The 144179-nt window shown below is 38.0% G+C and overlaps 5 protein-coding genes across 5 annotated transcripts; 4 read left to right on the top strand and 1 right to left on the bottom strand.

The window, feature by feature from the left end:
* Positions 1-18663: 18663 nt before the first annotated feature.
* Positions 18664-21558, top strand: LOC111602137. The gene is made up of 3 exons (XM_023319085.2): positions 18664-18733; positions 19122-19713; positions 21453-21558. Exons 1-3 carry the CDS (start codon positions 18664-18666, stop codon positions 21556-21558), a joined length of 768 nt encoding a protein of 255 aa, XP_023174853.2.
* A 51194-nt stretch (positions 21559-72752) lies between these two features.
* Positions 72753-110095, top strand: LOC111602135 (zwei Ig domain protein zig-8; the record flags this gene model as incomplete). The annotated part of the gene is made up of 8 exons (XM_030225207.1): positions 72753-72786; positions 76934-77100; positions 92211-92288; positions 92344-92476; positions 105138-105257; positions 105408-105504; positions 107805-107902; positions 109893-110095. Coding segments are annotated over exons 1-8 (930 nt in total), but the record flags the coding sequence as incomplete, so codon positions are not given.
* Positions 79668-83482, bottom strand: LOC111602115 (E3 ubiquitin-protein ligase MARCH4). Its single transcript, XM_023319063.2, has 6 exons — positions 83257-83482; positions 82686-83193; positions 81596-81730; positions 80497-80716; positions 80381-80442; positions 79668-80319 (listed from the first exon to the last, which is right to left on the bottom strand). The coding sequence occupies exons 1-6, from the start codon at positions 83321-83323 to the stop codon at positions 79812-79814; spliced, it is 1500 nt and encodes a 499-aa protein (XP_023174831.2). The 5' UTR covers positions 83324-83482; the 3' UTR covers positions 79668-79811.
* Positions 110096-115254: 5159 nt separating the features above from the next.
* LOC111602134 (leucine-rich repeat extensin-like protein 1) lies at positions 115255-117064 on the top strand. Its single transcript, XM_023319083.2, has 3 exons — positions 115255-115318; positions 115381-116206; positions 117025-117064. Exons 1-3 carry the CDS (start codon positions 115255-115257, stop codon positions 117062-117064), a joined length of 930 nt encoding a protein of 309 aa, XP_023174851.2.
* Positions 117065-117576: 512 nt separating this feature from the next.
* On the top strand, positions 117577-118551 carry LOC111602133 (cold and drought-regulated protein CORA). Its single transcript, XM_030225206.1, is given in 1 exon segment — positions 117577-118551. A coding segment is annotated over 1 exon segment (975 nt).
* Positions 118552-144179: the final 25628 nt, after the last annotated feature.

Genomic DNA, 144179 nt, shown 5'->3' with positions numbered 1-144179 from the left:
TCTCAACGCGATTCGGGTTGGAAGTGCATTCGATATTTGTAAGCTTATATACGATCTTTGGGTCCGCAGCCTGGAAAGGGAAAATCCTTCAATATATTATAGCTCTCTATACTCAGATTTATTTTTACTCCGCTCCACTCTGGCCAGAAGATTATGAAGACCATCCAAGGCAGATACATTTCGTCGACTGTTCACTTTTCGAATGACAATCCCTGCCCTATATATAAAGAAAGTGAAAGTGATTTTTAATTGTTGTGAAATCGTAATAAATGAGGCGAAAAGTTATAAAATCATCATAATAAGAACGTGTACATCAATAAATATCTAAATTGCTTCAATGCTTTAAATCTATAATTGGGTAAAACTTAAATAATGATTCTGTAAATTTGAGAGAAAATGATTTCAATTGGAGCACATCAACCAGTATCAAGCGATATTTTCCGCAAGTGGTTCACGTTGTCAACATCATTATTAAATATTGTTTATAATTGTTGCGGAAGGTGAGAAATTGTTGTTCAGATATATTTAAATGTGTTTGCAAATGAATTTCTAATACTTTTTATATCATATTCAATGAAAGCATAAAAGGCCAATTATGACAGTTAATTGTCTCTATCAAACGTGGTCGAAAATTAGTTTAAAAATTTTTTTTTTTATTTGTTTTAATAGGTAGTAGATTTTATTTTTATCTTACTTTTTTAATTTTATTTTTGATATTTGCTATTTTGTTGTATTTTTTATTATTATTTATAATATAATATATAATTTATAATATAATATTTAATTTTATTAAATAATATTTTCTATATAAAAATTTATTTTATTCTATTTAATAATTTTTAATATTTTTAATTCGATTGTTTACTTATTTTGAATTTATTTTTGCTAAAGTCTCTTTTTATTTATTTAATAATATAAAATTTAATATTATTTTTACTAAATTTTTACTTTTTTATGTAAATTATTTATTTGTAATAATATATTATTTAATATTATTTTATTAGAATTTCTTTTTATATTTATTTATATTAGTTGATCCTATGGTTTCGTATTCGATAAAATTCCCTTTTGCTTAATTTTTACCATTTCCTTAATGTTAACATAATATTTTACGGTGCCCACGAATTGGGTGGGTCGATCTGCGTAGTTCTCGAAGAATTTAAGAGAAATAAGGTAAAAGCCAAGTGGGAAACTTGGCATCAGGTTCTCGTCAATGTACAAATTTCTAGCCAGCAAATGACCCTGAGAGACATTAACTCAATAAAAAGTTTCTCAATTAAATAAGCCTTCGACTATTACCGTTAGAGGACAACTGTGATTTACATTTGTATATTTCCTGATGACTTTCCAAAACATCATTCCGTACGGCATAAAACTTCTTTTCGCAATAAGGTCGCAAACATTGACAAGGGAATTGACCAGAAACGGATGATAGCGATTGTTGTAGTTGCGCTTAAACAGCTCAATCTGTACCTGTATAAATGAAATAAAAGATATACTTATATAAATCTGTAGTTTAAATATATTAATATCCTAATTACCGATGTATTTGTCAGAGGTAAAATCAGATCACAGTCCATGTAGACCAGAGCCTTATTCCAGTTAACAGCCTTCAGGTAACTCGTCGAGTTTTCCGCGAATGCTGGATCAGGAAAGCACTCAATATTTGTCGATTTATACACAACCTGGGCATCAGCGTGCTATATATAATAATTATATAATATAGTTACACTACTGTAATATATTAAATTTGATATTACCATATTGTTAAGGAGCGACAAGTACAAAATAATTCCGATTCGACAATACATTTCGTTCACTGGTAACGGGTGAAATTTCTGTAACTCTTATATATATTCTCGACTTTGGGAAATACTTTAAATTCCATTAAAAAAGTTTCAACTAACAGCTTTTTAATAGCTGGCGATTATCGTTATAAATACTTTTAATCGAAGCATATGATTTACATATATATATATAGATATATATATATATATATATATTTATATATTTATATATATATATATGTATGTGCTTATGCATATTTGAGTCCAAAACTGTGGCGTGCGGTTATTAAAGTAATTAACGTGTGCATTGTTACAATCAAGTAGTCGATCTGATATCAGAGTTAAGCAACACGCACAATTTGTAGCTAAAGCTTATGTTGTGTGTTTAATTAAAATCTTCCTTCAACTTCGCGTTAAGGTTGAAAAATATTCAGTTTAATGAGAATCACAGAGTGAGGTCACAATACATTTATTCAGTTTTGCAGCGAAAAGTAAGTAAAATGTGTGGAAAGGTTTTTCGGACAATAGCTATAGATCCAAAGTATTTTTGATCTAAAGTGAGCTTTAATTAAATTTATCTTTGTATAGCTCAAGTATTACCCTCTGCTGGGCATTATTGTGGTTCCATTATTGAATTTCTTTTTTTCCCTAATTTTGATCATTTCCATTGCTATAAAAAAGAACTTGATAACACCAATTTCAATGCTAGGTCTGTTTGGAAGCCCTTCGAAAATTTTTAGGGAAAACATGTAAGAGCCTAGAGGCAAAATGGGAATAAGATTCTCATCAATAAGCAAATCCCTTGCAAATAGATGATTCTGAAAATGTAAAAACTAAATTTCTTTAATCTTTAAATCAAGAATTATCAAGTGGATATTACCTTGTATGGGCAGGTGTGATTCATATTGGAATATTTGCCTAATATCTTAAAGAAAATTGTTCCGTAGGATACAAAGTTTCTCTTAGCAAAAATGTCACACAAATTAAAGGTGACATTGACCAGAAATGGATGATATTGATTAGTGTAGCTCTTCTTAAATGCCTCAAGCTGTATCTACAAAAACCATTAATAATTAATACAAATTTATTGGTAATGACATTATTATTCACAGAAATATTACTCAATGGCAGTATGAGATATGAGTCCATTTCGGCAACTGCTTTATTCCAATTCAGAGCTCGAATGAAGCAAGAGATGTTCTCAACGCGTTTCGGATTGCCTGAGCACTCGATGTTCGTCGACTTATAGACAATGTTTGAAGCCTCACACTAAAAATAGGAATGCAATTAATATCTTTTCAGTTCACTCTAATCACATGCTGTTTTACCACACTCCCGTAGTTGAACTATTAAATTTGTTTCTGTTCCTTAGCTTTACCATTTCCATGACTTGAACATAAAGTTTGATGACTCCAGCTAGTTCGATTGGTCTATCTGTAAAACCCTCGGTAACTTTAATGGAAAGCAGATAGAAGCCCAAAGGACTACTGGGCATTAAGCTTTCTTTAATTGTGAGATTCCGAACAAAAAGATGATTCTGTATGTGTTAAAGAATCTCAGTTCAACTAGTTCATAAAGCAACTTCGATCAATATATACCTCGAATGGGCAGCTGTGGTTGGCATTTGTATACTCTTTGACGGCTTTGTACATTAGAGTTCCGTAGGGTAAAAAGTTTCTTTTAGCAATGATGTCGCATACATTGAAAGTGACATTGACCAGGAAGGGATGATATTGATTGCTGTATCCCTTCTTAAATACCTCAAACTGGATCTGCAGTATAAATTGGTATTAGAAACAAGATTTATAAATCGATGTTATTAATTACTGAACAATTGCGTAGTGGCAAAACGAGATCACAGTCCATTTTAGCAATTGCCTTGTTCCAATTGATCGCCTTAATGGAACAAGAAATGTTCTCTACGCGTTTCGGGTTGGAAGTGCATTCGATATTTGTAAACTTATATACGATCTTTGGATCTGCAGCCTGAAAAGGGAAAATCTTTTAATATATTACACATCTTTTACACTCTAATTGATTTTTACTCCACTCCACTTTGGCCACAAGATTATGAAGACCATCCAAGGCAGATACATTTTGTCGACTGTTCATTTTTCGAACGGCAACAGCTGCGTTGTATATAGAGGAACAAAAAGTGATTTTTAATTGTGTTGAAATTGCAATAAATGAAGCGAAAAGTATATTATATGCGTTATATATTAGTAAATATCTTAATATAGAAAGTAAATAATAGAACAGCTAAATGAAAAATGAAAGAGATACCAAACAATTATATGCTTTTATATATTTAAAAAGAAATTAGTTCAATTAGTGTTGTTAAAAGTATTCAGTGAGAGGGCAGCTGTGGTTCATTATTATAATATATAAAATGATTAACATTAATTAAAATGAATATTAGATAAATTGATGACAATATTTAGTTATAATATTTTTATATTTAGTTCTAATATTATTGTTTTTTATTTAAATGAAAGAATGCAAGTCATGTTATCATATTATATCTGTAGATATATTAGACAAAATGTTAACGTATAATATGAAATAATGAATCTTTAATAATTACTTAGATTTAGAGGTCAAGTATTAGCCTATGGTGGTTATTAATGTAGTTGTATTATTGAACTTCTTTTTTTCCTTAATTTTTATCATTTCCATTACTTGCAAATACAATTTGATAACACCAACTGGATCGCTGGGTCTATCAGGGAAGCCCTCGGTAAACGTCATGGAACCCATATAGAAGCCCAAAGGAAAAATTGGCAGTAGATTCTCTTCAAAAACCAAGTCCCTTGCTCTAAGATGATTCTGTAAATGTAGAAGAAAATTAATTGTGTCTATACATCAAGAGTCGTCTATTAATATTTACATTCAATGGGCAGGTGGAGTTCACATTAGAATATTTTTTGACTATTTTATAAATAATTGTGCCGTAGGAGAAAAAGTTTCTTTTGGCCATTATATCACAAGCATTAAAAGTGACATCGACCAGGAAAGGGTGATATTGATTGTTGTAGGCCTTCTTAAAGATCTCGAAATGTATCTGAAAGAAATCAATTATTAGCAAGTAGGAAGCATTTAAATGTATATATATATAACCTCTGACAATTATATTTATCATTATATTATTTGCCTACCGAAAAATTGCGCAAAGGCTGCACGATATCGCCGTCCATTTGAGCAACTGCCTTATTCCAATTGATGGCCTTGAGAGAACAGCGCCTAATTATTTACTAATGTATTTATAATCATAATTACAGTATGTAAACATTTTAGTCAGTTTCAATCATTTATTTTTACTTGAAATTATTGATTTACAAGACTCAAATAATTGATAAATTGGTAGACTCAAATGGGATCATCTATATTCCAGACAAAGTACTATATCTCTTGTCGACAACAAATGCTGTCTAAAATATATTAAAGTATAATATTTCTTTTTATTATTATTTTGGTTTCTTTTAGAGGTTTTTTGGTTATGGCTATTTCTAGAACTTTGACAGGGAAATTACACGAATAAATATACTCTTTCCGAATTGTCAATAGAGCATTAAAAATTTATACATTTTAAAGTATCTGAGAATCAGTGCACTATAAAATTTTTTAAAATTATTGTTTGTTATGTTTGGACAGCTCCCGAACTATTGTTACCATATATAGATAATAACTGTGATAAGTACATATATTTCATCAATTGGAAACTACTTTTTAAGGGCCCTGTATATATTATCGATTGTTCAGTTTGAAAATCACTAAACACGATTTAAGCTAACTGCTTTTTAATAGGAGGAAGTTTTCGAAACTAGGCCTTACATTATATAATTAAATTTTTGTTTTGCATGAGTACATAAATATATATTGTCAGACATAAAGGGCTTTTCACTCTAATTTGGCAAGTCTAATTTAATAGCCCAGGAGGTATAGGAAGTCTGTTTGAATCCATGAGAATTGCACAAAAGGACAATGAAGAATATGTCTTCTAAACATTAAAGGGATAGACATACAGACATACCAATACATACCAAACGTGCATACATTCACACATATATATATATATATATATATATATATATAGGCATACAACCAAGAAAGTCTGGTAAATTCAAGGCAACTTTATTCCTTTCTTATGATCATTTTATTTGGAATGATTTTGTACAATAACGATTTCTAGTTATCTTTAGGTTTCCTTCTATTCAAGGGAACCTCCTCTATAGCAGTAACATAAGCCTTGATTTCCCCAACGTATTCGTATGTGTTAATATGATTTTCCATTAGGTAAATTGAAATTTTGTAGACGCCCAATGGAAATACCGGCAATAGGCTTTCGTCTATATACAAATCGCGGGCTACCAAATGACCTTCGTAGGGACAAGAATGATTGAAATTTGAGAATCTCTCAGATAGTTTCTGAACTATCTTGCCGTAAGCAGAAAAATTTTTTTTCGATAACACTTTACACATATTAACTGTGGAATTGATTAGAAAGGGTTGATATTGATTGCTATAGTCCTGTTTGAAGACCTGGATGCGAATCTGTAAGGTGATGACAGCTGAGCTCATTCCTAAATGAAATAGATTGTTCCTTACTTACTGATAAATTGCGCAGAGGTCTTATGAGATCACAGTCCATTTGAGCGACTGCCTTGTTCCAGTTGACCGCTTTCACAACGCATACAGAGTTCATAACAAACTGTGGATCTGGCAGACATTCGATCTTCTTCATTTTGAAGACCATCTTTGAATCGCAGCTCTGTTTGAAATGAATTTAGTTTAGCATATTTACACTTTGATATAAAGTAACTTTAGTTTACCCCTAGCCATATTAGAAAGAGGCCGAGTAGCGCAGTCAGTTTGCAGTCCATGATTTCAACTGCTCAGCTACAATAATATCGCAAAATATAAATATGTAATATATATAGATTTAGCTTTAGTTAATAATTGAAAAATAATTGATTTTTAATGAATTGTTTTCATGAACCGATTTTGCTTTGGACAAAGTATATCTAAATGTAAATAAATATATCTAAATGTAAATGAAATTGATTCCTAAGCCCGAGTTCAGTTTAATTTATCATTAATGCTAGTCTTTGCTTAGCTCATTTCAGCGACTAGTTGATGAGCCGAACTAGTTCATGAATCAGTTGTTCTTAAATGAACCACTGAACTATCAAAATAGTTACGCACTAGGAATCACTCATTAGCCGAACCACAGATTCAAATGAACCCTCTATGAATTTAAGCTGATTCATCGACTGGAGCTCGAACACCCATGCGTAATTACTTTTATGCCCAATCGATCGGAGTTGCCACGACTTTTCCTTGGCATTCAATAGAAATTTGATATAAATCAAGGTGATTATGAACTAAAGGTTGTTGCTATTGGCTAGCGCCCATGGCTGGCGGCTTAAATTTAACAACATAATCTATGGAATTATGGCAACTGTCATTGGAGCCGACGCTGTTTCAAAAGTCGCTGACGCGGCGTACGACAAAAGCTGATGATTGCCAATTGGCGACACGTGCACCAGTGCCACGCCCCCTCTCGCGCGACCAACTCCCGCTGGCGAAAAAGTATTGCATAATTTACGGCAGCAGGAAATATTGACACGGATATGGCAGCTGGCAAATGGCTGCTGGCAGTTGGCAGTTGCCAGTTGCCAGTTGCCAGTGGGCAGCGTTTGCCATTATTCTGCGCAGACTTGGTCCAGACTCCTGGCCGCAAGGCGCCACCATTTTGTCTCCCTTAATTAATTAAACCTGATTAACGAAAATTTTATGATTGTCCACTGGCAGGCAGCAGGCAATCAATCATTCCATCATTCCAGCTTTCGCCTCCGTGCGCGATTCTGTTAATTATTTTGCATTAAATATTTATGAGCTGACGGTCGCCAGAAAAAAGGCTTGGCTAATACAGCTAACGATGGCAAAAAAAATGTAGTGTAAAATTCATTAAGCGTGCGAAAAATTAACGACTGACAACAATAGCAACAACAACAACAACAACAACAACGACAGCGGTAACAGCAACAGCAACAGCCTTTGCCATAGCTAATAAATTGTTGTTCAACAGTTGAATGCACACAACATTTTGACGTTCGTTTACAACGTGAGCAAGAGAGTATATTAGTTTTGTGTAATGCTTGTGCGCCTGTATGTATGAACGATAAGCGAAGGACTAAATATTTGGCATATTAGTTAAGGCTGCTCGTCTCATAAGCGCTCAAATTGCTCAGGCAAAACAATTATTACTAGAATTACTTTTGGATCGTGAATCATAGAGCATAATTTTATTTTTCACAGGCTTACAGCTTGTACTTTAAAAAGAATTACAATTTTATGAATTCCTATTGATCTTCTCTATAAACTTGCCAATTTTTTTTTATAAAGATACGCCTCTAGATTGCGTACGACTTCAGGCAAAAACTATGTTGGAATCAATTAGTTTTGCAGCTATATCATGTTAAACCTGTTCTGTAGAGTAGGAAATTGAGGCTGGCAAGTTCAAAAATTATAATCTTTTATACTCCCTGCTAAATTTTGAAGTGTGAACAGCTAACATGCAGTCGGTGCGGCAGTCTTGCTTGTTCTCCTATTTTTTTTTGGTATTTTCAACTGCTGACTTCATGGCTCGCTAACTGAACAGATAAATGATTAAAATATCATTATGTTTTCTATGCTTACTTAAAAAATATCTTAGATCAGAAAAATACACTAGAGCAACTCTAATAGATTATTGAAATTTGTTTTCACAGGAAAACCTTCTGAATTTCGTAATCCAATTAAGGTTTCCAGAAATAACTCAAAACTGAAGGCAAGTTAGAAAAATTATTATGAGATTATCTACACTTTCAATATACTTTATTTACTTATATTTACAGAGAAATATAGATTATCTATATCTACATAATGTAGAGTTATAGATGATCTATATCCACATATGATTTATGGCAAGTGCATTAAGTCCTCGACTTTCCGCACACATCAACAACTGTGCAATTTTTTCTAGTATTTACTTTTATTTTTTTTATTATTTTTATTTTATGTTAACTAAATGTTTCTGTGTTAATTGAAATATGAAACAGTTATATCTTTACACTTAAATAAATTTACAGGTGACATATGCACAGCAAATGCATTTTAAATGAGGCTAATTAAATAAAATTATCAGGAAATTTGTGTGAACAGCTGAGAGTAGTTTAAACAAACATTGAAGTAAATTAAAGCTAACAAATGAGTTTCAGAGCAGGAGTAGGGCAGGGCCATTCGAAGCTAGCTAAAGCCGTCAACTGGATCAGATAGACACCTTAAGATATTTGTCTAAGACAGTTGAAGGCTTTTACCCTTATTGGAAACGGAAAGTTAAATGACATTTAAGGAGCCAACAGCAAAGTAAATAATTGTTTATTATATGCGTTGGGCTGGCCATCAAGAAATATCATTAACACGAATCAATTAATCAAAAAGCAATTATGCATATGCCCTGGAACCCGTTGAAAAGCAAGGTAAACCGGGCTTATTCCGTGAGAGTAGTGGGGAATTCTATTAAGTATTTAGACTCTTGTTCTCGCTCAATAATTGAGTCAATCTAACTCTGCCTGACTGACTAGCTGACTATCCGACTATTCTAATGTCTCTCTGCTTGTATGATTCTTCAATCAGACAATCTTTGAGAGCTTCAAATCATCGATTGCTCTTTCGCTTTCTATGAAACCTCTTTCTATATACTATTTGGTATATAGATAAGCTAAAATTTTATGCAGATAACAAGTAATACCTTTACAGAACATTTATACTAGCCATAGAATGAGAAACACGCCAGCTCAAGGAAGTCAAGGTATCTGCTAGTCGAGTCGAACTCGAGCCCATATACATATTTAGAATGTTCGATTTCAGACTGAAAATGCTCATTAGTAGAGCACAGAGGACACTCAGCAGTAAGCAAATTAAGGACTTCAGAAATGAAAGAACATTCGAGTTGAACCGGAAGGCAATAAGCTGGAGTCTGACTTACATGCGAATGCCAATTGCCAATGCATGGGATTTCGGAGCTGTCAAAAAACTTATTCAACAAATTTGCACATGTGACAGCTGACTTAACTGACTTAACTGACAGGCTGACAAACGGACAAAGGGACGAAATGGACAAGCGAGAACGAAAACATTTCTTGGCTTGATTCAATTAGCGCTAATTTAAAATGCCAGCGTGAGAGCCGGAAAAAACACACATATATATGGAGGGAAATGCAACCCCAATTTTCCACATGACCCGCATCAAAAAGTTGTTGTTCTTGTAATTTCCCTGATTTGTAGCAAGTGTAGATTGGCTGCTATTTTGTTTGATTCCACTTGTTGTTGTTGTTGGTTGTTGCTGTCCTTTTGGCAAGCGTTAACTGATACATGCGAGTCGCAAAATATAAAAACAAGCCTTATCCCATGTCTATGGAAAGCCATTGAAAACAACTCTGAAATTTGTCTGCGTAAATCAGACGGCGGAAAAACGTGTTGGGCATGAGTGACTAGTGAATGCTTTAAGTGTTTAATTATTTTCTATCTTAGCAGCAGTTAGCCTAGAGGTGAAATAATGTTTAACTAATAGCTCTTAAGGGGATGATATGTTCCAAGTTTGATGTATATACCTCTTTGAGCTGTTGAGTTTTGTTATATCTGCATTTTGTCTATGAAAACCTGGCAGAGTTAGAACAAGTATTGATTAAGCAAGAACGTAATTATCTAAAAACTTATTAAGACTCCAGCTGTAAATGTTCTACAAGAAGTTACATACTGGGATATTTGTTCAATGGCGATAGCTTCTATATTTCTTGACTTATGCTAAGAAAACCAAGTTTCACAATCGATTAGTTATCAATAAATACAAATTTTTTAAAATTTTAAATAAAAATAATAAATAAATATAAAGGTTTGTCTATAAAATTTTCATCTTTATATAGCCTAGAAAATTGTGTAGATCGATCTCATATTTATATCGATTTTTGTTAACTTAAAGAAGATGTTCAAGCTATTTTTCTATTTCATACTTTAAGTGCCTCCACTTAACAAATTTGTCTGAGTTCTCTTTCTGATGGAATTTCTATATACTTGCTTCATGGCTACGAACTTTTCTTTCTTCTCCTTTGTCCCAACCCATATACCCACTTTGACTTTTTACCATGAAATTTGGGGTTTTCGAGGAAGCCTGTTCCATAAATATATCTACAAATTGCTGTTCAGCCAGGGTTGAATTATTATAGATTTCACTTTAAATGACAGCAACAACAACAACATGTAGCTCATGTATTTTTGATGGGAGCCAAAATGCTCGCACTTAGCGCTACAAATGAGCATATAATGCGTATACGCACCATGGCTCACAGCAGGTTGGCAGCATAATTTTAATATCATTATCATGATCAACATAATCAGCGAGCATATGTGGCCTAAATGCACACAATGACAAATGCTTCAGTTGCTCTCCTAAAAACATGAAAACACATTTGTCTACCCGCAGGGGTTGTTCTTTGAGCTTGTGTGTGTGTGTGTGTGCTGCAAGTGCATATGCGTCTGCGCGTGTGTGTGTGTTTTAAAGGCAGCGTCTGCTAATAGGCCAACCATTTGTACGCACTTGCCAACTGACTGCGTCTAAATGCCACACACGCAATTAAATTAAATAACACCATAATTAATTACAGTGTAGCTACACGAGAAAAAAGTAAGCGAAGTGAAAAGAGAAAAAGAAAAACAATTCCTTTTGGCCACAGTCTTGATTTGTTAGCAGCATTTGGTGGCACGCACTCTCTACACCAAAAAGGTAGGTGTTAATGCTCGCCGGGGCCAACGCCATTCATTATTAAACTTTACGCATGTCTGTGTGCGTGTGTGCGTGTGTTCGTCTGACCGGCTTGAAATAAAGAATGATTTATGTTGCAAACGCCGACCACGCATGTTCGTTCTCACAATTAAACTTTGACCCCAGTGGCGAGGTTTTCCTTTCTATTTTCTTTTTGGTTGGGCTTTTCACTGCAATTTATACCCTACATGAATGGAATTTTATATAAATAAAAGAAAACAATTTTAATTTAATTGTATTTAGCGTGAACTTGGGCTTATAGAGCTCAACAGCCAATGAGAAATGCAGGAATTTATGCTTTTCAGAGAATGTGTTGGGTGAGCTGGAACAGTGTATCTTAAATTGTTAAAGAAAACTAGAAATTGTGCAGTTCCTATAAATATTTAACTGCTTAGTTAAGCCATCTCAATGAATACTACTTATTCGCTAATTTTAGGTTCCATATTCCATATTCCATGTTGCATGCTGCATGTTGCATGTTGCATATTCTAGATTGCATATTGCATGTTTCATTTTCCATGTTTCAGATTCTATGGCATGTTCCATGTTCCATGTTCCATGTTCCATGTTCCATGTTCCATGTTCCATGTCCCATGTTCCGTGTTCCATGTTCCCTGTATGTTTCATGTTCCATGTTCCATGTTCCATGTTCCATGTTCCATGTTCCATGTTCCATGTTCCATGTTCCATGTTCCATGTTCCATGTTCCATGTTTCATGTTCCATGTTCCATGTTCCATGTTCCATGTTCCATGTTCCATGTTCCATGTCCCATGTTCCGTGTTCCATGTTCCCTGTATGTTTCATGTTCCATGTTCCATGTTCCATGTTCCATGTTCCATGTTCCATGTTCCATGTTCCATGTTCCATGTTCCATGTTCCATGTTCCATGTTCCATGTTCCATGTTCCATGTTCCATGTTTCATGTTCCATGTTCCATGTTCCATGTTCCATGTTCCATGTTCCATGTTCCATGTTCCACGTTCCATGTTCCATGTTCCATGTTCCATGTTCCATGTTCCATGTTCCATGTTCCATGTTCCATGTTCCATGTTCCATGTTCCATGTTCCATGCATATATGTCTCCATGTTCCATGTTCCATGTTCCATCTTCCATGTTCCATGTATATATGTCTCCATGTTCCAAGTTCCAAATTTCATGTTCGAAGTTGCCTGTTTCATGTTCCATGTTCCATGTCCCATGTACCAAATTCCAAGTCCTAAGTAAGTAGGGTATTCCATAACCAAATATGCGCAGCTTTCATATTGTTAAAAATCAAGATGGTCGCTAAACTAAAGCCGCTTCTCTTCTGGTGGCAAGGCGGGCCACTAAAAGAGGAGTTCTCTCATAAAGTGCATCATAAATTAAAAGATTATGATTACGAGCAGTGCACAAAAGCGCACAAATCAATGGGCCATAACTCGTAATGCAATTTGGCAATAACTGAGCAAATGGCTGCATTGATTGCCAATATACACAGACGCACATATTTATATATGTAGTATAGATTTATATAAATATGTACTGTATAGCTGGGTCATCAAAAGCAGGCCATCAAAGCCCTGTTGCAAGCTTATCAGCGATATCTTTATCTGAGCACTCGTTATGCCCGCAGTACTTCTCGTGTTATATCAAAAAATTGCATGCATAAATGCGCTTAATGTTAACGAGCAGAAGTTACTGCCGATTGCTGCTGCTGTTGCTGCTGCTGTTGCCCCTGCTGATGTTGCTGCTGCTGCTGCTGAGGTTGTTGTTGCTGCTGTTGCCCCTGTTGATGTTGTTGCTGCTGCTGCTGTTACCGCTGCTGCTGCTGCCACTGCTGTTGCTGATGTTGCTGTTGTTACTGGGGATGTTGGTACTGCTGTTTCTTGTTGCTGTTGCTGCTGCTGTTGCTGTTGCGGTTGCTTTTTTGCTGGTAATGTAGCAGTTGCTGCTGTTGTAGCCGTTGCTGCTAGGAGTGTTGTTGCTGCAGCAACTGCTGCTGCTGTTGTTGTATTTGTTGCTGCTAAGGTGGTTTGTTGCTGCTGTTGCTGTTGTTGCAGTCGCTGCCTTCGCTGTTGCTGCTGTTGCCCTTGTAGCCCCGCCCATTCGCAAGTGTTATCATCATCATCATTACCGTCTGTTTTATCTCCTGCTGAAATATGCCCACATCCGTTGTTGGACGCCGCTTTTTCCGGCCGCGACTCCGTGTTGCAAGCTCCCTTGGCCTGCTGCAGCATAAAAGCCGCTGAGGCATGCAACATAAAACCGGCAACAAGCAGCGTTACGTGGCTTGAGGGAGGAAGTTCGAATCGGCAGATATCCTGTACTCCACTGAAGAAACGCCAGCTCCAACCATTAAGAATCATTCATACGGAAATGAAGAGCAAAAGTATTTTTGGATGTATAGGTTGCTAGGATGGAACTACTTTGCTTAGACTTTCAGTATGTAGAGCTCACATTACTGCAGAGGCCCTCTCATGTATCTATACAACCATCTGCAGAGCTGTGCTTCAATCTATCTATCGCTCTTGCTTCTCTCTAAAAATAGTCCTTTGCTGCCTTCAGCCTCCACTCCAATATACCCCATTTGCCACTTTACGCCTACAGGTCATGTTTAAGGTAAATGAATATTCTTCTTCTTCTTCTTCATCTGCTTCCAGTTGCATATTGCTGCGTCCTTTTTACAAGTGCTTTTGGCGCAGAGCAGCACGCAAAACCAGATGGTTTATTAAATCAGCGAACAGATATAAAAGACAATGGCCAGATATGGCGCCTAAGCTAAGGCGAATATAAAACGAAAACTAGAGAGAGACCTGAGTATGCAAAGGTGTCATAACTTTTGGCTTGACGTGAGCAAAAGAGTTGCTTGCACAAATGAAAGAGACCACAGAGGTTGGAGCTGTGTTGCCCTTAGATATCTTCCTCATGTTGAATGCGAATTTTCTGTTCCAAATGAAATGTATTAATTAATTTTATTTGAGACTTAAGACAAATATACGTAAGAGCAAATATATGTTGTGCTCTTTAAGCAGACGTCATCAAGCCTCTCTGCCTCTAAGCAACTGATTGTCTTACTTTAAAGTGTGGGAAATGTGTTTTCTGAAATAACACAAATTTTTTTCTAAATGGAATTCAGACTTTTTAAAGAGTCTACTCTGCATGAGATATTTTAAGAGATATTATTTTTCTATACATATATTTTTATGATAAAAAAGTGAGGTCATCCCTTGCCCCTCTATATGATATTCGGATTCATCTTCTTTATCTTAATCTATATTGTATTAAGACATGTTTCAGAAATGGTTTCTGCATGTCTTGAATATAACTTTTATTTATTCTCTATTTTTCTTATGCCCAAAGGCTTCAATATGTTTGACACGTGTTTGAAATCTTATTCAAATCATTTTGTGAGCACTCTGTTTGGTAAATTGTTTCCTTTTACAAATGTAGCGCATATTCAATTACTTCATGCGTACACTAATCTTCCATAGGTTTTAGCATCAGCTTTTTTTATTCTAGGAAAATAAGTCAAGTTTTATTATTCATATGATTGACGCAGACTGCGACAGTGATTTGGCTTGGGTCATAATACCACATGTTAATAGGAGTATTTACAGAAAGTACATCTTTTATTATGCATGTATGTTGTGCGTATGTAAGTTGTTGGGGTATTATATCGGGCAAATGCCTCATTGACTCTACCCCTTTCCCATGCTCAGGCAGTCATCGGCTGCATATCAGAGCAGGCTCTGCAGAAGGCGTCTCAATCACTTTTTGTTACGCTACGCAAATATTTGCAGAATTTCTGTATAAATATATAAATATATGTGATGTATATATGTGTTTATTTTCTCGTTAAATATGAAGAAAAGCCGATTATGCCGCACGATGTGGCAGCCAGAAAGAAGCCTGCCACAATTTCAGGTCGACTGCTTCGTAGGCCCCGCAGCGAACAGCAGCAGCAGCAACAGCAGCAGCAACAGCAGCCACACAGGCCTGATTAATGAGCTGCAAATGATGTTGTGCGCTCGACTTTGCTGTCAGTGTGCGTAAATCACAAACAATCGGGCTGAGAGGGGGCGTGGCCGTGTGCGTGTGTCGCCTGCAACATGCGAGAGGCAACAAAACTGCAAACATGTTGCTAATGTAGCTGCTGCTGTTGCTGCCTCTGCTCTTGTTGTTGCTATTTATGTAGCATTGGCATTGCTGAAGTGCGCAGACAACTTGGCATTCGATGCGTTTCACTTGTTGCATGGCAGCTGTTGCACTTAACTTCTAACACTCTATAAATGGAAAGTGTGAGAGGGGTATATAGGATACTGGCGAGTAGACAACTTGACTTATGATTAACTGATGATCGGATGGACCAAGCCAGAGTTTAGTTGAAGTCCACTACACACTTCTCTATATCTTAAATAAATTTAATTAAATTAAATTAAATTAAGATTTTGATGTCTGAGATATGTGAGAAAGGTTATTACCTTCCTTCTATTCCAAGCCACAGCTTGAGAGCCACTGCTCACATATCTGAGACATCTTTATCTTGAAGAAAGAGCCAGTGGATGAGAGATTAAGAAAAACTTTCGCACGTCTCACGCAGCTCACATTCCTGAAGTGAATTCTTGAGACGTAAGCTGAGGTATGTATATTATATTCTCACAGTTTGACAGTCACTGCTTAGCAATAGTAGTCAAGAGCAACGCGGACAGTTGAGCACCTTAAACCGCAAGCTAAAGTGAATTATTCCCAACTCACTGCAATCCAGATTACGCACAGTTTGACAATCACTGCCTTGTTATAGCATGTAGGCTGAGAGTCACCAGACAGAGTATCTTTCGAGTCGCTTGCACTTCAGCTGCAGCGCTTTTATTAGCTGTTATTTTAACAACCGAAAGCGACACAACAGACGCATCTCGCGCTGACACTTTGCGTACGCCCAGCACTTGCCACGCCCACGCCCACGCTCACGCTTGCGGGAGGAGGTTTGTTTTCGAAAGTTTGAAATGCCTTGCACAATTGGCAGAGACGCAAAACATTGGCTTAAAGCAGTTTTGCGTAACAAAAGCCGAACGCCTCGCAAGGCTGCCGGGCAAAAGTTTTTACAGCAGCAGTTAACAGCTATTCGGAAACTTGTAAAAAAGGGGGCCACTTGTGGGCGTGGCTGCCGCCCAACAATGGCATCTATATAGAATACGCTGCCTGGCTCTAGACCCAGTTAAAAAAACACTGAGAACTGCAGTTAGTGCTGGCTGCCTGTCTGTCTGTCTCTGGAAAGCGGCTTATGGCTTAATAAGTACTTGCAGCTGCAACAAAGCCAAATGTTAGCTTTTAAGTAGCCAAAAATAAGAATAAAAACTGCTAACAAGCAAAAAAACTCGCTCGTATGACTAACGGAAAATAAGGGTTGAGCAGAAGGCAGGCATTCGCCTTACCTTTGTTACCTTTTGACATGGTTTCGGGTTTCGCTCTGCAATCAGGAATATTAATATTTTTGTTTGCCAAGCAAATAAACGAAAGTAGACTGCGGTCTCTTTGCCATTTCACATTTGAGAGCTCTTCAATGATAGCCAAATATTTCCCGTATGTAGCAAGTGGAAGACACTGATTGCAACATCGATCCAATTTCATGTTGCAATCCTCTTCTGCTTATGATTATTCAAGTGTGAGCTGAAAGAGGGTCAAGAAAGCACGGCTGTCGAGTAAGCTGTTCCAAGAAGAATAATTGTATAAAATTTCTTAAAAATAAATTAACAAATTTAGACTTAAAGCATTTGAATGTCAAGTTGAACCAAGCAAACCTTAAGAGTTTCAATGTCAATTGAAAGTCCAGATTCAGACAAGTCAAAAATAATATATCATTTGTTGATTGATCTCAGATCATCCAAGTTATAGCCATGCAAAGTGCCAGAAATCTGTATTCGAACTCGAATCATTTCAATATAAAAGTTGTTCGCTGGGAACTTCTGAGCTTTGAAGTTGACCCAAACGTGAAAGTTATAAGAAATGCCGTCGAGAGGGGGAATTTCGTTAATTGTAAACATAAGAGCAGAGCTCCTCATTATGATTAATAGACTTGCAAATGACTTCTGCGAATCAAATTGACTTGACTATAAAATATTGTTTTCAGTGCTAAGAAGCAGCGACTAATGAACAGCTTCAATAGATAAATGTGAAATGTTGCTGAAAACTCGGGAGCCAATATTTTGTAATCAATTTATGGGCAAAAGCTGCTGCGCAGATTCACGAGTTGCTAAGGCAGCGCTAAATTATTGTAAATTATATTTTTGTTGCATTCTTAGGAGAGTTGTTGGGCAAGATGTTATAACAGTAGCTGGGAGCGAAAGTGAAACGAGTTATGATTCTGACTTGATACAGATACAGATACAGATACAGATACAGATACAGATACAGATACAGATACAGATACAGATACAGATACAGATACAGATACAGATACAGATACAGATACAGATACAGATACAGATACAGATACAGATACAGATACAGATACAGATACAGATACAGATACAGATACAGATACAGATACAGATACAGATACAGATACAGATACAGATACAGATACAGATACAGATACAGATACAGATACAGATACAGATACAGATACAGATACAGATACAGATACAGATACAGATACAGATACAGATACAGATACAGATACAGATACAGATACAGATACAGATACAGATACAAATCAGATTCGTATATTTCCATCTATTTATCAATATTGATAATCTAAACAAATTGTTGTGTCTAGCAGGCACGCAGCCAAAATTTATTGATTGGCTAAAACCGGTTTCTATTGGTCGTTGGCCTATTTCCATTCATGCCTCAGTCAAGGGTCAAGCGAGTATTAGACTTTGTTTTTTGTGTTTTGCATATGCAAAACGCGCTGGCGTTGGCTGATGTCAACTTTCTTTTGAGTTCTTCGACATAAAAGTTGAGCGCCAGCTGGCGATTGGTTTCAGTTAAGACGCGCCCGGTTTGTGGTCAAGAAGGCATTAGTCGATAGCCATGAAAACGCCAAATGCTCTGTGGGCCATTGCCCTGATTGGACTAAGCTGTCTGCTGACAACAGTGGCAGGTGAGTGGACTCTAGATTGCTTTTTACCTGCCCTTTGAACTGGCTTAAAAGGTGAATTTTATTGTGGACTTTAATTGACTTTTCACCTGACCTCTAAGCTGAAAATTATTTAAGTGCAATCTAAAATTTGCTCAGATTCAAAGAGATTATAAAAGATTGTGCTTAACACAGATCTTCACTTAGTCTTGGACTTAATTCTTAAGCTGACTTAAAATTTGAGCGAATTAAGCTTGTGCCTTGGTGCGACTATGAGTAATTCTAAAATGCCTTAACTTGGCTTTCAACATGATTTGCAACTGGATTAGCCAAAAATTCATTCAGCCCCAGCCTGACTTTGCTTCCGTCTAGCTTCCATTCCATTCCATTCTGCATTGCAATCTCTTTTTAGGTGGTCGCCTTGCGCTTCGTTCTTTGTCGCCGCAGGAGCTGCGCTCCGCGCTCGTCGAGGCGGGCGTCGATGAAGCTCAGCTGGCGCCCATGGGCCGTGTCACTCCCTCAGCCGTAGCAGGACTGGGCGGCTATGCGCTGGGCCTGTCAAATGGTTTGGGCGGCGCCCTGATCTTTGACCTGATCACCTCCAATGAGACTGCGGCCTATGTCAACAACCTGATCAACTCGCTGAACACGACAACAACCGACACCAGCAGCGGAGGAGGCGGCTCCACGCAGGAAGTTTGCTTCCAAAGTCGCAGCTTGAATGGCGATCAGCTGAAGGCACGCGCCAACGAAGAGTACGCGGATGCGACTGATGATCACGATCTGTACGACTATGAAGACGATGACGACGATTCGAGCTTGGGTCGCCAGGCCACAGACTACTACTACTCGGACTACGAGGACCCGATTGGCGGCGCTGGCGGAGTCACATGCATTGTGGTCAATAGAGGACGTGCCATACTGCGACATCGACGAAACGCCGAACTAACAGTGGAGCAACTGAGCAAAAGCCAACCAGAAAAGGAGACGCCACCAGCATCAAAGTCAGAGTCAGAGTCTGAGTCAGAGTCAGAGTCAGACTCAGAGTCAAAGTCAGCGTCTGCTTCGAGCCAGACAGCATAAATTTTAATCTGTATATGTTTATTAATTAATTTAGTGCTTAAGTCTATTAAAGTTTAATTGATACCACAAGAGAAGTGGGCGTGGCAGAGGCCATGACATGGCAATTGAAGGTGTGTGCGTGTGTGTGTGTGGGGTCCTTAAGCATGTATAGTAAAAGGATATTAAGAGTTGGGGTAGTTGGACCTAAAAGCTATTGTAAAGCAAGCAGCTACACTGAGCGAAATTTAAGTGGAATGAGAAGGTTTGCTAATAATTAAATAATACTAAGATAGTTAGTTCTTATATATATAAAAGCAAGCTCATACACTCAGCGAAATATGCATATAAATCAAGCTGTTGCACTGAGAGAAAATAATATTGATTAAGCCAAAGGATGAGCAATATTAATTACATATCATCAAGGCAGTCTGTTTGAGGTATTGAGAGTTAATAATTGTTTAAAACGATGGACTACACTGAGCGAAATTAAGCTTGAAGACAGTCTATAAACGGTTCATCTTAATAAATAAATAATAAGAAAAAAGAAATAAGTAAGTTATATAAAGCCCGGAGAGTCCGACATAAAAGTGAGTTAAGGCTAAAAGATACACAGAGAAAAATGATACAGGCAACTTGTAGAAAAGTAAGTAAGTAGCGATGCGTGTTGCTTTTAACTTTAATTAAATACACTGAGAGAAATTAAGCCAAAGAAGAAATGTGAATATTCAAAACCAAAAGCTGAATTATTTTGTAAGTTTCATTACAAATAAATTTTATCAGCTATCAAAGCAGCACTAGCTTGAGAATACACTGCTAAAAATACAAGTCTGTCCGATACACTGAAAGATTTTACCAGAAAATAGTTTCTGAGTCACAAAATATTTAATAAATAAGTAAATATAAAACATAAGTAAATATTCATTGAAATTGCCATAGCCAAATATATGCACTGAGAGAAAAATAAGTAAGTGTTGTGCAGAAAAGTTATAAGAGCAAAGTTGTTATAGAAAAGTTGCTGAAATGTGAGCGGCCCAAACAAAAAAGTATCTGCCACAAAATCAGAAAATCAAATCGAAGTGAAACTTTGCGAAGACAAAGTCGAACTTTGCGCGTTGTCTTTTCGCTCAGTATGCTTAGTCGAAGCTTGATTGAATTTTTCGCTTGGCTGATTTCATCAAAACGAGCCCAAAGTGGGGCAGGAGCAATAGGTGTGGGTGGCAAATGGAAAAGGTTTTTAGCCAATGCATATGTCACCATTTGCAATGTCATGCCTAGACACACGCACACGCTCACGCACATAAATAGAAATTAATGCAAACTGCCACGCAGCTACCCCTTGCCTATTCCGTGGAGAGACAGGCGAGCCGGTGGGGGTTGAGTGGGAGGGAGGAAAGGGAAATAAACACACGGCTTATGTAAACATTGAAATGTCATTGCCGGCACAGTTCAACGGCCGCGCCCATAAATCCTGGCCACAATTTATTAACTTTAACACTGGCCAATGTCAACGCAGTTCCTGGACAGCCACACACACGCACATCCTGGCCGCATCCTGTGGCATGCCAGCCGACCCCACTCCCAGCAGATTTCCTATTGATTTTGATGAGAAATTTATGTGGCCGCAAGACCTTTAAGACTTGCCTTATCCCCAGCATTATAATAACTATTAGGCATATTTCAGCCTGAGTTTTCGTTTCCTATCCGGATACATGCAGGTGGTTCTTGGCGGTGCCCAGTGGTTCATATCGGCGGTTGGGCCTTGGCCAAATGGCCATTGCATTAGCTGATATCAATTATTTATGCTAATGCGTTAAAAGCGAATTGGCATTGGGCATGGGCTGAAATGATTTAATTGTTGAGCTGAGTTAAAAGAGATGGAGTTAAAGAGAAAGAGAGAGAGACAGAGAGTGAGAGATACTGAGAGGGAGAGAGAGAAAGTGAAAGAAGGTGGGTGCAAGGCAAAGTTAAGACGAATCGATATAGACAATAAAAAGTGCTTGCTCATAGCAGATCAAGAATCATGGAGAGAAGGAAGAAGGTGAATGCAGAGAGAGAAAAAGAGAGAGAGATAGTGACAGAAAATGGAGCAGAAAGTGTTAAAAATAGGGAAAGAGATTGGGACGTAGAGCTAGAGAAAGAGATGGAGACATAGAGAAACATCGACAGCAAATTAGAGACAGAAAGAGAGAGGAGAGCGACAGTCAGTGAGTGAGAGAGAGTAAAATATGATATAGGACAGATTACAAAGAGGAATTGACAGAGCTGAACAGACCATGAAGATGCAAAGGGAGAGACGGAGAGAATTTATTAACTCTATCCTTCCCTCTAGAACGAGTTAGAGGGCACCACACTTAATAGAATACTATATAATAACATATAACATAGAACATATACATAACATATGATGGACATGGAGTGAAAGCGAGAAAGAGGTAAAGAGATAAAGTCGACAGTAATAATAATAAAAGTGAGCGCAAAGTCATTTATTCATCAGTAATATATATAATAGAAAGTATATATATAAGATATTATGAGATGGTAAGAAAATCTATGCTATATGCTCAATCTGCCAGATATCATGAAAACGTTAACCAAATACTGCAAAGAGTTAACACAGCAAAGCAAACTGGCAATGCTTTAAGCCCAAGAACCAAATCAAAAAGCAATTAAAGCTTAGCAAAACTTTCAGCACACGCTCAAATACAATCACCCTTTCTCCCTCTCCCTCTCCCTTTCTCTCCCTCTCCCTCTCCCTCTCTCTCGTGCACACCCTCACATGCATACAAATTAGCTGCTAAGCACTTCACATAGCATATTCATGTGCTCGAAGCAGAGGAAAAGAACATTTGTAGAATCGGAGCCAAAGCTGCAATTGCGACATTTGGAGTCGAAGGAGCAACACTTAGAATTCTGTTAACAACACACATTCTCCGCCTGCCCCCTGCTCCGCTCACTATCTCTGTCTCGCTCTCTTTTACTCCCTGAAAATGTGGCACTAAATGCGCTAAATTACAAACTAAATGCCGCAAGTGCCGCCCTTTGGGCATGGCCCGGATTACACAAATGAGCGTCTATGGGGCGGGCTTGAGCGAGCGGCGGGGCGGAGCGGGGCAGGCAGGGGTCGCCGAAAATTTGTGGCAAGTGGCAAAGTGGCAAAGCCCAAAAATTGTCGACAGCCGATGACATTTGAGCGATAAGAAAAACTGTTTTCTGTGGCTTTAGTTCAAAGCTAGTCGAGGCGAGGCGAGGCGAGGCACAATGGGCGAGGGTAGGGGCAGCTAGGGGGCGTGGCTGTTGAGCAAATGTTGCTGTTTGTATTAAGTATGCAGGCGTGTTGAAGTGTCACACACACACACAGAAGGAGAGAGAGAGAGAGAGAGAGAGGGGAAATGCTGTTGTTTGCGCCTTTTGTCGCTTTGTTTGTGGCACTGAAAATTTTTACAGTTATTTTTACAGCATTGAAAATTGTTTTAAATGTTAATGCCAGTTGTTGTTGCTGTCGTTTTGTTGCTGCTGCCACTTGGCACAATAAAAAGAGGCGTGTGCCGCCGCCCACTTCTGCCACACGCACTTGCAACGGCAGCTGAAGTCCTCCGTGTGCTGCAAATCCCAGGACAAACAAATAATTGAGACGCGTGTGCACACCCACACACACACACACACACACACACAGACACACGCACACCTCTACACACTTGTAGCACTTGTGTTAAATTATGCGGGTTTTGGTTTTTATTGCATTTGCCGCTCATTTCTTTTGCTTTGCTTTTCCTTTTGTTTGTGGCTTTTGCTGCAAGGGTCGCTCCGCTGTGCCAGGTGGCAGCAGGTGGGCTTAGGCGCTGGCAGGAGGCATGTAGCAGTTGGTGCTACGCGAATCATCTGCCAACTCGCCAAGTCCAAAATGTTTTCTTCGTTTTTATTTTCACATATCTCATGCATCGTTGCCCCCTTGACGAGCCACTGTCGGGGGCGGGCGCACCATAAGGGGGTTAACAGCCCCTGTTTGGCATTTCAATTAATGCCACTTGCGAATGTCAAAAACAAAGAAAAAGTCATAGCCTGTGCCCAACTGGGAGCTATCCTCGAAACGTGCAAAATTCAACAAAATTACTTTAAGTATTTGCCCAGCTGTTGTGTCTCTTTCCCTCAAATCAACCTCGCATATTTCTGTGGATATTAATCGAGGAGACCTGGAAATCTGTTCAGATGGAAAAAATCAAGCGTAGCTTAGTAAAATATCAAAGCTGATATTAGAGTATCATAGACATGATATACTTGTGTTCTTTGTATCACAATAGACCTTATATACTTGAAATACGTAATTATCGATATTTATCGATTTATTAAAAAATTAAAATTTTGAAAAATTGACGAACTTAGGTGTACAAGTTCATTTATATGGAAGGTAAGAGCGGGCACATCTGCATTGCAAACACATCTTTTATATATTCTATATTCGATATTTATCGATCGTAACAAATTGATTATTCCAAGCTTTGCTTTATTGGATATGCATTAGGTAGCATTAAGTAGCTTATATATTAAATTAAGAAGCTTTAATCTGAAAATCTTTTTTGGTATGCTTAAAACAAGCAGAACCGATATTTATCGATTGCGCAGAGCTTACTAATAGCTCACAATTCGTAATAAAAATGCTAGAAATACTAGAAGCTCTCAGTCAGTTCTCTAAAATGCCAGGCCAACATATCGATACAAATCGATTTCGATGTCTTTAAGAAAATTGTGAATGGTTTAAAGTTAAACTGGAGAGTGAAGACTAAAGCAATAACTAAATACTAATGCTATAATAGAGTTATAATAATGTAACGGCAACAAATATATCAATATACTTCACATGTGGTGCTTACAGGGTATTCTAAAAGTGCTCAAACAACCCTCTAAAGCCCTACATAGGCATAAGGGTCATCACTTTCGCTTTCGACTGACGATTTGCAGAATTGGGGGTTGGGGTTGGCCTCGCTGCACTCTAATGAAGGCATCGCTGGGGCAAACCCCAAAGCAACCCTTAGCCACAGCCGCCCCACCACCTCTCGCTCTCTCCCTCTCACTCCCCCCTACTCTATGCTGTGGACAGTGTCAACAAGGAAGCGCGATATCAGTGCAATTCGTGTGACACGTGACCACAAGAAATCCGCCGGAGTGTTTGAGGAGGGGTGCGCCATAAAGAGGACGGGAAAGCTGAGCTGAGCAAACTGAGCAGGGGCATGTTGAGGGGTGTTAAGGGGCACTTAATAGATTTTTGATTTGTTTTGCGCCCGACGCCGAGCCAAATCCAATTGTGCGACGCGGCGCGTGCGACGCTGATTCGAATAATGATTTGCCAAATACCGCAAATTTATGCGACTTCCTTGTCTCTATATACTATATATATATAAATTAAAATATGTGTGTGTGTGCTGTATCAATACGTTAACGGTACACGCCATCGATATCGTGTTAAAGCAGCCGAATAATTCAATAAAGGAATCACGCAAACCGACCAAAAAAACAAACAGACTAAAGACGGGCACCAAGTGCACTGAAAGAAACTGTCTGACAGTGCTTGTAAGTAGCAGATTAGAGTTTGAATTCACGTAAAATATTTTAATAAGTTATATTTGATTTTATTATATTTTATTTATTTTTAATTCACAAATATTTCATTTTCTACTGAATTCAATTCTGAAATCAAAATTTTCCTTCATAAGTTTCAATTTGTTTTCCTTCAGGCATATTCGAATTATCTACTATACCAGTAAAAGAAATTTTAAAATATTTATTGGCTTATAAAAATATAAATAAAAATAAATAAAATAATTTTGTATTTAATTTAAAACATTTTTATCTTAGAAAACATTTCTCAAAGAAAATCAATTTAAAATAGAAATTTTCATTTTCAGCTAGACAAATTTTTAGTTTATTTATATTTCTAAAGATATGCTTCTCTCTCTATTTTTTGCTTTTGTTGCCTTCTATCGCTGTAGGGCTAATGCCATGTTTTCGCTCAGTGTAGACAGACATAGCTTATTCTTAGGCAGTTTTCTAGCCGCTGGCCATGATTAAAAGCAGCTCAAACTTTGTTACGCTGTCTGCTGCTCTTATTGTTGTTGCCTCTCCCATTGTTGTTGTAGTCTTTTGGTTGCTTTTTACAAATTGTTTCAATTAAAAAGTTTACTTGCCTCCGCTTTGGTTTACTTGGCGAATGTAATATCAGCAGCGGCAGAGGCAGAGCTGCATTTAAGCGGCTTTGGGCAAAAAGCTTTGGCATACGATTGACACGTGCCCCGACGACGAGAATTGGGCGCTAATTGTAGCCATAATAAGTGTACACTAGTCAGCAGGAGTTCGCTTTCTGCCAGCAAGTCACAACTTGTTACTTCTCTCCTGTGGCCTTGATGGCGTCTTAGCTGTTGGCCTTGGCCAGCTCAGATAAAACTTGAAAATGGATCAAAGTTCGGCAGGGAGAGAGAGCGAGAGCATGACTGACTGACAGATGCTCTGTGTGACGACTTTGGCTGCCCATGAGATGGGCATAAGCTGTGTAGTAACTACTTTCAGTAGCTTTATTTATAACTTCATTTCTTCATTGATAATTGGAAAAATATCTAAGTAGTCTTCAGTTCCCAAGTTTGCTTATGCCTAAAATTAAGTCTATATTTATGATTATTATTTTTTAAATATTTGTTAAGCCTTTCTTTAAGTTAAGTGGGTAGACACTCTTTTACTTATTTTATTATTATTATTTAAATTTATTTTAATTTCTTAATATATACTTTATAAATTTGTCTTTATTTATTTATTTATTTTTTTACGTCATTAATTTTTTAAAATATTTTTTAATCATTTCTAGGTTTTTTTTAAATGTTCAGATAATTATTTATTATTTATTCTTGTTAACTTCAGATTAATTTTTTTAAATTTTTTATAAATTTTGATATATTTTTAAATTAATGTGTATTAATTTTTTTTTTTCATTTTATTATTTTGTTTGTTAACTGTCTTTAAACACTTTCTTGGTTTATTTGAATTTTTTATTTATTAAGCTCATAAAATGCTCACACTATTTACTTAAATCATAAAATATAACAAAATGTAATAAATATATATTTTCCTGTAGACTTCTTTCCCGAGCCCAAGCGTCGCTTCTTCTCACACCAAGCACAGGGTATAGCGATTGCATAAGGCACAACTCAGGCAGACGCATACATGCTCACATGGACCCAATTATCGCTAGCTAATTGAGAATTGAAATTGTTTGGGCAAATTAATTAAATATTGTTAAAAATAAAAAGAGAACAAAAACAAAATAAATAAAATAGAGAATGAGCTAAATAAAGTTGCAGCCTTATCGTCGCATCGTTCAAATATTTCATGGTGCTAATTAATTTAATTGATTCAAGCACATACGTATGTGTGTACGTGCGTGTGTGTGTGTGTGGTCCACTATATCAGCTGTGCATTTGGTTTATCTGTTTGTTTGTTTTCTTTTTCCGTTTTTTTGCTGCCTAAATGTAATTGACTTGTAATTAAAAAGTTCTCCGTAAATTGATTAAAAACTCTGCTAACGCAAAATAATTAAAATTAAAATAAAAAAGGGCAAATAAAATAATAAATAATTGCATCTGTTTGATTTAATTATACTCATTAATTTCAAATTGCATTTGTTTTTCTTGCATTTGATTGATGAAAGAGTTTCTCTTGTTGCTCTGGGCTATTTTCTCTTAGCTTTGCCTTCTGCTTGAGCTGTATAAGAGTAGTAGCAACAGCTTCGTCTTATACAGCTAAGCGCTGTTGTTCTCGCTCTTAGACTCTGCTAACTGACCTAGGACAGCGCTTAGCAGATTAGTTAACATTTCCAGCGCCTGTAAATTGAAGTGGTCAGTTTTTGAAGCAACTTGAGCTGATGTTAGTTAAAAATTTAAAAAAATAAATTCAAATAATATTTATTTATAAATACAAACATATAACTAGTAAAAAATGAAAAAGTCATTGTATGATTTACTTTTAATATTATACAATTAATATAAATTAAAATTTATTACTTGTCGAACTATAATTGAAATTTAACAAATCAATTTTTTTTAAATTTATGAATCTTAAAAAAAAGTTTAAAATGTATATTAAAATTGTATTTAATAAAATTTACAAAGGTATGAAAAAAAGTTTGTAAGATTAATATTTCTTGAAATTTTAAATAAAAAGTATTGCATTTATTTAATTATTACTATATTTATATGTATGCATATCTTCCACTTAGCTCATTCACATGCTTTAACATGCTGTTAACAGCTCGATCAGTTGTGTTAATAGACCTTTATAATGCATTTATAACAGCGCTAGTCTCAGGATTTGTACAGTTTCTTATTTTTTATTTACTTGCATTAATAGCTCTTAAGTGATTGGCTTTTGCACTTCTTGGAAATGTGCTTTAAATAAATATTTATAAATTATTTAAAGACGCAATTGCAGGCCAAATAACAGCAAAGTCAGCAGCAGCAACAACAACAACATACAAGAGCTGCAGCAGCTGCAGCAAAGTCAAACAAAGCCATAACAACAACAAGCTAAAAATAACTACCGCAAACAAAATGTAAGAGCACAAGTACAAGGCACTCAGGCCAAGAGAGGGCTACTCGAAACTTCGCATCGGCTACAAATTTCGTGCACCAATAATTTTTGCCAGCAACAACATGTCATTAAAGAGAAAGTTTGTGCGCGCTCTCTTGCGTTCGGGTCAGTCCGTTTTAGCTAGCATAGCCGAAGCGCTGTCGCAGCTTTGTCGTTTCGTTGGGCGCTTCGTGTGCAGTGCCACGATTGGCGAGCTAGCTGACGCCAGCAGCGCAGTCAGCAGTCAGTTAAATCCTGTTAGTCGAAAGCGAAGCACGCGTTGCTTTTTTGTTCGTCCCTCTCACTGTGCTAGTGTACGTGTGCGTGTGTGCGTGCGTGTGAGACGTGTGCGTGTGCGACTTGAGCAAGCCAAGGCAAATCCACGCCAGGCAAATCCACGCAAGTGTTGGCAAGTGCGCGATGCAATACTAACTGTGAACAGTGTTGTCAAATGACATGTGATTAAAAGGCAATAAAGACAAGTGCCAGTGAAACTAGTTAAGAACCAACAACACGCACAGCAAAGCAGAGCGCGTTGGCCTGCAGAGGGAGCCGAGCGCAGTGAAAGTGCTAAGCCGCCAGCAACAAGATAAATTACTTGGCGCCTACTCTTGTTATCTAAAACCAAAAGCAAGTTACAACAAATAAAAAGTAGAAACACAAACAATTGTCAGAGTGTGTCTAGGTGTGTAGGTGTTTCTGTGTGTGTGTGTGTGTGTGAGTGTAAGTGTTGGTAAGCGCCGCACATGGCGTATGATTTATGCGGCTGTTGTTGCGACGCCAAAGCCAACGACAAACAGCAACGAAAACAAAAATTACATTAAAAGCAAAACAAGCAAATTCAATTTACAACAATTTGGCTAAAACCAAAAAGTTTTACTGTGCAGTGCGCGTCAAGGAAGAGGAAGAACAGCGAAAGCTTCCATCGAGATACAATTGTCACAGAGATAGCGCTTGATTTTCTAATAGCTCCCAGGCGAGCGCTTAGCCAAGACCCCTAAAAGATTGCAACAGAAGCTAACAGCAAGATATATATATACAGTATATATATATATATATATATTTATATACAGTAATTAAAGCGATGCGGTTAACAAGGCCAAGCACAATGTTGGCCAATTTTGGATTATTCAACTGTTGGCTGTTGCTGCTGCCGCTGCTGGCGCTGCTGCAAGGTAAGTGCTCGACCCCCTTCTTTGGGTCTACGTTTAATTAAATAATCCAATTTATTCTCATTTAATTTCGTATTAAATTTAATTTGTCGCACCCCCACCCCCCAGGCCACCCTCCCTGTCACCCTCTCGCTCCCTCTAATTGCTTTTGTCGCTTTGAATTTGTGCGCTAATTTCCGTTGGGCGTTTCGTCGTTCGTTTGTTTCTCAATTGGAATTCTTTAAATTCGCGCGCGCGGAATTTTCAATTTTCCTAACAGAAAAGTTCTTATTGTCCCCGACACGCCCTCCTTCCTGTGGTCGCCCCCCTTTCTAATGCCCGCTCAGCTAGTGGCAAGAGCGAGTATATTGTTGAGCGTAAGTACGAACTGAAGACTTGAGTTCTTTTCGATCCCCTTTCAGTCAGCGACGAAGCGGGTATATGGGCTGTATGCTATGCTCGCCTATTTATCTGAAAGCAAAGCATTATAGGTAGACTCTGGAAATTTGCAATAAATATAGAGACTCTGTGCATATCCTTCTCTCACATGGCAGCGCGAGTCAGCACAACTTTTGCAGTTGCTTCGCTGCTCGATGCATTAAAATTTAATTTTTATAAATTTCAACTTGGTTCGTAGCATGAGCGGGCATTAGACAGTCGCCCACAGCCTGCTCAGTTGATGTTTTTTTTCTCTGATTTAATGACTGTGTCAATCTATGCGCGAGCTAATTGCGCTTGAATTGCAGCATTTGTTTTTTTTTTCTGGCCTAACGACGCCCAAAAAATGTTGTTGTTGCTGAAGCCTTTAGGGTTCAGCGCGCTGTTTGCTCATTTCTTGTGCAAGACAAGGTCGCAGCCACCCAGCACTCACCCTTTCAAGTGTTTTTTTTCCTTTTTTTATTTGTGTTTTTGGTCCAGCCAAATGGCAGCTAAACACTTGTAGCCCCAAGCTCTAAGCCCAAAACATCTGCATATGCTCGTGTGTGTGAGTGTGTGTGTGCTCGTTGTTTGTTGTCTGGCTCGCCAACTTTCCACACACACACGGATACACACACTGGCTGGGTACTAACTGTAAACTCGTACTTTCCGCAACACTGACACAAAATTTCATTTTCAATTCATGCTGCATGCAGGCGTCTAGCACATATATGTGTTGGCATATATAGATATATACATCTATGAAAAGTGAGTGTTAGAAAAAAATAACAAACACACACACACACGCACACACACATAGAGATACTGACGCGTTTATATGCGCTGACAAACTAACGAGCTGCTGCTGGCAGGCACTTGTAAAAGCAGCCGCTGCCTTGAAAACCGCAGCAGTTGTTGTTGTTGCTGTTTGAATACCACTGATTTAAATTGTTAAAAGAAAATGGGCATACTACGACAGCAAATGCTCTAAAAACTAACAAATTCTAGATTGATCCAGGCCTTACAGTAATGCCCTAAAAAGTATGCTATGATAAATAATAAAGAAGTTTATTATGTATTTACAGAAATTTTTAATTTATGAATATTATCTATTTTAATGAATTATTTCTATATATATATTAAGTATATATTAAGTATAAATATATTAAATATTTTTTAAAATAAATTCATAGAACTAAGATTGATTTTACTTATAATTTTCTGTGCATATTTATATAAATAATGTTTAAAAATATATTTAAGCTTCTATATTATAACTAAAACTAATGAAATAAATTAGTTGACTGGGAAGAGAAAATTTTAGAGATTTTATTTAAGAAAAAGTAATGGATTAATAAGTTAAAATAAGTTAGTAGATATATAAATAAGTTATATATAATGATTTACTATTATATTGGAAATTTTATTATCTTGTAAAGCTATTTGTTTGTGATGAAATTCAAAACACTAAATTTTAATTTTATAATTTATTTTTTTAAATATATTTTTTTGATAGATTTTATCTTGATAAAAAATGTATGTGAATTAATAAAAAATGTTTAGGTAAAAGATATTGTATTTTTTATTTTATATTTATTTGTTAAGATTTTTACTCAGCATATGGAATCCGCGCTTCCTTGCTGATCCAAGAATTGGCTCAATTTGTGGACAGACTTCAGAAGAACTGAAATATTATGAAGCATTAACACAAAGAAATAAATTGTTTTTAAAATATAACTAAATTTGTAGTAAATATTTTTAAATATATTTCGATTTTTCCTCTACACCATAATTTCTTCAGATTTCTCTTTCTATGCGCCTCTCTTATCCATTTATTCCCATCTATATCGCTTTATTTATGAATATAAAATTAAATTTATAATTCGTACAGCTCTTAAACAAGCTTATTTTATATATATTTTAATATGAACTGAACATACTTAAACTTCAGGCAAATCGAGTCAATAAACAAAGCTGAGCAAAAATGTTTATTTTCCATTTCTATTTCTTTAGCTAAAAACACTAAAAACCTATTTTTTATATTAATACTATCCGAATAACCTACAATGTTTATGCAACTATCTGTATCTGGGTCTCTAATCGCATTGGCATACATACAAAAAATATTGTTGAACTATTATTATTGAGGCTAGAGAAAAGGGAAGAGCTGCAGTTGCAGCTGCAGTTGCATTTTCTATAGCATACTTTTAAGCTGGTTCTGTTTACTTGATTTTTTTTGAACACTACGCTTTGAGGGAATTATGTTAGGGCATAGAAAAAACACGCATACATACATGTGTGTGTGTGTGTGTGTATTTATATATACAGTTATATATATTTCAAGATATATATTTGTACTAGAAACATGTTTTTTATGGCATTGTTTGTTGCTGTTCAGGGTCGAGTTGCGGTTGCAGTTGACACATGAATTTGCTGCTGTCAGTTATGTGTGTGTGGGTGTGTGTGTATGTGTGTAGCCACAGATGGACTCATTCATTTGGCTGGCAGTGCAAACCACTTCAGTAAAAGATACAGAGAGATAGTAGAGGGAGAGCGCTTGGGTTCTGCTGTCAATGCCTAAACGCATTTCATCAGTTTTTCTTCTTTTTGTTATAATTTTCCATTTTCTCGCATTTTCATTTCGATTGCACGTTCTGCCTCCTCAGTTGTGTCTTCGACGGCGCAATTGTTTCTGTGTTTCGCTTTGCTTTGTAATTTCCAAATGAAATGCTTTCCAAATGCAATTTACCGTTGCAAATTGTTGCAGCATCTGCCACGCCCGCCGCCGCTGCCTTTATTGCCAACTACACTCACATCTGGCCATCTATCATAGCCTCCACCGTGTGTCTGCATTTCATTTTGCTAAAAGCTACTTGTCGTTGCGAAATAAAACGCAAATAGAAATTACTTTGCAGCTTAAGTCGTTCGTAATTGAAAAATTACTTGAAAAAACCCAAAGCGAATCAGAAGGTGAACGGAAATTTGTGGCAGCAGCAGCAGCACACCTGACGGGCATAATAATATACGCACAAAGGGAAACGTTTCTTTTAGAGAAGCGCAAAAATTTGCCAATTCATTTAATTCGTAAATCATTTTGAAAAATTTAAAAATCATTTTAAATTTATTAAATTATTTTTATTTTTAATTTATTTCTTTTACATTATAACTAAATTTTATTTTAATAATTTTTTTAGAAATTTTGTTTTGCAGAGCAAATTTTTAAAAAGATTTTTTGTTTGGCGCACTTTGCTAATTTGTAGTATTAAGTAGAATATAAAATAATTAAATATAATCGAACCCAGTTGAGGAAATTCCAGCTACAGAAATGATTGCTGAAGGCATGATTTGAGCTCAATCTAAATCGGACTAAATTGCAAATTGCCACATCGATTAGATGTTTCCAGCACTCTTGCTAAGTAGATATTTGAGATCTGATATGGCTAGCATTTCGCAGTGGCCTCTGCTAAATAACGAACTTATTTTCTATGACTGACTTGTGTGACATGGCCTAGCTGTCAGTGAAGACTACATGTACGCTATATATATGCCATATACACCATATATAGACTATTTATATATGGGCAGGCAGAGAGCTCTCTGCGTCTGTTAATTTGCAGCAGCTGCAGGTAAACAGGAAATGCTTCTGGTTGCCATCAAAGTTTCTATTGCAGTTGCACATTTTCATTTGCTGTTGACATTGATGCAAGCTGAATAAGTCAAAATGGCGAAATTGCGAGTGTGTGTGTGTGTGTGTGTGTGTGAGTGTGTGTCCAGTGACTTGTGTTGGAATTGAAAATGGTAAAGGCAAAGGCGGCCGCAGCATGACAGCTGTCTGGCTGGCTATACAAATAGAAATAGCGTGGCCACACACACACACTCTCACACACACACACACACACACACACACACCCACCCATACACAGCTACAAATTTGGTAGCACGAAATTGGAAAAAAGTGTGTGACCATGAAAAGTGAGCAAACAGCTTTGCCAGCGAATCAAAGAGCGGTTGACATTTAACATTTACAGCTCTTACACTGAGCGAAAAAATGAGTGTGTGTGCGTGTGTGTGTGTGGTTGTGTGTATCTTTTAATCAATGTTTTTTAATAATGAATTCATAAAATTTGCGCAATGCTTTTATTGTTTAAGCTCACACAAATGAGTGTGTGTAGGTGTAGGCGTAGGTGTGCGTGTGCGTGTGCGTGTGTGTTTGCACTTGCGGTTATTCCTTTGCATTTTTATGTGTTTATTTAGTGCGCAAAATATGCGACGGATGCGGTAAATGTAAATTGCAGTTATTTGCGCAGCTGTTCGCCATTTAACGCAAACACAAATTGTTTACACTCTTCTTCTTCTGCTGCTGCTGCTGCTGTCCCTATGTTGTTGTTGTTGTTGCAGTCAGCATAGTTATTGTTGCTGTTGCTGTTATTGTTATTGGCATTGCATATTTTATGGCACACAACGTGTTCGCCTTTAAATATTTTTGCACAAAAAAAAGAAAAATAAGACACAATTGCTGAATGTTGCAGGCAGGCATAGCCGACTAGCTGATGCCCTGATTTCCACTCTCATATATAACATATATGCGCTAGGCTTTGCTGTGACTTCATGCCCAATATAAAGTTCTTAAGTTCTTGCCATATGGAAAGCAGTTCAGGAAACTTCTTCTCTGCAGTTATAAGAGCTGAAGGCTGATATGATATAATATATATTGCATATATATACATATCAGATAAAAGCTATACATATATGTAATTTCACGTCTCTAGTCACACAGCTTCACAGCTTTACTCTGCTTGCCCTCTCTCCCTCTGCGCCACTATTTGCTACACATCTTACCCCAAAGCCCATATACCCTGCTCAATCACATCACTGCACGCTTGTCATATATATATATACATATATATATATATATTTATAAAAAGAGTTCACTTATCGTGATTTACAGTCAAAGTCCATTTTAATGCACACGAAATTCACTTTTGATTTCTGAATTAATAAAAATATCAAAAATGCAAAATTAAAAATTGCAAAAAAAATCACAGGTGAAAGCAGGTGTCGGGCGCAACTGACTGCATAATGCGCGCGCATAGCTTAAGACTTAATAAGTGGAATACATATGTATTGAAGCTAATTGCCAACTGACCATCGCTCTTTATCATGAAGGCAAGTAATCAAGTGGGCATGGCCAAAGCTTAAGTGAGCCAAGTCAGCTGAACTAAGTCAGATGACTTTATACTTGAGTATATATACCCAAAGTCGATTATCTAGCTGGGCTAATATACTCTGCTAATCACTTCCTGAGCGAGTGCAAAAGAAGTACAGACAGACAGAGGGAGGGGGTGGGAGAGTGAAGAGGCAAATGTGAGCTGAATGCAAAAAATTGTGAATAAAATGTATTAATTTTGTTGAAATATCATATTATAAATAAGAGATATATATTAATATTTATATATATATTTCTCATATGCATTGGTCAAGCTAATTAGTTGCATTTCCCTAATTAAATAAATTATGATTGACATTTAAATTGTTAATTGAGCTGGCGATGCGGAATATAAATTTTATTAATTTATTTTAAAAAAATTTAAAAAAAAAAATTAATAAAATATATTCTATAGTGCAGCTCCAAAAGCATTAAAGAGCAAAGAAAATATTTTTAAAAAATTGCATTTTCTCTCCCTCTAATATATGCATGCATATTTAAAGCTTTTGGCATGCGTTAATATCTTTCTGCATATTCATCAGATATCGATTTGAGACAAATAGAAAAAGAATTATTTTTGTATTATTCAGAGAAGTTTACATGACAAAGTGAAAATAAAAATACGCCAAATTAAATTTGAAATATGAATTATTTAAGCATAAGAATTATGCTAAAATAAATGCTGAAATGAGAAAATTCTATCTATGTCTAGACAGTGCTGCAGCATTCAGTGTTCGAGCTCAAGACCTTTTCGGATTTTGAACAACTTTTTTAAGATATATGAAATATTATTAAGATATAAATAAATAATATATAAATGACATAAATGTTTATATTTACATATACAAAAATCTGTGATGTGAGCCTGAAATTTTCTTGCAGTGGCCAAGCAAGAAGTAAAGCTCGCGATTATATGTTAGTAGAGCAACTTCTGATATAATTTTACCTGGATGATCTATATCTATATATATATCTGTATCTATAAGGTACAGATATTAATATTCCATAAAGTGCATAAATTAATTTACGGCTCATTTTCTCAACAAAAACTCTTGATTCGCTTTCCCTTCAAATATATTCAATATTTGTATGCAAACATTTTCTGTTGTCCACTAAAAAGTCACCTTAACCTAACACTATAAACAGCCTATAAATTTGTATTTAAATTTAATACTGATAGCAGCTAGAGTGAGAACCAATCAAGTTCTATGCAGCAGCTGCCTGTAGCATGACACAGCACAAAGCTTCGACACTCAGCCAGCAGAAGAACAAGAAGAAGCAGAGGCAGCAGATGAGAGCAACAATAAAGCACTAGTCGAAGCAGATGTCTGACAAGTCGCTGGCGGCCTTCAACGTTTTTGTATGGGATGCAAGGCGCGGATTTGATGAAACGGCAAAGCAAACTTATGCCCCTAGGCAGGGGCAATCAGAGAAAGGGAGAAAGAGGGCGAAGCGATAGGGGGTGGTCCAGAGGCGTGTCAGACTGATGAATGGAGCGCGACGGACGCTTAGACATGGACGTGAACGGGAACGTGGACATGGACATGAACATGAACATGGACACGGACACGCATGCCAAGGCACGCACCGCAAAAAAGAAGAAGAAGAAGAAGCAGGAGAAGGAGAAGAAAAATATCAGCGCACAAATCGATGAATTTTCCGTTTGGCCGCAAAGTATGCAAAGGCAAACCAAGCTGCGTGTGTGCGTGGGCGATGCAAAATTATGGCCAAGAGGCGCAGGTTCATTCACATCCATCGACTGCCTTGAGACCTGCCACGAGAGGTCGAGCATCTTTAACAACGTCTTCTCCGGCCGTTTTCCACGACATATGCTAAAAAATGTTTGCGACGTGCTCATGCAGACAGAGCAACAGAAAATCTCTTGATGTACAGCAGACATCATGATGTATTATAAAAATATGCAAACTAAATAAATCCCATGTTCTTCTTCTTCATCTTTTGGCTTGGCAAGCGCTGACAACTCGGCGACAGTTCATGAATGGCTTTTCTATTTGAGTAGGTCGTGAGAGGGGTTTGCTTTATATCTGTATCATGTTTTGTGGCTGAGATTTCTATAGCCAATCAGTGGAAGAACTTCATATGGTCAACTACTAGAGAGTGCTTTTGTTAGCTGTGTAACGTGATTGAATGTTTAGCTCAAGCGGGCAGGGCTAAGCAACTGTTTTAGAAATCATTATTATATTAATAAATGCTTTTTAGCTAAGGGAAAATATGAGTCCTTGAGCAGATATTTATTATGTAGGTTTTATATATGTCTATTTCAAATAAGGTCTTTTGCATATATATGATCTAAGGCATCTCTAGGTCTATCAACTCTCTGATTTTAGTCAAACTAGAAGCTTTAGCATATTCAAGTTTCTCGTAGTTAATGAGCTTCTACCAAATCATATAATTACCATAGATATGTGATTGGAATTGCAGCCAAGATACGCCTGAATAAACTGCCTGTTCTTCAGGCAAAAACCCCCAATGAAGATCACTGAGGCCTCTTGGTATAGGAGAACCAGGGACAGCTAGAAAAAAGAAACTCCTAGCACCCAAAATCTAGCTAGAGATAGCTACTCAAACAGCCTTTCTAGGCATCCAGGTACAACACTGGAAAATCAATAAATAAAGAAAGTTTGTGTTAGAAATCTTTAATATTTTTAATATATATATATATATATATATATATATATTTTTTTTATTTATTGATTTTCCAGTGTTGTACCTGGATATATATATATATATATATATATATATATATATATATATATATATATATATATATATATATATATATATATATATATATATATATATATATATATATATATATATATATATTGACTATAGTCAAAAATTGAATTCTTCTATGAAAGCTTCTCAGCTTCTTTTAAAGACATAAGTTATAGCATGAACATCGCCTACGTCATTCGGGTGGGTCTCTTAGGCTAGTTGACGCTGTTAGCATCAAGTGGACTGTGGGTCATTTATGACCATCCTAAATATACACAACGAGCGATTGTGCCCTGTGCTCCAATTGCACGTCATGGCCATAGACCGCAGCAATGTAGATAATTTATTTTTAGAGCCAAAGCGAGGTTTGTTTGCAAGAAGAATATTCTCAGCTGATGAGATATTTAAATGAAAGACGTTGCGACGATCAGTTCAGCTAAAAATGTAATTCATGCAATATTTTTAGAGGAAAGTTGGATTAAAAAATATATTATCTACATTCGAGTACTAAAAAATATAGCTGAATAAACAGTTGGTTAATTTTTTAGAGTTACCTAAGTTTAAATGATAATGCAGCAAAAACTATATTTTTTAAATGAATGAAATTGATTTTATTGCATAGACTTTTGTACGACATAATGACTAGCAATGACTTTGTTCATGTCTCCGCCAATCTGGACAACAATTTTTGCAATCATTCTGCAGACATATGGAGCCATGACTTCAGCTGCCCGTAAGGCGTACCAAACTATGATTTTCTGTGAATGGAATTGTGTTTCGACAAAAGCTTATGGCTTGCACTCACTTCGAATGTTTTGATACTTATCGCCATAAATTGGACGAATTAATATTTTATTTAAATTTTAGCAATTGCAAGCATTGCTCTAGTGTGAGTCTATGCCTCATAAAATGTCAAACTAAATTAATTTAAATGCAACAAACAGTCGTTAAATGAGCTATCAAATGAATCAGTGTTGCCAACTCAAAGTTGTGAAACTTTAAGAGAAACAGCTTTTAGAGGGAGAGTTTAGCTGTTTTAAATAAGTTTTAATATCAATAAATATTATTATAACTGTAAATATCTGCAAATCCATCTCAAATCGAATCAGCTTATAGTTTATCTATATTATTTATTGCATAACTTTTGTATAAGCAGAGTGTCATCTATAAAGTGCCAAGAGCAGACGTCTTGTGTTTAAAGCCAAGTGCCTCATAGATATCTGCAGTTTACCTACAGCGCTTTCTATATTTACAAATATACTTGTTTCCCATAAAATACTTCTGAGCTAAGCTTATCTCAAATAAAATCAATTTCCTCTAACTGAGTGGAGGAAATCTTTTTGCCGCACTTTGCTTGAATTCTATTTGCTGCTCGAGTATATTTATTCGCTGCTTAATGACTCAACCGGCGCTCGTTCATAACTTTGCCTGATAATAAATATATATGGAAACTTTTGTATTGAGCTGTCATTGTTTGGCTGAGAAAAAGAGCCTCAAGTGTTTAAAGTTCTTTTTCCTTCTGCAGTTTTTTCCCCTTCTTCGCTTTCTTTTTATTCTCGCCGCAACATTTTGTGTGCTTTTTGCGTAACACTTATGGATTTGACATTTATATGACAGTTGGATTTTTGTACAAGACGCAATATGCTGCGAGACACACACACACACACACACACAGGGAGGGTTGTGCGTGTGGGGTTTACCATTTCTTTGCTATTTCTACTGGGAAAAAACGTGCGGGTTTCCGAAAGGCTGAAGAAACTGAAATTGTTTTTTCTTCAGCTTTATTTATTTCCCCACACACACACACAGCATATAAACAGCTATGTGTGTGTGTGTGTGTGTGCTGGTTTTTAAGGCATTTGGCACAATTTTTCGTTGTGCTCATCGCATTTCAGTCACGTAACGGCTTTCTTCTCGTTTTTGTTGTTGTTTTTTGTGGCGCGACAAGAGAATTTATGCATTTGATTTCAACTAATTTTCAACGGCATAAATATAATTAAATTCACGCACGTCGCAGCAAATTAGATGCCATCATAAATTGGGCTCATTGCTTTGCTCTCTCAAGAGAAACGAGCCAAGAGAAAGAGAAAGGGAGAGAGAGGGAGAGGGAGGAGAGTTGGAGAGAGAAGAGGAAAACATGAGATAAGGTAACAGAGAGGGAGTGGAGGGAAAAGCAAGAAGCGTTGTATTTTTACCCAAACCATAAAAAGAGAGAGAGAGAGAGTTTGTCAGAGAAAACTGAGGAAAAAATAGAGGAAGAGAAGAAAGCAGAAAGGAAGAGATACCAAATGAAGTCTCGAGGCAGGGAAAAGCAAGAGGAATATTGTGGATGAGAGGGAGATGGAGAGAGAAAGATAGAGACACACAGAGAGAGAAACAGATAAAGAGAGAGAGCGATGGAGAGAGATAAAACTATGAAGAGAGATAGACAAAGACAAAGACCCAGACAGATTCAGACAATATAGTTCGAGAGAGACAGAGAAAGAAAACTTCAGAGAGAGTGACGCAGACAGTAGAGAACTCTTCTTCCACAAATCTGGCCTTCAAATTGATAAAATTACAGCGATAAAAATATGAGGAAAGAAGCAGACAAAAGCTGATGAGGGTGAGGATGGCAGAGGCATAGGAGAAAGAGCGCAAGATTAAATAAGGGAAGACACCTTCGCATAATACAATCTAGGCCCCAGGCGAACCACATAACATAAAGCTAAGCAACATATGGGAGAAAGGAAGACAAGGCAGAAGGAGAGGCAGAGGGCAGAGGGAGAGCATAAGAGGCAAAGCAAAGAGAAGCCGCATCCCTTCTCGAATCTAGTCCCCAGGCAAAGTTGAAAAACATGAAGCAGACTATTAAAAGCCACTAAAAATATTAAAAGAAAAGAAAACCTATTCGACTGCCTAATGCTCGTTCAGTCAGAAAGTCTATGCGAATATGTGATTTGCCATGACTTACAGACTGATATCAGTCAAGGTCACGCACCAGCGAATATTTATTTCGAATTAAAGTCTAAGGCATATACCCTTTTGGCCTCTCAGTAGAGGGGCATATAAATCAGGCAGCTGTCGTCGCTCTCAGTGCTGAATGTTTAAGCCTTTCCCCTCAAGTGTCAAACACACAAGTCGTAAAAAGATGCTTGCTGTCTTTTAAAGTCTGATAGGTTAAGTTTGGGGGCGGCGGGGGAGTGGCCTAAGTAGTTTTAAATTGAGGCGGGAGGCGATGGGAGTGCTCGATAAACCAGTTGCGCGGCTGCAAATCGCGTGGGCTTCGAATGATTTGACAGCGATACAAGCTCATTTTGGATTTTATTAACACACGCACACATACACAACAATAACAAAACGTGTCAACAGCTTCCGCTGCATACCTTGAGGCGTGCCAGTAACCTACTTATACACACACACACACGCACACACACGCACACATTCGCCTTTAGATGTGAAGCTTTTGAGCCAGTTGCTTGTCTTTTGCCTGAGCCGTTTTATTAAAAATTCCACACACACACACACGCACACACAGGGCATGTTTTAAGGCAGGCAACTACCAGACAACAACAGCAACAACAAACAAACAACAGCAGCAGCAGCAGCTTGGCAATTGTTGCTGCTGCTTTTGCCGTTTTATTGCTTTGTCATTCCTACATATTTCACAGCAACACACACCACACACACACACACACACACGCACACACTCTGATACGTGCGCAACAGCAAAGGATTTGGCTAAGGCCTTCTCATTTCAAGCCTCAGCTACAACCAAAAAAGACCAAAAAATTACTGCCGCATTGTCGTTTTGTATCCTGTAATCAAGTGCCTAAGAGGGGTATGTTGCGGTCGGTCTGCACACAAATTGAATTAGCATTCAGGTGTAATAAAGCGAATCAATAAGCAGCTGCTTAGAATATATAAATGCATATATATATTAAGAGAGAGCGAGAGCAAACATTAGATATAAATAGCTTGTATATTGCTCGGAGTAGAAGACATCATGCAGGGCTCAATGTGAGACGTGAGTGTGAAGATTGAGCGCCTAATGCCTAAATATGGCATTAAGAAGAGGAAGAACTTTAATAATTTCGTTGAGTAAGCAAATAAAGTTAAGAAAATAATAATAATAATAAAAATAATAATAATAATAATAATAATATTATTAATAATAATAATAATAATAATAATAACAATAATAATAATAATAATAATAATAATAATAATATTAATATAAATAATAATAATAATAATAATAATATTAATAATAATAATAATAATAATAACAATAATAATAATAATACAAAAATCCTAAATATGGCATAAAAATAAACAAAAAAAAGTTTAGTAAATTTCTTAGAATTAAATCTGTCCTAGAAATAGTTATATTTAGATTAAAAAATAGTTTTTTTTTTCTAATAATTTTTTTTAACATTTTATTTGTAATAAGAGTTTAGCAAAATACTAAAAAAAGCTTCTCAGATAAAACTAAAACTTATATATGTTTTCATTATTTCTAACATACACCGCATATATCATATATCATATAACACATATCATATATTATATATATATGACTTGTTAGAACTTATCTTTTAAATGGGTTCAGTTACATTTCTACTTTACTAATAATATTTTGAACATATATATATAAACATATTCTTTTTATAAATTAGAAAAATCACTCTTAAATCCAATAATCATAAAAATAAATAATAATAATATTCTTAAATAATATAATATATTATATCAATATTTTCATAAAATTGCAAACAAAACTTAATGCTGATTTGCCGGAATTGCCAACATTTTATATATTTAAAGGTAGACATCATGAGTACTCCATCGACTGCTGTTAAAAGCACTTTAAATTCTTTCACATCATATATTTCAATTAAATCTTTAATTAAAGTTTATTTAACATAGCCAGAAATATTTTTAATTAAATGCCATTTGCCTCTCAAGTCTCATTCGTTTGCTGATACTTTGTATGGCACTTCAAGTTTCAAGTTTTCACTTTGTTAAAGCCTTAATCAATTCATTTTGCTGTTATTTGTCTGCTGCACAGTCACACCTTCAAACAACACTGGCCTACAGGGTATTATTTCTGCAGTTTGTTGTTGTTGCTGCTGCTGCTCGAGGAATTGTCAACACATTTGAGCGGCCCAAAGGGCTGGCGCATTTCTCATGCGCTCGCGCGTGTCATATTTATTTATTTCGTCTTGGGAGTGTTGAAGTCCCCCTGGCACAAACACCTATACACACACACGCGCATACACACACCTCCGCACACTCACATAGCTTTCTTTGATATGCAAAAATCTGCTGCTGTTTGCATAACTAAACGCTTTGATCAAAGCCAACGCCGACGCCGATGCCGACGCCGATGCCAGCTGCTTTGCATTTAAGTCCTTCGATTTGGCCTGCAATTAACAATTTTATTTAGACTCATTTATCAGGTGCACGTGAAATTAACATTTATGGCCACGCCAGCGACACTTTTATGGCCACGTTTAACAATTATGGACAGAACAGCGTTGAGAATGGCAACCAATAAACGTGCGCTGTGGCACACATTTGGTTCAATGAACTTGCAGTGCCTTAATTTTGTCTGCCGTGTTAAAAAAAACGAAGCAGGAGACACACACAGAGACACCTACCATTGGCGGCGGCGGCGGCGGCGGCAATCGCTGTGCCTGGCATGTGGCCAAAAGCTACAACAACGGCAGTCGCTGCACAAAAACAGCAGAAAGCAATTAAACTTTGGCATTTTGTTTGCACAAAAGCGATTAAAGTTGTTGCAGCAGACAAAAGATGCTGCGAGCGCCGCCCCCTCTGCCACTCGCTCTGCGTGTCATGCGCTGCGCTTAAATGTCGCCAGGACAATTTTTTTGTTTGTTTGCCGTCGGCACTCCGCATTGCCCTTGCTGTCCACGAGTTGCAGCCTTTGATGCATAGATGTTTGATTTAAGTGTATCTGGCACAAGCTTAAATAAATTATCAAGTTTATCAAGAATATTTAAAATGAATAAATATTAAAATTAAATATAAATATATATATATATAATATAATAATAAAAATATTAATATGAAATAAATAATAATAATAATAATAAACGAGAAAGAGAATGCTAATGTAATAATACGCGTATATATATATTTAATGCTGCACAAAATATCTACACATACAACTACATCAAATAGGGAATACATTTTTGTATATAATTTAATATATTTCAAACATCAAACTCAGCTCTCTTGCCCACAGGCCAGTGTCATTTGAGTATAGGCAAATACACACACACACGCATTTCTCTACAGTTGACGTGTACTTAATGTGAATGGCGCTCGAAAGTAGGCAACAAAAACGAGGCTTGGCCAATTTTTGGTTGCGCTTGAAAGTAGGCAACACTTTTTTCTGCTGGCACAAAGTGCTGGCAACTCAATACAGGGCAAAAATTTGATATCTCTGCTATGCGTATGAGTGTATGCGCGTCTGTGTGTGTGTTTGTGTCTGTGTTACGTGCTCCAATTGAATGGCCTGTAGCTGGTTGGGCAGGTCATCGTCAGCGCCCATTGACATTCATATTCATGGCTAAAGCCGCTGGCAGCGACGTTTATTGAACTTTTTATGCGCTCACAAATTTACTTTTATGTTTTGTCGCCTGTGCACTGTGTTGCTATTGTTGTTGTATTTTGTTGTAGCCTGTGGTGGAAGCTGCTTTTTTTTTAGGGCTATATCCTTGCCTCGTCGGAGTAATTAAGCCGCCTCAATGGCTGATCAAAATGGACAGAAATTTTGCGCACTTTAGCGCCGGCTTGGCTCCTGCTCGCTCTCTGTGTGTGTGTGTTTGTGGCAAATGTTTGTTTTGGACACAAACTTGTCGAGTTTTTCCCATGAATATTAAGCGGCCAGGCCCAATTCTTTCTCTCTTCGTTGTTTTTTTTTCATTTTGCGGGCAGTTTTTGTTATCCGGTTTTGACAGCGTTTTGAATTATCAAAAAACCAGTCGAGAGCAGTGTCTGCTGTTTAATTAAGCCAAAATGTTTGTATTTTATTACTGTATATTGCGCGTAATTAAAATCAACGCTCGCTAACAGCAACAGTATCAAGAGGCCCGAGATGAGGGAGGCGTGGTCTGGGCTGCCGCAGCACAGACACAAATATCGGTCAACTTATTGAAAGTGTCTGCGGTTTCGCCTCGAGTCCTGCTGCTTGGCTCGTTTTCAGTTACAGTTTACTTTTTATGGCCCCCGCAGCAACAGCTGTGCGTTGTTATGCTTACTTATACGTATATATGTATTTATATCTTCTTTGTGCAGATATTGAGCAGTTGGGCGCAGCTGCTGGGCGCGCGTTAATTGCTTGAAAGCTAATGCCTAAACAACTCGGCTACGATCTTAAAGACTTCGCCTCGCAATTTGCCAACGGCGTTTCAATTTGATTGGCGCACAAATTGTTTTTATTTTTTATTTGCTTCCTTTTTCTGCGTTTAGCTTCAAACAGCGCACAAAACAGGCCCAGCAGCAATTCCCAGACTCGAGTCGATCATTTATATTGGCTTGCAGCGGTAGGCAGGGGTCCTCGACACAGAATAGAGCATATTGAAGGGCATAAAAAGGCTATACGTTCTGTTAAGAGTGTTTGAGTTCCATTTTAAAAAATATACAATGTATATGTTCTATATAAAATCAGTTAAAAATAAAACTGATAAAATTCATTATTCAAAATTCATATATTTCTGAGGTATAAGACTCTTGCAAGAACATCTCTAATACATTTAGTTTAACATTGTACCATATTACGTATACGCCAGGATGGGCCAGGTGATAGAGATTGAAATCACTTGCAGTGCGCAGTATTTGATAGTCTATCATATTGAAGCTTTCTGTCTCTTTCTGTGGCTCGTCGACAAACAGAGAATTCAATTTAAATTGCGGACGATTCGAGAGCGCGTCAAATAGAATTATGCGTAGGTCCATGGTCGGCAAACGTCTTGGGCCAAATAAATTACAGCATTAAATAAAGTTTGTCATTTAAATTGAAAAATAGTAGTCGGACCTCGACAGCAACCGACACAGCCTCCCTCCAATCGCAAAATGACCCTGCACAAACCTCCATGGACCGTCTAGTTAGCCCTTCGGGGCTTCGGGACGTGTCGCTGAAAAATTACGCAATTTTCAAAATACAACACACACTTACAAATTGTGCACATATGTTAAGTTTCACAGGCCGAGAAATGAACTGTGCGTGTGTGTGTTCTATTTTTTATCAGCGTCAGCGGGAGGGTCTCTGAGTCGAGGGCAACGCCTACGTGTGGACATTATGCCCAACGAATGGTCACCCGAGTCCTGCCAGTGCGGGCAACAGCAGCGCAATAAGCAGAGCTTAGCCAAAGCCCAACCCCGGACAGAACTTTGAGCGACAATCTAAAATAATTTTAGCAATGTTCTGTGTCCTCTGGTCTCTGTGCGTGTGTGTGTGTGGGCGTTTGTGTCTTACATCTGGCTTACACGTAATACTTAAGCAGAGTTCAGTGACGGGCCGGACCAGCATGTGTCTCTAGTCGAAAAGAAGTCCCACTGGGCAACAGTTGTATGAATCGCCAGACGTAATTAAAAATTCCTCGTTTCTGCAGAGAAACTAAGCCAAACATCATCCAGCAAAATTCATGACTCTAATTGGCTAATTTGCCAAAGAGTTGAAGCCGTTGCTAAAAAATCTCGGCTTAGCTCCTCGACAACTGCCGTTAAAAGGACTTAACTACAAAGTTAACAGCAAAAATGTACAACTTCAGAATTGAGGATTTCGTTGCTGTTAAATAAGCGCTTAAAAAGTCTTTGCTATCAAATTTGGATTGCTGTGGCCCATATTTTTCTGGTAATAGAGAATGAGTATAAGTATAAGTATAAGTATAAAAGTATATAAGCGCAATGCTGACCAATATTTTAGATACTTTCGCTAGAGTATAAGTAAAAGTATAAGTATAAGTATAAGTATAAGTATAAGTATAAGTATAAGTATAAGTATAAGTATAAGTATAAGTATAAGTATAAGTATAAGTATAAGTATAAGTATAAGTATAAGTATAAGTATAAGTATAAGTATAAGTATAAGTATAAGTATAAGTATAAGTATAAGTATAAGTATAAGTATAAGTATAAGTATAAGTATAAGTATAAGTATAAGTATAAGTATAAGTATAAGTATAAGTATAAGTATAAGTATAAGTATAAGTATAAGTATAAGTATAAGTATAAGTATAAGTATAAGTATAAGTATAAGTATAAGTATAAGTATAAGTATAAGTATAAGTATAAGTATAAGTATAAGTATAAGTATAAGTATAAGTATAAGTATAAGTATAAGTATAAGTATAAGTATAAGTATAAGTATAAGTATAAGTATAAGTATAACTATAAGTATAAGTATAAGTATAAGTATAAGTATAAGTATAAGTATAAGTATAAGTATAAGTATAAGTATAAGTATAAGTATAAGTATAAGTATAAGTATAAGTATAAGTATAAGTATAAGTATAAGTATAAGTATAAGTATAAGTATAAGTATAAGTATAAGTATAAGTATAAGTATAAGTATAAGTATAAGTATAAGTATAAGTATAAAAGTATATAAGCGCAATGCTGACCAATATTTTAGATACTTTCGCTAGAGTATAAGTATAAGTATAAGTATAAGTATAAGTATAAGTATAAGTATAAGTATAAGTATAAGTATAAGTATAAGTATAAGTATAAGTATAAGTATAAGTATAAGTATAAGTATAAGTATAAGTATAAGTATAAGTATAAGTATAAGTATCCGTCTCCGTCTCCGTCTCCGTCTCCGTCTCAGTCTCCGTCTCCGTCTCCGTCTCCGTCTCCGGTCTCCGTCTCCGTATCCGTCTCCGTCTCCCGTCTCCGTTCTCCGTCATCCGTCTCCGTCTCCGTCTCCGTCTCCGTCTCCGTCTCACGTCTCCGTCTCCGTCTCCGTCTCCTCTCACGTCTCCGTCTCCGTCCGTCTCCGTCTACGTCTCCCCGTCATCCCGTCTCACGTCTCCGTCTCCGTCTCCGTCTCCGTCTCCGTCTCCGTATAAGTATAAGTGTAAACCTTGAAGGGTATTAAGGCTGCAGCGTCTACACGAACTTAGATTTTTTTCTGTGTTTCTTTGCCAATGTGTTTTGTTGCATGCTGCGTATACGTAATATGCGTTGAGCTTCGACAAAAGTTGGCTCTAAAATGTTACAATTGCTGTAATTACACGCTTGCTTGGCTGCACTTTACACACGCAACTGAACAAGTGACTATGTGTGGGTGGGAGTTTAAACTAGCTGCAATGTGTGAGCATTTGTTTAAACACATACACACACACACACACACACACTCGCAGACCCCTTTAGCTAGGCCAAGTAATGAGTCGCAGTGCATGCATTTATTTTTGGCTAGAAAGGATATGAATGCTGCTCAAGGATGTGGCTGCCACGCCCACAGCTGCAGCCAGCCCTTTTGCTGCTCCTTTATCTGGCTATTAATTTCATGTGTAGCAGCGCATGTCAGAGTTGTGGCAAAAATGTTGCAGTCACTGCAGCAGCAGTTGCAGCTGCAGTTGCAGTTGCAGCAGCAACTTCATGTCGTGTGTTGTGGTTGTAATTATTTTTAATTATTTTTGCTGGTTGCCGCAGGTTTGTTGCAGTTGCACTTTTCAGTTGCTGCAGTTAATAAGCTGCCTCTTGACTGCACGTGGCAGGTGGCACATTGCCTGTGGCCTGCCTCAATGGCTGATACCAGCCGCAAGCTGTTTGGCTTTAAACTCATATTCTTTTGGGCACTCAGAAGTTATGTCAATGTTGACAGCTTCATTTGTTACAACACCTTGTGTGTAAATAACAAAGAATGAGAAAGAGTGAGAGTGAGAGAGAGAGGGAGATAGCAGTTTTTAATAATTCAAAAGCCTTTCATATTAAAACAGTTGCTTTGGCTGCCGTACACCACAGACAAAAACAATCTGAAAAGCTGTTTTGCTGCTGCTGCTTCTTTGTCACATTTTGATGACATCTGAGAATACTCAAAAATGAAATGTGACTCATTGCAACAAAATATGAATTACATGGAATTTATTTATAATATTTTATTAATTTTATTTATTTTTCATATTTAGTATTTTGATTAATTTTTCATGCAAATGGATCAAATTTTAAGTGCAATACCATAAAAAATTGTTCTTTAGTAATTATTTCATGGAATTTCCTTTTTCTATGATTATATAGAATATATTTTTTATATAAATTATATACACAAAAAAAACCTTTTAATAGGCAGATAAGTACAATTTTTTGTGCAATTTTCTACAGCAGATACATACGAGGCAGCTGAGCTAGTGCCGACTGCTGCATGCCCTAAGGGCTTCCAAAAACTTGAAGTTTCGATGTCTAACAGCGCGTTATCGATTGATCATCATCAATAAATACACCTCATTCGTATGGCCACGCCTACATAAGCCTCTGACATACATTCTGACTAAGCACATATACCCTGAATTGCCACTTTCCACTTTCAGTGCACTTTAAATTATCATTCCATTTTCTTACACAATTTCCACTGATATTGGATTACAGATTACCTACTTAATGCTTCTATTATTTACTTATTGCATATATAATATATTAAATATATATTCATATTTGAACTACTTTAACGGCTAATAGCTGTTAAGTGTCATCTATCTAAATTCAGTCTGGCGCTGTCTCCTGGCTTTATTAAGCTAAGCTCTCATAAATTTGATATTGAAGCAGTTCTCGATTAAATAATTTATCATATGCTGACATAATTTAATTTCAATTTCATGCGAAAACTTTGACTGAGCCAAGCATAAAAAAGCAACAACAACGAAATACAAGAGAGATACGAACCCAATATGAAAATGTTACCTAATCCCAGGATGGCTTTTAGCCATCAACAACAACAAAAACAGCTCGCTTAATATTTGGGGTCTGGGTGCTTGTCGTTGACAGCCAGCCCAAAAGTGAGGCGAAAAAAATGGCGAAAAAAAAGTTTTGCATACTTTTTGCCACACATAGATGTGTGTGTGTGTGTGTGTGTCGCATTATATATTAATGATATATTTGCCAAGAGTTTTGTCTGCTAGCGCTGGCTCCACACAGCTCCAGCTCCGTTTGCAGTTGTTGTCCATTTTGCTGTGCTTTTGGCTTTGCTGCTGCGGCTGCAGTGGCACATTTTATAATCCGCAATGATTGATATATGCGCTGGCTACAAAGAACTCGAGCTGGCGTTGCTATTCGCTCTCTCCCTCTCTCTCTCTCTTTCTGTCTGTATTATGTGCACTCACTTGACGCTCAACAAAAGGCTGCGCCTAAAAGCATGCAATGCAAAATATCGCCCACAGTTAAAATGTCAGAGTAAATTCATATTCATTCATTATGTTAAAATCCCCGTAGGCTTTACGGCCCCAAAAACAAAGCAGCCGAGGTGACATAAAAAAACTGCACACATAGATAACACACACACACACACACACACACACAGAGGGAGAGTGAGCGCCACATGTGCATAACGTTGATTGTCTGTGGCAGCGAGTCGAGTTGTGGCAAGTCGTGCTGCGAGTGCCGCATTCATTTTCATTAACCCGTTTTTAGGCAAACTTGCCACCTGCCACGCCCACTTTTCAGTGCTCTCTCTCTCTCTCTCTCTCTCGCTGCGACTGCTGTCTCTGATGTATCACTTGCCCAAATCTCTGACGCTGTGGCAGCATTTTGTTGCTTTACGTTTGTTTTATTTGCCACACGCTGCAAATTGCGCACACACTTAAATATAAAGTATATATAATATATATATATATATATCTACTGCTCTATTGCTTTTGTTCCTGCCTGGAATTTTACGGCAAGTGTGTCATGTGAAAATTAATTGTTTTGTGTTACGTTTTGTCAGTGCTGCGAGGGCAGCTTGTTTATGGCTTTCGTCACTAATTAACAAAATCAAAATAGACTATATATATATATAGATATATACTTGAGCATACTCAGTTATGCGTTGCTTCATTTGGTTTGCCTGCCTGTAGTTTGCTCAGCTCTTCAATAATGCAAATGCAATGAAGCATCAAGCAGCTTATTTATGAGACAGCTCAATCAACTCTGCCCCTTCCCCTCTCTCTCTCTATCTTTCTCTGTCTGAGTGTGTGGGCTTATACGCGTGTATGTAGGCCCGTCAAACAAATGGGCAAAATCACAGCCAATCAGGCGCAAAATTCCAAATCAAGCGTTTCGCAAAAATGAAATTATTAAATGAATCAAGCCAGACTGAGTCGCAACTGAGCGTCTGTGCGGCCTCAGTGCAAGTTCGCTTTAAGCCAGCTGCAAGCTTAAACAGTCACTCATGAAAGTTGAGCGTCAGCTAATTAACTGACTTTTTATTCGTCGCAGCAGCAACAAATAAACATGCGATGTCAATTGCCATATTTTTTGTTGTGGGCAAACATGCCGTAGGCGTGTTCCGGCAAAAGCAGCGCAACATTTTTATGATATGCTAATAAACATATGGCATTTCATTAAATACATTAACATAAAAAGCAAACCACAGTCAGCTGCCTCACGCCCCTGTTGCATAATTTCATTAGCACTTTCGAGTTTTTAAGAAGCAGCAAATTATTTCCCTTTGGAAAGCAGGCAAAAACGTCGAAAGCAACTGCCGCAGCGCTCAGAATTGTGCGGGAATTTTAATGCTGTTAACAGTCAAAAGAAAGCGAAGACGAGCAAGAGGAAGAAGCAGCAGCAGATGAACAAAAAGAACCAGCAGCTGAAGCAACAGCCGAGCGAGTATTATGACAATAATATTAAGCTCGCACAGTGCCTGCCAGCTGACTCTGTATATGTTTGTGTGGAATATATAGCTGAGGTAGCGCTGAACGTGAAACGAATTTAAGATGCATTTTCCTCATTCCCATTCACTGGGCTACTTATATATGGATATTCATTTTCTTTTTGTGATCAGCTTAACGTTGAGGCAAAGCCGAGAGAAACTTTAAGAAGTTGAAAACTCTCAGCAGTCTCTCTGTGCGCTCTCTCATTTGTCTCTCTTCCCTTCTTTCTCTATCTCTCTTTCTTCTCTCATTTCTTTTCTCCCTGCTTCCCCTCTCTCTCACTTTTTTTCTCTCTCTCTCTTCTCTCTCTTTGTTTTTTCTCTCTTTATTCAAATTTCCTTAGCCTTCTAAATATTTTCGTGTCACGTACGACTCACGCTCAACTCTCATATCTAAGATGCTAGGCTCAAAGCAGAATTCTGTTGTTATACCTCAAACTCTTCGACATCTGCATATGTTCAGCTACTTATATTTCTAGAAGGGTTTTAAAGCCGCTTCACCTCCTTCTTCATCTTCTCCTGCTGCTGCCTTGGAGTTTTCTTTTATAGTGTATCAACTATTTCTGGCTATTGAACATGATTCTGTTGCTTTTCCCTTTTCATTTTTTCTTTTGCATATTTGTCGCCTTCGCCAAGGCATTATGCAAATAATAAGCTCAACACCAAGGCGAACCTTCAGCAACAACAGTTGAAGAGCCTTTGTAACAAAAGGAAAAACCTTCTTTTGGCAACAAATAATAAAGAGCTACATGTGCGTGTGTGTGTGTGTGTGTGCGTGTCGGAATGAACGTGAGGGTAAAGCTTCCTTTTGCGGGCTTTACAATTGTCACAGTCGTTGCTTTTTTATAGCACGCACACACACATACACGCACACGCATACGCTGCAAGCTATGGAAGATGAAGAAGAAGCAGAAGGATTTATTCGGCTGCTTAACTTGGGCTTAGCTGACGGTTTTAAATGTAATTAGTATGCATGTTTGCATTTCGTTAGCGGGCGGCCAGCGACTGTGAACTTTTCATTATAAATCACGTGTTACCCCCTACCCCCTGTGCCACACCCACGTCGAGACAGAAGCAGCAGTTGAATTCCTGTGAAAAAAATATATATTCATTTAAATATATTTTTAATTAAAGCTTGTTAGCACAGCAACAGCTACAGCAACAGCAGCAACAACAAAATCTGCAACAAACTGCTCACGCAGTGGGCGTAGCTGTGGGCGTAACATGTGCGTGGCTGGCTGCTGCTGCTGCTGCTGCTGCTGCTCCTTCCACCCCCTGCCCTACCTTGTCTGATGAAGACTTATGCTCGTCGCGGTTATTGCTGCGGTTGCCAAGGTGCTCGAAGCAGCCGCGTCAAAGACTCTTGCGGCAAATTTATTTCAAGTACCAAGCCACCGAAAAATACCCTTGCCCCATGCCATATGGCACCGGCTGGTTCGGTTGTCACTGGCAGCACACACACACACACGCAGACTCTTAGCAAATTTCAAATAATTTAATTTTGTCTTTATTTGCACTCGATTATTTATGGCAAGTGGGCAATAAAATAGAAAAAAGCGTGGGCTTTAATTAAATATTCGTATACTCTTTTTTCCAATTAGGAATTTTGAAAATAATTCACAGTGAAACGTAGCGGAACGAGACACGCAGAATTAGCTGGAATTAGAAACGTTAACTAAATCAAATTGTAAAAGTTAATTGGCTGCTGTGACAGACCCTGCACAGAGGGATGTGAAGTGCTTGAGTGAGGTGATAACAATAACAAGGGAGATAGACATAGAGAGAGAAAGCAAAACAGGGAGGGAAAGAGAGGAGAGTGTGGAAAACAGTGGAAGTGAAGTGTAGAAAAGTGTAGAATAGAAAAATAAAGGAGAGAACTATATATAAAAGAAAGATCAACAAGTAAACATATGGAAAACTACGAGAAGAAGTTGATTCGGATGAGAAGAAAGAGACGTTGAAATACTCTGCAAGAAAACTGTTGAGATAGTAAAGCTGAAGGCAAGTCACAGTGGGAACAACAAACTGAAGAACTTAGGAAAGTATTAATAAATGCTATATAGAGCAAAAAGATAGCTAAAAGAGAAAAGAAAGCATGTAATAGTAATACCAAAAACAAGCCAAGAGATCGATCCGAATATACCCATTAAATGGCAGTAGCAAGGGTTTTTAAATTGACGCAAAGAAGGAAGCTTATTAAGAGAATGTTGAGCATATGAAGTAGCTATGAAATAGCCTCTCAGATAATACTGACTGAAATGAAGCCCAAGCTTATCTATTGAATATAAGAAAACCTCAGAGCTTCATGTGGACACCAACAGCGGCTCTCTTGCTGCTAATCGCTGGCTTACAGGGTATCTATAAACACACACACATATATATATATTAATTTATGTATATATATATGAATTTACTTGTTGTCTACAGAAAGCGTAAAAAAGCGCATTTCACAGCTGACGGCACTGGGCTACAAGGTGAGAGTTCTTCGGAGAGTTCGCCCGCAGAAGTTCACAGTTTTTGCTTGTTTTTTTTTTCTCTCTGCTTCTTCTCATTTTCTGCTGTTTGCTGCAATTTGTGAGTATTTTGTTTGGCTTTCGCCTTGTTTTTGTTTTTTGTGCTGTTTTTGCTATTTACTTTAGCCTCGCATTAATGAATCCGGTTTATTAATGTGCGCTCGTATTTCTTCACTTGATTATACATGTAATTTGCACCCTGTCAGGCGTCTCCGTTCCTCATCCCCATCCCCTGCCCCTGCCCCTGCTCATTCGCAGCTCTACCTTCGTCTTATATTTCTTATTGTGGTTTCTGCTGCTGTTGTTCTTTGGGTTACATTTCATGATTTCGCATTGTGGCTTGTTTGTCGAGTCCTCTTGCCGTGTCCTGCCATGTCCTTTCTTAGCCAGCACTCGCTGTAAACACATAGCAACAACGAAAAAAAACTCATTTACTCCGCCACAACTGAGCGCCAAGTGGTGGACAACGCACCATCAGCAACGTCATTATCATTATCATTTTCATCATCAGCTCCAGCTACGTCATTATGAACATCGTCATAAATTAACGACTGCCTCAATTAATGAATGGAGCACATTAATGAAATGCCAACAAGCAGTGGAAATGTCTCGCAACTTTCCGCACGACATAGCCAAACAAATTAAATATATTTCATAAATATTTGTATATATATTTCAGTCTATAATTTAAGACAAAACACAATTTAAAGCATTTAGATTTCAATTTTATAAAAGATTGAGCTCTTTATGCTCGATTAACTTTCAGATGTGTTGCCTCAAGTGACTGATTGGAATTTGGTTGGGGTATCTCCTAGTCGGACACTGCCGACTAGAACATACTTTTGTGTTGCATTGAATAGAAATTTATAAATGCTCAATATCAAAATAGAATTAGTTGAGTCAGCTTGGTTTACTAGCTAACTCACTAGAAGGAGTGTGTGGAGGCGCAACTTTAGGCAGTTCTTGTCTGCTTTCCTCTGCTTTCTACACTCTTAAAGCGAGTTCAACGAGCCAAGACTTGCACAAGAAACTGAATGAGGTAAGACAGCCAAGCGAATATTCTTAATCAGCTCTCAACTCACTTCAAGCTGTTACTAATTTAAATTAAAATAGAGACTTAAAGGCGAGCGACATTTTTAATTGCATTTTAATTCTTCTTTAGCTTTAAGCTTGCTGAACTATCAAAGTAAAAGCAGGGCAAAAGTGAACAAGAGACAGGGCGAAGGTCTCAAATGTCGCTCTACTCTCTGCAAGCTGCAAGCTAATTGAATATAGCAAAAATATTTGTATTTGTAATCAGAATATTCTATGGTTGTTAGCATATATGTAAAAGGCAGAAGCAGGCGTGGTTGAGCTCATAAAATATTTTGTTTGAGAATAAAGATCAATAGCTGCATCTCTGCTTATTTCTTCATCACAAGTCTCTCTCTGCATTCGTTTGCAGCTCTCAACTCTAGATTGCAAACTAAAGAATTTAAAAAGATTAAGCTGAGATTTGTTTAAGAAGTTAAGAGATTTGTCGCCAGCTCTAACTGATGCCATGATGCCATGTCTGCTCAACTGACAAATATTTGTGCAAAAAACAGAAGTTAAAGTGCTTAAGCTTTCATATCGAGAGGCACTTTGTGCACACTTAATCACTTGAATTGCATCAGAGTGGCCACAATGTGAATGGAAAAGGCAGCTGGCCGAAAATGTATTTAGCCGCAGCAAGTATGCCACAGAAATTCCGTCCGCTTGCCATAAAAAACTGCAATTTAAATGGCCAAAAGCAAAGGCCACAGAGGCAAGCAGAGGGGAAGAGAGAGCCGAGTGCACGGGTCATAAGCAAAGAATAGAAATGCAAGAAAGATAAGTAAATCAAGCCACAAAGGAAATGTGTTTATATAAAAAAAAAAACATATATATAGATAGAGAGGGAGAGAGAGAGATAGTGAAATATAAATATGAAACAGGATAAGAGCGACATTCAAGTGCGATAAAGGACCCCAACTGCGATTATATTATGCAATCGCAATATTGCATTAGTTTGGCAAGAAAGAAAACGCGCGACGCCTTAAAGCATGCAATGCAGTAGTGGGCTGCCAGGCGGCTGAGGCGTGGCAGCTGCGGCTGCTGCATACAAATGCCTAAATGCATTTGCCTTCGGTCGCACAGCTCCGCAGCTACCACGAATTTTATTTTATGCTAAAAAACAAAGTAATTAGTTTTGATGTTCTGTCTGCCTCTCTCTCCCTCTCCCCTCTCTCTCTCTCTTACACTGTTTAGTGTCTCGCATTACGTTTCTCTGCTTCTATCGTGTAATTGCATGCAACATTTTATACGCTCAAGCATTTTTAGGGCTGCCCAAAAAAAGTGGAAGAAAAAAAGGTTTTTAATGATTTCTTCTTCTGCTTCTGCTGTGTTATTTTTTGTCTGCTAAATGTTTATTTGCATGCAAAATGCGATACTTTAGGCAAAGCGTGGGAAACAAAATACTAAAGAAAAGCAGCAAAGTAACGTAAAATACGCAAAAGAGAGAGATAACTAAGCAAGCGTTGCCATCGGGCATAGCCGACTGCCTAATACTTGCACCAAAGACATTTTAGCTAAAGCAAACATCGAGCAGTTTTAGAGTTATATACATAGAGCATGCCAAAGCAGAGTCAACTCAAGACTTGAAAGACCTTGGAACGTACGTAGACATTTATCATATTTGATGCAGCTACGGAGGAGTTGAAAGGTAGAGTACCTAAGTGCTTGGTAGACTTTTGATGTTCCATTCTGCAGTCACATGGGTCTTTATAAATATTATTTTAAGACGCCAGCTCCAATGCAGATATAAATACAATATTAACCAATTAGCCACAGCCACAATATCAGACCAGAGCTACACCCATATACTCTCCTCTTCACATAGTGAACGAGCATCATTAGCAATGGAAAGTGGAAGCACAAAAGTTTTGTCCTTAATCGCCAGGACCTGGACTGTTTCTGGCTATCGCGCTTCGACTGCTGCTTAATTTGCATAAATGCGCACATAAAATTGACAAATGGCATTAGGAATACGGAACGAACGCAGGACATATGCAGGATATGCGCAGCACATTTCGCTCGGACTAATGAGTAATTCGATAGCAGAGCAAATCATCATCAAATGGAAATATGCGAGCATCAAAAGCGACTCAGCGACTGGGCGACTGTGATTATTTGATTGGAAGCCAATAAAAGGCAGCCCACACGCTGCAATCTGTGAGATGCTCTCAATAGACATTAGAAATGCCAAAAGGCAGAAGCTCAATAAATGTATACCCTCTAAGGCGTGCTTGCAGTGGGGTACATACATGTGCTGGGCTAAGGACCTCTTTCTGCATGTCCTTGTTCGTTTTTTGCTTGCTTGCTTCATTTCGGCTGGGCTAAAGGGAATGACTGACTTAGTAGTTACTGTGACTTTTGACTCTAAGTAGGATATAGCATGCCAGCAGTTTGCCTCACATATCAGAAATGAGTTTGGCTTAAGATTAGTTGTGGATGTTAACCTTCCCTTGGCTTTATTCTCCATTTGTTTATTTCTTTTTCTCTGCTTTCTTCACTTTTTCCTTCTTTCAGCCTCAGCCTCTTTTATCAATATGGCTTCGCATCTCTTCTCTTATTTAATCCTTATCTACTGTTCCCTTCTTCCTTTTTCTATTCTCCTATGAATGGTTTAAGGAAATCTAGATGAAGTTGCCTAGAGTCGATAAGGTAAGCCTATCCGCAGCTGGAATCTGTCCAAATAACTGCTCGCTATCAGCTTAGATTTGTATATAATGTTTCCTTAGCTTAGGTAAGGGAAGCTTAAGCTGCAAGTGACAAAGGATGGACGAGCAAACATTATTAGTTTAACTTAGTTATTAAGTTACCTGAGGCTGCATTGGGTCAGCTTAGGTAAGCTAAGGTCATTTGGAAGTTAGTGCAGATTAGGTTATCTAAGACGTCTTAAATACAATTTGAGCATAAAACAAAACTGTAAAGCCAGGGTCACAGATCACGATAAGGCCAACTGTGCTTCACACCCTTTTGCGTATCTAATGCACTGGGTATAAAAACAAACATTGGCACTTCACATATCCGTTGGTCTATATTTGGGTGGGTGTAACTCTGTGTGTGTGTGTGTTTCGCATAGATAAAGCGAATGCTGTGGCTGCAGGCGCTGGTCCTTGTGATGCGAATATTTTACACATCCATTAACGGCAAAACGGCCGCAAATGCGACACGACGAAAACGAGAGAAAGAGGGAGAGAGAGCGTGTGGGAGTGGGAGAGGGAGTGATAGAGAGCTGGAGAGTGTGCAGAGCTGTTAGTCATTGTCTTTGGGGCATTTAACGGCGCTTTTATGGCGCGTCCTTTGTGACAAGGATGCGAATGGCAAACGCATGGGTTGACAACGGCAACGACGTCGCCTTTTGGCGACTGCTGCGACAGTCATTAAAATGCGGCCAAAAATCCACGAATGCGGCGAGCGCGCGCGTGTGGCCTAATTGACAACACACACAACAGGAGCAGCCAGCTGGAGCAGTAGCAGCAGCAGCAGCAGCAGCAGCTGCTGCTGGGGCGTGGCAGCGCAATGCGCGAACGCCTTAATTAGGTTATAAAAGTTTAATTATGTCGCCGTCGCAATCAGCGCAAATCATTCGGAATTTATGCCCAAATACAAAGCTCAACGATGTGGGCACACACACACACACACACACATGTAAATGGTCAGTCGGCTAATACGCTGTGTGCCCACTCTGGAGACTTGACTTGACTCTCAACTCCCTCGTTCCGCTCTTTGACTCTGTTTGCTGCGCATTAATGAAATATTTAATGCGTGCAACATTCATGCTGAGCACTTGTAATGCCACCAATGTGGCTTGAGGCTCTGCCCCTTCCCCCTGTGCTCACATAATAGGCCATGTCAACGCTGCAGTTCAGTCCATCTATCTGCCTCTGCCTCTGCCTCTCGCTCTCCTCTTACTGCATATTAAAGCATATTTTGTGCCGCACTTTGGGCTATTTGTGCCTGAGCGCATTTGAGTGATGCTAAATTACCAAGTCGCTGGAGTTTTATTAAAGTTTACTCAGTCACACACACAGTCTCAAGCCTGGGCAGCAGCTTCATCAAAGCGTAAAATCGATTTCGACTACCTCTCAGCCTTTTGGCACTAAATTGAAGTCTAGGCGAATGGAACTTGTACTATGTGTATACATATGTGTGTGTGTGTGTGTGTGTATTTGTTTTTGCTGTGCCTGGCATATTTGTTAGTCTGCCTAAAGCCGTGGGCATAAATTGGATGTGCGCCAAAACTCATCAAAATGCAAAACAAAATGCGCAAAAGTAATTTGTATCTACATATAGTTATTTATTTTCTATTATTGGCGCAAGATGCTGCCCGTTGCTAGACAATCGACCATAACAACTACAATCAATCCATATATAAGTATACACAGATGTGTGTGCCTAGCTACATAAACAAGCACTAAAAGTTTCAGCTACTTGTGAATCTTTGCAAGCAGCGCGCTGTAATCAAAGCTGCCAATTGTTGCAATTGTTAAGCAAGTGGAGCGACAGCAGCAGCCAACAACAATAAGTTGTGCGCAACAGCCGCCGCGGCACTTGGCATACATAATTAAGTAAACTATTCAAATAATGCGCATACGCCATGTGGTTCGCACATCAATTAGCGCTACAACCAAGCTCTCTCTCTCTCTTTCTCTCTCTTTTCGTTGTCTCTGTCAGTCCCTTTATATGTGAGCTGGCAACTCTTGCTGCTGTTGTTATGGCTGCCTGGCTCATTTGATATCAAATCTGTCATTGCGCATACGCCACGTTGTCACATTTGATTTCAGTTGATGCGCGCATTGGCATTGCGCTGCTGTTTCGCGGTTTTGACAAGCCAGTTTGTTACTGAGACAGAGTCAGACAGCTGGACAGACACACACACACGCACCCACTCATGTATGCAGCTGCTAAAATCAATTAAAGCTCATTCGCATTTGATTAATTTCAGCTGTCAGTGAATACTGCATATAAAAGCAGTAAAATATATATTATGTATACATATATATATATTTATACACTCAGCGAAAAGTGCTATATAATAGCTTACGTAACGCAAATGAGCCTCGCCTTTATTTTATTGAAATAAAAAATTAGTTTGCTGCTTGCAGTGAATGCTTTGTGGCAGAGCAGCTACATATGTGCATACACTGAGAGAAAAAATCATTATAATTTAAAAGAGAATTAATAATAAATGAAATTCCTTAGGGTACTCATCTAACATCATCTAATCAAAAGAATAAAGTACGAAATTCAAAGAAACGAAAATTGAAATTTTCAGCTTAAGAAATTTTGCAGACTTTGGCAAAGTTTTTGACCAAACTGTCTGCAAAGTAGCATGCATTTTTTTGAGTCTGCTCTTCACATATATATAGATGCATATACATATATATTTAATTAAATACATTGTCAGAGCGGCCTTTGGCCATTTGGTGCACGTTTAAGCCGCCAAAGCGACTAATTACATTATATATGAAATGCGTCGCTCTGGCTCGCTGCTGGCCAACAAAGCGCGGCGTTCGACCCTCAACTAATTAGCGAACGAGTTAATGCTGGCAAAAGTCAATTTAGCAAATGAAAAGTGCTTTGGCCAAGACTTCGCTAAATTCTCTTTAAGCTGCAGATAAGACCTCTCTCTCTATCTATCTATTTGTGTCGCTGCAGTTCAAATTTAAAATGCATCTGCACTCAATTTGAGTTGCTTATAAAATATGCAAATGGAAATGCACATCCAAATAATTGCATGTTCATTTCAATTTTTGCATTATTTATATTGCCTGCAATCGTTCGAATTGATTAGCTCGCCAATTAGTGGCATATAAATATAGATGGCTGGACATTGCGTTCAATTACGACATAGATATATAAATCGATGTATCTGCATTTCGCTGCCAAATGCCAGTTTCATAATTTAATATTTTACAAATTTGTAGCTGCATTTAATTAAACGCATTTATTATTTAATATCATAAAATTAATAACAAGACTTGAAGCTAATGCTCAATTTGTAAATTTGTTGTGTCTAATGCATTAATTAAACAAGTTAAATCATTTGGAAACATGTGTAAAAAAAGCTGCTTTGTGTGCATTGGCTTCAATAGGAGCTTTAAAGCTGGAAACTGTCTGGCAATGTTGACATAGTGGAAAGAGTTCATATAGTCTGGCAACTCTGCTACGCAGCGAGCAGGCAATGCCTTAAGATCTAGTCTGAGCTTTAATAGTGATGAGAAGAAGAAATGAAAAGTTGTTCGGCTTGCTCTTAAGCCTTGTTCAAATATATTATGTGTAATCTGGCTTAGAAGATGTTCTTGAGCATCAGCTAACTCAGCCATAAAATCTGCTCTGACATCTAAAGTATAATATCTGTACATAGACATATTTATATTCTGTGCTCAGAGCACAAATAAAGACATTAAATTATTGAGCAGCTTGAGAAAGCCGTTTAAAATGTATTTTATTTGCCTGTTAAGTGTTGCATATGTGCTGCATGTTTGTGTGTGTGTGTGTGTTTTGACCAGTAAACACTTTCGAGTACTTCAAAAAGTTGCACAGTCAACAAGCAAATTCAAGTGCGGTTCGACGCAAGATGTCCTGCAGCTGTCTCCAGCAACTGTTAGACATGTGCTCCAAACAGTTTGCTGCAGAGCGCTGTGAAGCTGTGAAGACGTGTCTGAAAGTCACGCAGCGCGTGTTTGACAGCTACTTGAAAGTTTGCCCCGCCCACCCGTAAATGGGCAAACAAAGAACTGAAGCAAGTACATAGTCAGGTATTGTCAAGCAACAGCCAGAGTCCCACAGAGTTAAACGAGGCGTGTGTTATCTAAGTTGCGCTCACCCTGCACTCAGCGCCGTCAGTGGGGTAGTTAAATTCCTAAGCCTTCTTTGGCTTCGGATTCTGTTTTTTGTTGGCCCTCAAAATGTGAGCTAATTTCCAGTTAGCGCCTGATGCGTGGTAATGATGTGGAAAATTATGCAGCCACGGCCGAGGCCGTGGCAAAATTATGATTTTCGTGTTGATTATGACGCATTAAAGCTAAACGATGTCCTGTTCGCTTGTTTGTCGCCTAGGCGAATTAACTTCGAAGACTTCTTTTGTTTTTGCGCTGCCAAGCAAAGGGAAATTTGCATATTTCTATTGGAGACACGTCATCAGCCAGAACTTAAAGCCCGCTGCCAAGGGCGCCCAACGGAGTGGGCTGAGGCGTTGGCTGTGGCATAAAATTACAAAGCAGTCTGAATGGCATACTTTAGCCAGTTTTATGAGATGCTAACAACAACAACAAGAGAGGACAAAAAGTAAAAATTTGCTAGCAAAAATGGCCAACTTCTGGGCCAGCCCAAAGTGAAGACATTAGTGCGAGCCGCACAGAGAAGCCCCCACAAAAAAAAAAACGAAAATATATATATGGGAGAGAGATGGCTAGCAACAACAACAATGAAAATTGAGACAAAAAAAAACATGATATCATATATGACATAAACCAAATACTCTTTCCTATAATATAAGCTAGTCTGAGAGATGTACCTACTATTTGGGACGTGAGTGTACAGGTAGAAAGTAGGAGTAACATGCGAACAACACTACATATAAAGAAACTCGTCTTGCAGCACATCTACACTCTATATTCACGCCATGAACTTCGTTCCCAACCAAATTCATAACAAAATAATATAGCTCAAGCGCTAGAGCATCAAAATGTAGCTGCAGCAGGAGGAGCAGGAGTAGAGGACTTGAGCTGCTCAGCTGGACAAATGAAAAACCTACGTCGTTTTGGCCTACAAGAAATGCCATCATTTGCATGCATTGTCACACGCAGGTCGAGGAGACGGCAGACTGGGCAACGGGCAATGGGCAATGGGCAAAAAGGTCAACTATGTAACATCAAATTGGCACAAAAGCGCCCTGCAGTAGTTGCTTGCTTAGGTGTTGGGCTCTGTGACTGGACTATGAATAAGCTGGACATATACCTAGACACCTATTTATTTTGTTTTTCTTTTTTCTGATGCTCTGGTAACATATTTATTTGCCAACTGGCTGGCTGTGGTGCGTGTGACAGCGTACGACAAAGCCACTCAATGCAAATTGATGCTGTGTGAAGTTTGGGCAAAAGAGCAGAAAAAACAGGGAACACCCAGGGTGAACTGTTGCGCGTCTTGTTGACTTTGAAGCTGTGGCCATTAATTCAAGAGTATTTCGCCTTTTAAGTAGAGCCGTTTAAAGTGCTCGCTCATGCTGTGTTATTAAAGCCACAACATGACGCAGCATACAGTAGACAGAGAGAGAGAGAGAGAGGAAGAGAGAGAGAGAGAGAGAAATCAATTTCGAGACGCTATCATTAAAAATAAAAATTATGACCAGTATCTGGATATCAGCATTAAAATGTTGCCCAACAAGCAATCAAATTCATAATCATAATAAAAAATGAAAACGTTAATCTCATTTTCCCTGCAATTTATTTCATTTTACGGCAGTCATGCAGCAGCAGCAGCAGCAGCAGCCGACTGAAGTCTTCTTGTCGCTGCGAAAATTTCAATAAATGCCTTTGCCATTCATCATAATTTCGTATTGAGGGCGAGCCAGTCGTGGGCGTGGCACTGCCACAGACTTAACACAAGCTGTGTGCTTCGCGCGCTTCAAGTTTCAATGGCAGCAATGTGTGAATTAAGTAGGCAGAAGATGTTTAGCTGAGCAGTGGACAGACCCCAAGGAAGCTGAGTGATTGTTAATGATTGCTAATTGTAATTCTAAGTTTTTCAGCTTCTGAATTACTATACCAAGTGAAGACGTCGTTGTCGTCGAGACTAGCTATTCCAGAGTTATTGAATTCAAGTCATCAAAAAGCTGCAGAATCGCCTTCTTGATGGATCCATCCTTTGAGGCGTATATTGACTTTTGAATAAATGCAATATTCTTACATTTCTTTCTTTAAGATAATAGTTCAAATCTGAATCTTGAAAGGCTTTTATTCTCTTTGTTTTGCGATAAAATAATATGAAAAGCTGCAGCCACTATTTTTCCATTTAATATAATATGAAAAGCCAATTCAAGATATACAATTTTAACAAAAAGAATCTAAAAAATAATGGAAGTGAGAACAATTTAAAAAATATTTCATCCTTTTTAAAATCTAAATCAATTTATACAAATTTAAAGCATTCAACGAATTAAGCTTGATGGGAATATTAAAAATATGCAAATTTCTGACTTTAATGATAAATCATGTGCGTATATATATGTATATATATAATATCTGTCACAACCCACTTCAGCCTTATCACACACACACACCCACCCATAGATACTCACTTAACCCATATAAAAGCGCCTTGATATGGAGCAAACAAATATTGTAGCATACTTTTGAGCGCAGCAAATGACCGCAAAATCGAAAGCGTAGTAGAAGCAGAGAGAGAGAGAGAGCGGGCGGCATATAAAATGTGAATGAGTGTGGGAGCGCGCCTGCATGTTACCCTTTTCATATGAAAATAAAGTTGTTGAGCCATGATTGGGTTTACATTTTGTTGTTATTTGCACGCCAACTCGCAGTCAAAGTCAATTTGCAGTCACTCGACTGCAATTGCATGTCCATGGGTGCCGCCTCGCGTGCTCCGCCCGCATGCCTTTCCAATCCAGCTGTCACGCATATGTTGTGCAAGCGTAAATTCTTTCTAGTACACACGCACACACACACACACACAGACACACGCACACACACACACACACACTCCAGCAGACACAAAACGCTGCGTGGTAAACGGATCTACTTGAGTTGGCTACGTGCCCACAATTCGCGCAAATCTATTGCGGTCGCAGCCACGCCCACACACGCGCAACGCCTTAATCGTCTTACTCGTGCATATGGCTTTGGCTGTAGCTCTGCCAGTTGCAGCACCAGCAACAAATCCATTTTAAGGCGCATGTAAGGCAACCTCCAGCATGACATTAAGTCAGGGGAGAGTCTTGTGAGGGGCAGCGCTGCGAGGAGTGCTTCAAAAGGGACTTTGGTTAAAAAGAACAACAGCCAGACAGAGAACACACGAAGCAGCATCGAAGAAAACTCATGAAAAGACAAAGGAAAACTTTGCCAGTTGCAGTTGAATATTTTACGCACTGATTAAAGCAAACGAAACTTTTCGCCTTGCATTTGCATTCGCAAATCTCTCTTCTGGGCGCACTTTTCTGCTGTTTCTTCTACTTTTTATATATATATAAACACTAAAGCTGATGGCCAAGCATAAGTTGGGGGTATATTGGTTTTTGGGGCAATGTATGAAGCAGGCAGTGGGAGTTGCTGGAAAAAGAAGCAGCTCGATCATAGAGAGAGGTATTAGAGACTTAGGAAATATAGACTTCAAGCTATTCACATTTTTAGATACTTCTCAAATATAATTCAAATCATTTTTGATTTTGATATCAAGAACTATAAGCTTCAAGCCCTATATATAAATTATAATTTTTTCTGATATTTATATTATTCATAGAATAGAGATGAGTACAACAAAATCTTATAATAGCCATAAAAATCGTTCATAGTTGATGAGCTGAGCTTTCAAAATTTTATATGTTTTTACTCTCTGAAATTACATTACGATATCTCATAAAAGTCATACAATTTTTTTTAAGATTTCGTTTTGTATAAACTTTATGTACTCGAGCTAGAAGTAGAAGTCTCATCCTTTCTCCCTGTCACTCTATGCCTTCATCGATCATTGCTAAGTCTGCTGGGCATACAGAGTGTTCCCCAGTCAGTCACTTCCAGCAACTTCCCATATATTACGCAAACAGCCTTCAGTTTTTTCCATTGCATATTTGATAAGTTATTGCATTGGGCTGTTGCAAGTTGTTTACTTTGGGAGCTGCTCACAATTCTTGGCAAGTTTTGTGCGTTAATGTGCTTAACAAGTTGGCCAAATCCGACGCTGCCTTGCGAATGGAGCGTAATGTGACTAGTCAAGGCGTCTAGACTTGGCTTAGGTTCAATAAAAATAAAGAAAGAAGAAAAATGAAATGCAGCCCAGCAGCCCATACAATGTGCTTAAATCTCAGCGCAAATAAAAATGCCATAAAAATCACTCATACGCATTGTTGCCGAACCCCCAACGCCGCCTAACCTAATTTGATGTGGCTCTGGCTGGCAGCATCTATGACATGCGAATGGCATTTGCTGTATGCTTATCGAACAGGCGAAGCTAATAAAATGCGCTGAATTATGACAGCCGCGCCAGATAGTGCCCACAGCCAGCAGCAGCAGCCGCAGCAGCCGCAGCAACAGCCACAGCCGCAGACAATCAGAGCGTCGCAAGGAATTGACCAGAAACTCAACCAATAAACGTTGCCCACGCTGAATGAGGCCAACTTGTGCTGGCGGCATTTTGTTAAATTAAATCAGAGCTCTGCGCAAAAGAAGCAAGAAAAAAATGCGAATAAACACTGCCCTCAAATGAGGCACATAATCATGAAAACAAAAACAACGACAGTAAAAGCTGTAACTGGATAGAGCAGAAGTAGTCTAGAGAGTAGCCGTTGTAGCGGGGTCTACACGACTGCGAGTTGGCTGAAATGGAGAAGGTAAGGAAATCAGTAAGAAATCAGAAACTTAAAGGATTTGAGCTGCGAGTTAGATTCTGTCAAGGTTCAATCACAACTTGATATCGATTGGGATGAAAGTTTAGTACAATTAAAATGAAAGCTTAAATATTTCGATGGCAATTGAAAGTTTTCTTCTGCAAGAATGTAAGGTGCTATATCATTCGCATTTGCAGCAAGACTTAAACGATTGAGAGTCAGGCAAAGTCAACATTGTTTTTCCAAAAGACAAAGATCATCAAATGCATATGAAAGCTCTCAATTGAGTTGAGTCTCAAATCAAAGTCTAAAAAATTTTCGAAGTATATCAACTCAATACTGAAAAACATTTGAAAAGACTATGCCCGCATGGAAGTCCGAAGCAGAGGAGATTAGAACAAGCTGAAATTTAAGATGTAAAGTATATATAAAGTATACAGTTATAATAAGCAGCATTAAAAAAGGAATAATTATTGCAAAAAAAAAACGAATCATAATCATTTTCTATAAGTTTTTGTATGCTAATCGATAACTGTGATATGATGCAAGTTGATACGATCATTCGCAAGTCACAAGAAAATAACCGAATCAGAGTCATTCAAAGTGAATAAAATATGCCCGCTCTGCGTATGCCTTAAGAGAAGCTGAAGACCAAATGAAATGAGTCAGGTTTCTAGTCTCAGTCGTGTCTTCAAATTAAAAAGTTAGCCTAAAGTTTATAAACGAGAGTATATAGCATAAGCGTGACTTTTTGAATGATATTAGCTAATCTAAAAACATCCAAGAATATCTCTCTTGCGTTAAGTATTGACAAAGAACAATGAAGGAAGTGAGCAAGTTGTCTGTGCAGAATTCTTAAGCTTCTATCGTCAGCAGACTTGGCTACGCCTTTTCAAACTATAAAGTTCAGAGTTTACTTTAAGCCTTGATTGGTTACCCAAGGTTAGGTTCTAGGGACACTGCGCATTCACAGAGACTCAGAGGCATGGCTACATGCAGCGACTTCCGTCTGCAAGTTACATTTATTTGCACAATACAAATATACCCTTTGTAACCCATTTTCAATGGCTGTAGGGTATATCAGAGAGAGAGACAGGGAAAAAAATGAACAGAAGCTGGCAAGCTTGGCCATAAAAGCGACGCCCGAAAGTCTGCAGCAGTTTTTGTTTTGCGCGCCTTGTCGCAAGCTTTAACTTTTTGGCTTGTCATATGTGTGTGTGTGTGTGTGTGTGCGTGTGTAAGTGGTAACTGTAACTGTGACCCAGCGACTCTGCTTTGTTTTCGCTCTTACGCCCTGCATGTGTCTGTGTGAGCGAACAAAGTTCAATGTCTGTTTGGCAATTTGAGCCGCTCTGCTTAGAGTGTTGCCAGCAGAACAATAGAAATGCCGGAAACAATACAAAAAAGAAAGGGGCACAGGCGCACAACCCACACACAGCACCACGCCCACACACTATAAGCCACAGTTTTTCGGACATTTTTCAGTCAAAAGCCAGAAATGAAATACGACAAATGTTGTTAGTTGAACAACGCCCCAGCCATGGACTAGATCGACTTTTGACAACTTGTTCTTTTGTGCATGTCAATTTTCTTGGACAGATGCCTTAGCCTTTGAACTCGCCGTTGAGCACTGCTCGAGCAGCTCAAAAGGTCGTCGAGTGTGCAGTTGCCTTGACTATGTTATGCATATTGAGTTGAAAATTTCCAGTGGGGCAGCTGCCGGCTGCGAGGTTGCCGATTGCCAAAGCCAATTGCTGATTGCCGAATTGCAGCAGCAGCTGAAATTCAATTAGCGCACAATTAGCCACAGTGTAACAAGCCACAACAACAACAACAACAACTACAACAACAACAAGTTCTACATAGGTGTGGCTATGTGGTTCAGTGGTGCGGCTGCTGCGGCTAGTACTTCCACGCACACATACATCTACTCATTGATGCCACTACATTTCAACCAAATTAGGCTGTCCAACTCAAGTTGTGTGCATACACTGAGCGAATTAGTTGAGTGAGTCAAAGAAACTGATATATATAATATATAAATATACTTCCGTAGATATTTGTAATATCTGCTTGGTTGCTCTCATTTCTTTTTCTGTTTTCCGCCTACACGAGTTGCTGTGATTTTCTCTGAGTGTAGCGCAAAATTAATCATCGGCACAACTAGCATACATTGGCATTTTAACACGATGTCGCTGTCAGACGCATAAAGCATCAATAATCAAGCATACATGATTTTTAAGGGCAGTTCGAAGAGTTGCTGAAGGAAGAAAAGGGAAAACTTAAGAGTATTATATAAAAACTCAAATATAAAATATAAAATACAAAATGTAAAAATTAAAAATATATAATATAATATATATAAAGTATAAAATATAAAAGGTAAAAAATAAAATACCTAAATTAAATTATGTAAAATATTTTATATTAAATTGTAATTATAAAAAATAAAATATATAAAATAAAAAATATAAAATATTTGTTATTAAATTATAATTATAGAAAATAAAATATAAATGATAAATATAAAAAAAATATATGAAAAAAGAAAAACCTATAAAAATAAAATAAAAAATATTAAAAATAAAATATAATAAAAACATATAAAATAGAGTTATAAAAATAAAAAATAAATGGCAAATATTTATTATAAATTTCACTCGTTCAAATCATATTTAAGCTGTCCAAACAGAATCTGAAAGCAATGCATTTGCACATGATATATGCACTAACTTCATTAATCCACTCAAAATTCTTCACTTCATTTTGCAAGCAAAACGAGTCTTGGCCTAGATAAATAAATGAAATTTAATTCCAATTTGCAGTTTGTTTAAAACATATTCAGATTTAATTGCTCACTGCTTAGTTAGCTAATAAATTAAAGCAAATTTATGCTAAGCAAATTGTGAGAAGCTGTCAAAAGAATATGCTGGCCGGAATTCAACCACACATACACACACACACACACACACACACACATACATACATGTATTATATATATTTTGCTGCTCTCTTTGAGATTTTGATTACATTTATTTGGGCAACTCTCGCTTTTGGTTGGCGCACATTATGCATACGCCATGTGGCACGGGCTTGTAGTCCAGGCATAATTTATGGCTTGGCAAACGTCTGCGCCGTAAATTAATTGTCGCGCCTAAGTGCGTCGCTAGAACTTGCCGTTACAACGGGGCGAAACGCACAGAAGTATCGACAAAATGGAGTCAATTCAAATAGAAAATTGCCAGAGGCACAGATTGTGCGAAGAGGGGCGATGAAAAATTGATAAATATACGAGCAAAGCAATTGGCAACAATTTGTCTATAATTGACTGCATACATGGCGTATGCGTAATATGCACATTACGCATACGCAGTGGATGCGCAACACAAAAATTAAATGCAATTATATTTAAGTGCTTTCGGCGTGCAGTCGGGCTAACCAATAAAACTGCATAATAAATACACTCGACGCAGCGCTCACAATTAAAGCAGCTCAGCTTTAAAGAAGTCCAAAAAATAAACCCAGAAGAGATTTCTCGTGTGGACGTGTGTGTGTGTGAGCTTCTTTGTGGCCAAACAGCAAATGTAAACTGCAAACGATTCATGTCTGTATTTAACTGTAGCACTTTTGTATGTCAAATCATTTAGGGCATGAGTGTGAGCGTGCGTGTGTGTGCGTGTGTGTGTGGGGTTAGTTGTGCAAATGCTGTGCTCAGCAGAAAATGCCTGGCTGAAATGTTCTGGTAAAGCTGCAAACGCCAGCACTTTGACTCAATGTATTACGCTGCCAAAGCCGAGTGTGTCGTTGCATGTGTATGAGTGTGTGTGTGTGTGCGTGTGTGTGTTTGGCATTGTCAACACACTCAGCTCGGCGCGCGGCGACAACAATTTATTGTTAAAAAAACACCTTTTGGGTATTTAGTATATTGAAAAATGCGGAATTGGTTTGTCAAACGTAATCTGCTTAAATATTGAATCAATGTTGAGGGTATTCCCTTCAAGTTAAAGCATTTGCCGTTTTGATTTCCGTACTTTATGATTTCATAGAGTTTCATCTTGCTTGGGCTCTTAACGATCTTACAAATCTTGTCAAGAATTTACGAGGCATATCCGTCAGTCAGTTGTCGCCATGGGCGCCATTCAGCAAACGTTTATCTGATTTTCGTTTCCGCTCGCAATTTCTGCTTTTTTCTTCTGTGTTTTTCTGGCTATATTTCGAGCATCGTCATCGCTGACATGTGATGTGCATGCAAATGTGGCAGCTCGCCGCGCGTATGTGGCACATATATTATGCGTCTGTCAGCCAAAAAGAGACTCCAGCCTGAGATTTAAATGAGAAGTGCGCCCTGTCGCTGTTGTTGCTGCTGCTTCATCTTTTTTCTTTTTAATGCTCATTGAAATGCGACAACGTCGCGACAAAAAAAATCAGCCTGCGGAAGGCGGCTCTACAGTGTCAACAGTCAGAACGCTTCGATTGCCTAACAAACTCAGAGCGTGAGTCATGCCTTTAATCTGAGTCAAGAGTATTTAAGCATTCATACGAGCCAGCTACAATTGGTTAGCAGCGAAAATAAAAAAACATAAAAAAGCAACACGAAACAGCTATAATAAATTCCGAGCGCGACACTAATAACATTAGCTACCCCCGAAAAACTATCTAGTCAATTCAAGACAGAGCGCTGGAGCCAGACTTTGCGCCTCGGGTTGGGCTATAAAAATGGCGACGCATCAAAAAAACTTTTACATGACAGAGAGGGAGGCCGAGCGGGAGGGAAGGAGGCAGAGGGAAGTATTCAAGCTGAGACAACTTGAGCTGCAGCTCAAACTAGTGCTGACTCTCGCTCTCTCTCACACGCCCCTCTCCTACCTACACCTTACCTTTCTCGCCTTAAGCCTAATGCACATTTGGTGTAAATTAAAAGCAGCTCAGCTATAATTTGAATTCGAAAAAACACATACAACTCTCGCTCAGTCTAAGTGCTTACTTATTCAGGGCACAGCTCGATTGAACCCTGCGCTCTACTTACCTTTTCCATATCAGTTTATATAGCCCAGCCTAATAGCCATGCAGCTCTAATTAACTTCAATTATAGTTGCACAAAGCTTTTGTCTAGCTCTAGGCCATTAAATTTAGTTGATTTGATTACGTGCTCAAACTAAATGTTCACAATAGAAAGTCCATTGTGAATGATAATGTGGATAAGTTAGATTTATAGTTGAGTTGGCTTCATTCAGCTCTGGCCAAATGCACTCGCGGTTGAGCTTAGTTAACTTTAGTCAAATATATTCTTGCTGCTTCAGCTTTTTTCTGTTGTCTGCGCCACGCCCCCTTTTTTCTGTTTTTTAGCTGTGACTAGCAAAGCGGAAACACTTTGCCAACATAATCGATAGTTCAACATATTTAAAAGCGCGTCTCTGTCTCTCTCGCTCTCTGCTCTTGGCTCCCTCTCTGTTTATCTGCAGTCTAGACAATTTGTGGCAAGTCAACAGGAGCCGCGTCGAGTGCAGCAGCAGCAGCAGCAGCAGTAGCAGCCACTCAATGCGTCAAAATGTGTTGTCAGTTGCAACTTAACCTTAAGTGCTGGGATCATGGCTATATATTCTACAAAGTCTTGGCCCGACCCTGACGCTTTGTGCCTGCGCGCAAAGCACAAAGTGGCTAGAAAGCGTGCTGGCTAAGCTGGCTAGATACCCTGTTAGATGTGTGCCAACTTGCGGTAAACTAGCTTGATTGGCACTGAAAGAGTTAGGGCTATAACTGATGCGCTTTAGCATACCCTGTACATGTTGTGATGTATGCAAGTCTCTTATAATTGAAGTGCAACTGGACTGAAGGGAGTTATTCCTCAGAGGAGCTGAGAAAAAGATGAACATGAGTGTGATGAGTCTGCAGATACCCTGTACAGTTGGCATGTCTATAGATATCTTGGACTAACTGTGATGAGAGCATTTGGAAATAGACAGACGCAGCACTGATAGACTAGCAAATACCCTGTATACTTAGCTTTGTAACAATCTCCTCCCCAATGCCGTGACACCTTGTTCAGGTGTTAACTGGGATGAGAACATACGCCTAGTGGCATATACATAATGTAGTCTTGTTTGATTGAATCTGATTGATTGAATGCATCTTGAACCACCTTTGAGCCACGTTCGCTTGATTGATATTTAAGCCTGTTTGGTTACGCGCTGATTGATGGCAGCTTATGAATCGCTAAGCCATCTGCCCCGGCTGAATATTTACTTTGCCATGCGCGTACTATTTGCCGTTAGTTTACGCATGTCGCATGCCGCAGGCGTCGCACGAATCGCACGCAGTTTGCTTGTTTGGCCTGCGCAAATGTTTGCCTACGATTTGCATAAAGCAAAACCAATCCATTTAACGCTCAATTAATGTGCCCATAAAGGGTATATCTGTTGTGTACAAACATAGAGGGTAGAGCTGCCGTCTGGCTTTCAATTTGCTTTGGTCTTCCACGCGATCTATTAAAATATGCATTCTGAGCAAACGACGAACATAAATTTTGGCAATATTTTGTTATGTAAACTCGGTAAAATTTTCCACCACATTTACTAATTTGTAAGCGGCCGAAAAGCCGTTTGCAGAGCCCGCATATTCAAGCTCTGCGGCCGTCATGCAGCATGCGAGTTTCTCGCTTGTTTTTGATTAAACGCGCTTAAAGCCAAAATCTGACAACAGCAGCTGTTGTGCTTGTTCTCGGCCTGTATCTGCCGCTCTGATCGATAGCTAAGTGGCTCAAACAACAACAGCGACAAGTGTGGCGTGTGTGTGAGTGTGTGTGTGTGGCTCGTTTTTCCAGCCAGCCGCATCGTTAATTTGCTCAACATGAGCACGCAGCAAAATTTTCGATGCATAAACTTAAAATTAGCAAACACCCACACACACAAACACACACACACAAACACACACACACAGGCACACAGACAGAGACACATTTAGCTTCGCTCTGGTCATAAATTTCATGCCCGCTGATAAACAATAAATTAAGTTCAGCTTCAGCGTCAGCTTCAGCTACAGCCCAAAAAGCAGGACACGTATCGTCGCTGTTGCCATGTATTTCCCACGCATTTCCATGCCGCACGCACGCATACGTGCAAAATTCCAAAGCTAATTTTCGTTAGGTTTGCGCCTGGCCAGAGCTCTGTCTATGGGTGAGTAGTGTAGAGGCCATGGGAGCCAAACGTTGGCCAAGGGAGCCAGGTTACAGCTAGATGTGCGTCTGCTCTTAATACCCTGCACACATTAGCAGTTGGGGTATATAGCTTCGACTGTAATTAGCATACGAATCTGTCCATCAATAGGTATAGCCCTGATAAGAGAATCTGCAGCTGGTTGGAGTCAACTATTAAGCAATTTCCTTACTCGTTGCAGGTCAATTTCAATTCAATCAAGAGAGCATTATAACAGTTTCAACTTTTACAGGGTATCTCATAGTTAGGCTTATCTTTGGCATTAATTAGTAGACAACGCATGTTAATTGTATTTCTGCTAGACTTGGACACACAGAGATTCTAACAATGGCACTTTAATTATAAGTTGCCTCAACTGCAGCCATCAATCAATCAATCAATCATACAGCAAGACTCTTGTCAGCCTACTTCTTTATATTATTATACTGTGCTAGGCACTGCAAATTAAATTTCGATCTTAAATACAGAAATATAATCAATCAAGAGCCTTTTAATAGGGTAGATGACATTCATCAATCAATCAAACAATCAGTCTGTCAATTCCAGTAGAACACTAGCTTCAGCTCTTCAACGTTAACCTTATTATAATTGCTGATTAGATCTACGGTTTCTATGGCAAAGACACAGCTCATCAATCAAAAACACACTTCATCAATCAATCAATCAGCCACATGGACTTTTTCTAACTCATTTCATATTTAATTTAAGGTCTCATTTTTAATAACCAAGAGCAATAAGTTTATAAAGAGACTCAACTACAACAATCAATCAATCAATCAATCAATCAGCCAATCAATCATTTTGTCAATCTCGCTACAGCTTCTTATATTTAACTTGAACTGCAAGTGATGCTTCCAGAGAAAGCTTAGATCGTTTCCTTGTTCAACACAAGAATAATCTGGACTACCCTATAGCCTCACCTGCTGCCAGGGTATCTACTACTCTATGCTCTGTGTTAATTTGCGTGTTCTTTGCATGTGTTTTTGACACGTTTCCATTTACAGCAACTATTTCATAATCACGTCCCTGGCCCTTCTTCTCTCTTTTCTTTTGGCTCTCCCAACGGATGTAGCTGTACTCAAGTTCTCTTATCGCATATCTCCGCCGTGGATATACTTAGTTTAACCTCCGGATATCAAACAGCAAATTAAATATGCAAATTTCTGTCTCTCGCTCTCTCTCTGGCTGTCTGCTAGTTGCCAAGCTCTCAAGTCGTGCTGCATATCTATAGAAATTGCTTTTCTTTTCCACACTTTACACGCGTTTCTTCCTCTTTATCTCTTTTGGGTTTTTCGTGTTGTTTTCTGAATTATCTACACTTTCTCGTGTTTTTTTCTGAATACTTTACGTATTGGCTAAGCTGGTTGGTGGGGCACGTACTTGAAATGTTGCGGGCGCACATTAAATTTAACTTTGTGTTCGAATTTTCAACAGTAAATCGTAAAATTTGTCATGCCAGCTACCAGCTACCAGCTACCAGCATCTCCCCTCCCGATAGCCACGCCCCAGCCCTCGATTCATACGCATGTGGTAAAAAGTTTTGCGTATGTTTTGCAGCTGCCTTTTTGCGCGTGTTGCCAAAAAGTTTTGGTTCTGTCTCTCTCAAATTTTTGTTGCGTGCTTTTTGGCGGCGCGTGCGGAAAAGGAAATGTGCAACAGCAGTTGAAGAGCCAGCGGAGAGGCGAAAACAAAACAGAAAGACGAGCCGTATTCGTAGCATACTTTTATGCGCTATACATTTCGACTCTGGCAACACGTTAGGCACATCGCTCCACAGCCGCTCCGATACTCTCGCCATTCCAGTTCAAAGTTCGATAAACTGGTTGGCTTCCTGTCTGCCCGCTGCCTGCTGCTTCTCATTCAATTATTCCTATTCCAGTTGGCTGCTTGCGCTCTGCACGCTGATTTCGAAACGAAAACGCTTTGATGTGCTAAAACTTTTCTGAGACACTGTCTCTCAAACTGAAATCTCGCATTGATGAACTGATTTCAGCTTTACTTTCGTCCAGCCTATCTGGAGTCCAAGTTTGACTGCTAAAAAAAATATAGTTAAACTGAAGCCACAATAAAAAATGCTCTAAATTTGCTTTTGATATTGCTCAATAGGCATTTCGCATTCCTTTCCTTCTCTCTCTCCCTCGCTCTCTCTATCTTGCTCTTTTCCCTATGAATTCGACGGGCAGCCATATTAATTTTCAATTAAATTTCGTTTCATATTGCTTCCGTGCTGCGGTTTGTTTGTTAATGCCACATTAAATCCTAGCCTTGAGCTCAAAATGCCTTCGTATACACACGCACACACACACGCACACACAACAATCGAATGGGCGCCTGTGTAAACAGCTAAAGAGTGAGGGAGAAAGACAAACATGAGCTGTTATAAATAAATCCGCATTTACAACGAATCGTTAATAATCCATATTCAAATCTATATAAAGCAAAGGCATATACATATACTATATATATATATATATATATATATATATTCATATATCTACAATATGCTAAAGCTGTAGCAAATGTATATATAAAAAAGGGGACTATAATTGTTTGCTAAAGATTTTTGCGTTTTTCTGTTGTATTTTTATGGACATTTTATTACTTTTCAGTTTTTTGTGCGTTCTGCACAACTCTCTTACACACACACACACGTCATCTCACACACTCACACATATGCTTGATTGTGTCTGCTTGTTTTTGCTTACACACAATACGTCTGCACAATGAAAATGAAAATGAAAATAAATTTCCATTTGGCACAATTTTTTTTTATTTTATGCTACAACAATTTCACACTCTCTCTTTCTCTTTCCCCCTCTCTCTCTCTTTTTATAGGCTACAGTGCAGCTTTGGCTCCAACGCCACCAACAACAACAACAACCACAATTTCACCCACAAATCTTTTGCCCTATTTTGACTTTGATGTGCCACGTAACTTGACCGTCACAGTGGGCCAAACGGGCTTCCTGCATTGCCGTGTGGAGCGATTGGGCGATAAGGATGTAAGTATATATAACATATATATATATATATAAATATATATGTGCAAATCTGAACTAGGTTGAGTTAACAATATGTTGGAAATGGGAGCTTAAGTTTAAGCTGAACAAGTTGATCTATAAGTTACGTGATAATGATTCAGAGCAGCAGAGAAGAGAAGATAAGATAAGAGAAAAAAGAAGCGAAAAAATATATAATAGATAACAGATAATAAACTATAGATAATAGATGATATATGATAAATAATAGATAATAAATAGTTGATAATATTTAATAGCTAACAGATAAAAGATAATCTATAATAGATAATATGTACTAAATAATTGATAATAGATACTAGATAATAGATGATGCATGACAGATAATTGATAGCTAACAGGTAATAAATGAAAGATAATATATTAATAATAATATATATTAATAATAACTAATAGATAGAAGATACGCGACAATAGATAACAAATAATTGATAATAAATAAAAGATGATAGATAATAGAAAACATATAATAGATAACAGACTATAGATGAAACATAATAGATAGAAGATGAGAAATACAAGAGAATAGCTACTAGATAATGGATAACAAAAAAAAAGTTATATACATTTGACAATACATATTATATAATAGATATTAGATAGCAGATAAATAATGTAATAGATAATAGATAAGTTGAGCTACACAAGTACAAAATCGCTCTTCGAGCCGCAGGAAGCAGAGCTCGTGTTATATTAGCTGCTCTTTCGAAGTGCTTCAAATTGAAGTTTAAGCTGAGCTGCTCTTGACACGAAAAGTTGTTATTGTTTTTGCTATGCCATTAAAGTATTTCCGCCGTGCAAAGCAAATAGCTGAATGCCTGGTCAAGTGCCAGGCATAAAGTAATTCACGGAAATGGAAATGGAAATATGAACTACTTTGGCTACATAACAATTCCTTGGAGATTAGTGCTTATAAAAGCTTTGCCGCTTGATAACTTTTCTCCTTTGCTTTTTTTGGCGCTTTTGGCAGCTAAGACCTTCAAGAATATACTAAGCAAACTGCTTGACTTGACTTTGCCTTCAATTTTTCGACTTACAAAATAAATACACAAAGCAAAAAAAAAAGCGTAAAGAAAAGAAATGAAATTGAAAGCAATGGGGATTTGAAGGAACGTTCAATCATTGGGCTTGATGTGGCGCAGTGATTGCCCAACAGCAACATTGATTGAAGGTCGCCGTGCTGTTAACCCTTTGCAAAATGTGTGCTGGACACGGCTGCCCAGGGCCAGTCTATGCCTAATATGTCAACATCAGCAGAGGCCCAGGCCCACGCAGCGAGACAGCTTTAGGCGGTCACGAAAAACGCAAATATGCCCAATGGTGGGCGGGACGGGGCGGGGCGGGGCGCGTGCTGTTCGAACTGAAGTGGAAGGATTTATGCTAGCAACGCTGGCAACCGGAGCTGTATATTAAATGCCCAGGACTAGGCCAAATTACGGCTTGATTACTGAAGCTGCACTCGATGCGAAAAATGTTTCAGGCGACAGCCGGGCTAACGACTGCCTGCCAGGGCGTGAGTGAGGGAGACGGGTCGTGAGGTACTGTGCGTTAGCTAAGACGAAATGACTAATTTATGAGCCATCAATCACGTGACTGGCTATGCCATCACGCTGGCTGCCTGCCTGGCGCATGCAGGCCTCATGTCCTTAAGGACACGCCAACGCTATCAGCTTTAATTTGCACCAGCTCATGGCGGAACCGGAAGTTGTGCGCTGCGTGTAGGAAGCCAGCCAAGTGCAGACACACGGCTTAATCCAGAGACGCAGCGCCCTGCGGACAGTGAAACGAAGCACATAAAGCGAGTAATGCGACTCAGAGATACTCTAGAAACATTGGAAGAGAATGTTATTTTATGTGAGCTAAGCGGGCAGCTGCAAACCTAGTTTCACTCTATAAGACTTTCAACTATGTTAAGGGATCCCGCCAATATAAGCCTCTAAAATTTGTAAGCCTGTGGATCTTTTAGTTATCATGCTATTGTATATGACCTGCGTATACTTGAAAGCCAATCTCTTAACTTTTCTATATCTATGTCATAGTTCCCGTGTTATGATCTTCATGAATGTTCAATTATACTACTCAACATATTAAAAAAATCTAGAATGCTTTTTGAACAAGCCCACATCTCAAATTTAAGAATTTTACATTCTATAGTTCTCGAGTTATCTATGAAAGTATCAAATACATAGGATAAGTATTTTGAAGTATGCAACATATACCCTTCCCATATATCTAATAAAAGTGAGATATTCTATGCAAGTCTAAGCTTTAAATGGAGCTGCACAGCAAAATTTGAGTTCCTAGCTCAAATAGTTCTCGAGCTATCTTTAAAAAACCAAAACAGAAAATTGGAATTTGGCACGAAATATCAAAGCAATTTGATCAAAATTCTTTATTTTTAAAGATTTTAACTTTATATTATATAGGTAAACTTTTGGCCGTCACATGCGTATCCGAAAAACCAATATACCCTCAAGCCATGCTTGATGTATCTCTGCGCATAGACAAGACGAAAAATAAAAGCTTAGCTCGTTTAAGACAAGTTGGGTTCTGTTCAGTTCATTAAAAGCATTGAAAGTACATTAAATAAATGGCAGGCAAACATTCGAGAGCCAGCCCGACGCCTTGCCCTTGAAGCCTTAATTACAAACTGTCCACTGGGCATTACAAACTACTTAGTTGCTTGCCTTCTCCTCTATCAGCGGATGCTGTAGTTTCTGCTGCTGTGGCTGTGGCTGTGGCTGTTGTTGTGGTTGTTCCTTGTCATTTGGAGTGCCGGCGCTTGCGTCAGCATCAGCGCCATAGCTGCACTTGGGATTGAGATTTGAACTGGGGCTTGGATTTGAGTTTGAACCAACGCTGATCATGGCCAAGCCGATGGCCGCTTCGGTGCCCGTTGTTGGCTGCTCTAGCTTGGCCGTAGCAGCTATGCCTGCCCCTGGCGGAGGCTCTACAGTGACGACGGGCAAGGCTCTTGGCAGCGAGGAGGCACTCGATGAGGGCGTGCCAAATCGCGGCTGAGAGGAACGTTGCTGCACATCCAGTTGATCGTGATGCGTGAACATTGAAGCTGTCGTCGAAGCTGTGTCTATGGTCTGCTGTTGGGATTGTGCGCGATTCGGATTCGGAAAGGGTCGTCGATTCTCCAAAATGAGCTTAATATCACGCGCCGACTGCCACCAGCTGAGGAGGGCCAGAGTTCAATTAAGTGCAAAAGACTACTCAAAGCACAGCCTTTGCTTACCGATACCAAGGCGTCAGCTGGGACTTGATTAACATATAGATATTTGCAAAATAAACTGTAATCTGTGAGGCAGCGTGAGTTAGGGAGTGAACGAGATAGAGAACCCTTTTACACACCGTCATAAACAAGAAGAACAACATCCAGGACTTGGTCCACAGCTTGCTCAGGCCCCAGGATTGTGTGTGCATTGCATAATACTGTATGCCCACCAGCAAGGTGCCAATAATGCCGAATGCAACCAACGTCAGCAGCGAGAACATTTGGCAATCCTCCTGCAAGGCACGCCGGCTCATAGCACGCGAGTACCACAAGCGCAGCGATTGGAGGCACGTGTAACTGCAACGGAAATGGCAATTGGATGAGGTCGGCAAGGGCACCGAACAGGATGCAACAAGCGTGAAACTAGTCGGATGAGCTAGACTTCCGAGTTGACTTAAAGTTGCAAGTTCCTGCTAAGACTAAAGCTACAAACTCTGTGGAGTATCAATGTTGATGTTCAAGAGATATCTGGAAACTAAAATGCGGGCTTATGTTTAGCTTACCAAGACCTTTACTCAAAATTTTAATTCGAAGCCTGGCAAAGTTCTTGGGTTATGAGCTATGATTAAAATACTGTTTCATGCTTGGGATATCTAAAAAATGAAATTATGCTTAGTTGTGTCTAACTTTAATGATTTTTTATACCAAATTTGATAGCGCTAACTTTTTTAGTTCTCGACTTAGAATCAATCCCTTTTCGTATATCGACTCAGCTGCACCACACAATGTCGCAGTTCGATAATTAATATATGAAAAGTAAAAGGAAACTATTTAAGAAATTTCTGGACAAAGCGACCAGCAAAGAGTAACGACTTTTCGCTTGATCTTGACTAGGCAAAATCTTCCTACTACCCACACATACTAGCTCCAACAACCAATACGCCCTCTGTTGCTATACAATCTCAACTGGCTCTCGGTATCATACAAAGGCGTCTCAAATGTGGACCAATTAGCCAGCCCAAAGCATTCACTGATTAAAAAGAGCCAAAGCCAAAGACCCGAGCCCGGCCTGGCCCAAGCCCGTGAGCTGCAGCAAGCGCCGCAACCTCTAACCAAGTGGCTGGCTGCTGATGAAGTTGAGTGTCAAGTGGCTGCAGCCGGTGGAGTTTTTGCCAATGCTTGTGAGTGGCTGGCACTTGGCTGGGACAACCTGGATCAGGACTTTATTGCACTTACCGCAGCGTCTGTTCCGTGTTGTAATGAAACTGGCACAGTTCGCAGATTGTGCAGCGCGAAGTGCTAATCCAACGCTCCAGGCAATGCACGTGCACATATGTCAGCGAGCCCTTGCACAAACAGGGCGACACCAGCCTGCAAAGAGAGACAGAGATGGGAAACAGTTAACAATAGCAAAAGGCGTGGGATTAACTATGCGGACAGATGAGCAAACAGCATCCGGCGTAAACAGCATACATATGTCGCGACTCGCGCTACCCGCTGCGACTACGACTGCGACTGCATTTTAATAACTTGAATAAATAATAATATTTGCGCGCAAATACACAGATCAACTATGAATATATAAATAAATTTATATATATATATTTATATAGACACATATCTGTGTAAGTGTTATGGCCATTACGCTAATTTTATTAAAATGTCATGCAATTAATTTTACGCATTTTGCGGTTGCACGCGCAATTCACAATATACCCTGTAATGCCATGTAGTTGGCAAGGGGTATATAGCACTGTCAAGCATTGAATTTCTAGTTGGAATTGTGAAACCTTTTTTTATCTGTTATGTAGCAGAATTGTTATTAAAGAGGAAAATTATTTGTAAAAAAATTAAGTCTAGCCACGTTTTAAATTCTTAAAAATATAAAAATAAATTAAATAAAAATATAAAAATTAATGAAACTATCAACGGAGCTCGGGTTTAATTTTTTTAAGCCAGCTGTAAGACTTTTGTATGTATATTCATAAATCTCATACGAAATTCTAGTTGTATATCTTCTGATTATATAAGGTATGGATTATAAAATGTATAACAACAATATATGAGTAGTTTTAAAATATATTGTTTAGTTATATTGACTTCTATAGGCAAGTAAGCTTTAAAAGCTTCAAGTCTCTCTTTAAGCTTGACTTTGAAACTTAATTTAAGTTTCCTCTAAACACCTTTCACATATAATTTCTATGCCCATTATAGGTCATAGCCTAGTCTCATACAGCGAGCAGCTGCGCCACCTAGCATAGTTCATGGCCATTAGATGTGCTTATAGATGTTAAACAGACAACGATAGATTTATGATGGGACTCACTGTTCGGGATTATCCGCATTGTGGCAAATGCGACAGACGAGCGAACCAATCGATGGCATCGAATCGCTCGAGTTGGATGCCTCGCAGTCCAGATTCAGATTATTGCATTGCGTTCCACTGTCCGCACAGCGTCGCAGTATGGGTATGGCCAGGTCGCTGCCAGCCGATCTGACCGCGGCGCACGTGGAGGTGTTGGCCGCAGCCAGAGCCGCCTCAGTGTTGGCCAGCGATTGGCTAAAGCTCTCCATGTTCGACGAGAGTATCTGGAACTGCACATTCGGCTTGAGGCCCAACGTAATGGAGCAGCCAGCTTGTTCACTCGCTGTCTCCTTTTCGACTTGTTTCACCTGGCTCGTGGCTGGCTGTCTGGAGCTAATGCAAGTCTCGACAATAATCATTGAAGGTGGCGTCTCATCGGCGCTGCTATTCGACACAAGCTCCTCAATATCCAGCTGCAGTGCTGTCTCCGGCTTCAGCGAATTCTGCTCGACGACACCTGCAGACGCATCTGTAAAGCAAATCCAACGAGAATATATTTCTCTATATAGTTATTGTTGGGAGTTTCGCTAACCAAATCTTTCGCTCTCCATTGTTCCTACTTGTGCATTAAATCTTGAATACGAATAAATGATTTTCATCAAAGTTTAATGTGAACGCTGAGGTCCGCTTTAATTGTTACTTGTGGTATAAAATAACCAAAATTTTAACACATTCCGCTTGTAAAAAAAAAACTCTGATCGATTGTTGTATTATTATGTGCTGTAAACTCAATTACGTTTCGTATATAATGCAACGACTGCTTGATTCAATAGAAACGTCTAATTTATATAACTTTTCTGTTGCCCTCTGATGTAGGTGAAATTTGATACTTTTCAGTCATATTACAATTTAAGCTGCATATGTTCAATTTGAGTGTTGTAAAATGTTTCAAAAGCTGCTCTAGCTGTGTTGGTATTGGCAAATTCCTTTGAGAGTTGACTCCAAAACGTTTTCTCTTCATATTCCATATTCATAACAGATATTTTCACCCTTGGCTATATCAATTGAGTGCTTTACAGCAACCAGTGTTGTAAAACACCATTTAAATAGCTTAGCCCAGCACATAGTCAATTTCAGTGCTGCAAAATGGGTTTTCATATACCTTTTCCACAACTATTTCCTATTTCCAATACAAATTCTAACATTTTAACCTAAAATCAGTGTTGTAAAACGCCATCTAGAAAGCTTGTCTAGCACAAGTGCTGCACAGCTCGAAACCTTCACTCCAGCCACCAAACTACTTTACACTTTTTAGTTTCGCAGCGTTTTTGATCAGCAATTAGTTAGTTTGTGAGTTAGAACAAACAGCACTAAAGCGAGGGAGGCGGGCCGAGGAAAAAACCAAAGGAGAAAACAAACATTAATTGTAATTGACAGAGTGGAACCGCGCGCTGTCACCCACAGCTACTGCCCATAAACTCAAATTGAAAGTGTAACAGTTACGGCAAATAACTTTGTCGCCGCTTGGCTCGAAAAAACTACCTCAGCCCAGCCCCCAAGCTCGATACACAGTGCGCCCAACACCTTCGACTCCTGCTATCGTATCGAGCTCTGTGCTATTTCTGGCCCGGACTATGCACTCGAAAGTCTCGGGTAATTTATGCCCGCGCTGTTAGTTCGTTAGGCTCCCTGTCTCCCTGCCTCCCTCTCTCTCTCTCTCTCTCTCTCTGTCTGTGTGGGTGTAAGAGTAACTCCTGTCTGCGTGTGTCATTACCATACCAAAACTGCTGCTTCACAATTTTTTACTCCCTTTTTCCCGCCGTGTGCGTCTGTTTGTATATTCATATTTTTTTTGCTCTGTCTCCCTCTGCTTGGGCGCCGGAAGCTGCTTGAATCCGCTTGTTCAAACTTGACTTCACAGGATTCAGTTCGTGGGTTTCGTTGATTTATTACGGCGGACGCAAAGCCAACGCAAAACATTCTCATAAGCGCGTTCCGTTCAACAACATGAGAGGCACCCGCAATTTGGTCATGTAGCATCAACAATAACAACAACAACAAGACTCTAATAAAAAACAAGGCAAAGACCTATCAAGCAGCTATCGAAGATTGAATGCTCTTACAGCGCGGAGTATCTATAGAAGTTGTATGATCTGAGGAGTCCAGAGTTACATATAACAATAATCGATCAGCATTAGCTTTGCATACTGCTATTCGAAATATCGATGCATTCTATCTACAACAGTCGATAGAAGATGGCTCTAAATATATTCGATATATAAATCAGAACTTAGCTAATCTAATTTATCGATAGGTGCCATAAGAATCTAGCTAGGAACTAAATCGCAGTTAAATCTTAATGAATTTATGGCCAATCGTTAATCGATATTTTTCGATAATAAACATAAATATATTGATTTATATATATAATATAAGACTGGAATATTAAAAACAATTTATAGATATCGATAAGCGATAAACGTAACGTAACAGCTACTCAGAACTTATCACAAAAACAGTTCAATTGATTACTATATAATCGATAAACTTTAAATATTATATGTTGATAATAAGGGTAAGAACACAATAGATTTTAAATATATATAATGAGTATATAATACACAATATATATCCTGCTGGCAACAAAGAGTCTATCGATGAATAGTAATGGCAATAGCTGGCAAAAGACTATCGATTTCTCTGCAATCGATAAAATATATATTCTGCCAATGCCATAAAATAATAATAAAAAATAATAATGCAATACCTTCTCCTTCGCCCAATCAATATACCCCGTCGACAGGGCATCCACAAAAAAGGGCAATTTCTATGTCTATATCAAAGAACAAAAGTTTTTAGTCGGCGAACCCTTTTTAATGCCATCGCCGTTTGGTGCTTGTTTCTGACGCGTTGTCCCAAAAATCGGTTAACAACTTTGTTTACAAAACAATTCGAAACGAAGTCAAAAAGTGGAAAGTGGAAAGTGGAAAGCGGAAAGTGAAAAGTTGAGATCTTTTTTATGCGTGTTCATGAAGCGAAAAAGCGAGTGTATTGGTTTTGTGCAATATTCTCTCCCTCTGTCCGTTCATCTGACTGCATACCCTAGTCTGATATTGGATACGCCTTCGAGGACGTGCCAAGTACTAAACTTCTATATCTTTCACTGTTTCAGAGGTGAAGTCAACAAGTTTTCCAGTTGATTCACTGCTGACCTACACAACAGTTAGGTCTGTATCTTGCATGGTGCGAGTATAATGCAGTCGTGCACTCACACTACTTGCACTCGTGTTGCCAATTGCAAATTGCGCAATGCACTTAAATGAATCGATGATGAGCATTTCATTTAGTTGTAGGCAAAAGTTCATTAGTTCATACTTTTTATTTCTCTGGCAATTTGTAAATGGGATGAAGGCAAAGAACAAGTCAGCACAAATTTAATGAAATTTTCACACCATTTCCGGCGTGGACAAAGCCATATACAAACACACACACACACAGAGAGAGAGAGAGAGTCGCACACCAACTGCAACTGTGTAGCAGCGCTTCAAGTTATCCCGAGTGCTGGCTAAAAGTCCAAAGTCTAAAGTCTGCGCCTTTGGTTAGAGACGCAGAAAATGCGTCAGCAAAGTTTTTAATGTATTTTCGCCAAGTTTGCGCACACACACACACACACATAGAGCTATACGGCAGAAAATTCCTTCATTTGGCAATGACAAAAACAAAAAACAGAGAGGGAGAGGCAGAGTCAGCTGCAAACCCCCTAAAAAAAAAAAGAAAGACAGAAAGTAGAACAGCAGCAGAGTCGAGGCAAAAGTTTTGCTCTAGCACACAAAGTGTTAAATAATATAAAACTATGCTTGTGGTATTTATTTAAACCTAAAGACATTACGAAAATTATACCCCAAGCACAAAGTTTTCGCCAGTAGAGCTGCCCAGTCTGAACCGCCCTGCCCTGCCCTGCCCTGCCCTGCCCTGCCGGCTGCCAGTCCCAGAAGACAAGTCGCCGCGTAACACGGCATCCAGTTTTCGTTGTAGCCGCAGCAACCTGTGGCAAGCGTCCCTCAGCGACGGCGAATTGAACCAACAAACAAATATATATATATATATATATCTCGCTCTATATATGTATACACCTACATAAATATATATCTAGTTGAGCTGCTCGCTAAAAAGCTTTGCTGCAAACTTGTTAAACTTTTCACTTTTGCTCGGAAATTAAATATTTACGGATTTGGTTACAACATTTTGTATTCCGTGTTAACAAAACGTGACTGCAGCAGACAGCGAAGCTTAAGCACGTTAATATCAGCTGCAAATTAGTTATATTCTAAATGTTCTTTAATATAATTTAAATCAATTTCAATTTGCTTTCCATATGTGAGAAATTCTCAATAAATATATCAGTTAAATAATAATTGGCTTGATAACAGGTGAATCGTAGATATATCATATATCAGCATTCGATTGTAGATTGTTTTGATTTTATAGCTGCATATCTTGTCAATTACCTATATGCATATATTTTCTATATTTCTTTGCTCTTTCGCTCATTTACAACATTCAATTTTCTGCAATAGGCTGCATATTTCACTAGATTTACTGACAGCCTAAGCATGGCCAAAGGCTTCTAGACTTTTACCTAATGAATTAAGCCAAGAAATGTTTGAACAAGTGTTGTATACAGCTTAGTTTGGATTACTCACGACAGGCTAATAGCTGCTGCAAGGTTCTTGTCTAAATTGTAAAATTGAATAAAGGGGAAAAAGAGAGAGAGATGGAATGCTACGGACTATACTACTGCCTCTGCATTAGTTACTCAGGCAACTGACAAATAGTTACCTCAAGTTGAGTTACATTTCTGCGTTTACCTGTCTGAATTGCTGCTCAGCTTTTATAGGTGGCTGCAACTTGGTAATTGTATTCATAACATACGGTGACCAATACAATTATAATTAATTATAATTAAGCGTAATTTAGCAAATCAAACTCAAATTGTTGTACTTATCTAACCCAGTTAGATTACCTGCATGAAAGGAGCACAAGCAGAGGAGGCGTGGCAGGACAGGATGATCAGAATGACAAGCTGAGTCGATCTTGCCATGGTCATCTGCTCATCTGTCCTTCCGTCCGTCTGTCCATCTGATAGATGTCTATAAATATACATACATGTATTTATATATATATATGATCAGCATGATCTGTCATTGTCTGCTTTTTATATCATGTAAAATAAGTAAAAAAAGTAATAAATGTGTTATATATATATATATATATATATATATATATATGAAGTATATATGTATAGCATATATATATTTCCGATCGGAATGACAAGTTGTGTGTTTGTGCGTTCGCCTTTCGTGCTGCCTCCGATCGAATTGTGTAAATCAGTGTAAATTCTCACTCAGAAAATGATCAAGTGCTCTGCTGGCGTTGCCTAGTGTAAATTCTCACTCAGAAAGTGATCAAGTGCTCTGCTGGCGTTGCCTAGTGTAAATTCTCACTCAGAAAGTGCTCAAGTGCTCTGCTGGCGTTGCCTTCTGAGTGACTTTTGGGTATAAAAGGGCGCAGCAGCGGCTGTGGCGATCAGTCGAGTTCGGGACCTGGACTAGGTCAGTCGCAGTGCGGTGCAGTGCAAGTGGTGAATAAATTTAAGTTTTTTTTTGTAAAATTATTTAAATTTAAGTAATTTGTATTTGTTTAATAAATATTGTATTTGTTTAAATAAATATATTTGTTTAATAAATATTTTAATATATATTTAAGCTTTGATTGTTGTTGATTATTGTTTATTTGTTAAACAAATATTTAATATTTAATTGCTTAAATATAAATATATAATTTTTAGTATTGTAATTATTTATATGCACTAATTGTTATTTTAATAATGAAGTTCGTTAGCGATAATGATCATTCAGATTAATGATTATTTATATTCATGATCATTACCGGTAATTATCAATAACGATAATGATCATTAGCAATATGATTTTTTCATGATCTTTTTGTAAAGTTAATTAAGTTACGTTGCTCACTGATTTGTTCTCTTTTAAATTGTTAGTTACTAAACTTACTATTATTATATCATAAAATAAATAATATTTAAGAGCATTTTATTTTATTTGCCTCCTTGTAATGAAGTTAAGTTAATATTCCAAATTGTGCTAAGTATTTAGGGTAAGCAGAGTAGAATCTGTTCTCTTAATTTTAATTTTAAGAACATTACAAAAACATGTATTTATATTTATATTTAAAAAGTATTTGATAAGTAGAGTGTATAAATAAATTATAAATAAATCTGTTTAATGTATTAAATTACAATATTAATAACATTGACAAGTGTTCGCTAAATACTCTATTTGAGACAATTTACTTTCTTTAAAAGTATAAAAATGTCTATAATAAATTAAAAAAAAAAAAATACAAAATAATATAAAATAATATAAATTTAAAACAATAAATATATTATTTATTGTACCTCTATTAACTAATTACGCATATATAATTCTGATTATACCTATATTTAATGCCCTTCAAGAATTAGTTATATATTTGCTAGAGCTGATGCGAGTTGTGTAGGCGACGTTGGTTCGAATTGTGGTGTATTAATGTCGGTTGTTATTTCATTTATTTTATGCTATGTAAAACATTAAATACCTCAGATAGGACTGGCTTCAGGGTTTCACTAGACTGGAGCTTTCTTAATTGTTATTTTCTGTTTTTATGGAGTGAGCCCAACTTCTACTTGATCTTGTTTTAATAAGGTTATTCGTGCACTTCCTTGCTTTCATTCAGCTACTCCCATATATAGAAAATATAAATTGTTCAAATCTATTTCTAATCTCGCTTTGATGCACTTCCACTTCCACTTCCACTGCCTTCCACGACTTTATAGTTCGTAATTCTCTAGCAGCTCTATTTCTTTTTATAGATATTGCTCAACTTGGGCAATAACCAGTCGATTCCCTGCTGTTCTCTCTGTCTCTCTCTATCTCTCACTAGCTATCTACCTCTTTCTATCTCCATCTCTATTAAAAATCCTAACCTCGCACCGTAAACGGTTGTAAAAGGTTTAGTTTGAAGTCCATTGCGAAGCTTTGGCAAAGCTTTGCTTTTCCGTTTGTTCTTTATCAGCTTTATATTGTGTAGGCGTGTTTTATATATGTATTGCTATATATAGAAGTAAATATATATAGATATCGAATGCTCAATGCATTGGCCAGTGGCAATGCAGAATAGAATAGCAATTCGCAGTTGGTGTCGAGTCTATGATGGAAAGCATAAAAATTGGCGCATAAAACTTTTACAAGCAAATGAATTTTATTTTTACGTATTACGTGACCGTTGCCATTTGGCCAGCTTTTTTCATGGCTTTGCCGTTCGGCTTTGCTTGTGTGCGAATGAATTTATTAGACTCGCAAAAGACCCGGATCAAAAACCAGAGGCCAAAAGGATTGTTTATTTGCGCTTTGTGACGCCCGCATTTCGATAGTTTCGCACTCACTTGCCGCCTTTAGCGAATAGCTGACGACATAATATTTATGTAGTAATAACTGAAGAAGTTTTACAGTTATACGCATCTATTTATAGACATATATTTAATGCTTACTGTTGACAGTCGCAAATATTCAAAACTTTAATTGAGCGCGCAGCTTTCTGAATATACATTCTACTTGGCACTGCAAAACTTTTTGGCCGACGTAATTAAAATTGAGCATCTCGACAAGCTCAACAAAAACAACAACAACAGCAACAACAATGGCGCAGAAGAACAAAACTAAGGTCATTAAATAAATTGGAAACAATGTGCCAAAAGGGCACAAAGGTCGAGCACAACAAAGCCAGAAAAAATAAGAAAACCGAGCAGAAATCTCAGCAGCGAAACACAAAACCAGTTCTAATGGTTACCCCAAAGTGAGGGGCGCGGGCGGTAGCCCAGCGGCAAAGGGTCGAGCAAGGCAATCAAATGAAAATGTAATTCAAGCTCTAATAAAAATTGGCCAAATAGAGGCCAGCACAACAATGGTGGCACACGGATAGGCCACGCCTGCGTCTATATCTCTGCGTTAAAAGGCATTTTGAAACAATTCCGAGACACATTCGGACTGCAAAATGTCGCCAGCTTAAAGACTTTGCAATTGCCTGAGTAATTTATGTAGCTTCAGCTATAAAAGTGTAGCTTCTTTGAGCATCGATAAGAGCTGCTATTCATTCGCTTTTTAGACTGTCAACGTTGCGTATACGCAACCCTTTTCACATACACGTGAATATTACGTATACGTATGGCGGGACTAGTTTGACTTAATGCTTGTGTTTTTTTTTGTAATACTGCGAAGTGGGGTATATAAAGTAAAAACCTTTGCAGAGCATTGAAGAATATATATGATATTTTTGACTTTAAAAATTTGGCTTTTCTATAGAAGAATTCATTCGTTATTTTTATTTGTATCTTTGGATGCCTAGCCACATCTATCTCAACTGCTCTATATAAAAAGTTGTCAGTTTATAAAGATATTGTAAAGCAAAATTAGTTTTAATTAGCTTAACTCTACTAGATAGCTCTCTGAATTAGAACAACTCTTTTATATTCTTATATTATATAGTATATTATTTATAAGGAATAATAACCAAAAGGCTTAAGAGAGTTTTCTTATATATAACTCATAACATCTTCATCATAGTTTGCAGCATAGTGACCTCAAAGAAACTTAATTAAAAATTCAATTTCTCAACCTTTGCTACTCAACCTCTTAACTCATCTCCAAAGTCATATCAAGTTGGAGCAGTATATTAAGTAGGTTCTACAGCATAAATGGGTTCAATGCGATTATCCTAAAGACCCATATACTAAGAATTGTTTCAATAGAAAACACTCATCAAAGCTCTTTAAACAACTTACCTTTGTAGTTTCTTATTGTAGATATGAGTTTAGGTTTCTCCAATAGAAAACAAATGCCTTTAAGGCTCCACTCGTTGCCAACACATTAGCAATAATAAAAGTATAGCAAATTCAAATTCAACAAATTTGCTCTTAAAGGGCATTAAGTCTTCTTTCATTTAAAGTCAACTTCACTTAGCTTGCTCTTTGCTGGTATTTGCCGTTGATTAAATGCGGCAAAACAAAAGCAAAATGCTAAAGATTAACAAACAGCAGCAGCAGCAGCAAACCCCGAAAAGAAGTGCCAAAAGCAGCAGCTTCGCCTTCAACCCGTAAAAAAAAAAAACAAAGAATAAAAGTAGCAAAAAAGTAAACTTTGCGCTTTGTTGCTGTGGCAAGTGGCAAGTGTGGAAAGTGTGGCAAGTGTGGAAAGTGTGGCAACTGTGGCAGTGTGGCAGTGTGGCAATGGATACAAGAGCGCACACAAAGCGCTGTTAAACGCACTTGGGCGAAACTTTTAAGTGCGGAATTTGTAATTTTTAAAACTTGGCAGACGCCAAGTGAACAACAAGTCTTTATCTCTACCTGCTGCCATCTACTGCCTGCCTGCCTGCTGCTGTTTCTCATTTTTGTCGTTTCTCACTTTTCCGCTTCTGATTCTGTTACAGGTCTCGTGGATACGCAAACGTGATCTGCATATACTCACAGCAGGTGGCACTACCTACACCTCCGATCAGCGCTTTCAGGTGAGTCCTTTTGGTCCCAAGACTAGATAATTTCTTCATCGAATTTAATGTTTAGGTACTGCGGCCCGACAACTCAGCCAATTGGACGCTGCAAATCAAGTATCCGCAGCCGCGCGATTCGGGCGTCTACGAGTGCCAAATCAACACCGAGCCCAAAATGTCCCTCTCCTATACCTTCAACGTTGTGGGTGAGTATGAAAAAAGAGGCGCGTTCTGGGCTAAGAGCAACTGCGCAGGCTAATACTCCAGCTGCAATTCGATAGCTTAACCAGGTGACAGCCAGTTGAAGGCAGTTCACAGGCAATTTCAACTTTGAAATACCCCAAACTGAGCAGAAAACTTTAAGCTGAAGGAGGCATAGTTTAAGTGCGATATAGAAGACGTGATTAATGCAGCTTAAAGAAATTTTTGTTATGAACAGAATAAGAGTGTGGGAGTTGTTTGAGTTAAATATATAGCAAAGCGCAGATATGTCTATTATAAGATGTTTATTTTAGAGCTAGGCGAATTTAAATCGCATTAAAGTGAAGAGATATATTTTTCATATCAATGAAATAGGCTTTGCAGAATAGAAATATTTATGACATTAATGCTTAATGCTTAAAAAGCAAAGGTTCTATTTTATAATTCCACAAACATTTCCTGAATCTTAGCTATTTATATTACTGTGCTGGAATAAAAATCCAATGGATTTCTTTATCATGTAAGAACTAGTTTTTTGTAAGTGTCTCATTGGTTGCCTGCTGGTAATATAATATAGAAATTGTGTAGCCTTGCACAATATTCCATTTGCTCAATTCAACTTTCGACTCTTACAAGAGCACTTAACTAACTAAAACATATATTAGTATCAATAAACCCGCTCTACACCCATTGCAACAACAGGGCAATAGCTAATTAATTTACCAGATTTATAACGCCCAGGCGAGCATGCTTAGGCTCTGCTGGCGTACCTTTAGTAAGCCCACAAATTTGTACACTCTGCGCACAGATCGGGCCTTAAATATTATGTGAACGAGCTACGCAAATGAGCGAAATTTCGTGTGACCCAAGAGCCATGAGCCACGACCCAAGACCGGAAATATCGACATGTTGTAAATGCGTAGCTGGCTGCTAATAGCCAATGCATAGAGCACACATGAAACTGTACCCTTTTTGCCTTGGCAATTATCATAACTCTCTGGGCCCTAAGGTCAACCACATTCAAATAGCCAAATTCACTTCAGCTAACAGCATTTGGCTGCCCTCTAACCAAAAAATTCAAAAGCCTAGCTCACATTTTACATTTCACATTTAACATTTTGGAAGGCTGTTGCAAAAATTGGTCACAAAACCACTGAAGTGCTTACTTTTATGAGACACTGTATGTGTGTGTGTGTGTGTTGCTGTGTGTGTTGTGACAAGAGTTTCTGAGTTTGTGCCGGCTGCCTAAGTCGCATGTTTGCCAGCTGCATGCAGCTTTCATGAGCTTAAGGAAGTCATACAATATGCATGTTATTTACACATGTGTGCGGCTGCCTATGTGTGTGTGTGTGTGTGTGTGTGAGGGCGAGTGTTCGTGTGTGTGCGGAAGTATGTGCTGTAGCTCACTGTGCCAGGCAGTCAGCCGAAGTGCCTTGTATGATTATAAAATAGCAAATTCGATTATGCGCAAATTGCCTTGCTGTGTGCCTGTTGGGCTGCGTATACCCTGTAATTTTGAAACGGGAATATATAATACGTAAAGTAACGTATAAGAAGCTCCAGCTATAAGAGTTTATATGCTTTAGTCCATATAGTCTATATAGTTTTTTATTGTTCCTTATGCATGAAGTTTATTATTATTCCTTTTTCTGGTTAGAGCTAGAGTCATAAGAGCTTATGTACCATAGCCTATTGGAAGACTTGAAGTCTACAGGCTACAGGGTACCTCTTAGTCCAACACTCTCGCATATTTGCCTAAAAGATTGCAGCTGAACACGGAGTTAAAATTTAGATGTATATTTGCCGCCTGTGCACGCATGAGATTGCTTTTGTTTTGCTTGGCAACCAAACGCCTCTAATTAGTTTAACTTAACGCCCGAAAAGGCGTTGGCTATACACACAGATACAGCCACACCCACCCCCGTGTTACCTTCAGCTGTAGTCAGCAATTTTTGAAACTAATTGAAAAATGTTCGCTCATATCTCTAGGTACGCAGCAGAAGAACTGCTTACTAATATATATAACTTTTTATCTGTGGCCTATAACTTAGGGGAGGAGCATTGGCAGGGGAGGGCTGAAGCGGGTGCAGTTTGTTGGGCTGCTTATGAATTTTTCGTTCAGTGCATTTTTATCGTATATCGCATTAGCAATGCATTTTTGTTAAAACTTTTTGGTGCGGAAGAATGCGTTCAATGAGATTATTTGATTTCTGAACTATGTGTATATATACACAAGCACATGTATACATATATGTATATGTGTGTATGTGTGTGTGTGTGTAGGTAGTTGTTGCTGTTAGAGCAAACTCATCTGGGCCTGGCCACATGGCCAAACGACTTTGTTTCAACATAAATGCTTTGGTCAGCTTGAATGTTATGAATGTTTTAGTACTCACGCTCACACTCACACTCGCGCACTCACACACACATACTAGAAAAGCAAGTTAACACGTATATTTGTGGGTGAAGAGGACAACAACTTGACAGACTGACATAGCAACCGTCAAGTCAGACAAACACATCTCAACACAATGGTCATAAATATTACATTTGCGGAAATGCAAATGACTGCCAAACGTCCTGCATAAGCCACGCCCGCACTAGTGCCGCCCACTATTTCCCTACCCACTCCCCAACCAAAAAAAGAATAAAAATAGAAATATAAAAAAGCAAAAAAAGCGAAACCAAAAACAAACTCCACGCATGCCTTAGTAGAACTCATGTTCATACTCATTTGAATGGCCAAAAAGAAAATGTGCATATAAAATATTCGACATGCCACTCACGTGGAAAGCTGGAAGCCAAAATGCTGTCACAGTGGTGCAAGAGTGATTTATGTGTGGCCCAAAAGCCAGCGTGAAGCTGCAAGCAAAGAAAACCTGAAAATGAAAACACAAAATTTCAAAATCTTTAAGAAAAATTTAATAATTGCTAAAAAGAGAAAAATAAGTAATATCAAATAAATATATATCACAAAAATATAGTTCAAATACTAAAAAATAAATAAATTATATTAAATATTTTACATCACATATATCTATATTAAATATAAAGTAATTTAATATATAATAAAAAAAAGAAAATGTAAACAACTTAAAATTTTAATAAAATAAAGGAAAATATAAGACTAGCTCTTGGTAAATATTTAAATAAAATTAATTAATATTAATCATTTGCTTTTGGCTTTTAAGGCAATTGACGCATATTTGCCTCACTGTGCAGCAGCTATTGTCGCACAGTGTACGTTTAAGCAACCAGCCTAACAAATTTAAATGCTAGTATTGAGAAAGCAGTACAGGTTAAACTAGGTATAAATTTAGTTTCAAATTTAAAAGTTCTCCAAGTGAGTTAGCTAGCTAGTTGGAGTGTAAAGAGTCAAAGAAGTTTTGACTTTTTATGATGGGACTAAAGCCCCTTATGTGTTATGCTTAGAATTTAAGCTACTGCACACAAAATTAAAATAATTTAATATATTTTAAAATAATAATATTATAATTTATTTGGATAATATTTAAATATATGGTTTTGGCAGATGTAGATGCATTGAACTCGCAAAAGACTAGCTATGTCAAATCAATTTTAAATATTTATTGTTCACAAAAATAGTAGTTCTTTGAAAGCTTTAAGCTTAGCGCTCAGCTTAGTGCTCAGTGCAATGACAAACTGTGACGTAAGCTGATAATAGATCCGTCAGTATATAAATTATATATCTACGATCATTTTTCTAGCCTTTCTTCCACTGTAGCTGAGCTGCTGCCATTGTCGTTGCATGCATCTGATGTCAGTCGGTTTTATTATGCGCTTATGCAAATAAAAATTTCGCACTAAAAATTCCATAAATTTGTTTTTCATACGCCGCCTCTCGCCCTTGCATAGCCGCGACCGCCGCCGCCACGCGCTCTTTCTATCTCTAGCGAAAATTCCATTACAGCTAAGAGAAAAGGAAGAAGAAGGAAACTTGGACGCAGCGCCATAAACATCAGTCAAGATACTCGAACCGCTGCTGTTGCAATACATTAGACATTTTAATGCAGAAGCAGGCGCTTCAATTGCTTAAATTACCAAGTTTATTGCCAAGTCTCGACAAGGTGTCAAACTATGCAGGAAGTAAAGTCGACTCCCTAAAAAAGGCGACGTTGTGTCGCCTTCGTAGATTTTAATTTGGAATTTAAGGGCAAATTACCAAGCTGCCTCCTGATAAAGAAGCCAAATTGTAAATTGTAAATGAAATTATGTACTTTGTGTGTGCGTCAAAACACAACCAGCACAAGCACAACAAAAAAGGCAAAAGGTGTTGTTGATGCCGCTAAAAAATTTGTTTACCAGCGCGCAAGTAATCAAGCGTAACTATACACAGCAGAAAAAAGAAAAAAAAGAATGAAAGTAGGAAGTGAGTGAGTGAGCGCTGAGCACGAAATACAGACTGAATATCTTAAGCAAGTTAGAATGTTGCAGAACGGCTATGACTGACTGCAGCATGCGCGTCCAAGGGCATGCAAAATAAGTTGATTTGGGCAGAAATAAATAAAGTTAAAAAATTAAATTAAAATAAATTGTCAAGAGCACAAAAAGATGTTGATGTTGATAGATCAAATACTGATTAGGTTACTATATGCCATCATAGGTCTAAATGAGTAAAAGAAGGGTCTTAGAGTTCTTAAACTAAACAAGCTGCAAAGCTTGTTAATTGTAGCTTCACTGAGGCACAAAAAGGAGTTCGATTGTGGATGAAATTAAAGGCTTAAATAATATTGTTGATTGCAGCTCTAAGACTGTGGTAAATAGACTTTTCACACGATTTACTACTTCTTCTATATATAACATATTTATAACATATTTAGTCGATTCATTGAAAAGATCAACAGTAATACAATTGACTTCTTTGAGAACTCTTTCTGCCAAGCTGCAGTAGATATAGCTGTGCTTAGAGGAGTTCAACATGAAATCCCTATCCAAAGTTGGGATATAGCCATATCCCCAGTTGTCATGCTCAAATAGCTAAATATATGTATGAAACGAGCTTATATATTTTAGTATATCCCATATATATATCATGTCTAGTTCGCACCTACCATAGAGCTGCCAACAATAGAGTTTCCCACGCCTCCACAAAACACATTCTCAAGTCACTAAATCACGCAGATAAGCAAACATCTAGGACCACTAGCTGCGAAACCAATATACTCACTTTTACGATAACTGAGAGTGTGAAAAAAATAAATTGCTTAAGCAAAGGTAAAGGCAGGCAGCCAGAGACACTTTGAGGGAGAGAGAGATAGGTAGTTCCGTAGGAATTTAAGCAAAATGCTGGCAATTTAAATGCGTGGCCCTTCAAAGTATAAGAAGAAGATGAAGAAGTAGCAGCAGCAGAAGAAGATGTCTACTTGAGCAAGGTAGCAGCTAGATTGACGCTAGATTGCTCCTACTCAGGCACCATAAAGCAACACTCAAGAGCCAGCTTCACTGTACAGTGTACTCCATCCTTACCGCTGCCGCTGCCATTGCTGTTGACATTAGCAGCCAGCAAATTGCATGCAATCAAGCGCAAATAATTTCAGCCAGCCAGAGTTAAACATTCAATTTGAGCGCCTTTTATTGCACAATATTCTTTATTTTGAGGGCGAAATAAAGGAACGTCAACAGAAAAAGTATCTTCTGTCAAAAAATAAGACAGAAAGTGCTATTACTAAGCATTCGCTCATAATTGAAGTTAATTCTGCTCATCGAACTTCACTCGCTTTGAATGCCATTCAGAGATTGCAGAAACTAAAATTTTATATTCTATATATGATTTTTATTTTATTTCAACTGAATTTTATTGATGCTTATAAAATTTAAAATTGATAGTTAAAGTGAACTTTATGTCAACATTCTCATTTTAAATAAATTTTTAAGCTCCAATTTACACTGACTTGACGCGATTATTGAACGCTCTAAATGCAGAGCTTAGAAATGTTTTTTTAGATAAAGTTTTTAACTCTTGAGCATGTATCCAATATGTTCTTCAAGTTTTACTTCAAGTTAAGTTACTGTCAAGCTTAATATCAAGTTAAAGACTCAGGTGAGTGCTTAAACAAAAGTCAACAAAGTCTGAAGTTTTTTGTGACTTACAAAATAGTTTAAATGCAGTGAGGCATAGATTTCAAGCAGCGTGAGAATACTTGGATAAGTTTATTATATATTAAAAGAAAGGTCATTGTTGTGAATCGCAAAGAACCGCTTGACACCTAAGACAAATTGAAGTGTTTACTCCAAGTCAAGTATGATCTCTACTCAGAAAACAAGCAAGAGTGCTCTAGTGGAGAGTGTTTGATTAGGAGATACTCCGAGCAATGCGAAGAGCTGCTATTTCAATCATTCTTCGTTTCGTTTATGCACACATAGCAAGCAAGACATACACACACACCCACACACACACACAACAACAGCTGCGCTTATGAGTTTCTTGAATAGCTTTCGGGCAATAGGTCAGACGCAGATGGCTAGATCAACTCAGCTTGATGTCCCGATCGCGCACTTATGACTTCGCTAGTTTATTTTATTATTAATATTTAAAATACAAAAGTGTTTGCTCTTGCTTTCTGCAGAATTCGAGCTCGAGAATAATTTCAAATAATATTTCAGCTTTTCAAGTTAGAATTTATATAAACTGCTTTCCCAAGTATCAGTTATGGCTTCCTTTCTAATTATCAAAAGCTAAGCCCAGAAATGTGTTTGTTAATCCTTATCCTAGACCATTTCATATTTGTCCATTTTTCAACAACAATTGACTGCTTTTATTGCTCTAATTATGTATGAGCTTTGGCATTTATACATTATCTTGCTTTAAGCACTTAATCCCCAAATAAAATGTAGCAAATTCCTTTACATCATTTCAAATGAAAATTCATTTATTTCGCTTTCTGTATCCAAGCCGCTTCGAGTGGCTTCTGCCATGAATTACACGACTTTAATTTAATTAGAATTTACTTGTGCATAGTTTTGCTTGACTGGAGTTGATTGAAGTGGCTTTAAATGGAATTTACAACTATTTGAGTAATTAGACATCTGGCCGGAAGATGATTATTAATAAAATGTAATTAGTGAAGGATTTGCGAGAATTTCATGTGCCATTTACAGCTGACTGCAATGCAATGCATTTCTTCGGGCCAAGACCGCAAATTTAAAATAGCCTGTGATTTGTGTGGCTCATAAGGCCAGACAATAAGCTTGCAATTATTTGCATATTAAGAGCTTACTGCCAGCCTCTACTTGGGCATTATTTTTGGCACTGTCTTGGCAGCGAGTCACTCTGTGTGTGTGTGTGTGTGTGGGACAGCTCGAGCGCGAGCAGCTGACCCAAATTCCTTGGCAAATTGCACGTTTATTTAACTTATTACACAAAGTGAACCACAGCGGCACTTGAGGCAGTCCACAAAGCAAGTGCGAGTCTTGTAGCTGGCAGTGCTTGACTAAGAGATGCCCTCAAAACTCAATTGCGTTGATTTTGAGGAAAGCTAACTGAAAAGTGAGATGTGTTTGACTTTTGTCTACTATAGAATCTGAATCGACAATCCCAAGCAGTAATATATTTTAATAAATTTATAAATATATAAATATATAATTATATAAATATATAAATATATAAATATATAAATATATAAATATATAAATATATAAATATATAAATATATAAATATATAAATATAAAAATATAAAAATATATAAATATATAAATATATAAAGATATAAAGATATAAAGATATAAAGATATAAAGATATAAAGATATAAAGATATAAAGATATAAAGATATAAAGATATAAACATATAAAGATATAGATATAAAGCTTATATATATATATGTTCCCTTGAAGCTTCCTTCGTCTTGTTATATAATCTCTTAAACATCCCACTGCTCTCTTTTATACCCTAACAAAAAACGCATTACAAACTGCATTAAGCTTTATTTATGCAAGTTTAAGCGAATTGTTGCATAAGCCTAGGCTAATATAAAGAAAATGTGTTTCTTGTTACTCCATGGGAAAAATAGGAAAATTGAGAATTAAATTTGTGATAGCGCGAATTCGTGATAAATGGCCATGGAATATTATGCGACTGTAGCAGCTCATGATTAATGTGCCACGAATTATTAGTAATAACAATAATAATAAGCGGAGATATGAGATTGCCCAAAGAGAGGGGGTAGAGTGAGGTAGAGTGAGTTCTTCCACTATGAAATGTGTCTGGGGCGATGATGATGATGTTTTGGCATTTCATTTTGGTGCCATTGTTGGCCAAATTCAACAGAATATTTCAATCAATTGTGCATGTGACTGTGTGTGTGTGTGTGCGTGACACTGACTTTTACAAATTGAATTTATTTATTTGATTTGACAATTAATTCCAAGCAATTTGCGTTTCAAGTTAGATTAATAGCCAGCGGCTAGGCTTTAAAACTAAGAGCAGAGCGTTTAAAATAGCTGAAAAGTAGCTGAAAAAATAACCAGCTCACACACACACTCACACACACAGTCGCTTACGCTGTTAAATTGTATGTCACTTAGCACAGCGAGAAACGAGAACGAGGCAATAAATACTCGTATATGTTGTACATGTGTGCAAACATACATCAACATATGCGGCGCAATAAATTTTTACAACAGCAGCAGACCCCGAGCTGGGCTAAGGGAATTTACATGCTCGGCAAAAGAGTCCAAATACGAGATGCCCTGTAATAAATATATATAGACAAGCTCAGATATATATATCTGAAACAACTCTCTAATAATATGCCTGCCCAATACTGCTTTACCTCAGTCAGCTAAGGCTAAGACGTTCGCAGTTCAATCTCAGCTGACCTACATAGCCAAAGCTCGCATAATATACCCCTTGAAGAGTCAATTGTATAGGGCATAACAAGCTGCATTGTGGTCGATCCCTCCACTCCACTCCGTCCTCAGCCCTCAGCCTGCCACTCACCAAAAAAGTATGCCATGCGCAAAGTTCATTGCTCCAAATGTTTATGTTTATGGGCCTAGGCTTATGCGCATTTTATGCGCGAAATCAAGAAAAATGAAAATGCATTTTCGCAAAGCCTCTTTTTTTTTTGCTTTATTTTCTGCTGTGGGTCCCCACACAGCCAGAAAGCTGCTCTGAATGTCTGTCTGACTGTCTGACTGTTTGACTGTGGCTGCACACATTTCAAGCCAAGTGTGTGCTGTCTATGAGTGTGTGTGTGTGTGTGTGTGATGTTTGCCTGGCTAACAGCAGTTGTTGCCAGCTGTCTTTACCTTACTCTTTCCTTTCTTCTTTAATTTTTTTTTTGTTTTATTTTACACTTTGGCAGCTGGCCAGCTTTTCGGGCCTGGGTCAACTAATGAAAACTTCAAACAGCTGGCCCAATAGCCAGCAAAGTTTTCCACTTTTTATACGCATTCACGTTGTGTAAATGGGCATATTGGTTTTGTGGCTTCGTCGTGTTTATATAGCTTTTGTAGTGCTATTGCTGCTGGCGACTTGCAATTCAAAGTGTATACACGAATACCCTAGTTAGCTAACTTGGGAGTCTGTCAAGCTGGGAAGAGCTATTTGCTAGTAGTCCAAACTTTTGCCACTGCGACTTGGCTGCTGACTTCCTATTTATAGCCGCGATATCTAGCCATATTTGCCACAGCTATGCATCCAAAGTCTAGCTGATCTACGCTATAGTCTAGCTAAATAAAATCAAATAAATGAATCGAGGCTTGACAGCTTAGTAGCTAGCATCTTCAAGTCTTGCAGCTGCAACATTGTGGAGCAACTTTACAGAGCGAGTCATAAATTAAATAATAAATAATCGAAAAACCATGAACGAGTATTAAGTAACCAATTAAGCACGACTGTGGTGCTTTTATCTGTTTGTTTTCTGCCCTAAGCGTTGAGCATTCATAATGCAGGTGAGTGCGGCACGCTACCAATGCCAATTGCCGCAAAGAGGTTCAGCTAATTATTGTTAAATAGCCAATTTGCCAACACGAATTTTCTATTACACACACATACAAATATATATATATATCTATATATATAGGCAGATATATAGCTACGTATGTGGTCTAACCAGCAGCTTGCTGACAGCTGGCAATGCAAGTTTCATGTGGGCTAAAGAAAAAGCAAATTCAGCTAAAATACATACACAGACACATTTACTTATGTGGAGCGCACAACTGGCAGGTGTGGAGGGCGTGGCTTGTGTATATGTGGCAATAATTTTTGGCTAGCTGCTTTGTTTGCGCGCACCGCATTGTAGCCAAGTCAGCGCCAAAAGTCATAGACACTTGGCTCTGCCAGGTGCGCAACAACAACAGCAACAACACGAACAACAACAGACAACTCGTCGCACCTTGTGCGGGTCTAACCATAAAGCAGCCAGAGATAATCGCCCACGGCCTGTTCGAATTCCATTTGGGGTTTGTTTTCTGCTTTCTTTCGTTTGCTTCCTTCCACCTGCCACTGTCGGCTGCGGCACTCTATTATTATGGAGCTTGGCATTTAATTTAGATTAACATGCCCCAACACCCAGCGCCAAATCGCTTAAACTTCAAAGCCGACCTTAAAGCATTATGCGCTGTCTTTTAACAATTTCACGAATGTGCAAAGCTCACATCAAAACGAAGTTAAGATGGGAAAACCAGCAGCACGTGGGCTCTTACTTAACTTAAGCCAATTGTTAAGACTTTTACTTATTTTTTTTATGGTTTTATCAGTTACAAGCAGATATACATACATATAAGGAGCCATAAAATTGTGCGCCAACTTTTTGGCAAATGAGTTTGCTTCGAAAAGTACGTTAAAAAGTTTCTTTATCGAATTCCAGATAGAGGCATAGGCAGAAGCTTTATGGCAGCCCTCGTTGGGCAATTTATGAATGTAGACACACATGCACACACTCGAATACTCGAATACACACTCGACATAGTGCATATTAAGCCCATGCAAATCAACGGCCCAAAAGTATGCAACACTTTTTGCGTTACACTTTTGCCAAATGGTTTTTCGTGCCTGCTCGATTGAATGGCAGCAAAGCGATGGATGAGGCGAGAGAGATGGCAGTCATAACGCAGACATGTGTACAGTGCTGGAGTGCTAGACTACAGGATACCCTGCTTGGAAATTGTAGCTGAGAGCAGCTAAGTCGGGTGTGTGATAGAGGCAATAAGGCATGAGTCACAATATGCGCGGGAGTTAAGGGAAGACAAATCTTTGACTTAAAGCTACCCTGTTATAAATGTGTCTTCGTGCTGGTCTTACAAATGAGAGTTAATGGTTGATATATAACGAGAAAGTGTGTTAATACATACGACTCTTATTCTGAAACAATATAAAGAATATGTTTAGACAAAGCTTAAAACACGAAGAATATATTATCAATGACTTAAATTGATGGCATGTTGTGCTGCTCAGAGCTTTCATGACTCAGCTAGACTCTAGGCAGCGCTGCTCAGAGCTATCAAGAGCTATCATCTAGACTCTAGACAGTCAAACAACTCTAAATTGACTGCAGTTGTTGCCTGCAGTTGCTCTTGTGTCTGTTACACACACTGCCCTTATAGCCTGCTCCACCATTTGCCATTTCTACAGGGTACAATAAGGGAAGGGAGTGCAAAGTATCAGTGTGTACAAAGCCGTTACAGTTGCTGTTGCTGTTGCTGTTGCTGCAGTTGCAGACGTTGGCAGCAATTTATTTACGCCAGGCTTTGCGGTTCTTTAGATGCAAGGCGCAAAAACCCGAGCTGTAAAATTACAAGAGTGTATGTGTGTGTGTGTGTGCGAGTGTGCAACTGCTGTTGTTGAAAGTGGAGCATACAAACACATGTAGTTGCCGCTGTTGTTAGCATGACGAGGCATGGCGAGCAGGCACACATGTGTGCCACTTTCCGCTGCATGCAACGCTAAGCGTTTGCATTAGTGGCAATGAGGCAGCAAAATAATAAAAAAGGAAAGAAAACATCAAGAAGTAAAGCGAGAAGCGGCACTCAGGACATATTCCATTACGTCAACTGTCAGGAATCGTTGCAGCAGTAGCAGCAGCAGCAGCAGCAGCGCTCAGTCATAAGCTGAAAAAATCGCATTTGGCTCACTGTCCGCAGCAATTTTCCAATTTTCGATTTTTCATTTTCCATTTTCATTTTTTTGCCCAATTGAAAGTCTTCGACAGTTGCGTGCTATAAACAACAAAAGGCACTTCACAGTTGACACTTTGATTCGAGGTTTTTTAGACAATTCCAGGGAGAGACAAGAGACAAGTCGCAATGTGTTTGCAGGTACCACGGGGCGTATGAATGCGCGCATTGTGTGTAACTATGAGGGTGTGCGTGTGTGTAAGTGTAAGCGCGTTCTGTTGGCTTTTATATGGCATAACAAAAGCTTATCGCCAGCATAATAGAGACACGCGTCTGTGTAATAAAGTAGCAAGCAGGCAGGCAAGCAGGCAGTCGAGCAGTCGAGCAGGCAGTCAGTCAGTCAGTCGGGGCATTATCATTAACATTATTATTATTATTATTATTATTATCATTACAAAAACAGCGCTTTGTTCGTATATACATATATGTATGTGCGTTTGTATGTTTTCTGGCAACTTAAGTGACTTTTTGTTCTGTTTTTGTGCTTCTCCTCTGCTTCTGTTCACACTCTTTGGCATTGTTAAGCAGAGCTCAAAGCGGAAATCTACGGACCCAGCGATCTGATGGTAAAAACGGGCAGCGACATTAATTTAACCTGCAAAATAATGCAGGGACCACACGAGCTGGGCAACATATTCTGGTACAAAGGTGCGTATGCGTAATATCATTCGCTCCCTCCATCCTTTGCGTGCGTCTCGCAATTTAAACAATTCAATTTGCAACTGACATTCACATTCCTTGTGCTTTATTCTTACATCTTCATCTGCCGCCCATCATCTCCATCGCTACCTATCGCAGGCAGCGAAATGCTCGATGGCAAGAACGAGAACGAAATCGACAGCTCCATGGCACGCATACTCGTCGAGGATGATTGGTCGGATGGCTTGACTTCCAGGTATGTGCGACTGAGGGCATCCTCAAATAATACCCATGCAAACATCTATTTCAGTTATTTGCATTCGAATGCCTCACACTTAATTAAGTTGAAGAGGCCTCACACAATGTAAACTGCTGAAGGTACTTGAGACTCTTTGGGCGGGGCGGCACAAGCAGTTAAAGCAATGAGAGACATTCCTGGACTGAGCAGGGCAAATAGTAAGCAAACTGGGCGGCAACAAAGATTCATGGAATTCTCTAAGCAATAAATGCTCTATATTAAATAATTACAGATATTAATTTTGATGTTTTAATTTTAATAAATTTTTTAAATTTTAAATAAAAGCAAATTAAAGATTTTATTAGTTAAATTTGTCATTGTCATTGTCATTTTCATTGTCATTGTCATTGACATTGTCATTGTCATTGTCATTGTCATTGTCATTGTCATTGTCATTGTCATTGTCATTGTCATTGTCATTGTCATCGTCATTGTCATTGTCATTGTCATTGTCATTGTCATTGTCATTGTCATTGTCATTGTCATTGTCATTGTCATTGTCATTGTCATTGTCATTGTCATTGTCATTGTCATTGTCATTGTCATTGTCATTGTCATTGTCATTGTCATTGTCATTGTCATTGTCATTGTCATTGTCATTGTCATTGTCATTGTCATTGTCATTGTCATTGTCATTGTCATTGTCATTGTCATTGTCATTGTCATTGTCATTGTCATTGTCATTGTCATTGTCATTGTCATTGTCATTGTCATTGTCATTGTCATTGTCATTGTCATTGTCATTGTCATTGTCATTGTCATTGTCATTGTCATTGTCATTGTCATTGTCATTGTCATTGTCATGTCATTGTCATTGTCATTGTCATTGTCATTGTCATTGTCATTGTCATTGTCATTGTCATTGTCATTGTCATTGTCATTGTCATTGTCATTGTCATTGTCATTGTCATTGTCATTGTCATTGTCATTGTCATTGTCATTGTCATTGTCATTGTCATTGTCATTGTCATTGTCATTGTCATTGTCATTGTCATTGTCATTGTCATTGTCATTGTCATTGTCATTGTCATTGTCATTGTCATTGTCATTGTCATTGTCATTGTCATTGTCATTGTCATTGTCATTGTCATTGTCATTGTCATTGTCATTGTCATTGTCATTGTCATTGTCATTGTCATTGTCATTGTCATTGTCATTGTCATTGTCATTGTCATTGTCATTGTCATTGTCATTGTCATTGTCATTGTCATTGTCATTGTCATTGTCATTGTCATTGTCATTGTCATTGTCATTGTCATTGTCATTGTCATTGTCATTGTCATTGTCATTGTCATTGTCATTGTCATTGTCATTGTCATTGTCATTGTCATTGTCATTGTCATTGTCATTGTCATTGTCATTGTCATTGTCATTGTCATTGTCATTGTCATTGTCATTGTCATTGTCATTGTCACTTTCTTATTCATATTAATTAAAAATAATTAATAATTAATAATTAATAATTATTATAATCATTATCGTTTTAATTATTATTATAATTGTGCATATTAACTTTATTTAATTTTGAATTCTGTTTTACTTCCTCTCTCTAGTTTCTTTAAAATAAATATATTTTATTGTATCATATTTCTCCCATTTAATGTCGACAAGCTCTTCCAATACATTAAGTAAATAGTTAGAATAGCAATTAGTTAATGACTTGCGTATGCCTGCATAAAGGAGAGTATTTTCTAGTCTCCAAATAGAGTCAGGTATATGACAGCACAATTGTTCGCAGTTAGCCGTGTGTGATTTTTAATTTGCCTTAGTTTTTGCCGTCATGCAGTCGCACTGTCACAGTCACCGTTACAGTTACAGTTACAGTTAAAGTTGCTGTCGCAGTTAGAGTCAGAGAGTTACAGTAGTTGGTAGCAAGTATGCCTCCGGGCTACATGTGCTCATTGTGCATTTATGCCGTTAACGAACGACACGGGCAACCATAAAATGCAGATGCCGCTAACCGAGTGGGGGCCGGGCGGGCGTCAATCCCAATCCCTATCTCTTTTCTAATCCACAGCGAATCCCTTAGCCCGAACTGTGACTTCAGCATAAAGTAGCAAAAAGTTTTTAATGTAGCTGCCACATAACGCTTGGCTTTTATTTGATGTTAGTGTGCGCCCAAAGACTGACTCCCCTGGCCCTAGCCCAAAACTCTCGACTCATTGCTGACTATGTTATTCATTTGCAGGCATTGCCATTCACTTTCAACTAACTTTACTCCACTCTTTTCTCTTTGCGCCTCCCTCTGCGCTTCTCAGATTAAAAATCAAGCGAGCCATGCCCGGCGACACCGGCAACTACACCTGTGTGCCAACCGTCGCAAAAACCTCCAGCGTCTATGTGCACGTAATTATTGGTGAGTACATATATATATGTGTGTGTGTGTGTGTGCGGGTGTGTTGTGTGTTTCATGTGTGTGCGCCTGACAGTTTTGCATGTTTATGACAGGAAGTTGCCTGTTAGCAGCGCGCATTGCAATTTGAGCATTTCAACTGCACTGAATGCCAAGTGCACTCTCTATGTCTGTGTGTGTGTGGGCGTGGCTGAGGGCGTACATACACTGTTCGGTGTTTGTGTTTCCATACTCTGCCGTGCAAGTAGTAAAAAGTGTACATTTGTTTGATTTTTTCAACTCTTTGCTAAGTAAGTGCAACTTTTTTGTTGCACGACTCGAAAAACTTCAAAAGGAAATAAATACTCTTATTACATTATATGATGTATGTATATATGGTTTTTACTTATAGATTGTTTCATTAGTCTACATATTTATTTAATATATAGCAAACATTATATTCATGCACTATCAAACTTTTACTTGATATCAATTCCTACAGCCAAGAACTTCAGATGTATATTACCTATAACAGATTATAGAATGAAGGCCTGAATTTTCAATATTTATATACATATATATAATTTGAATATTTTATCTATAAATCTGAATGTTCCATGATTTTAGGGGGCAATCGGTACATAAAACAGAGATCATTTTTTATATACTGTTATTATTGTCTAGTATAAGACAGATTGCAAATAAAAACAGCAATTAAAGAAAAAAATTTCTGGCTATGAATTTAGACATTGTCTTCTATGTTAACAGCTCAGTTTTTACATTTATTTCAACTGAATACAGGGCATGTATCAGTTGGTACTCTGGATACAACTTTTCATTCAAGTTTTAGTTGAGTTCAGCGATTTGGCAGCCAACTCACGCCTTCTTTATTTATATATATTATATATATATACCAAATATAAACTCATACCTAGATACTAATACCTAAAGCTATGCAAGTTTCAGCTGTGTACAGGGTATCCTAGAGTTGAAGTATGCCTCCGCTTCACTGATATTGAAACCTCAAATCTTAAGTAACAAACTTTCAATGCATATGCCACATTTTATCTTCAGCAACGCACCATTCACAGCTCTGTACAGGGTATTCAAGCAGTCGTGACATAGCAACATGCATGCTTTTACAGTATGTGCGTTAGCTTAGCCTGAAAAGAAGTGCGGAAATTATTTGCCTGCCAGCTAGAAATGCCAATAATCAAGTCCGGCTACCCTATGAAAAGGCAGCCACAACAAAAACTTCAGATGCAGCTCTTGTGTGCTCAAGTGCTGCATATAACAAGTTGTTGTTTGCTGTTTGCTGTTTACTGTTTGCTGTTTGTTGTTGTTGCTTTAGTGTTTGCCTTGTTTGGCAAACAGGAAATGCGCACATGCAAAGTGAAGCGTCGATATTATCTGGCCCAGATTTTCAGGTGCAGCTTTTGTTGATGTTGATGTTGATGATGCTGATGTGCAGAGACGAGTCAAAAGTGGAGATTTCGCTACAGGCGATTGAACCTGGCAGCCAAACAAAGGCAATCGGAAGCAGCAGCTGACAACAACAACAGATAAGAGCAACAACAACAACAAAAAAAGCAGCTCAGCCAAATTGCATCCCTTTACGCATGCGCTTGACTTGCTTTTGACTGCTTTAACAATTAGCTAATGAATTGAAAGAGCACAAGAAAGGTTTTGCACGACTGGGTGATACCTTAGTCTGCATGTTGTGTAACTATGAAGCACTGAATACTTGCTAAATCAGAGCAAAGACCACTAAGAGATACCCTTACATAGCTGAAGTTTCAGCTATAGTTCAGTTTCAAATCGATTCTGTTCTTAATCAAGCACTCAAAATACTCTATAGCTTAGCCATGCCTTCGTCTGAATGTTACATATACTTTAGCAATACCTCGCCTACCCACTCTCAATGAGCTCGCCAGGGTATTTACAACTATTTTCTCAACTAATTTGCCAAGCTTTTCTTACTCATTCCTCTATTTTCTTTTCTATTTTCTCGCAGGCGAACACCCGGCGGCCATGCAGCACAATTCGAGCAGCAACAGCAACAGTTTCTACTGCGGCATTTGTTGCATGCTGCTGAGCATCGTCTCCTGCTGCCTGCAGCACTGGTATGTGTGTGCAGCGCCTGCTGAGACAATGGCTGCGCTTTTCTTGCTGCCAACCAAACAATTGTCACAGACAGCGACGGCAACAGCAACAGCAACAGCAACAGTTGCAGCTGCAGCCACAGCAGCAACAGCAACTCTGACAGCCCGCCCCCGCAGCAGCACCCGGCGCAGTGGACTGAGATGAAGGAATGACCGCTTTCCACTGGCCCACTGAGTTCCAGGTGATGATGATGATCATGATCATGATGTTAATTGAGTTAATAACGAGATTTAGTTAAATTCAAGCAAGCATTGATTTCGTATCTAAGATAAATGCACTTAGTGAATAAACAACAAAGAAAAACCAAAAACCAATAAGAAAAATAAAACATCTTTAGCTCTAAGCTCTCGATTTTTGGGTAAGTTAAGCCAAGCATAAAGCATACAGAATATATTATATACGAAATATATATGTATATGATCCAATAAACAGTGCATGAACATATACATAATATGCTATATATATATATAAATAATACTTAATTATTGTTTAAGCAAAATGTAGTTGAACAAATGCGCAGTTGATCATGAAATTGAAAACAGTTTAGAGTTGTAATTCGCAACTTGTTCCAGTTGTTGTTCTCTTAAGCTTTGTAATTCACAATTAGCTTAAACTGATTTTTGTCAAGACTTGTGATTCACAAGAAATTCAAGCTGCGCTTTCTAAATTCATGTTTCATGCAAGTGGCTTTTTCTTAAGGCTTTCTAATTCACAACTAGTTCAAGCTGTGCTCTAATTTATTTTTTTTTAAGCAGCTCTTTCTTTGAGCTTCCTTTGGCTAAAGCTTTGCAAGTCAAGCTGTCATTCACAAATCAACTAATTTTCATGTACTTTTGTGATCTACTTCTGCATTTGTCTCCTTAACACACACGCCCACTTCAATAGCAAAGAGTTCAAGTTAAAACAGAAATTTTCTCATTATGAAATAAGACTAACTAGGCTATAAATATGCTTCATACTCAAATACAAATTGTTCTCTCCAATCACTCAATCAGTCAATCAAATCAAAACTGTGCAGCTATCAACTCTCAGTCATTTTTCTAGCCCGCTCACCGTATGCATACTTCTGTAGCTCACTGTGTACTCTATTGTAATTACTAAGCATACAAATCGAATATTTGCTGTAAATAAATGCCATTTAGATATATATATAGAGCGATTTATATATGTTTTCATTCGATATAAAGTCAGTTGAAGCGCAAAATGTATTCGGCAGACCGAATTTTAAATACTCTTACAGGAGCTAAAGATATATTGAATAAGGCATTGAAATGTATTAAGAGATTCTGTCTCTTCTTATGAAATGTTTATTGTAAGGGTATTTCATATGCTTATCAGTAAAACTTCAAAGAGAAAACTACAGAATTCAATAAAGAAAGGGTGCTTGAATGATAGACAACATCGAGTAAGAGGCAGCTACTCGGGAGCTACCCTGCAGCCTGTGCAGACAATTTGTGTATGATTTAAACAGCTTGGATCAAACAAGAAATGGTGCTCGTTTCAACTTTTTGCATAAGTTTCGAAGAATAGAATATATGGAAAGTGTGATGGTTCTAGAACCTAAAGGGGACTTGAGGTGTGTTCAAATGGCTAAAGTTTGACAACATTTTGAAAGGAAAAGAATTTTATAGAAAGACTTAGAAGGATTTTGAAGATCTCTCTAACGCTTTCTAGCTCTTCACAGACAGGCAAAAATTTCTATTTAATTTTTTAATGAGTTTCATGTTTCAAAATAAGAATTTATTTACAACTTCTCTAGTTCACTCTGCAGTTCTTTTGAGAAAAACAAACGGAGAAAAATTTGTAGTTAATTTTGTAATCGAAGGGAAAGTTATCGATTACATGAAAATAAACTATACCTGAGCATCCATTAGAAGGATCTATATCTAGAGTCTCTGTTCCACATGAATTCTTCAGCCTGTCACCTACATTTCAACTCCCATACCCAATGGGTTCCAGGGTACGAAAAGTCACAAGCAAACAAATTAAGCTAATGAAGTTTGTACATACAAAAAGTATATAAAAAGCGAAAAATAAATAAACAGGATATATGCAGATATATATATATATATATATATATATATATATATATACATATATATATATACTTGTTTTACGTGCTAACTAATTAGTTTTGGCTGACATAAGAGCATATGGCAAATGCGAATTAATAATGTGCTTAAGCGGAAATCGAAATGCAAAAAAAAGAGAAGAGAAATAAACCAACAGCAGGCACTGTAAATAAATTCATTAGTAGCGACTGTAGTTTTAATTAACTCTTAAATAAAATAAAAACCTAAATGCAAAATGCAATTTAAATGTTTGTAAACTGTTTAATTTGTACACAACACGCAACAGACATACATATAAATATATATACATACATAAATATAGACATAAAATATATATAAATAATTAACCATGCAACAACAACAAAAATCAATAACAATTATGATAAAACACCATTTGAATACACAAAAGAAAAAGAAGAAAAAAAACAGATGCCAAGAGCAAATAGAAAGTGCAACAGATAAATGCAGCTGCAACAACAACAACAAATAGAAAAAAGTTTAGATAAATTTCATAAACACATACAGAACTCCAAGTGTGTGTGCGTGTGTGTGTGTGTAAATGTGTGAACTTAGATTAAGCCATAAAAAAAATAAAGTAGCAAAAACTTTGCACTTGGCTGCTATCGACTGCCCAATGCTCGTTCAGCAGTTAGCAGAAAAAGTTCATTTTCAGTTTGTTGTCAAAGTGATCCGAGGACGAATGAGTGTGGCCCTCAAAGGAAGTGAAAGATGCCTGAAGTTTTCTCTTCAATCTCAAATTATTGAATTGTAGCTCTTGAAGCAAGTGGAACTTGATTAGCAGAAGTTTTCCCTGTGGATGGCAGAAGCTTTCTCGCTTCAACGCATCAATGCCTAAAGCAGCTCAGCTCTTGCCTTCAGAAGAAGATGCAGAAGAGTAAATGATGTAGCTGCGATCTAGGAGGTCTTTATGCACAAGTCTCTATCACAGGCCCAAGTAAATTTATTCAATAAATCTGACAAATTTGCCAGATGAGTTTATTTACACATTTTAAATTTCAGGTCAAGCTTCAATAGCACAAAACCAATATACTCTTCTTTATAACCTGAACGAGCAGCATTCAGCAGAAAAAAAATAAATAATTGAAAAACTTTTTGTAAATAAATTTGATTTGCATTAATCGAAAAGACGATAACTAATATTTATATATGTATACATAACACATACAGGTTAATAAGCGACACATACACTCCCACACACACACACACACACGCTTGCACAACAAATGTGTCACTTGATGTGTGTTAACTATAAGAGCAAAACACTTTAGAGTTCATTCGAAGTCAAAAGACGACATTATAACTAAGTATTTATGCATAGGTATATATATATATATATATATAAATATATATACATAGCTATATATATATGGATGAACACACATACACACTCATAAACACACACACACACTGCAAGAGATTTAAACGAAATAAGATTAAACTTAATTATGGGTTAGAAAAATTAATAAAAAAAAAATAACAATGTCTTTTATTTGAAAATCGAAGTTGGGTTTATTTATGCAAATCTGCGAACTGGGCGTTGGCACAACATGATTAGATGGATTCTTCTCTTAATCTGATTAGAAATCGCAAATCATAGCGAATGAGAAGACGTAGCTGTGGGAGTATTGCACTGAAAATACCCTGTAATGGGGCGACTGATGAATAATAAGAGCAAAGAGCAGTAGAGAGTGAATAATAAAAAGCGGACAGAGATAGATGGAGGGAGGTCTAGAGATTGCAATAAATTGTAATAATGATAGAGACAGAGAGAGATGGAACAACACATAGAGAGCGAGACATATATGAAGAGAATGAGAGAGAAAGATATATTTAGAGAAAACGAGAGGACATAACAAAAGAGACAAATAGAAAGATGGGAAAACGGAGACAAAGTCAGAGAGAGAGAGAGGGAGAGAAATTGATAGATTGTCTGAGAAAGAGAAAAAAGAAAAATACGTGATTAAAGAGACAAAAAGAAAGAAAGGAAAAGAAACACAGATGTAGAGATAGAGATAGAGAAGACGAGAGAGAGGGACAGAAATAGAGAGAGTTAAATATGTTAAGAAAAACATGGATAAAGAGACAGAGGTAGAGAAGTAAAAACAAAAAACACGAGAGAGAGAGATATATACTGCTTGAGATTATACAGCTGTAAGTGGAATAAGACTGAAAGCCAAGGTAAAAGAAATAGTTAGATTCTATCTAATTGTATATAAAATGCAGAACGATTGACGATGAGTGAAGTTACTGAATGCTGATTACTGGTTAGGTGTACTCCACCTAAGTGATGAGGCCTTTAAGATATATTAAATTTACTCAATCATACGGTGCAATCTCTAGGGCTGAAGTTCAAATACCCTGGATAATGGTAAGTAATTATTGTTCATTGAGAGATTGATAAAATGTTCGCAGAGAAAGGCTGTCAAACTAGAACAACTGATCGATAGATTGAGATGATTGAGTAGAGCAAACAGCAGGGTTTCATAGCATTGCCTTTATCTAAAAATATTAAAACTTGAGGAATTTATTTCTCAGTTTTAGCACAGAGCATTCACTTGGGAGTGATGAAGCTAAACGATCTTCCCAGCTTCTATGAATACGTAACAAGTTTTCACTATAAACTAAAACATGTCAGCGGCCAGATTAAGGGGTATAAAATACGCATAAATATGCCCCATTAAAACAAGCGCATAACTTAAAGAGTACAGTTATTTATGCCAAAACGAAGACGTCAAATTGACTTGATAGAAGCAACAACAACAACAACAAAGACACGAATGACTAACGCCCAAAGATGCTGAGCACGACTAAGGCAAGCAACTAAAGCAGTCGTTATTAGTGGCTATTGATATTAGTGGCTTGAAAATAGTTCAAGAACCAGTTCCACTCCCACAGATTTGCATGCGTTCGTTGACTCTGCCGCGCGACGAATGTGTGCCAGCTGGAAATAATTTATTGAAATGGGCTTTTGGCAGCATGGGTTGAACGATTCCATTCCATAATCCATAGTAATTGCAATATTTGGCAAATGTTTACCGTTTGCTTTAGGCTAGACGAATGTATAAATAAGACCAGCGCCGGGCATTGAGCGTCTCAGTTTCTTTGATTTGACGACAGACAATGCATCCAGCGTGGCTTCGTTGTTTCGGCCTGCTCTTGTTGGTATTGAGCTGCTGCGAGGCGGGTGCGTAAACAAATCAGTCGAATCTCGGCGAAAACGAACTGAAACTGAATTTACATTTGCAGCACCATCGAAAGAGAAGGAGGAGCAGCTGGTGCGCGTTTATCCCATCAACGAGGAGCAGTACGAAAGTCTGCTAAAGCTCACCGAGGGCAAGAATGTTATATCCGAGGCGCGTCTAACCAGCGCCGGATTCACCGCAGTGCGCAACACTCTCGGCTCCGGCTGGCATTCCCTGCTGCGCATCATGGGCTTCACGGCAACTCGTGCGGAGCAAACGAAGATCGACATCGACGGGCAGCCCTTGTGCGTCATGAAGCGCAGTGTCGACGATGCTGAGGTGGATCAAACAAAACCGCGTGACCTGGAAGGCAAATCAGCAAGCGATGAAGATTCGGTAATCAACTGCATCGTGGTGCTCAAGCGAGATCCTGCTTTGGAGTCGCTCAGCTCTAGCAATCCAGACTTTGCGCCCTATTGGTATACTGCAAACAGCGCAGCGCAGCCAGTGCAGCCAGTGCAGCCAGTGCAGCTGACGCCACAAGTCAACTCCGAGCCGCAAGCAGCTGAGCTAATGGCTAAGCAGCCAGCGGCACCTGAGACGGAACAGCTGGAGCAGCAGCTGGAACCAAGCTCGGCCGCTGTAACTGCGCCACAGGCAACCAAGAAGCGCAGCAAATCCAAAAAATCCAGGCAAGGCACGCGCTCGTCACTCGCCTCGAGTGCTGCGCGTCAATATGGACCACCACTGCCGCCACCACCACCACCACTACCACCACCACCACCAGCACCATATGGCAGTCCCTACGGCGGTGCCTATCCCTATGGCGGCTACACTCAGACTCCTTACAGCCAATACAATCCCTATGCGCCCTACGGCCAGCAGCCGCCGTATGCTGCTCCACCGGCTTATGGGCAACAGCCTTATCCATATTCGCCGCAATATTACGGCCAGAGCCCCTACTATAATCCCTATCCCTACTATGAACAAGCCGAGAACGCAGACAAAGACGAAGACGACGCCGACGACGATGATGAGGACGAAGCAGAGTATGCTCAGGCGGTGTATGTGGAGTCCAACGAAGAAGATTATTATGACTAAAATATAAACTGTATTTAAATAACAAATGTACAAAACTAGAAATCTTGTTTGACTTTGTGAGTTGGGTATATTTCATGTAAGGTAAGGTAAGGTAAGGTAAGCAGCTAAAGGCATGGCCTAAATAACTTAATGGCAGATTGCTGCTGATTAAGACAGCTTCATGCTGCTTTATTGCTGTTAGAGTTGAACAAACATAAATCTGATGTGTTTGGTATTTGCTTGGGTTGAATTTGAGAAACCCTTGGGACTTGCCATAGAAGCAAGCTTTGGTCAAATTATAGAAGTTTTAAGAGCCAATCTATTTATGATTTAATATAAAAATCTAAATGAATAAAATAAAAAATCTAAGAATTCTTGATTTATAGCTAAGCTTTTATTTTATCATTTTAAGTTCATAATGAAGTCTCAGACAACAGTAAACCTTTCTTTAAGTATCAGACTCAGACAATACTCTAAGCATAAACAATTAATCCTAATTGATGGAGACCACTTGAAGTGAGTATAGACTACAAAGTCAGGCTTAGAAGCTATTATTTACAAGCTTAGCATTTGAGGCCTCATCTGTATTGATCTATTAACTTTTGCCAATGTTGAACCACTTCCACAGCTCATCTACAGAGCAAGCTCCACTCAGCATTTTCAAATAAAAACTTTAAATGATCATTAAATATAGAAAATATCCAGAATAAAATTAAAAAAATTCCCTAACGCCCAATTAGTATGCTTATGCTATGGTTGCTTTTGTAAACCAGTCTAGGAAGAGCCCATTGAGCTGCTGTCTCTGAGTTCTTCCTTTTAAGCACAATTAGCCATTTGCTCATATTAAACTTTTCTTTTGTCATTCGGAGCTCACAAAATTGGAAATCGAATTTCTCTGCCCGCCCAAAACTAGTTAAGAAATAAACAGTTATCTTATTAAAATATAATCGCTACTAATTTCGGACGAACCGCAGACTCAATTATGGGCGAATTCCTCTCAGAACAGGGTCAACGAGTAAATTATGCCAAAAAAGAAATGAAAACTGACTTAAATAGTGTTCCTATTAATATTTGTGTTGAGGCGCAGTAATTTAAATGAGAATGCCACACGAATCTTTATAAAGGTGTGGCTACTGGCTGCTGCTAGTTATTCGATCACGGCCCTCGAGATCGGCCAGAGATGAAGCTTTTGCCATTTGTAGCGCTCATAGCGCTATGCGCAGTCGCAGCCGACGCAGGTGAGTCCTCAGCGGAGCCCAGTCGCAGGATGCGCCTGATCTTCTGATTTGACATCTTTACAGCCCGCTCGCAGCTGCTGCGCATTCACGAGGTTACGCAGCGGCAATATAATGAGCTGTTGAAGCTGACCAGAGGCCAGCCGCAGGTGTCGGAGTCACGACTGCTGCGCAGCTCGCTCAGCGACTTGGCCAGCAGCTATATTCCCTCGTTTTTCCTTGAGACCGATAACAAGGGCTCCTCCTCCAAGGGCTATCCCTTGTGCGTTGTCTCCCCAAAGGACACGGACGACTATCACGGACGACATGCCTCCTGGAATTTAGGCGGCATTCTCAATGATGGTGATCACGATGGCCATGGCGGAGGTCATGGCGGAGGTCATGGCGGAGGTCATGGCGGAGGTCATGGCGGAGGTCATGGCGGAGGTCATGGCGGAGGTCATGGCGGAGGTCATGGCGGAGGTCATGGCGGAGGTCATGGCGGAGGTCATGGCGGAGATCATGGCGGAGATCATGACGGAGGTCATGGTGGAGGTAACGGCGGAGGCCATAGTGACAAGGATAGGGATCGTCCAATTGTCAACTGTATTGTAGTGGTCAGATCAGGAAATAATGGAAATAATCCCGGTACCAATCCGGGTCCCGGTACCAATCCTGGTCCCGGTACCAATCCGGGTCCCGGTACCAATCCTGGTCCCGGTACCAATCCTGGTCCCGGTACCAATCCTGGTCCCGGTACCAATCCTGGTCCCGGTATCCCTCCCGGTCCCCCTTTTCCTCCTCCCTTTCCCTATCCCGGTATCAATCCATGGTATCTGTGGAACTGGTATAATTATTGGTATGGACGTATCCCACCACCTGCCCAACCACCTATACCACAGCCACCAACTTGTAATCCGGAAGTGGAAACGTGCGCCTAACGAATGAAAACTGAGGAGCTTAATGAAAAATAAAAATAAATTTTCACTGCAAAATATAGAAAGTAATAGCTGTTTTTTATTGCTAATTCCAATTGGACTGGAATGGGATTTCGTCTATAGGCAGAGCAGAAGATATCAATTAGAATATAATTTTATAGTTAAGTAAACTAAAGGAAAATATGAAACCAACTACATTTGCGATATATATTTTAACTGTTCCAATTAGAGTTCCAATTGGCATCTAATTGAGGTTAGATTTTTAAGGTGGAATTTCGAAAAAATTGCAATTTGAAGTTAGTCGGAAAGTCTAAAGTGAAATTATTCCTGTTGAAATTCAAATTGGACTCTTTAGTTGCTCCTCAGTTGAGTGCGCGATCGAAACTGTTACAAGGTCCGTGAACAAACAGTGCAGAGAGCGCGACTAGAAGAGTGCACGACTACCAAATACCCAGCCCAAAGTCAAGCTGATTGCAGAGAAAGCAAACGCTGCTTAAAGTGAACTTGGAAACAAAGGAATGAGTGAATTCTGAGAAAATCAAAGTTGTTGCTCTTTATAGATAACTTTTTAAGTCTTATTGTATAACTTTCATTTATAATTTTTGTATTCGATAGAGAAAGGAGACAGATTAATTCTATGAAAAGAGAATTTGGCAATAAATTAAGAGAAGAATTTGTTCAAGAAGCTTAAAGCTCAACTCTATAAATCTTTCGAACAATAGTTAAGGTCTCAATTGAAAACTTTCTATAATTATTTCCACACATGATAGATCGGCATTTCTATAGGGGTATACCCTCTTGGTATTGAAGCCATACTCGTATGCGGGCATGCCCAGCGCAGTCTGCAGTGCATACAGGGTATATAAAGGCTTGATCTAGGCAACAAAACAAGGCCAACCATGTAAACAAGTGACACAACACTGTCACTTCCATACACACACGAACACACACACTCACACACACGCCTACACACATGGTTGGCTTTTGTAGGAGCTGCCGTTGGCGGCGCATTGGAACAACAGCAAGGACAACGCGCTGCTAGGCGAGTGAAAAGAGAATAAATTAAAGAACAACTCAAAATATCTGCGGGGCAATTTTTACCCAGCAGTGAAAGTAAGCGCGTGTGTGTGTGTGCGAGAGTCTGTGTGCGTGTGTGTGTGCCCTGACGGCGCGTATGTGTGCCGATTTGCTTGCCTACGCCTGTTTGCTGTTAAGTGCAAGTGCATCGATAGCAACACAGCAAACAGAAAGACAGCAAGAGACAAAGAGAGAGAGAGAGCGAAAGTTGGCGTGCGAGCGAGATAGACATAGAGAGATAGAGCTGAGATAAGCGCCCTGCCTGGGCTGTCTCTATGCAACTGCAAAATAATTACTTTCATATCCAGCGGCAATTAAATTCATTTAGTTTGGCACCAATTTCCCTGCTACGAACTGTCACAGCAACAACAACAGCAACGAGTGGGTGCAACCTGGGCGGGCTGTGATCGACTAACGCATACCCTATGTGAAATGTGCTTTCCCAGATAAAGCGTGACGAGCTAACAAGCCAAAGCTAACTGACTAAAATCAAGTTTCAAAGTTATCGTTATCGATAAGCATAGCGATAAATATGTTGTAATAGTAGGCACAATTTCGAATTGCAAGCTATTATCTTTTGTGGTTATTATAGCTCTCAAATTGTGCCAAAAAAAAACCTAATCGATATTTATCGATTGTGAGTCAATATCGAAAAACTGATTAAGACAATTTATATCGATTTTCAGGTATATAAACTCTTAATAAATCCACAAAATTTCTTATAAATTAAAAGTTCTAAGTGATTTTTATAGATATTAAGAAAATATCGATAAATATATTTTGCATATTGAAGAAAAATTTCTTTAAACCTTACTCAACTTGCTTTTGTAATTTTAAAAGACAGTCGCCTGCATATTATGCTTATCTTTAATATATATTTATATTCCATAAAGTGTAAATTTGAAAAACTATCGATAAATTTCCATTGTCCATAAGATAGAAACCAATTCCACTTATAAATATTTAATTTTTGCAAATAATTTCTCAGAGTCTCAAAGCCATTCTCGCAACATTTATAGACACAAGCCGATATACCCACTGCACATATTCACTACAGGGTATAACAACAACGATGTGTAAGAGGCACGCTATTAAGACATTTATTCATTCCACATTCAAACGCGTAGGGCGCTTGCTTGGCTTGGCTGTTGAACCCGCTGACCCACCCAGCCATCCAGTCACCCAGCCCCCAGCCACGCCTCCTTTCTCCATTTTTGTCCCTTTCCCCGCCTCTTACCGCGTCTGGTCGGGCAACTCTCTAAACTATGTCAACTGTTAACTTTTTTAGCCGCTGGCATTCCGCTTGCATGGCTTACATATTTTTTTCAAGGACCCACGCACAGCTGCCACGCCCACCAGCGTTGAAAACTAAACAACAAATGGCTTTAGGCCTGTGCTAGCTCCATGAAACCGGACCACAAATCCGCACGTTTGCAGTGGGAATCTGTCGGCTATCGATTAAATTGCGCAATTTGTTGTTAACTGGATAGTAAAATAATTAATTTTAATCGAAATCGATTAATCATTACTTGAAATCTTAGCCAGAGCTGAATTTAACCAAGATTAAGCAAATCTATTTAATTTAGCTACTGATTGAGTGATTGAGGAATTGTTGTAGGCCAAACTGACTAAGCTTGACCTGAATATATCATTTTGGTGAGCTTTTCTATGCTGGCTAGAGAATTATCGATGAATGTTATCGATGACTAGAAGACTGGATGGCTGGATAAACAAATTCAATTTTATCCGTGACTGAATAATGATTGACAGCATTTTAAACTTATCTTAATATTATCATATACCTATTTATATGTGGGAAAAAGTGGAATCTGGATATAGAAATAGTTTTCAGTTAGAGCATTAAAAGTTTATAGTGTGGCTCAGGAGAAAGACGCGAGCTTTGTCTAGTCAATAAGCAGTTAATGCCTCACCTAGCTAATTTGGCTGCTGATTGTACTAACAAATTGATTCCCTAAATAATAATTAATATCTATTCTACGCGGCCAGCTAAGATTAGATCTTGATTGAAATTTACTGATTGATTGATAATTGGGCCAACATCAGCATACAGATAAATTATTAGAATTTCCACTAAACCACTAACCAAACTAGGGTAAAGCTAAGAGTGTATAATACAAATTTCAAGTCTCTTCAGTAGAGTCATAATTGGATAATGAAAATTTTGATAATGTCATATATCAACTGAAATATACTCAAACTGAAAGGTTAATTGAATTGGTAAGGTCTTAATCAGATGGAAATTATTCAAGCATTAGCTTCTGATACGCCGTATTCGCTGTCAGTTTGAGGGACAGACGCACGCAAAGGTTGTACCTAACGCAGCTCGAGCCTCAGAAGGCTTTGTATAACATGCGATAAGGATACGAGTGTAAACATGGCACCCAAAATAAGATACTTGCAACAACTAGAAATAGGTCAAGATACTCAATTATTACTAGAATATTGGGCTGCGTAAGGCTGAGTTGCGCCTACATAAATCGAAGTTCGTTGGCAATCAAATATATTAACTGTTGTTAGCTTAGACAATTATCTAAATTATGCAATTTTCTACAGCTGAAAATAACTTAATGTTCATGGCGTCATCAGAAATTATATATATAAGTATATATATATATATATATATATTAGATATATATACAAAGAAATCAAATCAATTTAACACTTATCACGAATTCTTGATAAAACTCGTTCGTTGTATAAAAGCATATGCCACATCGAGTGTCATTTGGTTGAGGCGCAAAAATTGATAAGTGCCTTGTGGTTGTTGCGGCCATTAACACGCACACACTCACACTCACACACACACACACCCGGAAGGCTGGGCGAGGCAGAAGACGTACGCACATCTAACGAGCGCCCAACGCACGTCAATCAAACATGGCGTCAAATAATCATTAAGAAGCAACACACAGTTAGAGTGAGAGGGAGTGTGAGTGGGAGTGAGAGAGAGAGAGAGTTGTAGGAGCATCATTTTAAAAGGCAGTTGCTGTGCTGTTGCTCTTGGAGTAGCAGGCGTGGCAGTTGCTTCGGCTTCCGTTGTAGCCTGTCATGTAGTTGACATTTGATTTGACTGACAAAAATTGATTTGCGGTTTCTTCTTGAAGAGGGTTTTGGCACTCGGTTCCGTTGTCAATTTAATAATTGCTAAAAATATTGTAGCTAAAACAATAAATGTGACAATATAAGAGAGAGAGAGAGAGGGAGAGAGGAGCGGAGCGAGTCAACAATTTTTGATCATTTCAATGAAGCCAGCAGCAAAAGTTCACTAACGAGCTGTGATTTTTCTAGCCATCAGGCGAGAAGCTGTTGGTGAAGCATGGGCTAGACTGCAGGCCAATGCGATTGACGTCAATTAAGTGCCATAAGCGGCACTCAGGCTCGGCCCGGAGAGGGGAGCTCGTGGGGCTGGTTTATTGGTGTCGTCTCGTTGCTTTGTTTGCTGCTGTTTGGCAGCTGGTTATGGCAGCATAGGCGCGCGTTTGACACACTTTACGGAGCACCTAGCAGATTGATTGCTGCCACTCAATTGGCAGCACACACACACACACATACACTTACAACCTTTGGCCTAAGTTCTGGCTCTGGCTCGTTACACGCAACGTTGCGTCAACGAATGTTGCCTACTGTTTCCTTTACCTTCTACTTTTTTTGGTTGCTGACTGGAAGTAGCCAGAATAGGGTATATTGGCTTGCAGTTAGCTTATGTGTTGATGATCAGAAATCAGCGAAGAGAGTTCTAGCTAGCCAGAAGACTAGCTGTAGAAGAGTAAGCAGTGACATTAACAGCATCCACTTGATACTCATTGAAAAAGAGCAGGCAGGGTATATTAATTGAGAGCGAATGTAGCTGAGAGGTAGACTTTTAGAAATAAAAATATATATGGCTATAACTATCCATATTCTTATGCCATCTGAACATTACCTGAAACACATACATATTGATGCTTGCTCATTGCGTCAGTAGAGCATATCGGCTTTTAGCTATTGAAAATACTTCTTTAATTAAATTTGAGCTTCTTAGAGATGAGTCAAGTCCAACTAGAAATTACAACTTAATGTTTTTCTTATTTATCGATAACATTATTCATTTTCTCCTAGACCCATCTCGCAAATGTTATTATTGTTTATATCGACTATTATTAGGTAGTTTCAAATACATAGCTATCCTCTCAGTAAAATCAAATAAAGGCCCAAGTGGCAATTGGAATGTGTGCAAAATTAGCTAAAATCTCATTTCACAGGGTATCTGAAGGTCAATCACTCGCAAGTTCTAAATATATATGCACCAAGAGAACAGCTCACATCGCTGTCTTTCTCTGCTTCTTTTTCTCTTGCTCCACCTTTGTCAGAGTATTTGCTAGTCGTATATGCCTCACTGACACACTCACACTTTGTTTTTCATTTTTTTTTTTTTTTTTTGGAACAACCAATGCCTGACAAGCGATTAGAATAAATTGCAACAAGCTGGCAAAGCGACAGCACGAACAGCAGCAGCAGCAGCAGGCTTAACGCATGCATTTGACACGAATGTTGCGGCCTGGCAGATTTCTGCTTGAACAAGTTCTCAATAGCTCCATCCGTATATATCTATATATATGTCTTTATATATATGGATATGTGCAACGCTTTTGAAGTGTGTTGCCCGTGTGTGTGTGTGTGTGCGTGTGTGTGTGTAATCAATTTTAGTGGCGTCGCAAACTTTTTCAATCCGTTGCCATTCAATTAAAATTTTTCGCACAACTTTGTGAGCGCCTAAGTGGCCCAACACAGAGCTGCTTCATAAGGCAATATATATATATATATAAATATGAATTTATATATATAAATCTTTCTCTATATATATATATAGCTTCGTTTGCTTTTGAGCGTGTTTTTATGCAATTGATTAATGTGCTTTGTGCGCCAACATGATGAATTGCCATTTCAAAGGTGAACTCGTTGCTTTGAAGTCGTCAATGCAGTTTTTTTTGCTATAATATATACACATTTATATACATATATAAATATTGCTATAATTGAACGAAGCTTATAGAAGTTCAATTCATTTAAAACTTAATTCTCACAACATTTGCTTTTGTTCAATTTTAAGACAATTTCTCCTTTGCCCAAGTCTAATCGGAGTATTCTCGAACCATTTATAGATTGACAAACCAATTTTGACTTGCAGAAATATTGATTCATTACTCAAATTTGATAATTTCCGACATGAAACTTCTGCAAAATGTTGCTCAGCTTAGCAAGTTCCAAGAAATAAGCAATTTCCCTACTTCAACTCACATTAATTATTAAACTTCAATCAAATATGTTTAACACTCAATAATCAGGCTACAATGCGCACATGAAGCACATTTAAATGAATGTTTAATTAGTCTTAATTGTGATTTGGCTGCCGGAAAGTGCAAGCAAGAAGCAGAAGCACTGACATATGTCTGCCAGGATATGGCCAAGAGGCATTTTCATTGCATACAACTTCTGCTAATGGCGTGCATGCAGCAACTAGTTCAATTTAGCTTGTCATTTCGCTGTCCAGCAACAAACACACACACACACACAATCACACACACACTCACACATCAAGCATCGTTATAATTTTCTATGCTGGCAAAGACAAAAGCCTGACGTGAGAAGCAAATTTTCTTTTGTATGTGCGCCAGACTAAATTGAAATTCTATGCAAAACTTAATCAAAAATTGTTTAGCAATGCACAAGCAGAGCACAGGACACACACACACACACACACACATGCTCTCACACACTTACACACTTGAAAAAAATAACATCAAACTTTGGTAGAAATTGAAAAATAATAACAAAAAGTTACCGTGGCAGCCGCAGTTGTTGTTGTTGTTGCTGTTGTTGTTTCTGCTTCTGCTGTTGTTTGTGTTATTGTTGCTCTAATTTAATGCGTCGAGCTTTCTTTTTCAGCACTCTATCAAAGGGTATTGTGACTAGGTCAAGAATTGTGTAGCGAACTGAAGACTTCATTGACAGAATTCTCAAGATTCTAGATTCAAGGAGAGAGCGTGCGAGAGAGAGAGAGAGGCAGAGGAAGACAAAGGAGTAGCAAAAGAAAGAGAGGGACAGAAAAAAAGGGGGCACTGTAGAAAGTGAGAGAGAGTGAAACTCAAGCATGAATGAAGATAAACAAAGAGAGAGATATAGACAGACTAAAGCAAGGCGGCGTAGAAAGTGTAGGAGAGAGATTCTCACTTCACTGGGAGAGATCACACAAAAATACCCAAATTACAAAATGTCAAGAGAGGCAGAGAAAGTGGTAAGAGAAAGAATGAACTAATTTATTTATTATACTTCAAACAGATTCACTGAACAATTTCATTATCCTAACAGATTTTCAATCAAATTCTTAAGACTTAACTTGATCTGGTTTTCGAAAATTGATCAATGAAATAAATGAAAAAAGTCATGTTATGTATATAGAATATACAAATATAATATAATAATATAAACTCTGCAAATATCATGCCTTCCATCCATTAAGTATCGATTCTGAATCTAAACTTTTTAGCCAAAGCTCGAGTACCATCAAAGTTAAAGACTTGAAACTTTGTTTATAGAAACTCATTAAATATATAATATAGAATAAGCAAATACAGAATAAAAAAATAGAATAAGCAAGATTGCACTTCATACAACTTGCTTAACATTTTTTTTTAGTAAATTTATTAGGTTCCTTCAGGGCATCTGCTAGTCCAACACTTCCGCTTGGAGCATACTTGTTTTGCTTTTAATTTATATAGCTGCTCGAAGCACTCGGCACCTGCACTTGGTTGATGCTGTTGCCATTATTCAATCTGATGGCGTCTTTGCTGCTGGCTGACATAGGCCGCCACTTCTTCATCTTCGTCTTCAACGTCTTCTTCCTATTATTATTCTTGTTATTGTTGTTGTGGTTGTTATTGTTTGTATTTTAATAAAACACTGACAGGAACAACAGCAACAGCAACAGCAACAGCAACAGCAGCAACATCACAACGCGTTGCCTGGCTCAACTTGAGTTGAGTCAAGAGAGATAGAGAGAGAGAGAGAGAGAAAGTAAATCTTATTATTTTATCCTTTGTTATTGCATTTGCAAAGCCGAGCACTGGCTTAGCCTCAAACAGCGCAGCTCTGGCTTGTTCTTGTTGATGATAATAAATCTGCATGCTGTTGCAAGCAAGCTTATGGAAGGGGCTGGGCATGGCCTGTGATTTTGATTTTGCTTGTCACTTGGGCTGGCCAAACGCTGGAACAAACGAACGAAGGAACGACCGAACGACCGAACGAACAACGTCATATGTCAACTGCATCAATATTTGCATTTTGATTGAAACTTACAAGAAAGCAAGCCAGCTGGCAGCCAGCAGCCCTCAGCCAGCAGCATTTGCATATGCTTGTAGTAAAGGACAACTGCATTCGTCTTGGTTAATCATTGAAGAGATGTGGGACCACTTTAAATGACAACAAAGCTGCAGAGACAGAGATATAACTTTAAGACATTTGCTCACAATTATGAGCAGTGAATGCTCTCAGAGATGTTACGTGTCAATGGCAAATGCAGTTATGTTGTTAATTTCACTTATAGCGCACATTAAATGCAGACATGCAGCCACTGCTGCTGCTGCTGCCCCAAATTGTTAGCCGACAAAAGCTATTTGAACATAATCAGTACAAAGTGCTGCCACTCCATTTGTATTTTAGCCCTGGCAATGGCCACTACTATTAGTATTTGGCATTGCCATTGCCATTGGCCACTGCCTAATGTTGTTGGCTCTAAAGCCTCTGACATTGTCGTTCTGCACAAATTGGGTCAAAATGCGTTAAATATCGCTCGCAAACGAGTTAATCAATAGCAACAACCAACAGCCATAACAGTTCACAGTTAGCCGGTAATAATGCCAGTGGATTTAGCCATTTTCAAGCTAGAATGACCACCAAATTTATGCTAATAACTCTATTAACAAGTTTCTCAACTGTTTGGGTGGCTGAAGTAGATCGATAGCTAAGTATAGATTTGTTATCGATATCGTTATCAAACTTTGTGCTCGCTCTAGGTGTTTTCCCAAATTACTGAGCAATTGCAGTTATTCGATAACGAAGTTATCTCTTTTGCAATAGAATATCAATTATTCATTACTTGACTTTGATTATGGCCGATATTTATGCCAAATGATTGAGTTATCGATCTTGATTCTTGTTCTTGACACTCTAATATAGCTTTAAGCTACATTTCTAAAGGATCATTGAGAAATTACAACCTAAAGTAATGTAGTATAGCTCAAAAAAGTTATCGATAAAATTATCGATAGACACTTGGTAGCATTTCTGATGTTTTTTCGCATATTTGATGTATTTCCATTTCCGTGGCTTCGTTAAATTAAAAAAAATGCAATAAATATGTCATTCCCTTTACATTGAGTCAACAGTTATCGATATTAATATAGGTAAATTTTTATATTGAATGACTTCATTTTTAGTATCTATGCCAATAAATTCTATTGAGTAACGATTAAGCTTCTACTATTGGCCTATTAAATAGAGAGTGATATATATAATACACTACAGTGTATGTTATCGATAAGTAATCGATTCAATCAGTTGAAAATTGGCAATACAATCAATGAACCTTCCTTGTTTTCAAAGTACAAGTTAACAAATCAGATAGAATTAGTCCTCAACATCTTCTCAAAACTTATCGATAACAATGAATATCATTGCCAAAAAGCTATTGAGTTATCCCTCTCTGCCATAGAAATTCCTCGTTTCTTTCACAAAATCTTAAAGCTTAAAATTTCTTGCGCAGCTTGACAAGCTGACAAGTGATTTAACGATAGCTCTAAATATTTAATGCAGTCGAAGGGCAATGAAATGGGATCTATGACAACTTTGTTCCCAACATTTCAACTCTAGAGGTGTCAACGAGCACTGCCTGAATTCAAGTTAACAAGCTTTCATTATAGATATATTTTGAATGCTCTGCCTTAGCTAATTCCAGAATCAACTCTGTTGGCAACTGCTTGAGCTGACGTTAGTTCAAATTGGCAACAGCCCGCAGGCAATTGCCTGCTGCTTGTTGGCTGTGAAGAGCTAGGTATGAAAATTAATTGGGACTTGTCAATGGCAAGGCTTTGCCTGTCACACACACACACACACCTATGGGGCGCCGCAGTAGGACAACAATGAGATAATTTTGGGCTAATTAAGCCAAGGAGACTTGTGCGTTGCATCATGTCGATTGGATAATGCCACAAAGGTTGACGGCAACAGAACAGAACACGAGCAGCAGCTGCATTTAATAATTGGAAATAAAAATGAAAGAAAAAAAATGGAGTGCGCGACGTAATTAATTTTGCTGCCTTCTCTATCTGTATTCGTTCGTTCGCAATTTCATTAGAAAGATTGTTTATTAAAAAAATATTAAGTAAATAGAATAAAAAACAATACGGCGAGTGCCTTGACAAGCTCCACTCGACTCGACTCTGTCAGCGCCTTTCTACGCTTGATGGCAAGTTTATCTGTGCAGCCCCGCCTCCCTCCCAAGGCCACCCCTTCCACCATAACGCTGCCAGCCCTTCAGGCTGTACGCGCTACTATCTTGAGCATAATCATAAAAAGTTATGCGCTTGCTAATTTGATTAATGGCATTTCCTTGGCCGCAATCCAAATTCGTAATGACTCGCGCTCTCTCTCTGCCCAGCTCGCCCGCTCTCCATCTCTCTAGCCTACTGTGAGGCTGGCTAGGAAATTATTATTACTTCTAATTACAACAGACAACAGACAACTTCATTAAGCCAGGCAACGGAACTGGCGGGGCATTAAAACAATCGCATCTGGAAATCAAGTGCCGTAAATCATAAAATCTAATTAATGTCTGCAACGCACACTCGCCGAGCCGAGCTCTAAAAAATATCTAAAATATATTTATGTATATAAATCAAACATTCCTCTTTTATTGCTTCTGATTGTGTTCGAAACAGAAAATTCATTTCATTCCATTCTATTTCAATTGTCATGTGGCGCACAGCGCGTATACGCAATGTGACGTATACCTAATAACTGTTATGACTAACATTAAACAGTTTTATTTTTATGTATATGCTTGCTGATGAAATAAAAAACAGAGCATATTGGCTTAGCTCCCCGCAGATAGACAAATTTTCAATTTAGTCTAAGTTTTGCACTCTTTATACCTGTAGCGAGCATCCTGCAGTCGATTGCTTTCTATGACTATGACTACTTTGCTTGTTTTTTGTCTAAATAAGTGCACCACAAATAGTTTTCAATTGCATTTTAATAAATGTATTTATATACACATATTTATGCATTATTTGTATAAACAGTGCAAAATTGATAACGCTTGAATGCACCATTTTTTGGCTCAATATTTTGTCAATTGTCAATATTTAATATTTGCCCATACGTATGCCAAAATATATATATTTATTTACATAAATATATCACAGTAACTGTGACATTATTTTGGATTAAAATCGCAATCGAAATTGATATTATTTTGCAAATATTTCCGCCGCTAAAAAGTATTAAGAGACTTTGTCGTATAAAAAATTTATAAATTAAATAGTGAAGCTAAAAAAATTTAATAAATAATTTTTTAAATGTAACTTATGCATATTCGTTTTAGTTATTGATATATATTTAATTTCAGTCTGAATTTGCAATCATAAAGCAAAAACTTATAAGAGACTTAGTCTAAATAAATTTTTAATAAACTAAATAACAAAATGGACAGAATAATTAAAATAATTTAAAAAAATAGACAATTATATATGTCTTTATTATTTTAGTTGCTTAAGCTAAACAAATGTTCAATCTATTATTATCATGTGTATATATTTATGTACAAACCGATAAATATCGATATGCATGTACTTATATCGATTCTATAAGAAATTTAACATTAACAAAGCTTCAGCTGAGTTCAGAATTCAATTGAATTCCTTTTCAATGGTTTCTAGATATCTTTCTACCCATGTATATATTAACATCTATATACGTATCGATACATATCGATATACATATATTTAAATTGATGCAAGCAGAGTAGAATTGATTGGATTACCAGATCAATAATTCCCATGTATATTTTTAGCTATATATTTTAGCAATGTAACTTCGTGTCCATTTATCTTTCTATATATCATCTCTAACTGAAAACAGTCTTTCTATCGATTATTATCTATTATTATTATTATTATTATTATTATTACATTTCTATGTCTTTTTCTAGCTTTATCTACAACATATTTATGTACCTATCATCAGTTATATGTGTATACACATATATATATTTCTATCTGTTAACCTTTTTAGCTGTCCCCACTCGTATCTATATATAAATCTATTAGCTAAAGGAATAGTGCCTCAGCTTTGCTAAGCAAACATTTGCATGTGCACATGGAATGCCCGTCTATTGCTGTGACGTGCATTAAGATGGGACAAACAGAACTTGTACCTGTAGCCCTCGACAACTGAGCGTATATGGCTCAACAGTGCTTATATAAAGTGAAGACATTGGCCACATTGACTGACCAATTCGCGCGGCAGACACAAAGCTGATTATCATGGCAATGACAAGAGCATATTGGTCACGTTACGCCATCAGCACACACCGCCCACGCTGCCACGCCTCTTCCGCTCCCCTAGCCAGTTAAAAGGCCACATGCACTTTACAAGCGAGCAGCCCGTTAATAACTGAAACGTGCCTCAGTTGGGGCATGCGGCATTAATGCGACGCTTGGCTGCTACTATTTGCGTACAACTGTTCTGCGACTCAAAGGGGGGCGACTGTTGCTTGTCTGGCTATATATGTGTGGGCGTGGCAAGCGCGCAGTTAAGGCAGGCAGCCAGCTGGGCAGCATCATCAAGCGAGCCGAGTCCAACATTGCATGCAAAGTAGCAACTCCATTTCCCTGGTTTTGGTTTTTGTATGCCACAAGACTTGATATTATTAACTATTTGTTAGGGTTTGTAACATATTATTATTGTTATTATATGTTTATATAATTCAGTTAAAATTTGCAGAATAACTTCATGGAATAACTAGTTCTTCACTCAGTGATAATAGATGCAAAGCTGCTTTCTATAATTTATTTAAGACAAGACAATGTCTTCTAAATTTTATATAAGAATAATTTACGAAATGAATATTATTTTGCATAAATCTTGCTTATATCAAGTGGACTCCTTGAGTCTAACAGCTGCAAGCCATTTCCTCTACGATTTATATTATTATATTATAAGTTTTGGGTTTATTTTTATAGTTTATCGATCTATCTAGAATGTCTGATATGATTTAGTGATTTCAGTAATCAAATTTTACCAAAATTTGTTGACTCATCCACCAGCTCCACTGAGAACATCCAACTGCATTCATTTTCTGTTTAGAGTATTCAAGCTCTCGTCATGCCTCCAACGGCAACTGCAACACATTTTTCTTTTCATTCTCTTTATTATTGTCTTTTTTCACTTTCAACAGCAGTTTGCGTGCAAATTTCTAGTCCCCAGTCTTGTCCAGCTATCACGTTTGGCGCTTAGTCACGACGCGAATCGCATGAGTTGCTGTGATTAAGTTTTGTTATCATTTCGGTCATTGCATTTGCATTTACTTTAACTGATGGTGGGCATACGTACATCCATATTCATATATATATGTACTCTATAGTGCTGTTAATAGTCAATTGTAAATGGTTTTAATGGCTGGCTAATTGGAAGTCTAAGCATTAATGTGGCAAACTTTGGCCATAAATTTAATTGCAGCACAATGTGGCAGCAAGTGCTCAAAGACTGCTCGCTGTGGCGCTGTTGATGCTGATTGATGCGATAGAGACCTTAACAGAGCGCATAAAAGTACTCGAGCAGACAGAGAGAGAGGCAGAGAGTGCAGAGCTGTAGCAAGGACCCTCTGCAAAATTGCATAATTAATCATAAGCGCATAAAAATGTCAACTGAAATGAAACGAGAAAATCGTTGGCTGGCTGGCAACATGTTGCTTGCACACGCACCCCCACACACGCCCACCACACCCACACACAGTGGGAAACACTTTGCAAGTGATCAGCGCAACAGCTGCAACAGCAAACCGAAACTGAGGCTGGGTCTGAGGACGCGTAGGGGGTTTTTATCCTCCTTGTTGGGTTTTGCCACGTCGAACATTTACAAACAAATCAAATTTGCATCAGAATTTCATTTATCTTGTTTTGTTTTTGTTTGTTTTTGCCTGCTGACTGCTGCAAAGCTTTTGGGCGGACAAAACGCGACGCAGTCAAATTGCATTTGCCAGTCGCACAAAATCAGAAATATCATGAACGCAAGTGGCACAAACTACAAAAACCAAGCTACGAACTTCAAATGACCTGCAAAAATTGAAAACTTCAAACCGGAGCAAAAATAAAGATAAATATGCAAATAGAAATGAAGATATTGTTATAGAATATGAGATGAAAGCGAAGCAGCTGTAGATACAAACTTAGACATTGAGACACAGACACAGAGATGGTATCATAGACAGAGATGCTCTTAGCCAATCGATGCAGAAGTAACTGCAAATGCAGAAGCAGTTACAGATACGGATGCAGATAAAGCTGCAGAAAGAGCATCAGATACAGAAGGAGCAGCGGATACAGATGCAGACGCAGATGCAGTTGCAGATGCAGATCCAGCTGAAGATAAAGATATAGATACACATGATTTAGATATGGATTCATAGATACATTAATATCTTGACTCCTTTAAGTTATCATACTTTAAGCTCAAGGTGCAATCATCTAACATCTAAGCCAACCGCCAAACAAATGACTTCGGCTGATCCAATTCGTGATGCTGGGAATCTATAACTGATAAACTCAGCTCATTTGCACTTCAGTCTTATCAATTAGCTCTTCATCTGAAGCCGCTGACTCAGTGCAATTCAATTGAACCAACAACGACGGCGTCAGTCGAGGCAATCAATATGCGCCCAGACTTCAATTTGACAGCCGGGCAAAAGGGAAAACTTCTGCTTCAGCTGCAGAGCTCAACTTCAAGCTCATTTATTAATGTCAAATGTAATTTCTTTGCATATTTTGTGCTAAACATAATAAATGGTAGCTGACTTTAATGAAACACTATATGCACATACATATACACACACATATATATATATATATATATTTATATATATGTATATATCGTTTGCTTCACTCATGACTTTTTGTGCAATGTCTGAACAAAGTTAATAACCGTTTTATGAGTCTATTAAAAAAGGATAATCGTTGGGTAGCTCAAGCTTTGTATTTCCCTCAATTTTTTTCTTCCTCCTTTTCATCTCGTGTTTGTTTGTGGATGCCAGGACTATGCGTGGCATTTATGTAAACGATGCCACAAAAACTTCAAGCAAAAAAACACATCATCAACTACAACAAAAGAGGGCAGCGACAACAACAACAGCAACAACAAAGCTCTCTAATCGTTAGCCGGTGTTTTATACCGCTCGTATATTATTAAACCCAACAGAACCTTTCCAGCCAACAGCTCGAGCCTAGTTTACTTACTTGCTGTGTAAATAAATAAACAGGGTTGCCAACAGCAAACAGAGAATACCAAGAAAAAAACATTGGTTGAAATGATTTAATGGGCACTGCTCGACTAGCAGATACGCTGCACTTAAGCTTTAATTTTGAGAACATTGTGGAGACAAATTGAATAGGACAGACTGGGAGCAGCTGTAAACCGATTTGCAATCAAAGAAAAGTTATCGATTAACTGCTGAGATATAGGTGAAGCAGGCAAACACTGCAGTCTTTGATAACAGTGCAAGTTGAGAGCACACATATATAGGAGCTTGTCTGACTTTAGCTCCTCAAACAACAGAAGTTTTATATCGATTTTTATCGATTTCATGATAATGAATAAACGATATGTTTGTACTATTTACAGAAGCTCAACTTCAAGTAGTTAGTATATACATAAAATCTGCTTTAATCGATATCATGGTATAGACTAAAAGTTATCGATTACTTCTGAGCTTCACTTCTGTGTGGGAATAGTCTTCGAGATGGACACGCATATGGAATCACCTCCTCTCCTAGCACACACACATTCCCATTATGATATCAGCCACGCCTTCTTCTGCCTGCTACATATATTCTAACATATCGAATATACCCCGTTTAACCCTTTTCTCGCAAAAAAAAACGAGTAGAGCAAAAGAATTCGTGAGAAACTAAAAATTGTTTTTTATTTGCTGTTCGCTCTTAATGATTATCCTCTGTGTAAATCAAACCAACTGCCGAAAAAGGGACGCAGCACAAATTATGCAGATTATGTTGAGAGTTTGCCAGGGGTCAGGGGTGCAGAGTGAAAGGTTTGGCTAGTCTATAAATATTATTTATGGTGATATGTGCCCAAACCTGGCAGAATGATAAATTATCAAATGCCACAAATTTTTGCTACATTTTCCAGGTACATTTTGCGGTTTAGGCTTTTAGGCCATATTTTTTCATTCGCCACGTTTTTTACCTATGCCCATTACAAGCGACTGCAAATGGGCGTAATAAACTTAAGCAGGAAGATGTTACAGCGCATTTACGATTGACTTTAAAATAATGAAGGAGAGAGGTGGTCGAAGAGAAGCTCAGATTAGGAGCGAAAAGTTATTGCCTAAGGAAAAGGCTGTCTTTGTGGCAAGCCTAGAAGAGATTGAGCTTTGTAGAAGACATTTGAAGAGATAGTGAGGATCTCAGTTAAGTTTTGATCAGTTAGCTGCTTAACTAGAGTTTAAAATTGATTAAGCTTTGAACTGAGGTATGACAGCTCGATAGTTGGATTTATGTTTCTGAGCGGCTATTTGATTAGAATATTCTTGAAACTTCTTTGAAACATTCTTACTTAGAGATATATGGAGATATATACATTGGATCATTGATGTTACTATACCATAAAATGTTCAGATGGCAACCATCTGAAAATAAATAATATTAATTTGCTCAGAATTTGTTAACCAAAACTTAAACTTAAACTTCATATCTGGCCGAAAGTATTTCTGGTTAAGAATTTTTCCACAGATCTCTATGAGAATATTACATAAAAATTGTATGTGGCCCAAACTTAAGCCACAGCTAGACTGATTTTATTGCTAATATTCAACTTTATATATAAAGTAAACAAGCTTCGATTTTCTTCATATGGGATAACTGCGCGTCGAGCACTTCTTAGAAATGTTCGGGTTTTGTCTTTTCCTTTGACTTTCTAGTCTGAAAGCGCTATGCATGTGTGTGTGTGTGTATGAGTGCTGGAGTTAGCTAATGTCGCTGTGTTGGTGCTTCACTGTGACAGAAATCAATAATTGTAACTGCCAAAGGGCTGCCAGAGGCTGCCACTGCTTTGCGCATTAAATTAAATAATGCGACCACATCATAAATCACGTAGAAATTGCAACGGGAGCTGGGGAAAAAATAGAGTTTGGTTGAAGCGCGAAAGCGAAAAGCTTGGACTAAGCGAGCTGCAACATCCAATTATATGCATTTTGCATGCACATGTGGCTAGAGGCGTGTTGCATGCAGATTTGCGGTGCCTCGCAATGTTGCAATGTGCGGCAATGTGGCAAGTGCCAAAACTTCCGGCGCTCTGCTGGTGGCAACATCTTAAAGCTAACGTTTGGTCGCACTCAACATCCCTTTTCCGTTGCATAAATAACAACAAGGCAGCCAGCCAGGGGTGGGGTATGCATGACTAGCCGATACCCGGAACAAATTTTAGAGGAAGCTTATTATGGATAATAAGGGGCATTTGGACTATTTGAATATATAACTTGCTGGTCATAGTTGTTAACTTAAGTGTGATATCGATATTTATCGATTTTATAAAAATTGGAATGTAATTAATGTTGATTTGAGCTACGTTTACTATCGGAACAGCCACATCAAGACCTCCAGACTTCAGTCTTCAGCTCTTATAAGGCAAACGTTTGCGCAACTATCAGCTCTAGATTCAACTCTCCCTCAATTATGCTGGAATATATCTGAATATATATATGTATATATATTATAACTAACATAATATACTCTACTTATGCATTTCCAATGGGTTCATGGCCAGCCCGCAAATTGGCAACACTGAAGCAAAACTTTGCAAACAGCAGCAACTAAATATTATATATATTTTATATAAATATATATATATATGTATGCTATCGCTGTGCACCCATAGACACATTTCTATTGCTCATATATATACACATATTTGTATATATATATGTGCATCTTTGCCGGCTAAGATGAGCATTTAAATTTACCGACTGGGCATTTGCGGACATGCGGACATGCCACACTTCCGTGGAAGCCAACAACAGCAGCAAACACCGGGAATAGTCGAGCAACAGACCTTAGCATTTACTGCTGCAATATAACAGATATATATATATATATATATATATATATATATATATATATATATATATATATATATGCTGCATGGGCAGCCTCGCAAGTTATTTTTAACAAGAGATATTTTGAGAAGTGTAAATTTATAGCGAACTTAACTGCAGATTTACTCAAATTGACAGAGAGGGAAAGGTTCATAAGTTAAGAGCTGTTTACTAAGGTACTAAAAAAAAGCAAATCAAATATTTGAACGGCTTCAGCTGAAGTAAACATTTTAAAGCGAAATAATTAATTAAGTTCTTACGAAGCTTCACAGTTTAAGTCTTTCTGGGAACTACAAGAAACAGCTCAAGTAACAGAGATGAGTGTATTATGAGAGCAGCTCATATTATTGGCTAACTACTGAGTAGACTCTTCAAATGGAAGTAATGCGAATGTTTGATTCAGATTGACCATATAAGTACTGCTATTTTTCTTAACAAATGTGTAAATAATGCTATGAAAATATGAAAACCAATTATTGTTGGTTGATCCATTTATAAAAGCTTTTTTTTAACATTTTAAAAAATATTTTATGAAATGCTAAATTAAATTTCATTTAAGCAAGAAGAAGACTGCATACAATAGAAAAATAATTTAGAGCTCTAGCTTGAAAGGCACAGAAAATAGTAAACATTAATTGAGAGCTAATAAAATAAAATCAATGGTAAAATTAAATTTCTCAGAAAATTGCTACCAGCTAAGACCTAAAGCTGATTTATATAATAAATTATATATTTTTAAATGTATGGGGAGAGTAGCATTATGAACTATTTGCAATAGTTAAACTATAAATATTTATAATAAATAGCAATCTGCAAAAGTTTATTTTAAGCAAAGCCTTCAGTCAACCCTCGCAGCTTATTGTGTATCTTAGCATTCATGTGTATTTCTGTGCATGTATGTGTGCTCTGCGTATGTGTGAATGAATATGTAGCGTATGCTGATATGAAAAATATTACTTCCGCCATTTTGTTGGAGAATTTATGCCTTGGCTTGAATTCACAGAGGCAAACACGCACCCACACACACACACACACACACCCACACACACACATAGCAACGAAAGGAAAAACACAACTGGTTGGTCCGTGCACTTGATTCGGATACCCGGAAAATGGGCCGCCGGCAGTGCTACTTTCATTAACAGTCGCACGTAGGAGAGGAAAAGCAGTTGAAGCTGAAGCTGAGCGAAGCTGCGGCCGCTTTAACACAAGACGCATTAAAAATATCCGTCATGGAAACGTTTACTTTTCCGGGACTTACGGGACTTAAAATTGAATTTACAGTTAGTCAGAATTAAGAGTTAGAGTCGGATTTTTAAGGCAGCAGAAGCAGCAGCAGCAGGCAACATGACTCAAATTGCGGCTAGACAGCATAAATCTGAGCAATTGTAGTTAGCAGCAACTGCAGCAGCAATGGAAGCAGCCGCAGCAGCAGCTGCTGCAGTAAAACCAACTCTTGGCAAACGTAAATATTTGCTGTTCCTGAGCCTTTCTTTTTGACTAGCAAACGAAAGAATTTTGGCTCTAAAGAGCGAAATGTCCGCAACAGCAAAAGCTCTGAACATGTTGCTCTCAGTGTCTGAAAAAGTCTTTACAATTCTGCTTCTGTCCGGTTAGTTCATCCAAAACAAATCAAACATTGAGCACTGCGCACTGTGCACTGACCACTGAGCTCTGAGCTCTATTGATAGCCACAGTCAACAATTGTCTAATACCTAAGGCTTTAGGCCGACAAATTTCAGTTTGGTTTTTAAGCAGTTTGCTTTAAATGGACTGAGCCATGGCAAGCCATGAAAGTGCCTTAACTCAAAGTGAATAGCTAGAACATGTTTCGACAAGAAAATAGTATAAGTAACTAGAATCTGACTATGAAAAACTTTAAACATTTATTAAAGCAAGCAAAAGTCGAGAGTGCCCGACTAGCAAATACCCTGAACTCTGCGAAAAGTTGCTATTTCCGCATGATATGCTTCTCTTAATACATACATTGCATACAAATATATATGCATACATACATACAGATGCATTCAGATCAAGCAACACACACACACACACACACTTGGGCTGCTATGGACTTTACCATGGCAACTTAATTGTTGAATAACTTTTCTTTCAGATGAAATTTCTAAATCAAATTTTCAGAGCGTGTTAATGATATCCGAATGTATGTATTTGCCAAGGCACAAGTCTTTATAAAGTGAGTTTTATTTATTTGCAAATTGAGGCCGGACTGGTGTAGGTATTCAAAATCCAAGCAAATGTTTCTGTGTGTTTATTACATTGAGATACAAATTAAATTGAAAGTCTTCCGCTTCTGTGAATATATAGCTCTTAAGAGCTTTGTCTAAATACTAACTTTTGCATCCTTTATTTGTGTAAAATCGATTCAACATAAAACTAAATGTTTCTATTTTCATTTATTTCTTTTTATCTATAGCTCATCTTTCTGCCGCACACTTGGAAGCCAAAGCACTTTTGTGTAACTGTCAGGTTCAATTAGATTTTTGATAGCCTAATTAACCCAACTCAACAAAGAGCAGCGGCACGAGCAACAAGTATGACAAGCATTTCATCTATTTCAAAAATTTGTAGAGCATAAAACGGTAATTGAAACCTTTCACATACCAAACCCACTTGAAATACCTTTCAACTCTCGCTCTCTCCCTCACTCACTCTCACTCTCTTTCTCTATAAAATGCCATTGGAAATTATACATTTCTGGGCTATGGATTTCGATAATTGAATTAATTGCTACAATTGGTAAACGATTTGTGATGTTTGTAATCATTCTATCAGTCAGTCAATCAGGGCTGTGCGATTATCTATTTAGACGCTTGATGAAAGGCAACTGGCGTGTGTTTGTTTTAATTTGTGCGGTGCAAAAATGCTGCGGTTGCATCTGCATTTGCATGTCACTTAGCTGTCATTGAAACGCGCAAACACCCACATCTGTATACATATATACATATATATATATATATGTATCTATATATCTACATCACATCTGTACAGACAGCTACAGTGCAGCTGCCAATTATGTATTCACTTTTGTATTCATTAATGGCTTAACAAAAAAGGGAACATGTCCGATGATTTCCGGCGAGCATGACCGACTGCAAACTACCCGTTCTTTAGTCAAAGTCCATTATATTAAATAATTTGAATAATGGAGGAGTGCAAGAGGAATAGAGAAGCTGTAAAGGAGAAATAGCGGACGAGTACAGGACGATTAGAAGAGGAATAGCGAAGAAGTAAAAGAGGAGTAGAGAGAGAATAGACGGTAAAACAGGAGCAGAGGAGAAATAGAGTAAAGGAGGAGTAGAAGAGGAGAGCAGGAGGAGAAGTAAAGGAGGACTAGAGGAGAAGGGAAGAGTAGAGGAGAAGTAGAGGAGGAGTAGAGGAGGAGTAAATAAATAGATGGGCAGATGAGGAAGACAAGGGGAATAATATAGAAGGAAAAGAGTAGAGAAGTAGAACAGGAGAAGAGGAAAAGTAGAGAAGGAATAGAGGAGAAAGAGACCTGACGAGTAGAAGTGGAGAAGGAGAGAAGGAAAAAAGAAGGAGTAGAGGTGGAATAGAGTAGAGGAGTACCACAGAAGAACAGGAGGAGAGAGTAGGAATGGAGGAGGAATATAGGAGGAATTTCTAGAGCAGTTTCTCTAGTTCCTCCTACATCTTATCAATTGTGGATTCTCAGAATACTAACAGTAAAAAAATATTAGCTTTTGTAGTCAGCTAATAATTTTTCTAGTGCTTCAGGCTGCTGTAATATGGATGGACAGACCAACGGACAGATCTTCGTCTATGCCTAATAATAATACAATGCTGTAGTACGCTTTATTCAATATATATACATATACATATACAAATATATATTTAAGATTCTCTAGCGAGGCATAAGCATAAGCTCACATTTTCCCATTGTGAACGAGCACGGAAAAAGAGAAAATGCAAACGCAGAAAATTGCGCGCATAAATTGCTAATTGACATAAAAATGCCAACTTGTATATGGCACAGTGAATGCGTGTTGTTGTTGTTATGTATGTGCAATGCAACAATAACAAATTGCACTCAAAAATTTAAAATTCAATTGTCGTGCAAATTGATTTCAAATGTCACATAAATGTCAAACTTGTATTTGATGGATACACTTGCACTCTCGCCACTCCACTGTGTGTGTCCCTGTCTCTGGCATCACATTGCAGCTTTTGTTTTGCTGCTGATAATAGTAGCATCGCATGACACCACAATGCGCTTACACACAAACACACACACACATACCTACATACACCGTCGTCCACGTATCGATTGTGTTAGCCACACAAATCTTTTTGACTTTTGGCCATAGTTGGATGGATGATTCGTCAGCGTTCAAGCCAGCCATGAATTTAGGTGAACACCAATCAATAATCACATTCGCTACGACTACGTCTAACACCACAGTCACTTGCCACGCCCCCACAGCTAGCAACTCCTACCGTCCACTGGTCGTGGACAACATGAAAAATGACCGATGGCGCAGCCAAATGGTGGAAGAGAAGAGAAACTTTCGCTGTAGCTGTTGTGTTTAGCTAGGTGTACAGGTGTGTGTGTGTGTGTGTGTGTGTGTATGTGTATGTGTATGTGTGTGTGTGGCTGTAGCTTGGCTCAGTTCACTTTGATTTACTTGACTGTGCCCCAGCTCGACATTTTGACACAAATCACAGCTGACCAGGCAGCAGAAAGGCCAAGCTTCCAAATGACGGCCTACACCTATACATATGGGAGCTATACCTGCATATTTATATATGTATATATGGCCAATCAAGGCTAATAAAATTGTGCCACAAATTACTATTTCACTGAGCTTCCATAAGAAGAAGAATCGAGGATGACAAGCGAATGCCTAAGAATAAACGCTAAATGAAATTGAAAAGCTTTCGTAATAGTAAAATATATTTAAATAAATAATAATAAAATTTATTGAATAAAACTTAAGATATTTTGTTAGAGAATGCTACCTAGGCCAAGTCCGCTTGCGTGGGAATTTATGTAGATAATAATAAATCATAATTAACAGACAGCTTAAGCGCACTTTGAGCTGTGAACATATTAATATTCATTTGAGAGTTTAAAGTGTTTATGATACCCTGGAAATCAGTTAACCACAAGGTATGATGTACTTAAGAAAGTGTGTGTCATAGACAGCAGAATGAGAACGGCAGACTACATCTTTTCCAACACAAAGTTTTATTTGCCTGCCTATGCCTTCCTCTGCCGTTCATTTTATCTATCTATCTGAAATATCGCCTCCATCTCGAGAACTATGAAACCTATAGAATTGAAACTTAAAATATAAATTCTGATATATAAAATACAGCTTAATTTTAACATTTTCTTTAAATAACTCATCACATTTGCTTAATATCGATAAATATCGATATTTACATATGCCTATTTAGACATGACTTGAACACCCTAAATGGTAGAGGCTTTAAATTTGGTAGGTATATGCTTTGTATGGTTACAGAATCTATATGTATTTCAGATTTTGGATACATTTCCCTAGTCTACACAATATTAAAACAAATCTTTATTTCGAATAGTGGAGACTTGAAATTTTGTATTCACACACATTTAGATGCCATATTCATGGTTTAAAAATTTCATTAAGATCGTACAACTACAAGCAGGGATCAATGAATCAAACCGACTTTTGTGATGCTACAGAAAGATCAAGAGAATTCGCTGCAGAAAATATAGAGTTACTTATGTTGGCCTAAGTATATGCTGAAGTGCTTCTAGAAGTTTGCAGCTAAAATGTGAACGGATTCGAGGTATATACCAGTCGAGTACTCTTTCATATTTGTTTAACGTAACAAATTTAATAGGAATTTATTAATACTCAACTCCCTAGAGCACAAATAATAAGTATCGAAAAGAGAAAGAAAAGTTGGGAAACATTTTAAAAGGCAGCGTTAAAGCTGAGCGCCGGCACGTGCCAAAGATTTTGTTGCCCAGGCCAAAAGCATATCAACTTGCAATGGTAATAGGCTTTCATTAGCTGTATATATATATATATATGTATCTAGAAGTTGACAGGATTTGTTAGACATTTGTCAAATTGCTAGCACATCAGAGAGCAATGCGATGCGACGGCTGTCAACTTGCCTTTTGTTCTCCTCTTCCTCTTCTTTTCATACTAGAAAATTCCTTGTGAAGTCCATGAGCAACGATACATAAAGAAACATTCAGGTGGCAGACAGGTAAGCGAGAAAGAGAAACAAGTGCATATAGAGACGCGACTCCGACTACGACTCCGACTCCGACTCGACTCTGTTTGTTGAGTTTTGGCTTTGGCGACAACTTGATCAATCGCTGACAGCTGCAAATGATGATTGATTGATTGAGGCACCAGACACATACATACACTTAGCTATTTCGGACACTCATTGAGTGTGAGCTGCATTAATTCATATCCATTTATAAATCGTTTTCAAATTTATGGGCCGCAGCTACTTCATAAATTCTCTGCCTCACTTGCGCCTGCCACCAAAGGCTATTAAAATTTAATGCTGGACCGCGCATTATTGAAAAGCGGCACCAAACTGCGAATCATAAATCATTTTTTGGTCAATTTTAATGCACAAGACAAGACAAGAAAGCAGGAGAAATTTATAAAAGAAAATATATGAAAGAGAAAACAAACGAAATATGTATACGACGGGGAAATACCTTGACTAGATGAATTACGGCCAGTTAGTCCAAATTGATTATATATTTATTATTTATTATATATTTGTACACGATTATCTATTCAACTAATGTCAGAAATATGCTTAAACAACTCAAGCCTGATATCGATTTTTATCGATATGAAGCATTATCGATTACCTACAACACGTTCCATTAGCTTGTAGTATAAAGAGAATAAGTCTAAATCTTTTTATCGATATTAATCGATTTCATAGAAATCGAAAAAGTGATCGATAACACTTCAAACTTAATCTGTTGATTTTTTATTTCATATGGGAATCATCAGGAAAGCTTTCAACTGATTCAAATTTGTTATGTGTTTTAATCGATAAATGTTGCAAAAAGTTATCGATTAAATTAAATAAATTTGCTATATCT

Source organism: Drosophila hydei, unplaced genomic scaffold (assembly GCF_003285905.1).
Source record: "Drosophila hydei strain 15085-1641.00,03,60 unplaced genomic scaffold, DhydRS2 tig00008125-arrow-arrow-pilon, whole genome shotgun sequence".
NCBI classification, from domain to species: domain Eukaryota; kingdom Metazoa; phylum Arthropoda; class Insecta; order Diptera; family Drosophilidae; genus Drosophila; species Drosophila hydei.
The sequence above is the reverse complement of the archived record's forward strand: the minus strand, read 5'-3'. Positions and strand labels throughout refer to the sequence as shown.

Coding starts and splice junctions, on each gene's coding strand:
- LOC111602115 (XM_023319063.2), bottom strand. CDS start 83,323: ATGAAAATCATTTATTCGTATTCAAGATTTAATGCACAAGTAGGAACA. Junction 80,717..81,595: donor AACACGGAACAGACGCTGCG/GTAAGTGCAATA, acceptor TTTCCGTTGCAG/TTACACGTGCCTCCAATCGC. Junction 80,320..80,380: donor CAGCTGACGCCTTGGTATCG/GTAAGCAAAGGC, acceptor GGCCCTCCTCAG/CTGGTGGCAGTCGGCGCGTG.
- LOC111602134 (XM_023319083.2), top strand. CDS start 115,255: ATGCATCCAGCGTGGCTTCGTTGTTTCGGCCTGCTCTTGTTGGTATTG. Junction 115,319..115,380: donor ATTGAGCTGCTGCGAGGCGG/GTGCGTAAACAA, acceptor TTACATTTGCAG/CACCATCGAAAGAGAAGGAG. Junction 116,207..117,024: donor CCCTACGGCCAGCAGCCGCC/GTATGCTGCTCC, acceptor CCACTTCCACAG/CTCATCTACAGAGCAAGCTC.
- LOC111602137 (XM_023319085.2), top strand. CDS start 18,664: ATGAAAACGCCAAATGCTCTGTGGGCCATTGCCCTGATTGGACTAAGC. Junction 18,734..19,121: donor TCTGCTGACAACAGTGGCAG/GTGAGTGGACTC, acceptor ATCTCTTTTTAG/GTGGTCGCCTTGCGCTTCGT. Junction 19,714..21,452: donor GAGACGCCACCAGCATCAAA/GTCAGAGTCAGA, acceptor GGCATATTTCAG/CCTGAGTTTTCGTTTCCTAT.